The sequence below is a fragment of the Lagopus muta genome, chromosome 2 (assembly GCF_023343835.1).
Source record: "Lagopus muta isolate bLagMut1 chromosome 2, bLagMut1 primary, whole genome shotgun sequence".
Lineage (NCBI taxonomy): Eukaryota > Metazoa > Chordata > Aves > Galliformes > Phasianidae > Lagopus > Lagopus muta.
Window position 1 is genome coordinate 48,739,655 of NC_064434.1, and position 104,106 is coordinate 48,843,760.

Consider the following 104,106-nt stretch of genomic DNA (forward strand, 5'->3'; position numbering starts at 1 on the left):
AGAAATCTGAACTAACCACAGGCAGAGCTGAATACATGGCACAGTTCACTAAGCAAAACCCATATCCAGCTTCCTCTAAAACAAAATATTTTGCAGCAGTTCCTTTGGAAAGTGAATGAAATAGTGGACATTGTTTACACAGCTGGTAGTCCATAAATCTAGGGATTTTGAAAGACTCTTGGATGCTGCAGTGAACTGTATTTCTACAAGTGAATAGGGAGGATGTTGTTTCATTATAGAATTAAGAATCTATGCAATTTCAAACTGATATTTATATAGCTATTCCATTCTCCTCTCTGAAGATTTGAATCCTAACCAGCAAAATTTGAGATTATAGAATGTTGCGAAAGAAAATTTATTGGCTGCTGAAGAACCATTCATTTTAGTAGGTTGCAGTGAGGAACAGAGAAATATTTAGATAGTAAAGAAAGTCTTTATATAGGCTGCAACTGACATTTTTTAGCTTCTCTTTGTGATCTTTCAGGCCTTGTCAATAACTGTGCAAGAATGGAGAATGAATCACAATATATTTATATTTCATTTGAACAAGTAGAATGTCCTGTGCTAGAGCCTTGGACTTACCTCATATAGCAGAAGATTACTCTGGGATAACTGCACAAAGAGTTCAAGCCTGTGGTAATTAAAGACTGTAAAATATTGTTCTGCTTAACCGTTTATTCTTGAGCACGACTAGCCTTCTGTCTGTTCTCTGTCTCTTGTTAACATAGCAGAGGATCTCAACTCATCTGTAAGGGACAAGTAAAAATATAAGCTGTTTTTCCTCTTTCCTTGTTGCAAGAAATTTTCTAAGGAGAATTCCTACTTGTTGCTTAATAGATTAAAATGCTAGGGAGCGATGTTTCTTGTCAGGAAGTTTTGTTAGAAGTCCTTATCTGTACTCTGTATGTTGTATTTCTGTTTTCACTGCTAGTTTTGTATGACAAGATTTAGGAAAATGAATTTTAATGGCTTATACTATACTGACATCGAAATCAATCAGCCTCTTGAATTTTGCCTCAAAATTAGTCAAAATTTCCACAAGTGCAATGCACTGAAATCCAAGTGAATGAATTGAATCCTACAGGGTCAGAGAGATGAACGAATATATGATTGTTAGGCAGGAGATAACTTACATCTTTAAGGAAATAGAGATAGTAATCACCACTGCATTCTTTTCGTTTTTATTTTCATTGGCATTGTAAACGCACTCTCTAAAATATAATTGCAGTTTCATAATGAGATAGCTGCAGTAGGTGAAATAATTTGTTCACTTTGACTGTATTTATATTATGTGTGTTGTTAATTAAAAGCATATGATTTTATTGATTGCAATACAGTAGAAGGAGCATTAATTATCATGTTTTATAATGATAGATGTTATGAATTGTTATTCTTTTTCCTTAGTTTACCATACTATTTAGATTGGCCATTTTTATATTTATTAAAAAACATTATGATTAGAAGGTTTTTGAAATGTTCTAAGTAGCTCTTTAAGATCTCATTTATTATAGACTGAAACAAGACTTTTTACTTAAAAACCAGTTATTTTATATAATTTTATCTTTTATTTAAAGAAATTAAGCTTCCCCTTTAGAAAATTTGACATTCTTTTGCTAGTTCCGTGTTTGTTTTCCACTTTCCTTTTTGTAACTTTCATTTTCCACATTTCTTTCCTTTAAATGTACTGCCTGAGCCCATGAACAGTGTTCTGTAATGTCTCTGATAAATCTTTTGATTTCTGACATTTGAATGACAGGGCTAGCAAATCGGCTCTTGCCACAGATTTTGGGATGCTGTCAGAATGTAATGAAGAAACTCTTCACATGTGCTGTCTTCTAATAAGCAGCAGATAAAATTTTGAATAATTCCTATTAAGTGGGGGGCTTTTGCTTCACCGTGAAAGATGAAAGGAGAAAGATGATATTTTTCCATTTAGATCAATGGAACAAAACATTTAGTATAGCAGTAAACCTATAACTAATTAAACCCACTAATAATTTGCATAACACATTCTTGTCTTCTTGAAATACATAAGAGAATGGAAGAATGAGGGAACAAACTGAGGAACTTAGGAATGCAGCTGAACCTTTCCAATATGCAAGTAAGCATACTTATGTATGTAAGTATGCAAGCAAGCATACTTAATTCCAATAGAATAATTCCCAGGGAGATAAAAAAATAAAAAAGGAAAAGGAAAAGAAAAAGAAAAAAAAAGTTAACACCTCAACAACAACATAAAAAGACCCAATAAAACAACAATAAAGACTCCACTTTAGTGAGAGATTTAAGAAGCCCAGACAACTCAGTGTTTGCTTTATTTTAGTGACTTAAACGATGAATTGACCACAGTACAGACACCTAGCTACGGTGAGTAGCTGAAAGTGCTACTTTCTATTACTTTCTATTGCTTATTAAAGCAATAGAAAAAAGCAAAACATTAAAGAAAGGCCGAGTTCAGCAAGATACGTTTCCAAAGAAAATCAACTGCTAATTTTCACTTATCTTAGGACAACGACTGAACACGTCCATCAAGCAGCATGACAATTCTTTAATGCTTGTGCCTTAAATCAAGACTTTGAGATACAGGTCAAATAGGAGATATCAGTAGGGGAGATGTGGCCTGTCTTAAATAAGAAGTCAGTATGCAATTATAAATGATTTATTTGGCATGAATTTACTTATTTCCAAGTAAAAGAGTTTTCCCTTTAATCCTCAGATTATTTACAGCAAGCATTTAAGTTGTCCTTTATGGAATGTTCTTGATTGAATTTCCTCATCCTAATGCCTCAAAACTGTTCACAGAGACTGCATGCTGTGTATAGTCAGTCTGTTTCACTCTATGATGAAAAGACTTGAGCATGGTACAAAGCACAGGATCGTAATCCGAGACATGCCTGTTGCTTTTCCTTGGCCTTTTAAGAGTAGGAGCATATTCTTTGTATCAATAGGTAAGGATGAAGGTGCGTGGCTCTCATACTAACTTTTGGAGCAGAAATAAGGAAAGGCAGTAAAGAGGTGTGTAAGCAGTTGCCTAAATGTTCAGAAGCAGTGTGTTCTCCCTGACTGTGTATTTGTATTCCGATTATTTGATGTCACATCTCCTACTTTGATCTTTGATGGCAGAATGCAGATCTTTCTTTACCATGTATATTAACTTTTGTTGAGCAGATGCAGAAATATCTCAATCCAGCTCCTTCCTGTCACCATGGGATAGAACAAGAAAATCATGGATGGTGGGACTGTAAACTTGCTACAAAAAGCATTTGGGCTGCCAGGAGATGCTACCAGAAGAGATGATGTCCCCTAATTCCATGCGTTTTTCATGCAGGTAAATTGGTGCCAAAACACAACAAAATTATAGTCTTTGATTGATGTAATTGTTATTCAACCCCAACAATATAAACGGAGAGCCAGTAACTGCAGGCAGAAACATTTCTATGGAAGTGGGTTAGTATCATACATAACATATAATGTTTCATTTTAGCAAGGACTTTGCCACTTCTCTGTATGCAGCTCCTGTTCAGCCATCAATGGAGGCAGTGGAGGACTGTCAGTTCACATATTAAGTGGCACTAAAAGACATGGTTTCCATCACCATTTAATTTAGCTCCAGATTGATGAGATTCATCCAGTTTTCCTTTCAGTCAAGGAGAAAATGTACTTCAAATAGAAGAAAGTTACTCACTTTCCTGACAGAAAACCCAGGAGGGAAGACCCATTATTGAAATGGTAAAAAAAGAATAGTCTCTGCTGTCCTACTCACTCTCTAGTGAGATTTGTTTCTTGCAGATTTGTGCACTACACAGAGGCTGGGTCTCAGTTTTGGAGGAATGCAGAAACAATGAGTAAATCAGTCTCATTTCTTTATAAGACTAATGTCGCTTGGGTTTACAGTTCCCTCTTCAGTTAAATTAGAATTGCCACATAAGTCTAAGTTATGACATTTCTTCCCCTAAAAGCAGGAGGAAAACACTGGCTTTTATACTAAAATAACATTTGCCACATGGGCTGTGCTTTCTAGATATGGCCTGAAACAATTTTCACAGCAGTTAAAACTTCCTAAATTTATAGACTGTAAGGGAACTTGAGGCCAAGTGCACTACATCTTTTCAGCAGAATTCAATTTATAATTCTAAAATGAAGACTAGGCTTTTACTAATAAAGCTCCTAGTGAGTCTGAGGATAGAAAAGATGAACCCTTTTGCTCTTTTTGCTACTCATTTCTGGGACTGAAAGGTGAAGTCTTCAGAACACCACTTTAGGATTTCTTGAATAGCTTTAATGGGCTTTTAAAATTCCTATTCTGAGTGTTTTTCACATTGTAGCTTTATTTCAGCCTTTATATAGCAGTTCTTCCTGTACTCCAAGCTATCTCTGAGGTAGCCAGAGACTGCATTAAATATGCGTGTCACAGAGGAGGGCAGAGAGAACTTTTTGTTTCTTTTTTTTTTTTTTTTTTTTAACCTAAGGCATCTCATCTTATATTGCACTACCCAGTCACTTACCTGCTTATGTAAATTCACATTGTTTATTGCTAAAAATCAGTGTTCAAGTTTAATCCTCATTGCAGCCAAAGTAACAGATCTTCAGATGGATTAATTTCTGTGGTTGTCATGAATTTAGGTGAAGCAGTGACCACTTTATGTCAACACAGCATTTGCTCTGCTCAGATTTAATGTTTCATCCATCTTGCCTGGAGTTTTCTCATCACTTCTTGAAGGAAAAATAGTGAAGAGACAATATCCTCAATAGCTGTAAATCACTGTAGGATTGACTTCAGAGGGAGAAGGAGATGGGGAGATGAAGGTATAATGGTTTGTAAGAGTTGAGATATCTAGCCATAATAGGCAGATGAAATAAGGATTCATTGCAGTGCTGTACAATTTATTCCCTCTTTCAGGAAAGACCTGTCTCACAGGAAGGGGGCATCTGTATGTCTTCGTAAGGTCTTTGTAAGTCTGCTCATACTGCAGTGGGTGAGGAAGCTGCAGGGAATTGCACTTAACCTCACTTGTATTCTGCCCATGGATTGATGCTGTGAGTACAGTGGCAGCTCAGCGTACTAAAAAATGCCAATGGACTGGATTAAATTCAGGAAAGAGGGATTTCCTCATCAAATTGTGCTAGTCAAAACAGAAAGGCATCAGTATTCCCTATGAGCTGATAACAGCTTTAACAGATGTAGTATAACCAACACAACCAGGAAACAGCATGAGCAAATCTTTCATTTGCTGCTGTAGAATAGAAATTACATTGTCCCAAAAAGTTATGTTGAAACAGATCTTCATGCCAGTACTTTGTGCTTTATAAAAAGTCGTGATGCTTGGAAGTTGCTCTACCAAAAGTTTTGATTTTATTTTTCTTTAATATACATATATATATATATATATATATATATATATATATATATATTTAATATACTTACCTGAGGAAGTAGCAGAAGTTTTAGTGTAGGGACACTTGAAAACAGGAGTTGTTGAATATGTCAGCCTCTAGTAATGCCTAGAGCAGGAAGCAACAACTTAGCCTCAGGAAAGGCTTTTAATTGAGCTCTAGAATACCCGATAGGCTCTGTTGTGAGAGATGCTCTTCTTTTTTTACTGAAGTTGAAGAATGAAAGGAAATAGTTTTTCAGCAAAGGTCTTTCCAAGATGACCCTGTAAGTGTCTTACTCTTGAGACTCTACTGAATGGATGGTGAGGGGATCAATGTTGTCAGTTGCAATGTATAAAGAATGAATTAGTTTTCTGTAACATTCATGATTCTCAGCTAAGCTACAGAATTATGTAAGGCATATAGAAACGTGCTCAATTTCTTGGAAGGAGAAGAATAGGATGAGAGCTTATTTCATTTGCTCTGTTTTTTCTTTTTCTATCTCCCTTGCTTTTAAGAGTATATCATTTATTGCTTGGTACCCAGAGTCACCTATGCTAGCTGTGGAATTCATTTTTGCATAGTTGATGTGGATTGAGGTGAGCATTTCCCTCAGAAAGGAGTGGGAAATAGTCTGAGCTATGAAATTTTGATGGTGGTTTGTGAAGTCTTTAGAATGTCTAGTATTCTTTTTAATTTTGCATAGGCTCAGCTTGTATGAGATAAACTTGGGGCCATGGGTCCATTGGCTTCCTCAGTGCTACCAGAATAAATCAAAACAATAATTCCACAATAATGGAAAAACACATAGTTTTTTATTAAATTCTCACTTCTGGTAGCATACAAGTGGAAGAAAAGAAATTTAAACTTCTGATGCTTTTACCCATGCACTTCATGCACCATAAATGTTCATAATCATAACTTTGATTTACAGAATTGTAATCTTTCTATATATTTGGTAAAATCAGATTGATTCTGTGTGGATAAAGAGAGTTGATTTAATAAGAGTCAATTATGTTCACAGCAAGTAACTGTTGATTTGTAAAGGAAGGCTCCCTGGAGAGTTGCATCAATTCTAAATGGGCTGAGAAAACAATATGAACTGTTAGTTACTTGTTTTCCTCATCTGCCTTTTTAGTGGTCTATATTTGTTCTGCAATACCAAATCAATACATTGGCAGTGACTCTGTAAAAAGAGTCTTATTTACTGTCAGTCATATATTAAAAAGTCATTGCTCAAGATGAGAGTGTCAGACAAAATAAAGAAGTTATATTTTATCCCTATGTAGAAGACTGAGCTCAAGATGATGACTTTTACTTCTCTTAAGAGGAATTAGGTTTCACGCATTTCTGAGAGAGAATCATCCTAAGTTCTTCAAAGAGGCTAAAGCACCAAAGTCACTCTCTCTCAGTTTGATGATCATTCTTCTAATCAGCATGAACCAAATGTGCATTTCCCTGACAACGGCACTGCCAACGTTAATGAATTCCATTGATGAAGTTCGTGAACTCCTTCTTGTTCTATTCACAGATACTGTAAGATTACCAGGTATCTTCACAGCTGGAAGAGTAGACCATTATATTCCACACCATGGTATGTATTAAACTCAAGGTAGGATGACGCTAAAAGTTCTGGGATGAGCTAACCTTCTGGGGCCTTCAAAAATACAGTCCTTGGCAGAGCTGACTGGTCTGCATGCAGGTATGGTATGTTAGATGCTTAGCACTGAGATTATCATTGCAGGCAGCATTGCAAAGCAGAGAGAATCAAAAAAATGTTATTTAGATAAAGCAAAACAAATTTGTGCTGAATAATTAAGGATTTAAGGTGCAGATTTTTTGTTTGATTTTTGTGTAATTAAGTAATTGTTTTCGTTACTGACCTATTGCTAAAGCCAGTAACAATAAAATGAAACTGGAATGTTAATGACTAAGTAATTCTTTCTGATGATTCAGATCTTTAACTAATTTTATTGGAACGATTTTGCTCTCCTTGGAAGGTGAAAATTATTGATAATGATCCAGTTGCTAATTTGGGAATTGCATTTTTCTAACGATCGATGCAATTAGTGAGAGTTGCTTGGATTGTTCAAAGCAAAATGCAATGTTACAGATTTGAAATGCTTTCTGTAATCACTTTATGTGGGTAACTCTTGGCAAACTGCTAAAATAAGATAGCAATAACACTAAAATGATTATTCCTTTTTTCTTCCTAATTTTCTTAGTGTTTCTCTTACAGCAAGTGCCTCCACTATTATTAAAAATACAAAAAAACAAACCAAACAAAAACCCTGACGTGACAGAGGGAAACAAGAAGCATCTTTGTTCTTTCCACTTTCTATCTGAGCATATGCATGATGTGCCCCTAAGTCTTATATTTAACATAAAAATAAAAGAGGAGAAACAAAAAGTGAATTATTGATGTTGAAGTTGCTAGGAAAACTACATTGACTTTATCAGAGGCCATTGTGAACTCAGAATGAACTCTCAGTTGCTGGTGGTAGCTACTGAAGGTACATTTGGCTGGCTGATAAACAACTCAATGTGTCTTTCTAAATCCCCTTCACTTGTCTTTAGCTTGCCATCACCACATGGAAAATGGCAATGGCAGGATATTTAGTTTGGACTGAATTTGCTCTGAAAGAGATACTTTTTTGTATTTGAATGGAGAGAGCAGGGAAGGGAAAGGAGAAATAAACACAGAGGAATTGAAACTCTCTTATGAATTTTTTTTCTAGGAGGGGAAGAAAATGACTAGCACTTACGTGGTAATGGTAGACTACTTATGAAGTCTAAAAGAAGAGCCTATCCATTTTCACTCAAGATTATGCCTGAAGAGGTGTTTCCACTGCTCTGATATCCACAGGAAAAGGAAAGAAGGAGAGGAGAGGAGAAGACTAGGAATATTGATAATGCAAAGGAGCTTCTGTTCTCATTAAATCCCCCCTGCTGCTGAGATTTCAGGCAATTTGCTAGTCAATGTTATTTCAATACCTGATGTGATCCATTAGCTGGGAAAGAATCCTCCTGAACCCTAATCACTGGGCTGTGGCTGTGGATGGTATAATGACTCCCCCAGGGCTGTCTTTGTAGACAGCATTAAGGTCTACTGTGGTGTGCTTTGCTTAATACAGAAGATTTTGCATCAGTAACATACCTCTGAAACAGAAGAACTGTTATCCAGTGAGATAATTGTAAGAGCGTTCTTTTTTTCCTGTGACTTGTTTGTGCCAACCAACTTTGTGGCACAGTGCACCCAACACTGTGTAAGTTAAGATTAGATTCTATTTATTACTGTGCATTTTGTGAAACAGATACCAGTGTCATGTCTGCTTTCCAGGTATTATCAGCAAATCAGAAGTTGCTGAATGCCGTTAACTTCTCCTGGCTGGGGAAATTTTGACTTTGCAAATTTACAGACTTCCACAACAATATAAATGGCAAGTATGTGCCACGGAGCAAAGCAACTTTTAAGTAATTAAATTGAAGTTTTCTGCGTAAGTTTAGTACTGATAGATGATGCATTGAGCTATTATTTTATTTTTAAAAATTGATACGGAGAAGCAACCTCTGCAATGCACAAAAAACACAGTAAGTTCCAGTTTATAGCCACACATGGTGCTTTTTGTGGTGGTAGCAGGACTCTTACATGCATTCTCCCAAAGAACCGGAAAATCTCAAACCCACTTGCATTGTTTGTCCTGACAGTATAGTACATGTATATGGACAAGCATTTCTAGAGGAGAAGAATGTTATAACCTGAAAAAAGCTACATAGTTAAGAAATTCACATTGTAATTTGTAATGATTCGTTGACTAAATGTTGTTTATATAAATTCTTTAAACAAATTCCTGAAGCAGATGGAATTTTCAGTTGCTCTATAGCAAGTGTGTGTACCAGTCACCATTAAGGTGTGCAGAATTTGTAGGAAACTACCTCCAAGGAAATATTTTAGGGTTCTTAAGGATATCAGATGGCAGTCCTGGGGTAATAACAAAGGCCTGGAAAGTGCAGTCGTAGGACAACACGAGAGGCCCTCAGACTGCTGCTTTTTATTGATTAGAACTGATGCAAGCTGGAGAGACCGATTTTAGATCATGACCAAAAAAAATAAAGCATGTTATTTGGCTTATCTGTGCTGATTAAAGGCATGAGAGATGCTAGGTGTTTATCCTGGAAAGTGTTCAGACAAACAGGAATCTCCTGCTGGAGATTCATCATAGTATATCCAGAGTTGGAAGAGACCTGTAAGGTTCAAGTTCAACTCCTGTATATTGTGAAAGATGGTAATGTAAACCAGGAGCTTCCTGTTAGGTCTTTAGACAAACTGTGTGTTGGAGGGCTCGGATAAGTTGATCAGGAACAGAAATGTGTATCAGCCCATGAAAATTAACTATATCTCATTATGTAGGTGAAGTTGTACTTGCATTGTGTTTGTAAGTCTGTAAGACAAATTGCAGTTCACTGGTACCGTAGTTCAGAAATTAATATGCAGAATTAATCAGTCTGATACTCTGTACTGTGCTAATGTACATGCACATATTGCCATTAAATAAATTCTGTCCGTACATCCATGTTGCAAGGATGTTACAAGGAGCAAAAACTGAAAACAACAACTTTTATCATTTGCTGTAGAAGAGTGAGAGATGTGGGGGCTGAGAAGACAAAAAGAAACTGCAGTATTGATTCATATAGACATCTGGGAGGGATCACCAAAATATTACTTTTGCTTTGTTCTTTATGTGCTTGCTGCAGGAGGAGGTGGGTGCCTTCCTTTCTGCTTTTCAAAATTTTAAAATCTTAGCTGCAAATGCAAAGTGTCTAGTTCAGATCTGGCAAAGGTTCAAAAAGATATTTTATGGAAAAACTATGGGCTTTCATGTTTCAGATGATCTACTAGAAACTCAGCAGGGCTGAATCCATGTCAGAAAAAGCATGCACCATCATGGAGTCCCTACTGAATTACAGCCTCAAAGACTACAGCCCTGCATGCCATCTCCTGGGTATTAAGCAGAAAATGAATGAGTAGAAGCGCTACTTCAGTGAGTATTTATCTAAGTGCTAATATAATTTTGGATCAGTCATTAGATACAAAGTTAACACCAGAGGACTCTTTGTGAGCCTCAATCAACCCTGCTGTTACAAGTGAAGTGAGCTGGATGGAAACTGAAGCAGTGCAAATGAGGACTGGTGTCATGTGCACAAGCAGTATGAAAAAAGATAAAGTTGAAAAACTATAGTGAACACAGGAGGGGTGGCCTATCAGTGGCCTTAGACTGTGAAAAATGGATCCTTAGAGTTCCCTTAGAAATATTACACATCTCATGGTAGCAGCTGTTATCCAAGGGCTCCTCTGAAAAATAGTGTTTGGTAGATGAGAATGTTCTCTATCAGATAGTGTTACTGTGCTCCTTATAGCCCTTGTAGTTTCCATGGAAACAAATAGGAGGCATTACTTTCAGAATGACCTCTTTTGTCTATGGGTGGGCAAACTGTGATTACATTTAAGAGTTAGGAATCATACAGAACAGAATTAAGTATTATGATAAGGACAAGTGTAAATTTTAAAATTTTAGGAAGGTTTTGGCTGCAGCTTGCATCTTTTGTCTCAAGCAAGGGCTTTAATTAAATTGGATTCAGTCTGGAAGTCTCCCTAGCTGACATTCCAGAGCCTGACGCCTCCACTTTCAGGCTCCAGGGTTAGATCAACAGTGATTTTGACAGTATTAAAGGCAGATCAATCAAAACAATTCATAAACTTGATCCTAATTCCTTTACTATTGTGGGAAATTGCCTTTGTTATAGTATCTTCACAAATGTAAGGTATAAATACCTTTCTCCTATTGGCTGAGAGCTGGAAGAGAATGAGAAAATGTATACTACCCATCTACATTTATTTAATTGGAGGAGCAGGGGAGGGACACATTTATTTTTGTTGTGGTAGTTTTCTATTTGCTTATTTTATTTGTTCATTGATTTCCCCTCTTCATCAGTTAATTTTTGGTATTGGGAAATTTGAGAAATTAAGAAAATTTCTCTATAATCCCCCTTTTTTAAACATCTGATCTATACCAGCTTCTACAGCTTGTATTTAGCTTTCACTTTAATGTACAGTAAGGAAAATGTTCCTTATCAAATACTTACTCCCTATTTTTGGTGGGTGAGACATGCTGATTATTTTTTTCTACTGTGAAATCTTCTGATGAATGGCCTCTACTGCCTAAGAATTATTGTACCTTTCAGCTCTAGACCAGGTGGAGTGCTGCACTGCTGCATTTTAGAACAGATTTTCTAAAACTGTTTTCCCTATTCACAAAAATAGAAATGGCAGCTCTTGCAGGCAGGCATGAAAACAAAATGAGAAGTTGAGTTTAGTCATTATTTGAAATAATTCTGCAACAAGATCTCCTAAATTAACTCTTTATTACTGCATGAGTCTAATTGTATTATACACACACACACACACACGCACACACACACACATTACTGCTTTTTGCTTTGCAGAAAAGACTGTACTGAAAAGCAGTATGGAAATGACCAGAAAATCTAAACGAAAGTAAGCAAATGCTTAGGGCACCCACCCATGGTGGGAAATCTGCATCTTAGGTCATTCTAAAGGTGTGGAAAGCCTTAAGTGCATGTAACAATTTGAATGCATTATAGTGAATTGGATGCCAGATATAAGGCGCTCAAGCTTTGAAATGATTGTGTTTCCTTAACCTGGCTTCAAGGATGTGGTATCTGTTGTAGTGGTGTTGGAATTCCTTTACCTAAAGAGATTAATAGAGCTGGGATTTCAGTTTGATTTTTTTGCTTACTTGTTTTGAGGTGATTTGGGGTTTGTTTTTTTTGCTTTTTTGTTTGTTTGTTTGTCTTTTATTGTTCTAATACCTGAAACTATGTAAGCATTTCCATATAGTAAGAAGGTGTTTAGAGCTTGCTGTCCATGAGACTGGAAATGGATCAGCTGACATGGAGGTGTGCATGGAGATGATCACTCATGCCTAGAGATTAACATAGCACAGTCTCATGTGTGTTCATGTCTCTAAATATCTTCCCAGGCATGACCGAGGCCTACCTTGCTGGCTTACAGACTTGGCAGCACTGTCTGATATTACAAGTGAGTACTTTCTTCTTTGCTCCTGCTGATGTTGCCCAGAGCAGCCAGACTGGGAGAATGAGGAGAGCTTCATCCCAGTTGGGCCAACAAAGGTTTTTAATATCTGCCTTGGGTTTACGGAAAACTCTTCTCTCTAAGATGTTTCTGCAGAGATGCCTGAGGCTCAACACACTGTCAGTTTTATCAAAATGGTTCTATCAAGAAATTGTCAGCTGCATAAACACAAGACAGCATTGCACAGAAGATATTATTCTACAGGAGGGTGAGAGCTCTGCTGATTTCATATCCCCATTGGCATGGATTTTTTCTTGCAAGTGGATGATGCTTTCCTATCCATTGGGACTGCAAATTTAAATTCTGGTTGTCCTTGTTGTGCTCTGATTATTTTATGAAGGGCTTTGCTTTCCAATTTCATGCTGGCATACTAATTTGATAGTTATTTCTTTTCTAATTTCTTATTCTCAGACCTAATGTTTACACTCCCTCTAATTGTTTTTTATTATTACATTTACTGTTTTAAATTCTGGTTTCTCTCAGTACCTTAAGAATCATGCTGCCAATGCAGCATCTTTGCTATACCACTGTGCACACAGTGTTCACTGTCTGCATTTGCATAATGAGCTCAATTTTGTTGGCTGATTACTTTGTGGAAAGAATTGAACATTTAACAGATAATAATTGCAATCTATCAAACTACACAGTCACCTCACAAGTGATCACAGTATGTTTGCTAAAACTTCTGCTGAATTTTATGAGCTCTCATTCTCTGTATTGAAGTCTGACTAGAAACTTGACCTAACATTCAGTTCTATTAGAAGAAAACCCTGGATCTTAACAGGCCACTTGTTCTGATACTATCAAAACCAAAAGATTTCTCTAAATAAGTAAGTAAGTAAATAAATAAATAAAAATTATTTGTTAATAAATTTGTTATTTGTTATAGGTAATGATGTATCTTAATATAGTGCTAGTTTGAGGCCAATAGAGATAGCAGCTTGCAGTTGGAAGATGATACTCCTCACCATAGCACGTCAGTATTGCATTATGTTGTCAGTGGCTGCCTGAAGCTCTGATGAAAAGCAGTTGGTGCTGAGAAAAACCACAGTGCAGCCTGCAGCAGCACTGCACAATAAATCTAGATGAGTAGCTGCCATGCACGATGGTGAGATTCCACCACTCCTGCAGTGCAGGATGGTTTGGAAGCTTCAAGTCTGCTGCACGTTGAAGGTGATGACAATTACTCAAGATATAACATTAGTTTCAGTAAAAGACAATGCAGTTTGACTCCAAATGATTTGGCTGAAAACTTGTTACGTTTTATTTTCCTGGGAGTCCAAGAAGTTTGAAGTATCTAGAAAAGACTATGGTTTCCCCTTGCCTCCATGATCTGTACAAAATGAATTTCCTAACAGTATTTAAATGACTCCCAAGTGGTTTAGACAGATGGTCCTACTGGCTTCATGGGTACATAATTTCCCTTGGAAGAAATTCCTTGCCAAAACTATGTTTATCCCAAACCTCGGTTTCCTATTTTCTAACAAGAAACCTTTCTTTGTTGATTTAGAGATAGAGCAATATAGAGACATTGTAACTAAATGCCACTTCAAATCAAAGTAGGGAATAAGCACCTTTGGACAGGAAAACTGCCGCTAGGAGGTCCATTATGCTGGCTGTGGCAATGTATTGGGCTGTTCACAACTTGAGGTCTTACAAACCAAGAAAAGGTTAATCTAAGAAAGACTTCCGAATGAAAACTGTGCTGCAGGACATTGTCTCGGTAATTCCATGAAATGTACTTTATCTAAACCATCAAGAATTTAGAGGAGAGGGAAATTCAATTAGATTAATGCAAATATGACAAAATGGGCCCTATTAGTTAAACGATTACGTTCTCTTTTTTCACCTTTTTTACTGCCTTGCTTGAACCTTTCATCTTCAGCTTTAGAGAACAGCTGACATATGGATTTTGTTATTCAGCCCTCCTTCTTTCAATTAACGTTCTCTTTACCAGCATGATTAGACCCTCATCATCCTGTTTTAATAGAAATGTTACTTTCTTACAGCAGTGATCTGACATGCAGACAGAGGGATGCTGCCGTATATACAGATCTTTGTGTTGCCTTATGAGTGTCTGTATTAATCTAAAGAAACATTTTTAAAGCAGAGTCCATTTTAAATGCAGCTAGCTTCCACAAAATGGATGATTATGATACCACGATGTTCTCTGACTTAAAACATGGGAAAAAACAAGAGCAGATAAAAGATTTTGAGAAAAAAGAAAACATGAATTTCTTTCATATGGTTTATTTTCATTTGAGATTTTTTTTTTCCTATGTTTATTTCTTTAAAAGTCTACCATAGAAATGCCTGCTGTCTCCATTCATTGTTCTAGGGTAATTTCATGTGTTCTCCTTGTCTTGTTCTATTTCTAAGGAGGAGACAAACCTGATGAAATATTAGTCAAGTGTCAGTGCCCAATTTAACCCCATCTAAACTAATTTTTCAAACCATGCTGATTCCTCCCTGTGCAGAAGTACATTTGTATTTAAGCTTTAAGAATTTTTTTTCCTACTGAAATAGAATCAAACTGCATTATGCTTCTTTAATTTACTGGTTGATTGGTACTGTATGAACAGGGAAGGTGGGTTTTTCCTGTCAGTCTCCTCAGTGTTTTGAACAGTCCTTGTTAGCTGAAGTGATAAAACCGATACCTTATTCATGATCTGAAATTAAAGGACTTGCTCTGTGTTAACTTAGAATTTGATCAAAAGTGGAATCCTAAAGCTCATGCTCTGTGGAAACAGCATTTTAAATAATTGGAAACTAGGTGCAATGTTTTAGCTTTGAAGTAAGAGTTGCACCTCTGTATATTTATGTGTGGTCAGTTAATAGATAAAATGCCAGAAATGGTGTGATGAATATAATTCACTGAGTTACAGAAATCATACAAATGTTGCAGCTCAGCAAATGACTTCCTTACAGCAAATAAATGCTAGTTGCTTTCCCCGATGCTAATATAATGATGTTATGTTTCAAATGAGTTTTGATTTTGTGTCTACTCTGACTAGTTCAAATTGTACCTATGGTTGTAGCCCAATATGGGATGTATTATAATTTGAAGTGAAAAATGTTTTTCTGTTGTTACTGTTTTCTTGCCATGGAGTTATCTTGGGCTGTGGAACTTAGAATAGCAAGCTTGCCTTGTCCCTGCCTTTCACAGCAGAGTTCTTCATGCTTATACCTGGTGCTAATTCTGGTTGATGTACAGTCTGGCAGTTGACTAAGTCAATACACATGCATCCTAATTAGCCTGCTTCACCAATTGACCCAGATAAGTCTCCATGACCTACTTGTCTGTCTTTATTTACCACTCCATCAGTTTTTGGGTCATCAGGAAATGTTGTGAAGGAGGGTGTTACAATTCCTTCCAAATGACGGGGTTACGTTTCAGTTTCTGCTGGTACAAGTCCTGTTAGCTGTCCTTGCCTTGGGCAGATGGATGAGCCTGATGAGCCTGCTGTTTCCTTAGGAAATGTAGTTTGAAATAATTGCTTTCAGTGCTTGTTTTTTAGTAATGATGTCCATTAACATGTTTTTTTCTCACATCATTGTAGACCCACAGATTTCTTCCCTAGGAAGCAGCTGCCCTAACTCAATCTAATGAAAGAGGGACCCGCCATAGCTTGAGCTTAACATTAACCAAATTTAGTTTATTGTGAAATCAATGGAATATTGCTATGGATTAACTAGACATTAATACAACACAAATTGATTTAGAGAAGCCAAGACTGCTTATCTGTTGACCTAGTGGCTGTTTCAGTTGGACATCTTAAAACAATGAAAAATAGAGTTCAGAGTGTAACTGTCCTGACTTTGATCTAGGTTTTTTTTCCAACCGAATGCAAACAATGTTTTTTTCTCTTTTAGTTACTTCCATTTCTGATATTCCCCTTGTTGCATGAACACAGTATATGGCAATTAGGAGGCTAACTGCTTCTGCCTACAGATCCGTCATCTTAACACAACCAGGTGAGCATTGCTTGCATTTTTCAGATGATAGATGCTCAGAGTTTTCAGGATAAAATAACTGTCAAAGGTGTCATGGCAGACACGAACTAGTGAAAATTATTTCTGTACATTACTGATTTCATCCCAAATGGCTGAGTCATGCTGTGGAAGTGGCAGAAGGAGGTGGTCTGGAAATGTGTCTGAAGCTTAATAAAGATGTTTCAATTCAGTATGGTATCCCAGCTCACGCATAGCAGGGTGCAAGAAGCAGAGACAGCAGTACTTCTCTAACTCCCTACAGTAGGAGACCAGGTCAGGACTGCTGATAGCTTATTTGGGGTCTTGTGTTTTCTTACAGATGGCTTCTCAGTGTTTCGAGGTTGTGGTTTTATTTAGTGTTCCCATGCTACTTTTTATTCTTATTGTTTCCTTTAAGTATATTTTGTTTTGCTTGTCAGGTACAAGAACAAAAGCACTCATGCTTCGTTGTCTAGACTGGGGGCACTTCAAGGATTGGAGACAATGAAATATAAAAACAAAGGGGGGGGGGGGGGGGGGGGGGAAGTACTGAGAGGTAAATATGATAAAGATGAAAATTGGGGGAAAAGAAATTGAGAAACTGGAAAAATACATACAGATGTAGAGACAAAAAATGTCTACATCTTAGAAGTCTTATAGATACAGATGTAAGCTATTTATTTTACATTTTTCCTGTGTTTATTTCCCTGAAAAAAATTGTGTTGTTGAGTATAGAGAGAAATTTTCAAGTACATATAAGCCAGCAAGGCTGGGTGAGAGTCTTCAAACCAAAGGTAACATGGCATCAGTTTGTCTTCAGATATCTGTTGCTAAAATGGTCATTTGTCTCTAGACTGTGCTTGATCCAAAGGAGATGCTAATGGTTGATGTTCTGTTTCTTATAGTGCACAATAGAATTTTATGTTATTATCAGATACTAATATTTAACATTCACATAGAATTTTTCTGCACTAAATGTTTTACAACTATTGTCTAATTAATCATTTCAGCTCCTTTCATGGACTGTATGCTACTGTAGCTGTTTTGCAGATGGGGAAACTGCAGCTAATTGAATTGCTGGAGGCAGTGTAATAAGTGCTATTGTCAGTAGCAGCACTTGGTGCTCGGGCTGTGGGGCTTTATATTTGTATTCAACTCATCTTCCTGATTATTGTGCAGTGTACCTTTTTGCATTGATGTGATGCAGTATTGACGAAACTCATTGATATTAAGGGTCAGCTCTGCAGTTTGCAGCTCTTTCTTTGCTAGGGGATGAAGAATACAAAGTGGCAGCTGTTTAGCTGGTAGAGTCCCAGGTTTATCCAAAATGCACAGCGTAGAAGCTTGTTTCCTAACAAGTATCATTTGCTGATAAAGGAATTAATGTCTGCAGTGGATAAGTAGGTATTTCTGGAGTTATATAGACTGGAATGAAATATGCAGTCATTACATTGCAACATACACTTTATTTTATCAGGTGTGTATAGGTATTTCTCTGTTCAAACACCTACAGCAAGACATCCTAAAGCACACTGGAGCTCAAGATCTCCAGGTTTTTCATAGACATAAGGATTTATTTGTGTTGTTGTTTTTTTTTCCAGTTGGTGAAGGGAAGCAAAGATTTCTCTACTGAAAATTAATATGCTTCTTAACTTACTGAATTTCACATATTGATTTTGAGTGAGTGAAATAATAATTCAATTTTATTTACTTTCTGGCAGAAAATTGTGGTGTAGTATTTTCCAGAGAATGGCTTTCCTGCATATTGTCCTCATCACCTCCCCTTGTTGGAACATAAATATTATGTTTTATTATAGCAGTAGGGCATTTGATTCAATGCTGTCTGTATGTCCCTGATCTTATTAAAGCTCTCCAGAAGGGTGGGTTTACACAGTGGCGTCCCAGTGAAGCCTGAAGAGATGTGGCACAAAGTTCAATGAGCTTTGTGTTACTTCGAGCGTGTGCCAATTACTGTACAACCAGCCCGTCTTCAATAATATCAACAGCATTCTGCACAGCAACTAGGGGGAGATGGGGAGCTCAACTTGGAATCTAATTGAAGATATGTCTTCTTTCTTTTCCCTCTTGTTTCTTGTCTTCTTTATTTTTCTTCTTTCTTGCTGTTGTGCTGAGTATTTATGAGCAAGTTGGAACGAGACTGATGCACATTCCTTTGGCTTTTAAGTTGATGTAATACATTTGATCCCACTTCAGCTTTACATTAAAATGAAGTCAAGAATTAGCAGCAGTTCACAGCAAAATCAGCGATTTTGATCTCTGGTTTAATTATAGAACATGAAAGGATTGGTTATTTTGGATATAACTAACTGCAACCACTTACTTAACAAGGTAGGGTATTATTTTGATAAATTTCTGAAATTTGAGGCAGCTCTGCATTTTGAAAGATGTCTGTGCAGTTCTTTTGATTCAATAATACTCAACATCCAGGTTATTTTAGGTTCCAGTGTGAATATATGTGGCTTTTATTTTCCATTTGAGATACTGCGCAGTATTGCTGGTTCACAGCAAGTTGAATGTGAGCCAGCAGTGTGCCCAAAGCACTAAAGTGGTGGGCCTGGAACAGGCTGCCCAGGGCAGTGGTCCCAACCCCAGGTGCTGGAGTTAAGGAGCACTGGGACTCAGACATAGGGTCTGAAGTTTGGGTGGTGCTGTGTGGAGTCAGGAGCTGGATACAACGAGCCTTGTGGGTCCATTCCAACTTGGGATATTCTATGGTTCTGACTGTGAGTGCTATGGACAACCAATATAAATCTCCCAATCTCCCTCAAAAAAAAAAAAAAAAAAAAAAAAAAAAAAAAAAAAGTAAAGAAATCACACAAAAAAAACATATTTTACTTATTCAGTGCTTATTCACAATCTTTTTCTTTTTTTTTTTTGGTAATTCGGTTATTTTAGAAAATATGCCAAAATAAGTCATCATTATTTTTAAAATGAGACTTTTATAAAGGTTAAAAGAACAGTTTTATGCAATTGTTAACATTCTTTGATCATAGTGTCAAACACGTGGTTTGATCAGCTATTTTCAGAAATCGGTTCTCATATTTTCCAGCCTCTTTTATCAATGTAAGTAAACCAACACGGTTCACAGAAGGCCAAAAATGTGTAAAATGTTTTTTGAAGACATGAAAAGTTAAACCCATAGACTCAGGAAATGCATAGACAGGAAAACAGAAACTAGTAGTGAAACCTTTGTCCATGCTGCTTGCTCTCTGTTTACATATAATCACAGAAATTCACTGCAGATTGTAATAATTTATATTACATACAAATTTTATATTTTATAATTTGACTATGTATGTGCTTTATTACATTATATAAGGTATGTGATTTATTATATTCCCGATACTAATCAAAGCATTTCTGAAAGTCCAAATATTCTCTAAAGAGAATGGTACTGAAGGTGTTGATAAAACACTGTAATTATTTCCTTAGTTCTTTAACCAAGCAAAGGACTACCTAATGCTTAACTTTCATTATGTAACATCACCTTCTGATGCTGCTTACATGACTAGCACACATTTGGGGAATTTACACTGCTCAGTTACTAAACCACATGCAGTAGGCAGCTGACCAATTATGCTGGCTACGTAGACTTCACTCCCCCCCCAAAGGACTTATTCCAGTAAGAGTACAGCTCATAAGTAACTTTTTGCTAGAGAAGATGCATCTTGTTTCATTTAAAATGAAGAAACTTCATTGAAAATATCAAGACACAAAGTATAAGATACAGAACAATTTACTAACTTGCTAGGTGAAGTAAATGCTATAACCAAAAATTTCTTTAAAGATAACTACATGAACAGGGCATTTCACTCTAAAATAGAAGCAGTGCAACAAGTTACTTTTTGCTGAGACTAAACTGGTATTCAAAGAAAGGATAGCTCTCCTAACAAAAAGATACATTCAATATTAGTGTGGAAGGTGTTTAAAGAGGAAGCCCTCCATGCAAAATCCTTAATAAAGCCATTACTTCTTCCTTCCACTAATTCAACTTTAATCTTGGACTTGCCTGCTGTCCATGACTTTTTGAAGCAGACTGCTCCCCACTTCTAAAACTTTAAGATAAAATGACAGTAACTGCCTAATGAACAGTTTGGGATCCAACTCACAACACAGGAAAAGCTTCCTTGGTGAATTTATTCAGCTACAGAGTAATTATGCACCACTTCTAGTACCTATCCAGACTACACTGTTCTATCACCTAGTATAGAATTATTAATAGACAATCTAGAAAATGTCATACAGTTGTACTCTAGGCTACTTTCCAAAAAGATGGGTGCTTTACACCTATGCAAAAGAATACTGAAACTCCTGAAGTCAGAACAGAGGAAAATTATACTGATGAGGTAGTATGCAAGAAACAGATGAAAGTCCTTACCACCACAATGCCATTTGTAGTAGAGAAGGAAAAAAAAATAGAGAGATTGTGAGCAGTGGGAATTTATATGTCTACTGAGAGAATTCTTAAAAGCACAGATGAAAAGGCCTGAACAGAACAGCATGCAAGAAGTGAGCAAGTCAAATTCTTGCAAAGAGTAAGTAATCTGCAGATACTAGAGAGGGTGTAGAGTGAGACTGCAGGGGAAGCTTCTGCTTAGCTGGTGACTGCTGGGATGTTCTTTACATACTTTTCTTGTGGTGGAGGTAGTAAAAAGAGGAAGTGGAAATGAAACAAAGTCCATGCTGACCACTAAGGTAAGTCTTAAGTATACGTAAAGAAAACTACCTCTGTCTCATATAATATTTTTCTTCACTGAGAGAACTCTGTTATCTGCTACACACTGAACAAACCCCAGTTCTCCTCCCCATCCATTTCATGATGTCAATAATCAGAAGTTATACCTGTTTTTTTGTTCTATTTGAATATTAGGTTTTATTTGCATGTGACTATGAAGTTCTGTAGTTAGTAAACCATTATCTATCTTAAAAGTCTACTTTTCATATTATCTCATGTGGGCATTGTGAAGGTAACATTCCTACACGATAAATACATTTTTTGAAATTTTAATGTAGACATGAAAAACGGGACAATGTGATAACTTATTTTCCACCTACAACCTACCTACCTACAAATGCTCAATTTCTCCTCCTTGCCAAAACCTATCATCTTATAGGACATAATTTCAATGAGAACCAGTGCAATTTATTAATTAATTTTACACACCTATTGCTATCTAATTTACTGTTATTTATTGACTCAACATCATGTTTGTTGCTTTGAAATATGGATTCAGAAAACAACTACTAATTGGTGCACAAATAGTTACATTCCTTAATTTCCTTAATTTCTTAAATAATACTTAGCAGTGACATAATGTAATACAGAAGAGAAAGCTGTTAGAATATTTACTTAGCTGCCTTTCCTGAGTAACTGGGATACAGCGTTTCTTCAAGAAAACCATGTTTGTTCTAAAATTCAGCCAACTTCAACAATGTCAAAACTTTACCTACACGGGTAAAAAGTGCAAGGCGGAACTGTCAGTCTTCTTTCATTCCATGCAATTGATCACTTCATTTTCTCAGCCATATTCACAAAGACAAAATACCTGTATACAGAGATTTATTTTTCATTTATTCACTTCTCATACACATGAATTATGCACTGTTGCTTCTAAAAAAATTAAAATAAAATCACTTCGTCAGGCCCATACAAAATACAAAGGTTTTAGGACTGTGATGCATGAATATGACAGTGATGCAATGATTTGCAAACAGGTTCTATGTATTTTAATGAAAAAATTTCAACAATCTGAATTCTGAATCTACTTTATGCAAAATAAAAAAGAAGCTATGCATGTGATCAGTCTGGGAAAATACTGTATTTTTAGGACATCCAATTTCAGAGAAGACATTTTGTAAAAACCATATTCTGAAAACCCTCCTTATTTATTTTACAGTATGTACATATACACAGCCTGACTTATTTTAGTGCATGTTTTTATATGAAATAATCAACATTCTTTTACTGAACGTAACCAAAGCTAGAAAATCTGTCATGCTTGATCTATGTGTTCTGCACTCTGATGTTCCTCATGTCTTTTAGCAGCATGGGTCTGTAGATCAGTTCCAAGCTTTCCATGTATTCTAAATAATCAGTCACTCGAAATCCATGGAGTGCTTCTTCCTGTACAAACAGAAGCAGAAAATTAGCTCAGAAAATAATATCCATTATTAAAATTTAAAGAATTACAGGCTGCTAAAGAGAGTTAATTTTCTACTGCTTACAGTACAATACACACATTTTAATACATTTAATTTAAAAATTAAGCATATCTGCTCCTGGACAGTACCTTCCAATTAACCTCATGGAAACAAATATTATTCATCTTATTTTTGGAGAGCATGAGATATAATGATTTATAATGAAAACAAAGTGAGCTTTAAAAAAGCAAAGTCAGGTATTAAAATATTATTTTTAAAGACTTTTGCACCTGCATATGGTATAGTGAAGTTTATTAATGTGACTTTTGTATCCAATTATGTTCTCAGTAAAACCAGTAATGCTATGTACTGTTTTTATAAACAATAATAAAGATGAATGTTAAGTAAAAACAGAATAAATAATTCTGCTTGACAAGACAGTCAAGATGGGTTTATTGAGGCAGCAGGTTACAGTGTTCTTGGTTCACATGTGGAAATCATGAAGCTACCCATTTTCATAATTTCCGGAAAGGATTCAAAAAAGTCCAAGCAATAAATTTAAAATTCAGTTAATGTGGAAACTTCAAGGTATCTCAGAAGGATCAGAACTGTGAGTATCCCAACCCAGCCAAAAGACAAACCCAGAAAGGAGAAAAATGTGTTCATTGACAATTCATTGTTCGTACTTTCTTCTTGGCACAGAGGAAAGGCAAAATACAGAGTAACAGAAGATGATCTTTATGAGCTTTTCATCTGTATTTTGTCACTAGGAGAACATGTTAAAAACACTCTTTCAAGTCTCAGGCATAACATCATCTGAATTGACAGCAAAGTTGTCTCCAAGTTCTTTAAGTGCAAATGAAAATACACTTATATTTCAAAAAAAAAAAAAAAAAACATTTGTTTTTAATTTTACTAGCTAGCTATAACTAGCTCTTGTCTGGAAGAGAGGTCAGCCACTGAAATGGGCTGCCCAGGCAAGGTGGTTGAGTCACTGTCCCTGGAGGTATTCAAGAATTGTGTAGATGTGGTACTAAGGAACACAGGGAACATGGTGGGCAATATTGATGGTAGGTGGACGGCTGGACTGGATGATCTTGGAGGTCTTTTCCAGCTTTAATGATTGTATGATTCTATGATTCTACTCATTAGGTAATAGCAACAATGGTGAACTGCTGTCAAATCATCTTTTCGTGACATATAATGCATGTGAGACATTTAAAAACAAATTACTATCAATTCTTGTAAGGAAAACAGGCAGATGAACCTGTTCATAGAGCAAATGATCACTGCTAGTAAGACGTTCAAGCTGCGACACTGCTTAAGAAAACATAAAATTAATATTCCAGGGGCTTGTTTTTTCTGTTTGAAACTTGGTTTATCTTCCTAGAGTAGTTTAAATTTCCACTTACAAGGGAATTGCTCCACTAGAATAATCAACATTTGTGAATGTTGTGCAGAGAGATCACAGGCTAAGACGTAAATCTAAATTTGCGTATTTCAACAAAAGGACAGTTCTCAAATGCCTCTGCCAGTATTAAACCCAGGTAAACCCATACTGAAATACACACTACATCTGGAATTGCATAAAATGACAGAGTAACTTTTTTCTTCTTTGAAATAAATTAAGAGCTATCAAAAGGAAGATTAGAATGAAAGTGTATCACTAACTCCTCTTTTTCTGCAGTTCTCTCAATGGGTTGTAAATACTCCAGTACTACATTAATATAGGGCACTTATCATCAATCTAACAGCACCATGACAAATTTCTAGCCTGTCTACACTATAGGTGACAGCGTGCAAACTGTATTACATAATTCACATCAACTATGCCAACAAGATTAAGTTGTTTTTAAGCTTGTACATTGATCAAAAACACTCAAACAAAATGATGTACTCATTAGACTGTATACCAAACATTTTTAAGAAAAGTGGCTTAGTTTATGCATTATTCATATTCAGAATACTTTGATTGGAAGGTACCTACAAAGATCATCCAATCCAACTGCCTGACACTTCAAGCATGTTACTGAGGGCATTGTCCAAATGCTTCCTGAATGTGAACAGGCATGAGGCATCAATCACCTCTCTAGGAAGCCTAGCTCCAGCATTTGATCACCCTCATGGTAAAGGAGTTTCCTCTGTAAACTACAGCTAGCTCAGCTTTCTGCTGTTCCTGCCCTGCCAACAAATGACCAGGAGCACAGCACAGCACCTCCCTCTGCTTCCCCATCTTGGGGAGCTGCAGAGAGCAATGAGGTCAGCTCTTGGCCTCTTCTTCTCCAGATGGGACAACCCAATGTCCTAGGCCTCTCCTCACAGGACACACCATCCAGCCCTGCTATGAGCTTTGCCCTCTTGCCCTCTTTTAGATGCATTCAAGTACCTTAATATCACTCAATATTTAAAAACATAAGATGTACGCTGATCAGAAGACCATGATGCAGAGACATAGCTCTTACAGTAACTCTGACTGGAAAAAAAAAAAAAAAAAAGGTAAAAAACACCTAAGAATATCTCAGGAAGAAGACTTCTGTCAGCTGCTATGATGCCAATAAAAGGAAAATTTTGAAATATAGTACTTGTACTAGTGACGACACTAAGTTTATGAATTACTTCGGTCAGTGACAACATTGTTCATGGGAGACGGAGAACCTCCTTTCTCAGTCATCTGTAGGAAATATATGGAGTCTTGTGTCATTCAGAACATAAGCATATTTCTGCATGTGAATCTGCCTGTCATGTTAAAAAAAAAAAAAAAAAAAAAGCAGAATGGTTTTCACTTTGTCTATTCAGCTTTTTTTTTTTTATTTTTCACTCCTGGTTTAACAACTGCATCTACCAATGCAGCTCAGCTTATCTTGATTCTTTGAGTATCATTTAAGAAACAGGCAGAAAATAACTGCTTTAGATGAAGAAGCATACTCATTTCCAGTACAGAGAACTTTGTTTCTCTTCAACGACTGGAAAAAAAAATCACAAAGAAATCCTTACTTTAAGAAAAACCTGGAGATCTTGGGCTTCAGTGTGCCTCAGGATGTCTTGCTGTAGGTGTCTGAACACAGAAATACACATATAAACCTGATAGTCAGGACCGAGGAAAATACATGTGGCGATGTAATGACAGATCTCACTCCAGTCCATGTAATTCCAGAAACACTGAGTTATCCATTGTAGGCAAATCTAGATGACAATGAAATTATGTATAATTATATCACTCTAGGCATTCAGTCTAGGTAATTAATCAGCATTATCTTGTAACTTTTCTATAACACAGCCTTTTTCTCCTTTAACATTAACCTACTTATAAAAGGAAAAGGGATGAAAATACAGAAGAGGCTGAGAATCACTGTATTTGCTTATTTTTAAATCACAGACTCGAATAGCATTTCACTATTATATTCTTCTTTCTTTGGAACAGAAATAAGCTCTCTTATTATGGTGAGAGAGCTATGCTTTAGCAATCTAATTCCTTGTTGCATGAAACAGTTTATGCTTCAACAAGATTGTAGTCTACACAATGCTCCATAAATTATATTCCGCATTTTTAAAGCACTACTTACTGTAGTAAGCAGGAAAAAGTTATCACTACAGAATTTATCTGTAATGTTATCTCATTAGTATAGAAGAGTTTTCTTTTGTTTTTTTAACCTGACTTTAAAGTAGCCTTTATAAGATGAATTTTGCTTTAATATCAACTGATCTGCTTTCTACCTGAAATTTTTCACTTCCTTCCCATGGAAAACACAGAAAATTATTCTGAGGGATAAGATATTCTAATTATTTTTAATGATACATAGGAGTTTCTAATATCTCACCTTTATCAGATTTTCTGGATGAATATGTAATGGAAGATCATTAGCTGCAGCACATTTTACAAAAGTCAGCTGAAATCTATGTTAAAATACTTTAAGTCACTGTACATTCAACATTCTCTCATGCTGTTTTGTAAACACCACACGGGTGCTGCACAGGAAAAAAAAAAGCAGTAGATCCAACTTAAATTCTGAATTTCGATTTTGTGGATTTGTCCCACAAGAGAAGTTGACGATACCTTGTTATGTCATCATTTACCTGGGATGGAGTGAAACCAGACATGTGGAAGGCAGAGAAGACAAGCGGCAACTCAGCTTTCAGCAGCATCTCAATGTAGTGAGCACTGCAAAAGTAGACTGGATGGATGCCAGATTCCACTGTGGCAATAGGCAGGTGCACCTAATTAAAAACAACATTGAGAAAAAAAGATCAGATCACAGACATGTATAACTGTAAAATCCCTTTCTGAGAATAACGTATAAGAATATATGGATTTACTCGTATGATAAGTCATCTCAATTATTTGAAAGGTAAGAAATAAAATAAACAAATAGAGAAAAAGATGATGTTATCAGCTAGAAAAACATGTTAAGCTAAGAAAAATCCAAAGTTAGAAACTCTTATACATCCTGACTACTTGTTTGCATTAGCAATTTAAACCTTTACTGCACATATGCTTTAATTTTCAAAGAAAGTATGGAGAAAACGTTACTGTTTTTTAAACAAATACTAATTTTTATTGTTTTTTTTTTTTGCCATTTTACTGGTGGATAGAAAGTGGAAATTCTATGGTATTTACTGTTGATTCCTATATGCATGCCTTTTTTTTTTTTTTTTTTTTTTTTTTTCCCCCAGCAAGCACAGCTGGTATAAGTGAAATTCTGTTTTGTGCTACAAAAGAAACAGAGGTTAGCCATATATTTGTCAGTGTTCGGTTTCTAGCTAATGAATCTTTGGCTAATGCAAGAAGGTTAATGTACATCCTTTGGAGCTTTCCACCTTTCTTAGGCAGGCAGCATTATAGCCTAATGGGTGCACAGTACTCATTCATGTTTTGGCATTTTATTTTAATTTACATTGTGAAAATTATACAAATAGGCTAATTATTCAATTTTCTCTTTGTTTCTTCAAGATGTGAAAGAGACATCATGTAAGTATTGAGAATGAATGTTAGTACTGCAGCAACCCTGCAATGCTGCTTAGATCTTGTACAGAAGACAAGTTTGTAGTACTAATGATGTTCAGCACATATTCACATAACGAAGCAAAACTGCATTCTGTTAGCAGGTTCAAGGCTGGACTCAGTGTTGTGAGTGGACCAATAGAGTTATTTCTCATGAAAAGACTCATCATTTCACATTCACAGAGAATTACATATAGAAAAAATGCAAAATACAGAACTCACAGATGACACATGCTTTGTAGTTTATGGTCAAAACATTCAAGCCAATGTGACAGTGCACAAAATCAAGCTGAAAGGGTTTTGGTTTACATAGATGATGCCATAATATCTAATCAAATATTAAAATCATGCTACAAATTTGATTCAAAAATATTAATAATTTCAAATTATAAAGCATTCAGAATTTGGGCAGTAATAACTTTTCAAAGTAACTAAATACGTTTTAGTGGTTTTATCCATAAAACTGAATTTTACTGAAAAAACTAATGGATGAACTTGCACACTATTAAAAAAAGGTAATTAACACACACACACAAAAATGCCACTTAGCCTTCACGCCGCATTTAATGGTGCTACAAGGTTTATCTTACTGCCATCTTTAAAAATTCAGTAACACTGCCTTGCCATCAGTCCACCTGTACTTTCAAACAACCATTTAAGTGAATGTCAAATCTGTATTTTTCTGAGATTTTTTTTTTCCATGTCACACATTCAGCTAGAGATCTTTAATGAAAACTTAAAGCAATAAAATATAATAATAATAAAAAAACACAACACTTGAGGAAATTGGTGAAGTCTCCTTTTTAAATTTGCCCTTCAGAAAGAATTAACTTTTACATTCTTACAGACATATGCAGTCTTGGTATCCAAAGAAACGCTGAAACAAGAAGATGAGAAAATTGCTGAAGAAATGTTAGAGTTTTCTCTCCATCCCCTGACATTATGAGGAACACAGAAGATGCAAACCAGTCATAGCCAGGATAGTGTCCCTGCAAACAGCCTGCATTTTCTCAGTTAAGGAACTCAGGCAAAGAACTCTGCATTGCCACTCAGGAATTGCAGACCTCCTCCCTCAGGTCCAAACAGAACTAAGAGCTGGCTTGTTATAGATGTTACAGGGGAATAGAGCTGCACAGAAAACAGCTTCTAGAGGCACACCTGTCTCTACAGATAAAATAAGAGGATTATTCGAGCTATTTTCCCCGTAGTCTACTTTTTTTTTCTCCAGTCTGCAAGTAACTGAACCAAATCAGCAAAAGAAAAGAAAACCCAAGAGAAATCTGTAAATACAAAACCATTACATCAAAACAAGTGTGCCTACAGTATGGAAACTAAGAATGGTGGAGGAGGAAAATGGGAATTGAAAAGATTAAGGGAGAAAAAAAAAAGAAAAAAAAAAGAAGAAATACTGTCAGAAAAGAGTTTAATTATATTGTGACCAATACGCATGAAGTGTACTTCAAAAGTTAAATTAAGTCTAATGGTTGAAGAAAAAAACTTATTGGAAAGGGTTATCTTTGTTATGACTTCTGACATTTTTAGATCTTCTATGGAACATTTTTTTTTATTATTAAAACATTCTTGCTGATCAAATTATAGGCACAGATTATTACACAGGAAATATCAATAACACTGTAGACACTGTGGAAACACCACAAATATTTATTAATGCTCAAAGGTGTTTTGTTCCAGACTCCTTACCACAGATGGAAAGATGTGTAACAAAATTGAATGAAACACAATTTTAACAAAAAAAGGTACAGATGGCAAAAGGTTTTATAGTGCATTGAGTGTGCATTTTACATTTTTAAATCTGCATTTTTTCTGTTCATGCAGTATTTATTACACATACATCAAAAGCCCAGATTGAATGTTCAAATTCTACTGCCATTAAGAAAGGATACGAAGTGAGGATACCACAGCTCTCTGCTGTTGTTTCAGAAACTGCTCACAATTCATTAACACGAAGCATAGCTCATTTTCAGCATGTTCTTTTAGCAAGTTCAGATGTTTTCCATATCTAACACAGAAAGTTAAAAACTGAAATTTAGATTAAATACATTTATAAAATTCTAAAACAAAACCAAAACTCTTATTTAATAGGCCTGTAAAAGATAAGAAGTCATAGCACTGATCATCAAAAACAGGATACAGAAGATGTATGAAAATGGTTTAATAAAAGCTACTATCCTTCATTTAGGAAGGACATACCCCAAACACTTTATACTAGGTGTTAGAATTCCTCACCTAAATTCTGCTTCATTCAAAATTTCAGAAATTGTGGTGGGAAGGAGCAAGAACTCTAGTGATACGCTTTCATGATTCCCTCTCCTCATGTATATTGTTCAGAATTCCATCTATTTTATAGGTAATTACTGGCACCATAATTGAAATATTAATGCTATAGATAACAATCTGTGGAAGTACATACACATTAACTTTTCCATCATCACAGCTCTGCAAAGTACCAGCCAAGCAATACATGTTAATGACATGTAACTAAGCTGAGCTAAACAGAACCCTTTATAGAAGCAACGTGAAGAGGAAAAAAACCCCACATAACTCAAGATAATGTAATTTAAGCAGTAAATCTTACTAACAAGTTACAATTAACCTTTGCAACAATCACAGATAATAAGCTACATAATATGTAAAGATAATTTAATTAGTACTAATAGCTTTTTCATTTTAAAAGTTAGAATTCATTTTCTCAAAAGATAATCTTTAGATTTAGATGGTATTGCTTTAACAGAGTTAAAGGATTAAATATCATTAAAGTCACCACATGAAAATCAAACAAATTCTAGAAACAGTGGGTAAATATTTTAATGTACCTGACTGTCATTTCAATACCAAGCTGCTGCACCGATGAAAGGTTTTCTTTCTTCACATCTGCATCTGTGGCTAAAACAAAAGAAAAAAAATGTAATAAAATATTATATAATATATGATTTTAACTAAATATTAATGTAAAGCTTGTATGTATGAATACCAATTTTGGAGAACTGTTTCATATTTGAAGTGAGTTGAATATTGTTTGCAGTGGAAGCATTAAGAAACTGTATTCTTCAGACACTCATTTTTTTTAATTAAAAGCAGTTTCTTGACAAGAAAGTGTCCACTTTTAGTATGGTTATGAGCTTTAAAGCATGATGAGAACAAACATCTTTTTCAGACCCATTTCTTGGCAGAGCTTCATACCTTCTTGCCAAGAAATCAGACAATGCAACGTTTTTTATTTGCTTTCTTCTATCCCAGTGGCCTTAAAAGTATCCTGTAAAGCCAGTATCCTGTAAAGCCAGCCTTATTAACAAAGTTCAACGTTGATATTAATCTATTTATAGCTGGCTGATTTAAAAAAATCTTATATTTCCTTGAACTTTTTTTTTTCACACACTGTAGTGCAGACCTGTTTCTCACATCCTTGAACTAAAAAATGAAGTTAGACAAAAATTAATAAATCATGAAATAAACTGTGTTAGTAAAATTTTCTCAAAAAAAACCCCAAAAACTAAATATAAAAGACAGGGTTGTGTCTCATCTGTGTCCACATCTCAGTGAAGATAACTAGACTTCAAAAAAAAACATCAATCCAACAATACTATGAGTTAAATTTTGAGGGCTTAAACCTTTAATATAATTCTTTCAGACAAAATATAATAAAAATAAAAGAAGACTTCAAAAAAAATTAAGAAGTCTGATATTGTTAAAAACGTAAACATATACAACAGCAGAAGTTAAAATATATTCATGCAAGTGATAAATGTGAAAGTCTGATTACCATTAAGAAGATTACATTTGATATGCATTTTTTCTCTATCTTTTCCATCAGATAGAGAAATTAAATGGAAGGATTTCCTGTCTACCCATTCAGGTAAACACCAGGTTCCTGGTAAGCAAACAGGGACTAACATAAAATATTTACAGGTTAAGGGAAGAAATTAAGCCTCTGATTAGAAAGGTCAAAGAAAACAAAGACACATTGATGCTAGGTTTCTTGAATGAAACAATACTACAAAATTACAGTTGACAATGAAACAATAAATTTGAGCAGAGGAAGTCTGATAAGAAAAAAAAAAACAGAAAAATAGTATCACAAACTGAATGGAAGATAATGATCTAACTGTTAAGGTCCTGAGAAATTAACCTTTTTCTTTTGACCAAGATGTTTACACATAAGAAAAATCAAGTGAATCTTTCAGTAAGATAAATTTATTCAATAAACTGATAAGTCTGAGATATTAATGGCAAGTCCAAGGTTTTGTTTTTTTACCTCAGAAGTTCAAGTATGCTATGCATAACCTACCACAATATTTGAAAGAATATATATAAAATCACATGGAATGTCGGTGACAATGCTGTGGAGATGTATGAAACACTCCTTATGTTTTTACAGGTTCTATTCCAAGCTGCCTTTTTACTCAAGCTGCAACTACCATACTAGCAGCCAATTAACTTCCAGGTTCCTACTTGCAATTGTGAATATCAGAGCTATATTATATCCTAGAAGCCATGATGGAAAAAAAACAAGGGGGAAATATGAATAAGGATACTATCACTAAATAGCTAATTCAGTCCAGGCATGACCACATTGAATGGCAGAAGAAAAGGAGACAGTATAACAACCCCTGAACTGCAAGTAAGCTCTGCCTCCACTTCGAGATTTACTCCTTTGAGTGGAAATGTTGGAGCTAGTATTGGAGTCCAGCAATGGTGTGATAAGGAACAGCCACACAGGAGCACGCTACCTGAGCCACTGTTTCCATTCTGTAACAGCTTACAAGAAGCAGTGAGTGCTTATTTCTTATTAACATTACAAGAACACAACTGATTTCATTGATCTTTATTGCCTTTTTTTTTTCCCCGCTCTGTTCTAATAATTCCTTCGTTGCTGAAAAGACTTTTCTTCTTTGATTTTTTTTTTCCCTTTGATTTTGCCCTGTTTTGCAAAAGAAGATAAAATTACCATGGAGTTTGGACTGAATCATTTTTTTGATATGCAATAACTCATCAAGGCAAAAACTTGCTTTTGTGCACCAGTGTACGCGATATAAACACAGCTCTGTACGCTACACAGTTGACTTACCAGCAATTCACAGCTAAAAATATGAACTCGTAAACTGTGGTTCTTTCTCCTGTGTCTTAAGTTTTGATTTTCCATTTTGCTTTCCAATTAACAGACTGGAAAGATTAGGAAAACTTCCTATCGATTAAAAACTGGACCTAGAAACCTTAAATGCTCCATTAAGCTTAACAAACTACTGTTTTAAGAGTAAATATGAAGATATGCATGTTGCAGTATGTGGTCTAAAGCTGACTAGCAAGATTACAGGAATACATTGTGACTGCACTACTGAAATGATGTTCATGACACTACAGATTTCATTTCACTTTCAACTCATTAGACAGATGCTTATTAATACATTTGATAATGAACTCCTGAAAAACAGTGAGTTTCTTAACAAAAGGTATAATGGATGAATTTTCTAAACTAAAATGCCATTTATTGTCAAAAAAAGGACAAAACATCTCTCTGAACTGTGATTTTGGTAAGAACATGATACAGAACTGTGACTATTATTAAACAGAATTAATATGCATTAGCAACTTCTTTGCATTTATTGAATGAAATAAAAATCTATGCCAAAAAGGATTTTAACACTTACTTTAAAAATACGGCAAAATGGAAATTAATACAAATCAAAACTTTTGACATGAAGGATGTCAGAATTCCATGCATTTCTTTAGAAGCTATAAAGCTTTACAATATAAAAATTAGTAATAAAAACCAGAAGTTGATTTTGTTTCTTATTCTAAAATGCATTAATTCAACAGCAGTAGGCATGGACAATATTAAAATTTAAATGATTCATTTTGTTTAACCTTGCAATCACACTTTACATTAGCAACCTACCATGCACCCTTGAGAAACTAATCAAGATAAATACAGGTATTCCTGTTATCAAAATTGTCTTAGAAATTCATTATTTAATACAATCTTCATTCAAAAGAGAAGATGCTTCCCTTGAGACACCAATGATTGCGAACTATTAATTGCCAGAGATAACTATGAATAAAAAAAACCATCAACACGACACGTGAAACAAAAATGTAGAATATTATATTTTTCTACACTAAGGAAGTATTTCATCCAATCATAGAATTTTTAGAGTTGGAAGCAACTTTAAAGGTTATCTTGTCAACTGCCCTGCAATGAACGGGGACATTCACGGTTGAATCAGAATGCTCAGCCCTCACACTGAAAGTCTCCAGGGATGGGGCATCCACCACACCTCTGGGCAACCCATTCCAGTGCCTCACCACCCTCACTGTAAAAGACTTTTTCCTTACACCCAAGCTAAATCTACCCTCTTTAAATTTGAAACTATGTCCCCTTTGTCCTGTCATCACAAACCCTGCTAAAGAGTCTGTCCCATTCTTTTCTGTACGTCCCCATTAGATATGGAAAGGTCACTACCAGGTCACCTCAAAGCCTTCTCTTCTCCAGGCTGAACAGACTCAGCTCTCTCAGCCTGTTCTTGCAGGGGAGGCTTCCATTCCATGGGTTATTTTTGTGGCCCTTCTTGGGATGCACTCCAACAGATCTGTGTCTCTCCTGTATTGAGGACTCCATATCTGAACACAGTACTCTAGATAAGGCCTCAAAAGTGCACAATAGAGGAACAAGATCACCTCCCTTGACCTGCTGGATGAGCCCAGAATACAGCTGGATTTCTGGGCTGTGAGGGCACATTGCTGGCTCATATCCAGCTTCCTACCCACCAGTACCCCTAGATCCTTATCAGCAAAGCTGTACTCAATCCTTTCATCCCCCAGCTTGCATTGGTAGTCAATACTGCCTCAACCAAAGTGCAATACCTTGCACTTGGATTTATTATACCTCATGCAGTTCACCTGGGCCCACTGATCAAAGCTGTCTAGGTCTCTCTGAATGGCATCCCATCCCTCTTGTGTATCGACTGCATCCCACAGCTTGGTGCCACCTGCAAACTTGCGGTCAATGCCATTGATGAAGATATTAAAGAGTATTAGTCACAGCACTGACCCCATGGGGAACCACACATCACTGATCTTCATCCAGACACTGAGTCACTGACCACCACTCTCTGAACTCGATCTTGCAGAACTCTTCATCCATACAGTCAACATCAGAGAAAGCCACTAGGTTGTTCAAGCAGGATTTTCCCTTGGTGAAGCCATGCTGATACACCCATATCACTTCCCTGTCTTCCCTGTGCCTTAGTGTAGCAACCAGGAGGATCTGCTACACAATCTTTCTCAGCACAGATGAGACTGAGACAGGTCAGTAGTTGCTGGGGTCATCATTTTTACACTTCTTAAAAATAAGTGTGATGTCTTCTTTCCTTTTTTCCCAGGAGAAATTTTACCTGTCTGCCATGACTTTTTCAAATATCAATGAGAGTGGTTTGGCAACTACCACAGCCAATTCCCTTCGGATTCTGCGATGCATATTATCATGACCCAATGACTTGTGGATGTTCAGGTTCCTCAGTTAGTTACAAACCTGATCGTCCTTTTTACCAGGAGGGACGTTCCTTCCCCAATCCTCTACTTCCAAAACAATAATTTGAGGGTTCTGTGATGAGCAATTATCAGAGAAGATTATTGTTACCAGCCTGCCTGTGTCACTCACTAGGGGAGGATATGCCCTCCTGTACTTTTTTTTCTGAACCTATAGAAACCTTTCTTGATCTTTGTACTCCTTGTGAGGTTTAGTTCAAGTTAGGCCTTGGTTTTCCTGACCCCATCTCTACACAGCCTAGCAGCCTCTTTATACTCTTCCTATGGTACCTGTGTCTGTTTCCACTGCCTGTGCACTTTCTTCACGCTCTTCAATTTGACAAGCAGGTCCTGGTTCAGCCACACTGGTCTCTTGCCTTCCTTTCCTGACAGCTCACTGTGCTACTTCATTTCTATTTATTTCTCTTTATCACTTTCAAATCTGCCTCTTGTTTTGTTGCAAATTCCTTTCCTTCGTTGTCATGCCTTCCCAAAAGATTAGGAAGAACACGAAAAACAGGATAAAGAGAAGACAGGGACCAATTCTTTATGCAATCCCAGGTGTTTTCTTCCCTCACAGGCTTGACAGATCAGTTGCATTAATTCTGGTCATATACTTCAAAATGTGCAGTACTTCCTCAAAGTTTTGTAGAATTCAAGAGCATTAGAATAGATATAATGCAAAGCATGATTTGCAAAGGCAATTAAATACGATAATCAATCTATAGCTACAGACACTTCAGACTGAGTTAAGTAGCGCACAGTCCAATCCTTCCTGATGAGACTAGACTTCAATACATCAACTTGTCACACTTTACAACTCATCTGAAAGGTTTTCTTACTTGTTTTCCCTCTTACCAGAAAAAGAAGCTGAATCAAAATGTGGCTGAGTCAGAAGATGGGCTGTATTGAATTACATTCACATTGAAATGACTAGATGCCAAGCTGAAACAGCTTTTCAGCATATTTCATACATGTATGGACTTTAGGTAATAATTTATTCCTGTGTAACTGCTGTCACCACAAAGAAACTATTGGCTTCCCTTTTGTGTTAAGGGGAAAAAACTTACTAAAACTGTTATTTATAGTATTGACTTTTCTTTTTTCTCTCCTTAGTGCTCAGGCCAAATCTTTTTATGGCTATATAAATAACCATTGCACAGTGCTAGTTTTTTTTTTTTTTAACTTCAATGACAGCAAGAACTGTTAGTTTTCTTTGTTTGGATGGAAATTACTTTTGATTCACAGGAGCCATGTAAGTAACAGTACTACAAACAGTTAATGAAAATCCCATGGTGGTCACAACTTCCTGCGTAATTTCTGTATGTGCTTCCAGAATCTTTACAAAGTGCAGGTTTTTCTCTGCTATCAGATCTCTGTTATGTGGCTTTGTCCATATAAATGGACAGAATCGTGAAATAGAGAAAATGTTTTATTTAATTAAAAATTACCTTTTCTCTTACTTTTCTTCTTATTTAAGTTCAAGGAGGGAAGGCTCAGATTGGCTGTCAGGGGGAAGTTATTTACAGAGAGAGTGGTGAGGTGCTGGAACAGGCTGCCCAGAGATGCTCCACCCCTGGAGGTGTTCAAGACCAGGCTGGATGGGTCCTGAGCAAACTGGTCTAGTACTGGATCTGGAAGTTGGTGGCCCTGCCTGTGGCACTTTGGAACTTGATGATCCTTGGGGTCTCTTCCAACCTAAGCCATTCTCTGATTCTTCATCAGGTATCTAGACATTGACACTGTCAGTGGGCAGGTACAGAAGGAGTTGGTGTAAGACGCTGTGCTTTGTCGGTATCTATCTTCTCTTCTGATAGCCTTATGAAAGCTATTTGAAAACATTTTATGGAGTTGGAGTAAAATAGAAATCCTACACTTCTCACTACACTCTCTTCTGCCATTTTGCTACTGTTATTTGATGGCGTCATCTGCTTCACAAAAATCACTCATCTAGAGCACTTCTGAGAGCCTGAATCTCATACTCATTATCTGAATTGTCTATTAAAAAAATCCTTTTTCAAAGGAAAATTAATCGGACTTAAACTACGAATGGAGAGAGAGACAGTGGCTCCTCATCAGTGCTAAGTAATCTCAAGTATATTTCCACCTTGACTTCTGAAAGCATCTGTTAAACCACAAGAAAGACTGCTTGTCATAACAACAGAAGATCAAAATATTTATATCTAGAATTTCTTCTCTGAATATTACTCATCATAAACACTCAACCTATTTTTGGCAGCAACATCATTAAGAATGAAATGTTTATTCATTTCAGTTACATATGAACTAGCAAAGGGCTAATGCTTTTTGCTAGCAGCATCCATTTTAAAGAAGTGTATTCAACAAATAATGCAGGATGAAGGAAACAATGCTCTTCTTTCTCCTTCCATTTGAATCCATTTTGTGGTGCTGTCCTGTATTTCTGAGTCACTACTCCTGAGAAACTTCCTGTCAACGTTTTTGAAATTTCTCAGTTCATCATCCAATTCACTTGATCCTTAGAAAACTAAGTTTACTGAGTGGTAAAAAGCTCCTACGAGGTTTTGTTCAGCCTGAGAATTAAGCCTCAACTAGAGGAGGAACATAGCATTACACCTGCTTTATGGCTAACACCTGAAATACCTGAGATTCTGTTACTTCAGCTGTTTCAGAGATAAAGTTGAGTGGAGAATTCAACTGCAAGGTCATCCACAAAACAAGCAATACTAAAAGAACAGTTAACTCTGAAAGGTCACAGCATGCTTTAGTTCAGGAGGTCTGGAACACGTGATGGAGACTATGACATTAACAGGTTAGATGACTCTGCAGTTGAAATTCTTTAAGAAATGGTTTGTTGGAACCTTGAGAAAACTAATACATTTCTACGAAACATTTCTGTTTCAATCACAGAATCACAGAATGGACAGGATTGGAAAGGCCCTCGAGGATCATGAATCTACAACCCCCACATTTAATACTAGACTAGGCTGCCCAGGGCCCCATCCAATCTGGCCTTGAACACCTCTAGGGATGGGGCATCCACAACCTCTCTGGGCAGCCTGTTCCAGCACCTCACCACTCTCTCTGTAAAGAACTTCCCCCTGACATTCAACCTAAATCTTCTCTCCCTCAACTTAAAACCATTTTCCCTTGTCCTGCAGTTATCTACCCTTCCAAAGAGTTGATTCCCCTCCTGTTTGTAAGCTCCTTTTAGGTACTGAAAGGCTGCAACGAGATCACCTCGCAGCCTTCTTTTCTCCAGGCTGAACAAGCCCAGTTCCCTCAGCCTGTCTTCATAGGGGAGGCAAATTGTTAAGTATTAAACTTGGAAAAGAGGATGGACAGAATTCATTAAGGTATAACATACATACTGTATGTTACCTTCCTCATATGAATCCACATCACAGTAGCATCAATGCTGCTATCAAAAAAGTAAACTTTAAGATTTGTGTTACTGTTTACAATTAAATACTGCAAATGCAAAGTGGTTTATCAGTTACTTTTCCCTCTTCCTTATCTTCAAAATGATAACAACTCAAACTAATTTGATTTTTCCATATTTGCAAGTTTTATAACAGACTGAAATCCTGAGGGATTCCACAGCAGATGCATGACTGTGCTATTTTAATTACAGCTACCTAAGGGTTTAGAAACCTTTTTTTTTTTTTTTAAAAGATGATTTATTTTTCATTTTAAGGAATACGATAACCACTGAGTATTTTTGCTTTTTACTGACAAACTGGATCCACCTCCATGACTATTGTGGCTTTCTTCATTAAAATTACACAACTGTTAGATACTGTTTCTCCAGACCTCAATTTGTTCAAGAGAGAATGGTGAACACATCCAACTGCCAAACACATTTGGCTTATTTACATATGGAGTTAGAAAGATGTATCAGGAAAAACAGTTTACTTTTTAACAACTCATTAGCTCTGCCTAATTCAGAACAATATCTCTAACAGCAGCTTAAGATTTTAGCTTAGCTAATACACATATTATCATAGTTTCAGCTGGGATGGAATTGTTTTCTTCAGAGTATCTGGTAGGATGCTATGCTTTGCTTTTAGGAGAAAAACAATATTGATAACACACTTTACAGTTTACAGTTGCTGCTAAGCAGTGTTACACAGGCCTAAGGCCATTCTCTGTGAAGGGTACAAGGACCTGGGAGAGAAGAGAATTAGGACAGCTGACTTAAACTGGCCAAAGGAATATTCCACACCATATGATGTCATGCAGAAGGTGTTCTGTAAGCAGTGGGAGTTCATCTGGCTCTCTACTCCTGCTCAAAGAGCTAGCTAGGCATTAGTTGGTGGGTGGCAATTGCTTGTGCATCTCTTGTTATATAAATTCATATATATGTGCATATATATATATATATATATATATATATACACATACACACACACACACACACACATATATATTCATATTATTCTTCTCCTTTTCTCTGTATTAGAAAATAGTTTTATATCAACCCACAAGCTCTAATTTGGGGTTTTTTTTTCCCCAATTCTCAGCCTGACCCTACAAGGAAGAGGGGTGGAGTGCATGAACAACTAGCGTGGTGCTTAGCTACCTGCTAGGTTAAACCACAACACGTGTATAAAGAAAAGATAATACAAAAGAACAAGTCATTCAAGATAGAATTGCTCTCCTTTGACAATTTTCAACCTTTGACTTCAGCATAAAATTCTCAGAAATACACATAAACCTGATCAAACATTATTCAATTATTATTCACATTCCATGTCTTTGTAGAAAACCATGCTGTATCTTTTATGAAGTCAGAAACAGAAATGAGTGTCAATTTAGCTATTCAACTGATTCATACAGTCAAGCCCTTTTACTATTCCAGAGTGATGTTTGATCACAGATTCAATTTTAGAAACAGATTTTTTTTTTCCACTTTCATGTCAATCAGAATGAATTTACTGTTCTTAATTAGGTTTTCCTGGACACTCATTGCTAAACTATCTGAAAGATGCACTATGAAATTTTAGTAATTGTCTTCATATGAAATGCAAAATAAACCTTTGATGAATCATGCAGTTTGACTGAACAACACTCTTTCCAGGACTGAAGAACTGCTCACAGAAAGAATGTGTGGTAATGGCAGAACTGACAGGGAGAGAAAGCAAGAAGAAAACACCTGACCTTTGCCTACATTACATATGATTAACTAAGGTCCAGGTTCCTGACTATTGTTCAGAAGGCCTCTCGCTGTCCCATTTCTAACTTCCTCTTAGAATATCAGGAAATACTGTGATGGAAAATTGTTCATCAGCCAGTCTTTGAAGTTTATTGTGAAAAAGAAAGTACTGTATTTAATTTTTGAAACTGAATATTTTCACTTCAGTTTCAAAGTCCAGTTATTTACTTTCCGTTACCTTAGGATTTAATTTAGCATTTAGTGTTTCTAAAACGATACTGTTTACAATAAGAGCACATGAATATATGTTTGGAGAGAGTGAAATATCTGATAACACCCATTGTTTAAAATTATGTAGGAGAAACAAAAAATCTTCCCAAAGAAAAGGAGAAGGACTTTGCATACCCCTGAACTCTGAAATTCACTTTTTTTCCCCACTTAGCAGCTAAAGCACTGAGGACACAATGCATCATGGAATTTTTGTTTGAGAATTGTAAACATATATGACCTTTCAAAGTTAATGATCAATAGAGCCTGTGTAAGAATGCATGGAAGAAAAAAAAAAAGCTTATAGAATACAAAAAAGCATTTTGTATACACCAGGGTGATTGATTAAAAAAGATAATAGTAACAAAAATAATTTTAGAAGTAGCGTGGTTTGTTGGAAAGTTGTCTGGACTATACTCTCCTCCAAGAAAAATGAGATAGACATCCCACAAAGCAGAAAAAGAAAATGCACCTGAGCCTTCTGTATAATTGGAGATTGTCATACCTTAAACTATGACCTAAGAAGAAATAACGAGAGAAGATGAGCAGTCTAGATGCCAAATCTTTTATGTCATGAAGACATTATGTGGGCTTTTAACAGAATCACTGAAATGATCATTTCCACTGAGAAGTGTCAGATATACACAAAAAGCAAATTTTATCAGTCAATGAAAAGTACTTTGTTGCTTGTTATACCTCCTGAGTGATGCAGGACAACAAAAAACTCTTAATTAGCAGAATTTAGAAGAATCTTTCAATGCAACTTTATGGGAACTGAGCTTTTAAGGAGGAATAAAATAATGACACAAATGGCACTTAAGCGACTCTCTTCATTAAATTAAAGACTCTCAAATAAAGATTATTCTGTTAGCAAGTATTCAGATGGTAGATGGCTAAATGGCAAGGTTACTACACTGAAGAAAGAGAAGCTTTAAATTACTAAAGGGTTTTTTTTACTTTCAAACTTCAAAGGGAAGTCTGAAGCCTCCAAGGACACTTGGATTTGCATGCTATATTCGTAAAAACTAAATGTCAGTATAAATAACAGGTTCTTCCGAAAGCAGGCTTGCTTCTCCAGAGTTAGTGGCAGACTGAATACTCCAAATTAGTAAACTACAACCTAAGAGAAAAGTCTTCACAGACAGTAAAGAATGAAACTGCATTTCCAGCAGATATCACCAATGTTTCTATATTTTCTGATTTTGCAAGTGCTTCAAAATATTAAAATGTATTACTTCACATGCAGAATAAATTAAATTTATCATTTATCCTTTATTCTTGGCAGTATTCACGACATCCATATGAAACTAACACACAGATTTATCTGTCAACTACTGCAATTCTGCAGTGTATATCCTTTAATGCAATATAAATGGCATACTTTGGGGTGGATTATATAACACAGAGCTTTCAAAAGATGAGCCAGGTTGATTATGTTATCTTTAATATTTATGCCACCAGATCTGCAAATCTTTTAGCCTGAAATAAATATTAAGAAATACTCTGAATCACAACCTTAACTTTTCTGCATCTCCTTTCCATTAGACGTATAGGAATGTGAAAGCATCTAAAGACCAGAAACTGTCTGCACTGTTTCAAATACATCATATTTTGTTCCAAACTTAGGTATTTCCCACTAGATAAGTAACAAATTTACAAATTGTTGAAGAAAATTTTCAACAACACTGAGACTGTTAGACATATTTTAAAGGAAAGACATTTAAATACATAGATTTAAATACATTTAAATGCATACATTCTAATACTGCACAGCAGTAAATCATTAGGAAACTGACCTTCATATCTTCCCATACTGAAATAACAATTTGATCGACTCTCAGAAAGATGTAAAACGAATTTTTCAATTAATTCTGCCAAAACTGGAAAAAGAAGAAAAACATTAAAATGTTAAAGGTGATGAATGAAATCAAGATCTACATTGCCTAACAAAATGACAGTATGTAACTAGAGCTATTTGAATTTCTAAATGTTTATTCATGTTTTTGGGGGAACAATTCAAAGCATACAACCTGCTCTGACATTCCCAACACCATTCCTAACTGAAATTAAATTTGAATAGGCTTACCAAGAATATATTCTGTGTAAGCCAATAGAAATTTTCACATTATCTTTAAATCCTTGAAGGATGATTACAGAATTTATTCCATGGTTTCAATATAAAATGAAAATTAACTATTATTAAACTATAGTGCATTATCTCTTTTATTTTTTTTCTGTGAGTGTACATAAAAAAGAAAAAAAAAGCCACCACAAAATGATTCTGACAAAAGTGAAGGATGTTTTAAGAGCCGGTTCTAGTAAACAACATAAAACCAACTATGTCATCACAAGACAAAAAACTACACACCTAAATTTAAGTGACAGGAGTATTTCCTTTTGGAACTTCTGCACTTTAAGATGATTGTGACAGCCTTATTCAGTTCATGCCATGGAACTTGGAGTCCATAGATAAACAAGTTGTTGAAACTGATCACTACGTAAGAAATTGTATCTCCCACCTTAATGGATGTTACTTAGGATATTAGTTACATCTCTCAGTACAAGATCATTAAAAAAAAAAAATTGTGATTCCGCAGTTCTGCAAGTTTGAGGCTCCTTCAAGTGAACACACTTACTACTTCACAGATTTAACAAAAGGATACAAGGAAGCCTTTATACATATTCCATGGAGGATACTGATACTGAAATGGGACACATTAATAACTCAACACATAGCAATGATGAACATTTTTGGATGAGTAAATGTTGCTCCAAACTAGCTGCTGTTGCATAAGCCCAGTTTAAAGACTAGTGATATCAATTCTTTCTTGCAGGAACACAAAGCAAGGAAACATGATTGGAGAGTAACAAGAGTTGCTGCTGGTAGGATTTTTTTTTTTTTTTTTTTTTTTTTAAATGTCTGAACATTCCAATCTCCCTGGCATCACCTCAAGATAATAGCACTAAATCTTCAGCCCCTACTCATTCATTCCTGACAAAACATTGTGCATTCCCAGGATGTTTTTCTATTTTAAAACCGGAAAATTTCAATAAACCATTTCAGTGGGAATCTGTACAAACTACCATAGCAGCATCAACACAGTGTAAATAGCTATGGTGTAGACAGCAATGGAGAGAAGCAGAAGTATCTTGAACTAGCCTTGCTGACAGGAATCCTAACAAAGAAGGAGTCTGCAGTGCAAGCTATTTTCATGTATGACAAGGAGGAGAAAGGCAGAGCTTCTACTCATTGCTTGTTATGCCAGAAAAAAGATGAAGAAAACAACTTTCAAGACCATAATCAACTTTTCTTCCAGCTATTTTAAACAAAGTGACATTACATTATTATTTTTATATTAATTACCCAACATTTACAAATCCATTTCCATTTACAATGAATGAATTCATAAAAAGTTTCTAAAAGGCTTAGTTTTGCTATTATCATGCTGAGAGGTCCCTTCATAGAAAAAATAATATCCACTACAACAGCTAAACACAGATTCACAGTTAGAGACAGCCAGCTCTAACAGTAACAAAGCTAATTTTCTAACGCAAAGGACTAGCAAATCAAAACAAAAAGTATTAAACACGTAATTTATATTCTTATGCATTCTTATGAGCAGAACTATTTTAATTACAGCTTTAATAAATCACATAGGGATAGAAAAAAAAAAACTGCAGAAGAGCAACAGTTTACTCACTTTGTGAGAATATAAAGCCTTACAACTTCATTAATACACTTAGTGAAATGTCGTCCACAAACAGCATAAAAAATATTGCATAAATAAAACAAGAAAAAAGCCCACAAAAAACCAAACTTCTAACCAGATACATGTTCACTGTATGACTACTAATATTGTGATAACTGAAATATACCATCCTACAATAACAAACAGGAGCTATGTTAAAGGACTAAAATATTGCTTAATTCGGAAAATATAAATCAAGTTAGTACATTGTATTTTTTTTCCCCTTTTCTGTTGGAAGGCATCCACACGCTTGACCTACCAGTCAAATATTTCAGTTCAGTGCTTGACTTAATAGAAGTGACAGCTCAACAACTGCTAAGCAATTTTTTGAAACTCGAGCACAAAATTGATTTCAACCATTTGGCAATATTCATTTGCATGCCTATCAGGATCTTGGAAAAGCTTTTAATCAAGTTTCAGAGAGGAATAGACACATTAGAGTTTATCAGCGCAAATTCGGTTAATACATAAATAGAAGGTTTTCACAGGACATCGTCTCTTCCAAGAGAATGTTCATGTGAAATGACAAGGAGTTACTGTAATTCTTATCCTTTAATGCTATATCATTTAGCTGCTAAGTAAACATACTCCAGAAATCTTTAAAAAGATGGAAACTGGCTCAGTGATCTTCAATTTATTGGAAAAATAGCCAAACAAAATCTAGAAATGTTCACTGTACAGCAGAGTGAGTACTGTTGTAATAGCCCACATTCTGATGCAGAGATTATGTTCGGATACACAGAGTATCATGGCCTAACAACTTACTGGTAATGTTTATCTTCTTACATTATCATAGTTTGACAGTAAAAACACTGAAGTTTTTAAAAGACTGACAATTATCTCAAGTAAATTTAAGCTGGTTATTCAAAATAAACACAATTTTAATTTATGAGTACTTAAAAATACACAAAATTAAATAGAAGAGCTTTTAAATCAACCAGATTATTACAGCATGCTCATAAAAAAGCTGTATTCCTGCAGGATGCTTTTTTTTTTTTCCTTAAAGAACGGATGTACAAAAGGAAAGTAACGCTATTTTTTTCTAAACAGCAAAAGAACACTGATTTAAAAAATGCTATGTCTCAAACTGTTTTCCTAGGTACCAACCAGGAGAGGTTATCTAATACTGCTCTGAGGAATTTAAGCCAGAAACATAAAAACAACAGCAAAAAATACTAGAATTTTTTCATTTTTCCTCTAAATAACTGGTGTTATTTTAACATATTCCATACAAAATCACAGATGCTTCTAACAATAGTCCTTGGACCGTTGACTTATTTAAAAGTTAGGATCCAAAATTTTCAATACCATCAAGCATAATTCAGTTAAACAAATCAATGATAAACATAGTTAGCAAGCAGCTCCATTCCTAATAGAGTCCTGGGAGGACTTCTATGAATTCCCAAGACAACAGGAGAGACTTCAGTTAGTGTACACAGAAATGACAAGGCACAATCAGCATTTTGTTTGAAAAGACAATAGAAATTCTGACAGTAATTCCATTACACAGATGAACCGGTAACTTTTTTATTAAGAGGAAAACAATTTCTTCAAATCCTACAGTTATTGTATGATGTTGGATTGGAAGGTGGTCCAAACTGTTTTAAGGAACAGAAGAGAGAAGCTCTCATCTGCAATTACTCTTCCTGTGTGATGCGGAAGACCTGCTGTTTCCCTCATTCTGAAATAAACTCCCTTGAAAAATCAAGTAAGAACGTAATAAGGTAAAAAGTCCATTTTTTTTGTATTATTCTAAAATCCTCTGCTGCGAATGAAATATTGTTTTGAAATTGGTTATACTCAAAATAAGAGCAGACCTCAGAAAGAATCTACATCTAATTGAATGATCTTTGAGGTAAGATACTTGGTCCACACTTTAAAAAATTAAATTAAGCTAAAAGAACCTAGATTTTTTTATTTTTTTTTTTGGTAAAGTTAAACAGGCTCCTCTGAGTATCAACTCAGAAGTGAAGTCAAATGCAGTTTGCCTGATTTGGAGATCATATTCTAGAAAATTCTCTTTCACATACTTCAAAAGAGAACATATGGGAAATTACTCTGCAGTTACTCAGGCCTTCTTTGGAGGTATCAAATGAAGGTTGAAATCTAAAACTTTTTCTATCCAAAAACTAATAGTATGATAGTAAAGACTCTAAAAACAGTATTTCAATGTCTTTGAATCCAGAAGGCCTCTGAGTTGTTGAAAAACACCTGAAAGACAACACAATCGTTGCTCTACAGACATCACTAAATTGGGAAGAGCTGCTGACTCCCTCAAGGGCAGAGAGACCTTGCAGAAAGATCTTTAAAAACTAGAGGGCTGGGCAATCACCAGTCATGTGAACTTCAACAAGCTTCAGCTTGTGGACAGGGTAACCTGAGTGATGAGAGGCTAGAGAGTAGCCCCATGGAAAGGGATCTGGGCATTTGGGTTGATGGCAAGTTGAAAATGAGTCAGCAGTGTGCTTTGGCAGCCAGGAAGGCCAACCATATCACAGGGTGTATGAGGCCCAGCACTGCTGGTGGCCGAGTGAAGGGATTGTCCCATCCTGCTCTGGACTGGTGTGGCCTCATCTCAAGCACTGTGTGCAGTTTGTGGGCAAGATGATACAAGAAGGACATAAAATTGTAAGAAACTGTACAAAAGGAGTATGAAGTTGGTGAAAGGTGGGAGAGCAAGACATATGCCTTGCAGAAGTCCATGCCAGGCTTAACAATTCTGTGGATACTTTCTTGCTCACTTTTACTTACATCTATATTGGAAACAGTTAACCCTACTGTTCTGGTTAAGAAATCTTAATGATTCTCTTTAATTTATAATTCTAGCTTATGGTACCTCCAACAAAGTTGCAGAAAACAACTTACACAGGTTTTGATGTATAGACTACTACAAAGCACAAAGTGAATTCTCATTCCTCCTTGTAAATCAGCTATTTAAAATGTATGCTCTGTTTGCCTTTTTTTTTTTTTTAAATAAAAAGTATGTTTTCTCAACAAAGAATTCCTTTTAGATACAGAAATAGTATACAATATAGTATACAATGAAATAGTTTTCTTAATTATGACAAAATTGAGTACTTGTTTAGAAAATATAACTCAATGAAACTTTAAAGAATAGCTGCATGCTAAAGGCCTTCTGTTTGCTTGCTTTGTTAAACTCAGTAAGTCATACTCACTCGGTCCACTGATGGTATCCGGTCTGGTTTTCATGATTTTGCAGAATTGCCTTCTGCAAATTTCAGCCCACTCAGATTGTCCACCTGGACTTTGTAAGATTGACATCAGTTTGTCAAGAACTTTATCTAGAAGAAATAAAACTAGTGTTATTCTGCAATGATTAAATTGGCTTTCTTTTTTTCCTTTTTTTTTTTTTTTTAAACTTAGTTATTATTGTTATTAGATACAGAGCACCACAGAGACAAAGTAGATCCATATCAAATATCAGAAAAGTTGAATACAGCTATTTTCTGTTTCGTTTTGTTGTTGTTGTTGTTGTTGTTTTTTTTTTTTGATAGAAGTCACATGTTACAAAGAAAAGAATAAGAATCCCTTACTGTATGACAAATAGGAGGAGCAGCTAGTCTCTGAAGCTAACTACATTCTATTTTACACACAACAGAATAACTGATTTTGTTACTGCTGTGGTACATGCTGTATCTGCACTAAATTTATTACACCTTTGTTCAAAAATTTAAAGAATTGGAAATTTATTTTAAAGAGATAAGATTGATATTTCCACATAATTTCATCTCTGAAATCAAAATTTCATCACAGAATCTAAAATAATAAAGACATGCAAAGAACATCCACCAAACATCAATGGATTAAAAATAAAAGTGAGGTGGTAGCATTATTTTGTTGAAAGCTAGATGAAGCATTCCACATAGCAAGGCAACAGTGTTCCACAGAAAATTTCTTCTTTTTCCAGTCAGCAGCTTTTTTTCAAACACTTACTCTGTGGATAGATATAAAGGTATATACATGTATGCCTTCAGATTGTGAGGCATATCTATGAAGTAAATTTTGTGAAAATGCACTGGATCCCAAATGGTATGAAAATTCTTCTAATAGCTGTGCTAATAATCCCCAATGCTTCCCAACTTCAGCAGAAGGAGTCAAAACTGGGGAAGAAGACTTCTCTGAACATTTATGTTTGATGTCACTAAAATATGACCCAATAGCTGCCTTGTGAATTTGATATTAATATTTAGAAAAAATGTAGAATTTCACACTCAGTTCTCTGAAGAATCTAATCTTATACACCTAACACATTCCACAGCCACAGGCTCTTCACTGGTGCTGTCAAGATGTAAGAATAATTTGGGCATTTTCTAACTTCAGAGTGCTTTACCTGAGCACTGTATTAAAGTACAGTCTTTTGGTACATACAAGACACAAAAATAGCAGATAACTTTTTATTACATTTTTTATAAAACAAATCTGTGCTACAGTTCGCAGAAAAATCTTTAAGAACCCTCTTTATTACAAAGAATTTCAAAGATTGCTCCTCACTGTTACTCTTATCTTGTTATTAAAGCCATATTCTGGTTTTCTTTACAATACAGAAACACATATTCCAAATTAATATTGCCCACTGGTGCAGTGACAAAAGGATAGAAAGCATGCAATCTTTTCTCTTGGCTAGAAGTTATTTTTTTTCCTCTATTTTCAACCAAGTTAGAGGAAATTACATATACTCTATCATTTTTCTGGAATCAAACATCCCCTGGTCTAGGCTGTAAGTTTCACAACTAGCCAAGTCCAAACAGAAGTATGAGAACAGAACAATCACAGTGACAAGAGGAGAACCACCTTGTATCAGACATAGAAATGCTACGCTGGCTTTTGACAAAACGATGTCTGTACTTAAAAGTCTGAATATATATCTTTTTAAATCAATTATCTTCTGCACCTAAAATTTCTATTTTTGAATTCAGACTGAATGCCAAATATTCGGAAAACTATGTGGATACACGATGAAGCAGCACACTGAACAGTGCATACAAAGTAATGATTAAAAGAATGCATTCATATGCTTTGACTAATAGTTTGTTTCTTTCCAAATCCAAGATTTGTTTACAAATGTAAATATTATAGAAAGGACTGACTCATCTACTCATTCTTTTATTTCTTCTTTCCTTTGAAGGCAGAGCAAATTTCAATTTATAAGGGTAATTATATGTAAGAGAAAACAGATTTCTAGCATAAAATACTGGCCATAAAAAAATGGAAGCAATCAATAAGCGCATCTCTCCTCAATCTACTTGATTCCCAGAGTAACAGAGTGCTATAGGTTCTCTTGTCAACTTGAGATAAAAAAAAAGTTTTTATAATAATAAAAGGTAAATGCATATGAACTCACTCCAACTATGAGCAATCCCTGTTCTGTGGGATCATGCATTATCACTTTGAAAAGATCACAGTCTGGGCTATTCTCCTCTGCTCTGTTTCTATGTCTTGGACAAAACAGAACTAAACGCCACCAACCACTGTAGAATTGATTTCTGTCTTAAAAGGTGACTTCTTATTAAAGACTCAAAAAGCGTTTGAGCCAATCTACTGCTCTTTACAAATCCTTTCATTACTTTCATATGTGCATAGCGTTTCAGTATTCAGTTTTCAAACACAACTTAATTGTTTCTACAACAGAAATACTACTTCAAATGATCTTATTATTTTAAGCTGATTAAAGTATTTTCAAAAGATTTACTAAAATGCATATAGAGTAAGCTGGTCTAAAGCCCTTAATGATATATAATCAGTAAATTGTTTTCCTCTTACTAAGTTTATTAAAACAACATATACTATTTCAAAAAAGCTGATTATAGCAATTTAATTATTAACATTACTACCTCTTCCAAATTAACTAACATGAAATTTCTTTTTTTATCCTCAACTAAATTCTCAGTTAATATCTTTCCAAATAACGTTCACTGATGCTTCAAACAGTTTATGTGAATATGAAAAATTAATGCAAAGAAGGACTGACTCCTAGAGTATCATCAATAGGATTTTTAGTTATTTTTCTCTCCTTTTCCACCGTTTCTGTAACAGATTAAGGTTAAAGAAAATCTCAGAACTGCAGAACAACACTCTTCTACAAGTTACACAAGTTTTCACTTCCTGAAGGACTGCAGTAATTTAGTTTGGATCAGAAACTACAAGTTGAGACTTAAGCAATCAAGTCATCGAACAGACCAAGATAAAATTTTGATTCCACTAATGGAAATAAAACTACACAAAAATGCCTCAATGATTTCAAGAAAGTAGGCTTTCAAGACCACGACATAACCATCTCTGCTGCTTCCTCCTGGCTTCTTAATTTGACCCATATTTTTCTTTGCAGTTTGTCTCCATATGATAGGTAAGACCTTCCTTTTCAGATGACAGCGAGCTATTAAATAGGTTTGACAATAACAAGAAATCATTGAGAGAAGCGTATGCAATTTAATTCATATCCTGAAGCTCATGTTTTTCCTTACACGCAGTTGGTTATATTTTCGCATACCATCCATTTGTTTGTGCTTGCACTAGTAGCTTTGTGCAGCTTTGTCAAAAAATAAACTTATTTACCAGTTCACGAAGCTATTGAACCGACAGTATACTGCTGCACATGAAATCTGAACCACCACACTATAACTTTCCGTAAGATCATACTGATTATGTTCCCTATAAGAAGTTGCTTATTAATTCTTGACATTCTTCTTCAGCTAGCTTATGTGCCTAAAGCAGGTAAAGAAAATTCATAAGTGCTTTAGAAATCCTAAGAAATGTCACAATCCCTTTCTTAATTAATTGTAGGCATGACAAAACTGTTTTTCTGAGACAAAGCATCTCAAAAAGATGAAAAAAGAAGCTTGTAAGAAGGACAAGCCACAAAAGTGCAGGCAATGAAGATGCTTGTGTTACCTTAGAAAGGATAACAGGAAAGGATAACAGGCAAGCTATTAAAGCTGTTTTTTGACAGAGGACAGTGCAGGGAAAGAGAAAGAAAAAGTCTGCTGAAAAGAAAACTGATTAAAAAAACAGAAACACTGCAGCATGTTTCTACTCAAGCCAGAGTATAAAGCAGTGGCAGAATTCAGAAAACAATAGCTGGGATAGAATAACAAAAGACTTTAGGAATATAATTACAGAAGATCTTTGGTAGCAATTCTGGACTGTAGCTCAGGAAGAGAGAAGACAATGAATGGTGAAAAATACTAAGCAGTGACTGTGCCACTGCAGGAAAATTACAGACACTACTCTCCAGTCACTCTTATCACCAACTCTCTCAAGTGCAGAACTAGAAGAGAAGATAAACAGATCTGTGCTAACAGAAGCGTGACTTTTACAGTATAATACAGTTCTAAAATGTTTAACTTTTAATAACCTACAGCAGTTAATGTTACAAGTAAAAAATCCATTATTTTTAATAGTTGTATTCTGAATAACGAATAACTACACTACTCTACTACTTATATGAAGCCAGGAGTTGGACACATGATCCTTGTGGGTCCCTTCCAACTTGGAATATTCTGTAATTCTATTATTTCAGTATATATTCACACATCACACCTCAAACAATTTGTAGCTCTGCTCTAGGATCCCTCCAATGTATCTATTTTCCGAAGACTGCAGTACCCACAACTCACTAGCTTAAACTGACAGTTACCTTCTGTCTTGCATTACTGAAGTAAAGATAAAGAAGTTTTCTTTATTTCATAACAGTATGGTCTTTTCTCTTGTCAGAGAAATGAATTAGAGTCTATTCTTTATAAATTTTGTCAACTCTTTTATTTTTCCAGATATTTATAAATACATGTTGTAGACTACTGTTAATGTAGAATTTCTGCCTCTTCTGAAAATCAACATCTGCTGAGGAAATTTAAAAATAAGTTCTAATAATTACATTTCAAGGATATAATGAACATGAACAAATATAAAGAAAGATTTATTTACTGTAACTCATTCAGCATGTTCTTCTGCATTGTCTATGCAAATTAAAATTTTTAAATGGATTCTCTGTATAAATTAAATTGCTTTGCCTAGATAGTTCTTCAAAGGATTCTTCAGTCTGCCCACATTCTAAATTGATGTTCAATGTGGAAATCGACTATCCTAAACGCTGTCTATTTCACACACCACCAAGTTTTGTAAACACAGGGATCTGAATCAAGGAAACAGCGTACAAAAAAAATTGTATCTTAACCACAATGTCTTGCTTCAGTTACTAGAGAAATGATATAAATATATCTCATGAGTCACCCACCTGAGTTGAGCCAAAAGGTTAATCTTGAGGTTTGCATAGGAATTAGATTTCTAAACAGAGCTTTGCAGATTGACAGTTGCACAAAAATAGAAAAAAAAAAAAACCAAACTGAGTTATTTAGCTACAAATGCAGCCAACAATAAAAAATCCTTAGATATTCATGAGATTATAATCTAAGGGAAAAAAAAAAACCCACAAAAATAAATTGACAGATATGCCTGTTCCACATCTACAGTATTTGCATGCTTTGTATGTACCTTGTTTGAAATCAGCTTTCCTAGGAACTTCTGCAAGATAGCACTTTGGCAAAGGGAATGATGAAAACATTGGCCATGGATATGGATCACTGCCCTAGAAAGAGGACAAAAAAGTAAATTAAGACAGGAGATGAATTAATAGCATTTTCTCAATTACTACACGTCAGGTTCCCAGAACTACTGATTATGCCACAAAATTATGCTTGATACTACAGCGCAAGATAAAACACTTCATAACTAAAAGTTAAAGGACACAAAATCCATAAAGCATTTGAGCTAGAAGTTGTTCTGGTGCATATCACTGACAGTTTTGATGCTATGATGCTTTTTTCAACCAAAAAGGAAATAGCCATTCTCAAAAAAACATTGCATTTCAATTTTATACACTGATCTAGCTGGCTTTCCTGTGCTGACAGTAATTTGCTTTTTGTCTTTATGAGAGTGACAGCCAGTTAGAAGCAGAACATTTAAAGAAAGTGCTTAACAAACACTGTACTGTTAGAACATCGATGAAAGCTCAAGGTATTAGATTCTACAGATGAAAAACCAAGAATAGAAAAAACATCACATAAAAGGATTGTAAAAAAAGAGGCAATGAAGAAAATACAGGAATATAAAAGCAAGAAATAGACAAATTGCATTCAATTTTATAGTGAAAAAAAACCACTAAAATAAAGCAACACAAAAATTTCATCTGAATGTGGCAAATCCCAAACACATGCAAACTAAATACCTAGACAGTAACAACAACATATTTCTTTTTCCATGACAATGGTAGACATTTATAAAGCTAAAGGTGGACTGCTACTTCTTAATAATAAATAATTTCCACATGCTGATACCAACAAAACGTTCAATTGATGAGAGTTAGAGAAATAAAAACTGTTCAAACTATTCTAACCTTATCTAGAGTTCTTGAAGGCAAAATTCTTTCCTGTGGTCCTCCAATAAGATTTATTCTGACAAGAACATGGTTTCTCTCAACTGATAGACTATCAACAATAAAATCTCTGGAAAACAAAATAACACAAAGAAATAACTGAAATAAAATTAGAACCAATTTATCAGTGACATCTTGGCAACTAGGAGACAAAAAAAGAGCACAAAACTTCACAAATTTTATTACATCCATGTGCTCAGTAACTAAGACAGAAAGAGTTAATAGAATGTCAAGATCTGTTTGTTATTTGGCCAATCAGCAAATTTCTGCCTTAACAAATAAGTAGTTACTTAGAATTTAGGAACACACAGCTTGTTGTCTGAAGTCACTGTGCAGCCCAGGATGCTAAAATTTTTAAAAGGAATAAAAATCCGTTTTTACACATCAAGATTCTTACAAAATAGTATGAGCTATTTTTCAAAGAAACAATAGGTTTCTTCTTCAAATGGTAATAATGTCATTTATCTGTTGAGATTTATCTCACACTGTTTGATCCAAGTTCTGCATGGTCCCATATGGCAAACGGTAAGAGTTTAGTTCTTAATGTTCAAATGTTAACAGAAAGGACAAAGTGTCAAGGACTAAACGACTATCAGCTTCAGACCACCAAATAAGCTTTTATTTCTTAAAGATGCATTGAGCATTATTATTTACATGACAGCAACAGAAAGCCGCTGCAGTTGGAGAGATGACTAAGTTTTAAATACAAAAAAAAAAAAAAAAAAAAAAAAAAATCAAAGTACTGGTGCCTTTAGTACATCACAGAACCACAGAGTGGCCAGGATTGGAAGGGACCTCGAGGATCATGAATCTCCAACCCCCCTGCCACATGCAGGGCCACCAACCTCCCCATTTAATACTAGACCAGGCCCCATCCAATCTGGCCTTAACATCTAACACCTCCAGGGATGGGGCATCCACAACCTCTCTGGGCAGCCTGTTCCAGCACCTCACCACTCTCTCTGTAAAAAACTTCCCCCTGACATCCAACCCTAAATCTTCCCTTCCTCAACTTAAAACCATTTCCCCTTGTCCTGATGTTATCTACCCTTTCAAAGAGTTGATTCCCCTCCTGTTTGTAGGCTCCCTTTAGGTACTGAAAGGCTGCAATGAGCCCAGCTCCCTCAGCCTGTCTCCATAGAAGAGGTACGCCAGTCCCCTGATCATCTTTGCAGCTCTTCTCTGGACCCTCTCCAACAGCTCTTCTTGTGTTGGGGGCTCCAGATCTGCGCACAGTACTCCAGATGGGGCCTCACAAGAGCAGAGTAGAGGGGACAATCACCTCCCTGTCCCTGCTGGCCACCCCTCTTCTGATGGAGCCCAGGATACCATTTGCTTTCCCAGCTACAAGGGCACACTGCTGGCTCGTGTTAAGTTTTTCATCCATCAAGACCCCCAGGTCCTTCTCTGCAGGGCGGCTCTCAAGGACCACTCCCTCCAGTGTGTATAGATGCCTGGGATACCTCCAGCCCAAACACAAAACCTTGCACTTTGCTGTGTAGAACCTCATTAGGTTCACCCAGGCCCACCTTAATGCCCCACCTACACTTTGTACCCACCTACACGAACATGAATAATATTATATACATAAAAAGAATAACAAAATTACTTTAAAATGTGTGTTTACATTCACACACACACAAAAAGAAGATTGATGCAAACAAAATACTTTCACAATTACATTTTTTAGTTGGAAGTAAGAAACAGAACAAGTCTGCTGCATCTTTTGTTAATTTGAGACTGATGACAAGCGTGCACATAAGAAAAAACAGATTAGATGACAACTTCATTGAGAGCATCTGTATATTTAAAGCCACTACATTACTCTTACATTCTGAGGAGAAAAGTCTGACAAAAGTAGCATTTACATTGGTCAGTTCTCACCCTGGTCCTTCCAAAGCTTCTGTGACATTTTCTTCCTGAGCAGTGAGTAAAACTTGTGACACTTTATACTTAGTCTCCAAGAGCAAAAGGGTATTAAGCTCACAGCATAGCACATTTAACAACCTGCAGAAGGACACATCAAAATGATAGTGTATCGGTCAGAATACCATTAATGCAGGATAAGACAAAGGTGAACACGTTTATGAGATCTCAACATGGGAGAAAGGGAGGGAAGTTTCAGGATCTGGAAAACATTCAGACAGAACTGGCTTAGAAATGCTCTTCTATATCCTTTTAAACCACTCAAGTGTCACAACCTTGAGCAAAAAGGGAATAGTTCCCAGCAGATTCTTCATTGGTCAGCTCAGTATGATTTTGAATTTATATCACAGAAAGGACACAGACTGAATAAAACATTCTATGTGACATAAAGAAATTATTCAACAATAGGCTGGTAAGGTAATTTAAAAAATCAGGTTATTCTGGGCAGCATGAGGATTGGAGAGAGACAAGATAGAAATACATCTTTCCTTCAGAAAATACGCTCATAAGCACTTCATGACTGTATGACCACATTTAACAGCAGTTCAAAACCAAAATATTTAACATCCAACTAACACAGCAAATCTGCTGTTTTTCATATTTCTGAAAATCTCGAAAGAATGGTTAATAATCACAGTAGTACATTACATACAAGTTATATATATATATGTGTATATATATATATATATGTGTGTGTGTGTGTGTATATATATACAAATATATGTGTATATATTTAACTTCAGAGCAAGTTAACAGTGAAACTAATCCATCACACTTCATATGAATCTGATGTAGGTCAATTCAGTTCCTTGTCTTTTTCTTTATATTAATCTGCTCATCATTAACACAGAAACAGAATAATTTCACTGAAGGCTTCCTGTTCATGCGACATGATACAAATAAGCATTCTTGCTGCTATTCTTATATATCTTTATTACAATCTTAGAACACATAATAAATTATCATCAGTATTATTGTTTGCCTTTATGTAAGATTTGATATGAACTGTGTCTTGTTTGAAATTTGTAGTCTATTAGTCAATGCTCGTTTCTTCCATGAAATTCGCAAAATACTTCTACTGACAATGGCAAAAATTCACAGGCCATTCTATGGATTATTTAAAACCCACAAATTCACAGTTGTGACCAACGGATAGCCAATATAATATAAATTTCCTGGATGGAGATCAGTGAAGAGTGATGCCTGCAGAGGTCAGTGCTAGGAGTAATGCTCTTTAATAGCTACATCAACAACATTGACAGTGAGGTCAAGTGCACTCTCAGCAAGTTTGCGGATGACACAAGCTGTGCGGTGAGGTCGACAGACCCAAGGGACTAGATGCCATCCAGAGGGACCCAGACAGGTTTGAGCACAGGACCCAGGAGAACTCATCAGATTCAATAAATCAAAGTATACAAGGTCTTGCATCTCAGTCGAGACATCTGCTACCAATACAAGCTAGGGGATGAAAGGATTGAGCACAGTCCTTTCAAATGGACGTGTAGTTGGGAAACAGGATATGAGCCAGCAATGTGCCCTTGCAGCCTAGAAAGCCAACAGTGTCCTGGGCTGCATCAAAAGAAACATGGCCAGCAGGTTGAAGGAGGTGATCCTGCCCCTCTGTTGTGTGCTGGTGAGGCCTCAGCTAGAGTACTGTATATAGATGCCAAGTCCTCAGCACAAGAGAGACACATACCAGTTGGAATGCATCCAGAGGAGGTCCACAAAAATGATCCAAGAAATGAAGCATTTCTCTTACGAGGACAGACTGGAAGAGCTGGAGAAAGGCTTTGAGATGACCTGATAGGGGGCCCTTCCATAACTAATCGGGAGCTACAGAAAAGAATGGGACAGACTTTTTAGCAGGGTCTGTGATGACAGGACAAAGACAAATGGTTTCAAGCTTAAAAAGGGTAGATTTAACTTGGATGTAAGGAAAAAGGTTTTTACAGTGAGGATAGTGAAGCACTGGAATTGCTCAGACGTGGTGGACACCCCATCTCTGGAGACTTACAAGTCCAGGTTGGACTAGGCTCCGAGCACTCTGATCCTGCTGTGAATGTCCCCATTCATTGCAGGAAAGTTGGTCTAGATGACCTTTTCATGGTCCCTTCCAGCTCTAGGGATTCTATGATTCTATAATAGTACATATTTTTTCTTGCTGCTGCTGCTTTTTTTCATACCGGTTCAAGCCTTTTCAAGTTCTATTTATTTTATGTTAACTATTCCTGACATTGATTCATTTTCAGTATTTCTCTAGATCACCTAAGAAGAAATGACATTCAACTGCATGGTTTTTTTTTCATTACTATATAGAACAATAATCCACCAGAAGTGTACCAAAATCACGACCATGAAACTGGACCTTTTCTTCCATTAAGTAGGATAATTTTAAGTGGTAAAGAACCTGCTTGAGGTTTCCAGCAGCTAAAAGCCACAAGGAGAAGACTGATAGCTAAAGATGCTTAGAGCATCTCCAATACACAAGGCAAAGCAGAAAAACAAAGCAGATCACAGGTAAACAGAATTCGGCAGAAGAGAAAGTGGCAAAATACGAAAGATCCAAACATAAACAGCCCCTGCTAGGACATTCAAATGACATTATAAAGGTTTAGGCCATCTAACAAGGATACTGACTAAGAAGGCTGTGATTGTTCAGCCTGCAGAAGAGACGGCTCTGCGGGGATCTTATCAACATTTATAATAGAGCTGACTGAAGAGTACAGAGATGATGGGATGGGGAGAGAAGCAGAAAAGTAGAAGTGAGAAAACACACGGGTCAAGATAGGCAGCTTAGTAAGTAAAGAAAAGATGGGAAAAAACACAAGTGGTTGAAAGGTAGTGACACAACGCTTCCCACAAGCAGTTCAGTGCTCTGCCATCCTCTAAGCAACAGCTACCCGCAAGACCAAATCCCACCACACCTAAGTTTTCATTGCCAGGTATGCTATTATATGGCATATCCTTTTGGCCAATAAGCACCAGCTCTTGCATATCTGTATGGGAACTGCTGAGTCACAGCCTGAACCTCTGATTGATCACCTGAGGTGAGCCATGAGTCAGCCAGAGGAGCACAGGTGAAGGCAATTCACCTGTGCTGCCGGAAGGGGTGGAGCCTGGCTCCACCCCTCCTGGACCTATTTAAGAGCTGGCTACCAGAGGGGAAGGATCTCTTCTGGAGATCCTCCTCTTTAGTATCTTCTAGTGAGCTCAACCCAAGGGTAAGCTCTTCTACTTATTCTCTTTTGTGATCCTTGTTTGCTTTGCCTTACTCTTTTGATTATATTGCAATTATAACATCTTGATATCTATTGATTATACACAATTGTATTGTGATTATAACATCTTGGTTATACACATATCTCAGACTACTTGCTGGGAAGTAAGAAAAAGAGAAAGTCCTGCTCCTGAGCAGTGCTTGCACAGTGTGAGCCAAAACACTGGTGTGTTATCAATGTTGTTTTAGCCACAAATAAAAACAAGTTACCTTCATCTCAGCCAGACCCAGTGTATAGTTCCAGCAGTAAAAAACAAAATGTTATGCTATGAGCAGAAGTAGTACATCCACCACAGGGAAAAAAGAAATAAGGCACATCCAAAGTAAACTATACCATTATCTCAGTAATTTGTTTGTTCAGGCACTGCACAACTGTTGACCAAACCTCAAATGCGTACATCTATGCTGTCCATAAGGCATTTTAGTGATGTGACCCCAAAGTGGAGGGCTAGGCTAGTCTTCAGGAACAGGTTTTTTCTTGGCATGCAACTGTCTGCTATAAATACAGGCATGGATGACTCAGCTTAGTGTAAATACACAAAGTGCTCTGTAGAGAGCTCAGTTATGGGACAAGTTATGGTCTATGCTTCTCCCTCAGGAATCAATATTAAAAACATGAGAGCAATAATGAAGATTGGGACCTCATAGGATAATTCCCTTCTTGATACATGAATATGGATACCACCAGAGAAGCCCGAATCAAAATTTTCCTGAAATAATTCCAGTGTTGTCATCATGGGGGATAACCTCAAAACACTTCACATCAAAGCCTATATTATACATTTGATTTATTCTTTATTATGCTTTGAGTAACTGCCTGAGCTCCAGTGAGAATACTAATCCAAAAAGCAAGTTACAGTTACTATCGTGAGTTCCAGATCAGTAGAAAAGTCTATAAAAAATAGAAACTGAAAGGCACCTAGTTAGTTTTAAAGCGTTGACAGGCACGTGGAAGCTCCAACCATGTAAAGCTTTTCAAACTGCCTTTGCAGATTGAACAAAAGTTGATAATAATGAGAGAACATGCCTCCACACATCATCTTTCTAAACAACCAAAGGTTATAATTGTCATACTGAAAGCAAAGCCACAACATAATATCATACAGTGTACTGGGAGTTAAAGAGTTAATGCTACAGTTCCATGGATAGTCAGTATTTCCAGTTTCTTGGTTTGAAAAGAGAAGAATCAACTACAACTCCTAGAAAACTTCATTTTTCCATTTCCATTTTCCATTTGGAAGGAAAGACAAAACTGACGGGGAGTCACAAGACTTTCTTCCTTGCACTGTGGCTGTTCTACCTACAGCACTGCCACGAGGACTTCAGTTTCAGAAACTCTCACTTTCTCATTTCATTTGATTGATTAGTTTCAATTCTAATCATATTGTATTCTATTGTGTTATCTCACATTCCACCGCTATATTTACTAAATCAAGTTCCTTAGCTTGTTGTCACCATTATCCTCAGTCCACTCCCATCTCCCGACCTTTTCCCTTCTCCCTCACTTTCCAGGGCCATGGGTCCCTTTGCCTCCTTGTCACAGAAGTAGGCCAAACCAGGCTGAACTGTGACACAAACCTAACAAATATATTAATATATAAACTAAACAAATACACAATTATATAACAATTATATAATGTGAAAGCAGACAATCCTGTTGCAGCTCCATTTCATTAGTAATGCGGACTCTGCCCTCTTTTAAATTTGGATTATTAAACAGGAGTCACTGATTTGCAGGCCATGTGAACTTCCCAGTTATCACTGCTGCAGAAGTCTTTTCCCTTACATCCAGTATGCACACTTAGCAGTAAGACGCTGCTTTCCTTTACCTTTTCCTTTGGATAAAATAGTAGAAAATGGCTCACTAGTTAATTGAATCAGTTCTCGTGTAACAGAGAAAAGGTTGATAGAAAATAACTGGAAGATTATTTAGGCCTTCACACAGAATACGACTCTGGTAGAATTAAAGCAAGAAAGAAATACTTCCAAGACACAATTCCTTCTTGCTATTACCATATTCTTGCCTCTCCTCAAGGGGGAGAACTCAATGGACATCTTACCAATATCCCAAAATCTGTTACAAGAGTCAACGTCCCAGCCATATCATTCAAATGTTAGCGATCAGAAGATTTTAGAGAAATTACATAATACTGTTCATTGGCTCTAGCAGTACATTTAAAGGAAAGAAATGTGGAAGACGAGTTACAAAAAGGAAGGTGGAAAGCAAACATGCAACTAGCAAAAGAAAGCAATGCTTTCTAAATGGAAGTACTGTACACTTGGATTCCACTGCTCCATCACCAAATGGTAGGATTCATGTCACTCACCCATAGCATCACAGAATAACCTAAGTTGGAAGTGACCCGCTAGGATCATCAAGTCTAACTGCTGGCTCCACACAGACTACCCAATATTCAAATGCTACACCTCAGAGCATCAGCCAAAAGCTTTTTGAAATCCAGCAGCCTGAGGTCACAATCACAAATGGCAAATACCAGATTAATGCAGAATTTGTGTATTATACCAGTAGGGAACTTTTAATAACTACATCATGATATGTTGAATTCTCTTTGTGCAAGCAGCTGAATTTTCATAATAGAATGACTGCATGTGCTAACTGTCTATTATATGGGGAAAAATTATACAATGAGTGCCACACACTCATGGAAAGCCATCAGATCATTAGAAACACACATTACATTTTTTTATACATAGACGTATATTAGAATCCCTAGATTTGTATCTTCCTTTCTTTTACAGGAAAAACATTAAAGGGCCAAAAAGGGAAAAGGGCTTTTGAACAATAAAAACAAAAAACCCAACACTGGAATCTGGCAGTTTGGCTTTCAATATGAACTGAAAAGAGGAATATCTGACCTTCCCTGAATTCTTACCTGTTTTTTTCCTTTGCCTGTGTTCATTACCATAGTGTCCTCTAAGGCTCAGCTTATCTATTTAACAATATGGCTTATTTTAAGTGATAATAGATGAATTTGTTATGTTTTTTGTATGTGTCATTATGGATAGTTCTGTTACTTCACATGATAGAAGCCATGTTAAAAATGCCATAAGCATTAAACACAACTTCTCTGCATGATCTATGTATTTCTTATAGCATAGGAGTCAACTGCTTACACATTCAGATTCAATTATTAATTTGTGCATATAACCAAAAGCTTTCCCGATATCATGGTACAAAAAAGTGTGTTCTTTGACATCAGAAAGGTAAGGCACAATCTAAATGCAAACTACTATGTTAAACTTTAAAACATTTCACTTTTTTCATTTAAATCAATACAAGCTTTGTCAAGATTCTTACGGAGTCACAATAATCCTAAATGCTTAATAGCATAGTATTTTTTTTTTCTTGCTTCCCCAGAACAAGAAAGACAGGAAGATGTTGGAGAGGGTCCAGAGGAGGGCCACTAGGATGATCAGGGGACTGGAGCACCTCCCCTGTGAGGGCAGGTTGAGGGGGCTGGGCTTGTTCAGCCTGGATAAAAGAAGGCTGCATGGTGACCTCATTGCAGCCTTTCAATACCTAAAGGGAGCCTAAAACAGAAGGGGAATCAACTCTTTGAAAGGGTTGATAACTGCAGGACAAGGGAAAATGGATTTAAGTTGAGGGAGGGAAGATTTAGGTCGGATGTCAGGGGGAAGCTCTTTACAGAGGGAGAGAGTGGTGAGGTGCTGGAACAGGCTGCCCAGAGAGGTTGTGGATGCCCAATCCCTAGAGGTGTTCAAGGCCAGATTGGATGGGGCCCTGGGCAGCCTGGTCTAGTATTGAATATGGAGGTTGGTGGCCCTACATGTGGCAGGGGGGTTGGAGATTCGTGATCCTTGAGGTACCTTCCAACCCTGGCCATTCTGTGATTATATGATTTTTCAAGTAACATCTTAGAATTGATTGTTTCTATCTAATTACTGATTTCTCTAAAACAGCATTTATAACTCCCGACTTAAAGGACAAACACACAAATTCTACCACTGTTCATCCCCTCTATACTCATCCTTACCAGGAAGTTACACTATATCTTATGTTTCTTTATATGTAGTATGAAATAAAAAGTGTTACCATGATATTAAAAAACAGATGTAGCTGCAGAAACCTAATAATGCAGTACTCAACCAAGTATAACCTATCCACCTATTCTGCACAAGCAAAGTTATCAACACTTTCCATACTGCAAAGACAGTATGTATTTCAACTGCACGCTACTTAATTTCAATTAATGTTACTTAGCAAAAAATAAAATAAAATAAAATAAAATAATTAAACAATTCATATATTTATCTTTGGAAAAAAGAAAAAAAAACCTCAACAAATGCTGAACCTGTAATTTGTATATTAAAACATTACATACCATTTAAAATACGTTCTCACTATAGTGCTCACACTTTCTAAGATTAAGTGTTCTTTCAGGTTCTTAAAATATTTACCATCTAATAGCAATTTTCTCAAAGTAAGTTTTGCTGAAATTGGTAGTATAAAATACTTTGCTTATTTTAATACTTCAGTATGGGCTTTTTTTGTTTTTTTTTGTTTTTTAAAACATAATGGATGTAACATATTCTTTTTGAACAGCTACACAAAATAACAACATTCATTTTCTATTATTGCTTACCATATTACAATATAACCATTTACAGGTAGTAAGATTAAAGTCATTGATATTTTCATTTTGCAGAACATTTTTCATTCAATCTTCTTACATTAAAAAAAAAAAAAGAGCGGATACAGGGGTGGAATTTCACCTTCACGAATAATAAAGCAAAACAATACTATCTTCTCAGAATCAACATGTTCAAACATGGTATGTAAGATTTCATTATTGTAACCAGTGAATAAAAAAAATAAGCATCTTACCGTAGACCAAAGACATGCGATTGTTCATAATTGAATAAGGAATGAATTTTTGCTTCCGAGTTCAAAATTATAATTCTGTCAATGATATTCTGCCAAGGAAAGACAAATTAAAAAAAAAAGAAAAAAAACCCTCCATCTTTCATAAAGATAACAGTTCCAGAGGAATGTTTACTATAAAACTAAACATATTTTAACTTATATCTCCGCTAAGAAGTGCTTTCCCTCAAAAAAAAAAAAAAGAAAAAAAAAATCAGTGATAAGATGAAACCATACACAAGGTTAGGAAAAAAAAATAACTTTATAATTAGTTAAAAAAAAAAATCATTAAGCATATAAATACATCCTAGCATATCGGTATATCCTCTTATTTAGTATTAATTCATAAGACAAATATTAAACTGTTGTTGGGTATTTTAATGTCTAAAATGCGTATACATCTAATTTAATGAAAAGGCATCAAGTCTTTTAGTAAAACACATCTGCTAACACTGTTTAGTACTGTATGTTCCAAAACACTGTCATTTCTTTTTCAGTGACCAGAGTTCAACATCATTCATCATTAGGCTTTGAAGTTGAGATTTATGCCTTTTATCCTATGGCATCTAATGTAATAGACAATGATCTATGGCTGCTTCCTACTTCTTCCACAAATTCAACTTAATTCTCAATCTCTCTGTTTTACTGCATATCCAAACTGCTTCTGAAGAAGTAACTTCATTATAATAACAAGAAATACATTAAAAAACTCACTGATGTTATCTTTTCAGAGGCATATAATATGGTAAGAAGAAAAAACTGAAAACCCTTTTTGCGCTTTGTTTAATGTGAATTAAATCTCAACTTTTATTTTATCCTGTTTAAAAAATATGGTCTCAGAGACAGCAGAGGGAGTTACTACTCAACTGGTTAGACCAATGAATCATTTCAATATCAAATTAAAGAGAAGATGCGTGCTTTCTAAAAGCAGCTAGAGTTCTGTATTTCAAAACTGAGAAAATTAAATATACCAAGTCAAATTCCCAGTACTAGAAAAAAAAACTAAAACTTGTTTCCGTTAACTGTCTTATTACAAAACAATCATATAATCTTATTTTAAATAATAATGAAATTATATTTACCCTACTAGTGTTTTTTTTTGTTTTTTTGTTTGTTTGTTTGTGGTTTTTTTTTTTGCGGAGGGAAGGCAGAAAGCTATGAACAACAGATGATTTCTATACAACAGGTTCACAATAAAAGTCACAACAAAACAATTTGACTTAGGCTTCAAAGCTGTTCATAAAATTGATAGTGCAAGTGATTATTTGTTTACATTTTAAAGATTTTCATACATTTCATAGAATCACAGAATCATTTGAGTTGGAAGGGACCCTTAAAAGTCATCTAAGTCCAACTCCACTGCAATGAAAAGGGACATCTACAGCTGGATCAGGTTGCTCAGACCCTACTTTCTTTCACCTGCTGGCCACGCTTCTTTTGATGCAGTCCAGGATATGGTTGGATTTCTGCACTGTGAGAGCACATTCCTGGCTTATGTCCAGTTGCTAGCAGTACCCCTAAGTTTTTTTCAGCAGGGCTGTGCTCAATGCTTTCAGACCCCAGTCTGTACTGATAGCAGGAATTGCTGCAACACAGTGCACAGTGCTCCCGGATTTATTGAACCTCATAAGGTTCTCCTTGGCTCACTACTCAAGCTTGTCTAGTTTCCTCCGGATGGTATCCTGTCCCACAGGTGCGTCAATCACATCACACAGCTTGGTGCCATTCACAAACTTGCTGATGGCGCACTCAATCCCACCACTCTCTGGATACAATTTTGCAACCAGTTCCTTATCCGTTGAATAGTCCACCTATCAAATCCACATCTTTCCAATCTGGACAGTGGGATGATACTGGGAACCATGTCAAAGATCTTACCAAGGTTCAGATAGATGAAAACGGTAGTTCTTCCCTTGTCCACTGACACAGTTACAACATTACAGAAGGCCAATGAGTTGGTGAGGCAGAAGCTGCCCTTCTAAAGTCATGCCGATTGTCTTGTATCACCTCCCTGTATTCTGTGTGTCTTAGCATAGCAAATGCTTAATGCCAAAGCATCTATCTGGCAACAAAGCTCCTCCTCTCACACATTAAAAACAGCAACCCGCAAAAGAGAGGAAGTGTGAGAACAGAGAGATGAGAAGTCTCTAACGACTGGAAAAAAGGAAACATTACTCCCACTATCAAGAAAGGGAGGAAGGAGGACCCAGGGAACTACAGCCCAGTAAGTCTCACTTACGTGCCTGGGAAGATCATGGAACAGATCCTCCTAGAAGACATGTTAAGGCACATGAGGGATGATCAGGTGATCCAAGTTAGCCAGCATGGCTTTATCAAGGGAAGATCATGCCTTCAATGATGGAGTGATGACATCACTGGACAATGGGGAAGCAATCAATGTCATCTGCCTGCATTTGTGCAAGGCCTTTGACATACTTTCCCCAATATCCTTATCTCTAAATTGGAGAGAGATGGATTTGAGGGGCGAACAATTTGCTGAATAAGGAATTGGTTGGAAGCAGTAGACAGAGGGCTGTGGTGAATGGCTCTACGTCCAACTGGAGACCAACGATAAGCAGTGTCCCCCAAGGGTCTGTATTGGGATCAGTGTTCTTCAACATCTTCATCAATGATGGGCTTGAGTGTACCCTCAGCAAGTTTGCCAATGACATTAAGCTGAGCGGTTGACACAATAGAAGGAAGGGATGCCATCCAAAGGGACCTCAACACACTTGTGAGGTGGGCCCTTGTGAACCTAATGAGGTTAAACATAGTGAAGTGCAAGGTTTTGCACTTGGACTGGACTTATCCTACATACGTATACAGACTGGGAGAAGAACTCCACGAGAGTAACCCTGTGGAGAAAAACCTGAGGATCCTGGTAGGTGAAAAAATGAATGTAACTAAGGAGTGTGCTCTTGTGGCTTTGAAGGCCAATGGTACCCTGGGCTCCATCAGAAGAGAGATGGCCAGCAGGGACAAGAAGTCATTGTCCCTCTCTACTCTGCCCTTGTGAGGCCCCATTGCATCCAGGTCTGGGGCCCCCAGATGTGGAGCTGTTGGAGAGGATCTAGAAAAAATATAAGATGATCAAAGGGCTGAAGCATCTCTCCTGCATAGACAGGTTGAGGGAGCTGGGCTTGTTCAGCCTGAAGAGATCTAATTGCAGCCTTTCAGTATTTAAAAAGGGAGTATAAAAGAAGAGAGGAATCAACATTTTACTTGGGTAGATAGAGACCGGAAAAGGGGAAATGGTTTTAAACTCAAGGAGGGAAGCTTTAGGTTGGATATCAGGAGGAAGTTCTTTACAGAGAGAGTGGTGAGGTGGTGGAACAGGCTGCCCAGAGAAGCTGTGGGAGCTCTGTCCCTGGAGTTGCCCAAGACCAGGTTGGATGGGGCCCTGGGCAACCTGATCTAGTATCACACCTATAGGTTGGTGGCTCTGCATGTGGCAGGGGGATTGGAATTTGACAATCCTTGGGGTCTCTTCCGACTTAAACCATACTATGATTCCATGACTATCTAGAAAGCACACCATATCCTGTCTTGGAAGCAAGACAGAATAAGGTTCAACACAAATTCCACTCAAAAAACGTGCAGATTAATCTGCGCTTCTCAACTACAACCTGAATATTACAAATCAGTATCTAAAGTAGGTGACTCCTCAAACATTATATCTTATATTAAGATTCTCCATAATCATTGAAAAAGTTCATCTGGAGGGTATTTTCCAAGCTATATTCCCTTTGATGTGTTGAAACTCTCAAATGTACAGTGGAGACAGGCAGAAGGACCCTGATTCATCTGTTCCATTTTTTTAAATATTTTAATATGGTAAATTTAGTTTTAGAAAAAGAAAAAAAAAAAAAAAAAATCAGACAAAATGATATTTACTAGAAAAAAACAATGCATATGTCATATCTATTTTCCTAAAGGCATAAAATCAGAAGCTTTTATTATTAAACAGCTAAAAGTAGTAAAAGCCCAACTGGCAATCTGTTCAGTCAATGATGTAAGTAGTTAGACAATAGGTTGATAAAATGCTTACATACATAAGGAAATAAAGAGCATATAAAGGTGATCAAGTTCTGCATAATACGTAACATTTATGCTGAACTATATTAGAAGTTAGATGCTGTGGTGATGTGACATAATTAAAAGACATATTGTCTTTTATATTATATTAAATATTAGATATTAAATGTATTAAATATATATGTACTAAATGTATTAGATGAACATCCCCCTTTAACCGTCTGGTTCTCTTGTGTTAACTATACAAGCTTAGGAATTTAACTTAGACTTACACACTCTTGCAAATTACTTAAATGAGACAAGCTGCATTCAAAAAATCTGAATTTGTTCAGGGAATTTCAAAAATTGTATCAGTATTGCTATTACTACAAACATTTAGAATTTGATGAAATTAGATGAAGTTCCTCAAAACCAAAAAGAAACAAACAAACAAATAACAAAAACATTACTTAAGATCTACCTCGGTATGAAAATTCTTAGGTATTTACCACCTGCTGCACACATCTGCTCTGGTGCCTTACATTACCCTAAGATTGAGCAGTGTATATGCCAATAATGAGTGGATTAAAAAAAATGAAATGCTTTACCCCATTTGCTCCTCAAATCACAGTGTTACAAAAAAAAAAAAAAAAAAAAAAAAAAAAAAAAAAAAAAAAAGTCTATTAAAATTACTTCCAAACATAACACAATCATGATATACATTGTCTAAATAACAACTTAAGCTATCACCAATCCAGAGCTTACAATATGCAAACATTAAATTGCAACAGCGATTAAAAGTGGGAGCTCATTTAGCAAAGATCTAATTTCAACTGCCACTCAAGGTCACAGATTAAATTTGCCTATGCTTCACAGAAGGGAAGAATAAATGGATTGTGACTGATGAGTGAAGTAACACAAAACAATTCCATGGTAATACAATTTTTCTTAAGACTGAAATACGCCTTAATCAGTAATTTTCTAATTATGCACACTTTTGTATGAGTAATCTGTACTTTTAAGAAAGCTTGAGGTGTTTGTACTTTTTTGCCGAGTCCACAGCATGATAAAGTATTATTATAGAAAAAACAAATATCGACATTTTCCAGCATTTTCTAGCAAGTAACTGTATGTGTATACTGAAATACGTATGTCACCTCATTCCATGGAAAAACACATCCTTGTGCAAGCAAGAAAGATCTTTAAACTGGGCATAAAATATTATCTTTAGCATTTCAAAATAAAAACTTTGTTTAATATGATATGTGCATATACTGCCCTCATGCTGTATATATTACAAAATGCAGAAAATTTTGAAGTCTCTCAGTAAGGAGAAGAAATAATTTATATAACTTTATAACTTACAGTAACAAAATACACTTCTTTTCATAATAAAAGTATACTTACAATAATGTCTGTGGGTACTTCACGGTGTGAATACATTGGTTTATTTGGTATATCCTGTTCACTCAGTAGCTCAAAAACTGCAGGGTAAGTGAGCAAGTTTATCAGACATAGAAAAGACTGGAGAAAGATAAACAAAAGTGAAAAAAGTGACTGTTAGTCAGGTAAGCATAAACAAATATTGTAGAAAGTATTTAAGTTCATCTTTTTTTTGTAGATAAACTGACATAATCAGAGCTTACAAAATCAACTGCAAAAGTGTATACACAATCTAAAAGAGCAGTAGTCTCTGGGAAATGTCTATATATTATCACATTTTGCAAGTGGATGGCTTACTGAAAGTTGAACTCTTTTCCAATGGAACAAATGAGATATACAATCACAAAATGCCTCCTGTCCAGCTTTTCATCCATCAGAACCCTAGGTCCCTTTCCACATGGCTGCTCTCAATGAGTTCTTCTCCCATTCTGTACTTGTATCTCGGATTGCTTCAACACAAGTGCAACATCTTGCACTTGGACTTGCTGAACTTCAATAGAATCTCCTGTGCCCACTTTTTAAGCACGTCCAGGTCCCTTTGGATGGCATCCCTCCCTTCTTCTGTGTCACCAGTAACCCTCAGCTTGGTGTCATCAGTAAACTTTCTAAGAGTACACTTAATTCCACTTTCTGTGTCATTTACAAAGATGTTGAAGAGCGCTGGTCCCAAGATGGACCCCTGGAGGACACCCTTCTGACTGGCCTTCACCTGGACATAGAGCTGCTGACAACAACCCCCTGGCTATGATCATGCAAGCATTTTTTTTATCCACCTAATAGCCCAACCTTCAAATCCATGTTTTTCCAATTTTGTGATAAAGAAGTGGTGTGGGACCATGTCAAAAGTCTTTTACAAGTCCAGGTAGACTGTGATAATTCTGGAAATAACTTTAGAATTATTTTGAAAATTGTAATACTTGCATTATGATGTAATTATAAAATTTTGAGACACGGCATAATCTAAAACACACTGTTCTCTCTGATCTTACTACAGTAACAGGAGACTTGAACTGACAGCCAGAATTTTAACATTCTCATTTCTGTCATTCTTGTCATTTATTACATCATCTTTAAATGGATCTTTAGCATTATGACCTGCCATGTCACAGAAGAATTTTTGCAATCAGTAATTATTTGACTAACAGACCAATTTTGCCTCACACACCAAAAAGTAGGTATAGTTACAATAAAAAAAGCTATCAAAGATAGCCAATCAAGATGATTATTAATAAAGTTCTCACCTTCTGACAGCTCTGGTCAATAGGGTCAACTGGAGTAGATTTGGGTTGAGTTATCCTCACATCATCTTTTCCACACTCCAGAAGAGCCCACAGTTTGGCTACAAATGTCTTTATAAATCCTAAAATAAATATTTGTTCCAGCCATGAGAATAGTAAGAATACAAGAAAAAAAAAATTCATATAAAAAAATTTTACACCAAAATTCTAACCCAGATTCTCAAAATTTTCTACATTTCTACATTCATTAAAATTTCTCAAGACAGACTACCAGAGGATTCCTCTTTCCCTTCTAGTCTCAATCCTTTGGTCAAGCTACCTTTCTACAGCAGTCTGCTTATATTCAATTTAAAACCTACAGCAGCAGTTTGAAAAGAACACTTTACTAGAGGTTGATATTTATATAAATTGTGTTTTCATGTAGATAAGCTTCTGATGTTCCTGAACAAGTTAACTGCTGCAGATTGAGGCTTATCTTGCACTGGCTCTGTAGTTTTATTGGTGACTTACTGTAAATCTGTACTTACTAACATGTTATTGATGAGTTATAGTATGAAAATGGCAGAACATAAAGTTCATGACTGAAACACTACTGGCTGAATTTAAAATGTTCAACGTGCTTTAAAAAAAAAAAAAAAAAAAAAGGAGAAATAGTCACTTATCTTTAAAATCTCCAAGTGTAAGTTACAAACATGAAGTCTGTAAGTATAAACTTTATAGACATTACCCAGCCTGCTCTTAGCATTGAAAATCAATGCAGATTATCCTTGGCCAACCATTTTTCTTTGATGCCGAAGGCCATAAGAAGCAAGCTGGCTAAGAACCTCACTCAGGACAGATGGAGTTACTCAAGTAGATCTGCTCCCTGCTTTCTGAAAGATCCCAGAGGCATAACGAATAACTAACAATCAACTTCCTGAATTGGTAGAATTTCCCTGCCTCTGTAACAGTATTTCAGCCAAGCTTTACTTTATTGATAAGAATCTAGTCAACACAATGACAAACTAATTGACAACAGTTGATTTCTCTAAGCACAATTCTGAAGGAATTTTCTGGTATGGGTTGACACATAAGAAAAAGCATCAGTTCAAAAAAAGACTCACTTCCATCTCACCCTTGTGCAAGAGTGTCAGTGACACTCCAGTATACAGCATTTAGTTCAGTTTCTCACTCTGAGCTGTCAGTAGCCCTGGAAAATTGCATACAAATTACAGGAACCAACACTTCATAATTCTGATCTGCCGATCAGTAAGTAGTATTTGCAAATTATTAACAGCTTTTTTTTTTTTTTAAGCAGTCTTCAACATCATCATGCACAAACATGAAACTTCTAGAAATCCAAACCAATGAAATAAAGATTTTATGTAATGTACGGAAAAAAAAGAAAAATTGGCATCAAGATAAATGCATTACTTAAATGCCTGAAAGAATAAATTTCCTTCTAGAAAATTAATTAATTAACAGGCATTTAAACAGCCTTTACTAATACCGCATAATTATTTCACACAGTCACCATTTTTAGCATCTTTCTCATCTTTTTTTTTTTTCCCCAATATGCTTGACTACAGCATCTAGCTACTCATAATAACATCTTTCCTAAAATTACCTGAACTCTGTAGAGCTACTGCAGCTGTTGGTGTTGTCGCCATTTGTGCAACAATCACTCCATTATCAAATTCTTCATGTTCATTTGCCTGTTAGAAACAACACAACCTGAGTACGTCAGAGGGTGTACAATTCAAACAATCTCCTCAACTATTGATTTTTCCTACACTTGTTTACAGAATTTAATCCACTGTATCATCAGACTTGAACAATTCACATATCCTCTACAGTTTTGCCAGGGTCAGATTCCAAACCAAACATCTTTATCAAGTAAATAATCATATAAAAATTTAAATGAAAAATACAATGGCTAAGAGATGCAACATCAACAAATAAAAGCTTTAGTATTATTATGTTCTTTGCACATATTAAATTGGATGCATGTGACATTCTACTTTTTCCCCAAAAAATGCATATCTGATCTTTGGTTACACATTAGAATTTCAAGTGCTGCCTAGCGTATTTAGATTTCAACACCACCTATCTACATGGTCTAGAAAAAAAAAAGAAAACTTCAAAGAATAAAAAAAACTTTACAGAAAAGAGTCAGGAAAAATAAATAACATATGCCTGGCATTTTAAGATGATTAGCATCCAACAGAATTAAATGTATGGGACACTACATCAAACTTGAAGACCTAGAATTTAAAATTTAAATTACAATTTAAATTACAAAATGATGTCTCAACTTATTTTTTTTTATTATGTTCTTTCTTCTTCATGTTATTATCATCATTAAAAGAATAAAACCACTGTACCTGCCCTATAACTCTTACCTGGTGTTTTTTTGATAAACTGTTGAACATAAAGCTCACACAGTCACTCATGGCCCCAGTACTATGAAGCAAAAATAGTCCCTTGGGTGTGGCTGAAAAATTTAGCAGGGCATCTAGCAAAGTCTCTTCCCATAACACACTGTAAGAGGAGGAAAGTAACAATTAAAAAAAGAAATTAAAACTAGTTTAAAAACAAACAATTTAAAAATCAAAAGCTTTCTCATTTAAACAGCAACAAAAAAATACATTTAGGAAAGTTATATGTAACACTATCACTTTGTGCAAACACCCAAACTTATCCTGACAGAAGGATTAGCTTAGACAATAAGGAAGGAGTACAGAATAGACAAAACAATGCAATCATGAACCCAAAAGACCTGTATCATCTTTACATGCTCTTATGATTTTTTATCTAACCCTGGACAAGCCTTTTAAGGCATTACTGTAGCAGTTACACATAGGCAAAGTTGGCACAGAATTTGCCACTGACGTAAAAACACTGTAAGGAACTAATAAAAACTTGCAGCCCTTCTAGAAATTAGTACAGAATTATAAAAATAAGGCTCCGTATTTTTAATAGCTTCTTGTACTAAGAGCAGTAAATGAAAAACATTTTCTACAAACATGACAGGAATAACAGCCATTACAAGAAGCAAATATGATATCTTCTGAGCTACAAACAGTCTGTACTCCAAAAACAAAAGTGAATCAATTCTGTGTCCTTTGGCAAAGTACAATAGCTGCAAGCATCACCAGAATCATATGATTCTCTTTCACTGAAAGCAGTTGCTTACAGGATTCTTACTTCTAGTTCTCATTTCTCACTTTTGATTCCTATCACTAACAGAAGCAAGCAGCTGTTTCCATAGCACTCAGCCATTACCCCAAAATATAAACACTTCTCCTAATGCCTGCCAGGTCATGTTCAGTAGCAAAAATTTCACCTAGAAATATATCAGCTTGACTTAATCCATAAAGAAATGAAAAATCTAGATGACAGAATGAAATTGCAACTTACGCCGAAGGTACTGATCAGTGATAGTCTCTTCACTTACAGCTCTACATCTCTGAATTTCTTTTTATCACTAGTTTTGAATTGCTATAAACAGTTTGCAAGCCACCATTAGAGTATTAACTGTTAAGGAATATTTGCAAATTATGTATGAAATCTATTGTAAACTATAAACAAGAAAATCTGCTTGATTAACCTGATAATCTGCTTAATCTTCTCTCTGAATTTTCAGACTCACAAATGTCTGTATGCTTTCAAATGATAAATGTACAAATATCTATAAGGCACATTATATTTCAGTACAAAAGCAAGGACATCAATCTTAACACATACTTGACTTCGAGCAAGAATTTAGGCCATCTTGCTACACAGTATTTTGACAGCACAGATACCATTCAGAAGAAGAGTTTTAAATTAACACTATGTCAAAACCATTAGATAAATTCTGACTGTTATTTTGTTCTATGCTTTCTAATTCACATTTTCCTCAAACCATTTTCTGAAGTCGAAGAGAATCAGCTCAACTGTAAGTCAGCTTAACATAGATTAGACATAACTGTGTGAGCCAAAAAAGTCATTAAAGGTCAAGAACAATTTTGTGACTCAACTGATACACATCCTAGGATGACATCACTCATGCTATGCTTCTGGAAGAATTCCTAAAAAATACACAGTGTTATTATAAAAACATGCTTCAATTCCAAATAAAGTAATTGTGTGCATTTTGTATTTGTACATATTCAAATATCAAAGAACAATACTTACACATTTTTTGAGTCTAGACTTATTGATGATGTGGAGTCTGCACCAGTTACAGGGGTAGGTACTCTTTCTGAAAGCAAACTTGCCTGTGAAATAAAAAACAATAATAAAAAACTGCTTATTTATTCCATTTTAAAATGCCAAATCTTGGTCACTCTCATAATACATAAAAAAACATCAGTGATCAGGTTGTAGCCTAGACTTTGTTATAGAATACACCATACCACTTACATTTTTTACTTCAGAATGCTCTTTGTGTTGTTTTTAAATTTTTTTCCCTCAGATATAAATCGACTTAAAGCTATCACATTTTTTTTAATTATAAAAATTCTCCTTAAAAATATTTTGTTCTCACTTTTTACTTAGACTCCCAAGTAGAAAAATTCTCATGCAAAAAAATGAAACAGATTAGATTTTATTCTGCTTCTGTTCCAAGTAACAGAAACAGCAGTCTCTTGAACTAATAACACAGTACAAATGTGTTGAGCAATTCTGTCAAATTTTATTTTATTTATGAATTTTATTAAATGATATATATAGGTATGGATATACATATAAACAAAGTAAGTTACAAACAAAGATTCTATGTGTGTATAAACAAACACATATTTGGTGAGATTTCTAATTAAAAAGCTGTTTTAAAATAACTTGTGAAAAACACTTTATATTTAGCAACATTTCTCAAGATAAGGAGTACACTTTACCATTCAAATGAGAGTAGTCATTAATTTCAATGAATTCAGTGGAATCATTCTCTTATAATCTAATACATACACATAACATTCCTGTATTAAACTAATTACCTATCATGAACCTGTTAAGCTTCTCTTTTATCATCATCTATACAAAAATGCCAGCTTCTGTCTCAGAATTCCACTAAGATTTGCCATGAAAATATTTTCCTCCACCAGTCTTAAAACAAGACGACATGTAAGGCAGATGTAAACAAACCATCTGTCTATCTTTCAAACATCTGTAACTAATGCTTGGATAGAATTTTTAATTTTTATTTTTACTTTACTCAAGATCAAAATTGTAGATGCTTTAAAATTAAACAACAGAAACAGAAAATCATTAATATGGCAGTGAGAATTTGCTTTACTAAAATGTTGATTCTTGAAGTCCTTAAATATGCAGACTCCTTTTGACCTTCAAAGTGATGTGAAGAAATATAATTCTGTCAGTTGAATGATTCATAATTTAATTCTAAGCATTCATGCTATTTTCCTTTTGTATGTCAAAACAAATTGCCTAAATGATGGTCTGTATCATAATAAAGCTTTTTTAATATGCAGAACAAGTATTTTGAAAATGCATGGTTGATGAGATGCTTTAGAGCAAATAACAGGAAATGCCCATCAAAAGCATATGCCAGCCTGACTGTGATAAACATTAAATAGATAAACAGGTTAGTTCAAGTAAGATTAACTGCTTACATAACAAGAAAGCATAAACATGATTGACAGATTTTTGAGTTACACAAATTTCAGCATGGTTAAATTGAACTAAACTCTATAACTCAATAAAATTCTGAAGTTCTTCAGGCAGAGAAGAACATAAATTTCAAAACCAACATTTTATAATGGGAATTTCAATTTCCTCTGATATAATAATTATAGTTGTAATATTTTATTTTCTATCAAAATTTATGCTTTCATGATCACACCCTTACATGGAAGCGGTAAGAAATATCTGAAAGCTAATTATTTAAGTCTTCTATTCATGTTTCATCTGATACTTTCTGCCTTAGAATACACTGCGACCATTTCTAAGCATAATTAAAGCATGCAGCATTTGTCAAGAATAGCTGTTCCATTCTGTTTCCCTTGCAATCAATCGCTCTCCTGCTTCCTTGTCTCCAAAAAAAGTCTTTAGTCTTTTGTCAATTTTTATTTCCAGCTTGGCTTGATCCTTCTCCTCTAAGAAAATATTTTACAGTCACTGTGTGTGTGGGGGGGGGGGGGGGGGGGGGGGGAGGGGAAGGAGGGGAGTTGATTGCATTTTTCAATATAAAGTGAAGTAACACAGCTTAATTTTGTTTGTTTCCACTAAGAATTTTGGTATCCATAGTTCAAATACAATGTTTCAGCTTAGAGGGAAGTCAAAACTGAAGCTTTGTATGTTATCTAAATATTGTCCAAGTTACTTTCATGATTTCAACATTTGTTTGAATTTTACTTCACTGCAAACTTTTTGAAAACTGCTTTTGCAAGCAGCACCTGATGTCATTCTTCCATCTTAACAATAACATGAGGGCTGCTCCAGAAGTAGTGCCTCTATTTTATTATGCTGGCCCCTGACGTCAAAGACTGATGTTGGTCATATGACAATAGAGGCTGAACCTTCCCACCAACATTCTATTGTGCTCTGTTGTATTATTACCGATGGCAGTTGATGCGTAGTTTGACAAAATGGTGTCTGACATGAAGTGCATATGAAACAAACCTGTATAACTGAGACCTTCCATGCAAAAAAAAAAAAAAAATCGCATCCACTGACATTCATCAATGCTTGCTGAGCTTTTATGGAGACAAAACAGTGGGTGTGAGCACAATGAGGTGCTGGGTGATGCTTTTCAGCAGTGCTGTGAAAGACAAGCCACATTACGGATGGCCATGCAGATTTTTTACAAGCCTAACATGTCGGCCTATCATCATTGGTGAAAATGCATACCTGATCAAGATGAAATGCAATGTTGAAAAGCAGTGTTTTGTAGCTAAGAATTTGCTCTATCAAATACTGTATTATGCTCTTTGTACCTGCTGCAGTTTCCAAGGAAATAAATAGAAGGCATTACTTTCAGAGCAACCTACATAATAATTGGCAAGAATTTCCACACTGCATATGATTATAAGAGCAATAAAAATAGAAGAAAAAATAGTGAGTAAGGAGGGATCTACATATATTGTTCAGTAAATTTATAATAGAAAGCAGAACAGTCTTCACAGTTGTCCCATGATCTTTCCAGCAGAAAATGCACTGGACTAGTAATCAGATGGAAGTGAAAGTGTACACTGCATAACGTATCCACACACAGATAACACAAGAACTCCAGTTTGTGCATCTTATTACAGTCTCTTAAGAATATCTCAGTAGCATCTAACCACTTAAGTCAACCATTTAAGTCAAATATTTTTCTATCTTCCACAAAACTAATTGGTTTAACTTTAAAAATATTGAGATCACATCTGAAGAGTTTTTCCTTACAAAACAGCCCAGACTAGGAATGAAGATCAGATCTCTAGCAGACAGTGACAAATACAGAATCACAGAATCATACACAGATTAGAAAAGGCCTCCAGGATCACCAAGACCAACAATGAACCTGACCTACCAAATCCCATCACTTAACCATGTTCCTTAGTATCATGTTCACACTTATCAATACATTCAGGAATGGGACACCATCACTTTTGTGGGTAGACCGCTCTGATGTTTGACCACGAAAAAATTCTTCTTAATATAATGTCTAAATCTCCCCTGGCCCCTTTCCACACATCCCATCACTTAAAATTTTAGAAAAGAGGCTGGACATTCTCTTCACTGCAACCTCCTTCCAGCAAGGAGGCCCCTCCTCTGCTTCCTGTTCTCTACACAAAACAACCTCAATTCCCTCAGTCATTCCTCGAAAATCTTGTTTTTCAGACCATTCATCTTTGAGAATAACCCCTCAACTTTGAGAATATCTCAGTAGCATCTAACCATTTAAGTCAAATATTTAAGTCACTCTTCTCTGCACACACTTGAGTAGCCAAACATCCTTCCTGTAGTGAGGGGTCCAAAACCAAACACAGTATTTCTGGTGTATACAAAGGGACAAATCACTTCCTGAGTCATACTGGCCACAGTATTTCTGACACGATGGCATTGGCCATCTTGACTAACCAGGCACACTTCTGGCTTCATGTTCAGCAGCTTCCAACCAGGATTTCTAGGTACTTTTCTGCTGGACAACATTCCCATTACTCTTCCCCAAGACTGTACCTCCAGGTGAGGTTGTTACAACTCAAGTGCAGTACCTGATACCTTGTTAAAAGTCATGATATTGGATTTCGCACACTGATTTAGCCTACACAGATCCTTCTGCAAAGCCTTCCTATTGTGAAGTAGGAAGTCCTGCCTAACTTAGTATTGCCTGCAAACTCAGTGAGGGCGCACTTGATCTCCTCCACCCAATCTCTGATAAAAATGTTACACAAAATCTGCCCTAGTACTGATTGCTAGGGAACACCACTGGAGACCAGCAGCAATCTGGACTGAACACCATTCACTGGGACTGTTTGAGCATGCTCTTCATCCAGACAACTGGACACTTGTTCAAGGCATGAGCAACCAGTTTCTCCAAGAGAATACTGAGGGAAACAGTGTCAAATGCTTTACTAAAATCCAAGCAGACAAATAGTGAACATTAAATAATTTCTAGCATCAATTACAATGTTTAAAAAGGAGTAGATCAATGAATGATAGGCCTATCTACACATCTTCAGAGTTCCTGGTTTAAATCTTAAGACACATAAGTCCCAATTTAAGCTGCTGCTATGTTTACATACAGAAGGAAATTTTGAGAAGTAGAACTTCACTTTTAGAACAATTCGAAGCATTCCTACCTCACTTCTTAAGTAAGAGGAATCTACACTAACGAAAAACTGTCACATTAAGATAAATCTCTCAAAGTAAGATTTTTCTAAACTTCCCAGTTCCAAAATAAGATTTACCTTTTTCCAGGCCTCTCCAATTGATTCATGCAAGCCATAAGGAATTAGCATCTGCAGGCCTTCACATGTTCTGTACATCTGACGACATACAAAAATGAAAGCTCCTTTAACAACTTGCAAAAGCTCGGATCCAGATAAAAGAGAAATGTCGTCATGAAGAAGTTTCTTTGTAAACTGAACAATTATATGAACAGCTGTAGGACTGGAAATAAAATAACACTTTTAAAATGTTGGTTTGTAGTCTTCAATGAGCCCTGAAAAAAATTCTTTGTCAGAGCTTAGTTAAATTTTTCTAGGAGTAGTGGAAAGAAATTACGACCCACTATGGAAGAATCCAATATACTAATACTTCCAACAGTAGTCCAAATAAAGAATATAAAGCAAATGATTTTACTTTAGCTACTGGTCCACATAAAACAAACATGCAGCCACTGTCTAACATCTTGCCCAAATGGCTGTGAACTACACAAACTGTGTTTTGAAGCTGAAGCTTCCCATCAATATTCCATTACGTTGTGTTGCATTGTTAGAGATGGCAGCAGAGGGGCAATCTGACAAAATGGTGTCTGATATGGAAGTGTTTATGAAGCAAAAGTGTGTAACTGAAGTCCTCCATGCGGAAAATACTGCACCCACTGTCATTCAACAATGTTTGCTAATGTTTACGGAGACAAAACAGTGGACGCTTGCATAGGTGAGATGGTGGGTAGATAGTGTGCTTCAGCAGGGGCAGCAGCGGTATGAAAGACAAACTACATTCCATACAGCCATGAAGACTTTCACATACATGACTTCACACATATGCCTGCAGCATGCAGGCTCTTGCACATCACTGGTGAAAATGCATAGCTAATCATGGTGGCAACACTGAAACGTAGCATTCTGTAGCTGAGAATTTCTCTTTCAAGCAGTGTTATTGTGCTCTATTTGCCTGTTGTAGTTTCCATGGAAACAACTGGGAGGCATTACTTTTGGAGCAATTCACTTATTTCTTAGAAGTGTGATTTTATCTGGTTATACACATAAATCTCTTTCTTATACATTCTTAAAAACACTTTCTATTTGATAATGAGATATTTATACTTCAAACACAAACAAAACATGCTACAAATGTTTTTTTTAAAACTGAGTATCTCCTCATAAGACTAGCACAATTCATTAAATTCCTCACTAATGTTATTCACTTCTTACCTATTTTCTTTTGCAGAGTTTTTATTTCCTCCATAAAGAAGAACAGAAAGACCATCTTCTGCAGCAGCAATCCTTGCCAAAATATCAGCTATATCAATTAAAGTGGTTTCAAGGCAATTTATAAATACCTGTTTGGGAGCCAAAAAAAAAGTTTTAAATTAATTGCTTTAGTAAAAGCTGTTTATTCAAGTCTGGCTTATATATGCAGAATTTGAATGAAGGTCACCTTACTGATGTCTGCTGGATGGTTTAAACAAAAGGAAAGCAGCCTATGCTCAAATGCTGTCACATAAAAATCTACATCACAGAAGGCAGTAATTGCCACTTTTAATGATTACAGCAGAAATCTAATGACTACAAAATACAGAGAACAGACATTACTAAACTCTTTTCTCTTTTCCCGCAATGAACGTGGAAAGATTCTTGATAAACCATCTAGTATCTGAGTCAAGGTGAGAAACACACTATTGTTTTGCTGCATATGCACCGGAAACTCTTTGGCAAGACATGGAATTCCAGTTGCACAGGAAGATCTTTTGTGTCCAACTCATATCTAGGCAGAGGTAAGCCTAAACAGCCACTTGCTCTGTAATCATGAGGAAGCCTTCCCTGCTGAAGCAAAACAAAAGTCACCTGCCAATTTCTCGTTCACATCAGAACACTGAACAACAGAGCTATAACAAAGAGGGCCTGAGCATTTACCACTGGGATTCAGACTGTTTGGCCTGGCACCATCACTTGTGATTATGCTACCTGAAAAGTCCTAAACAGGTCTTTACTTATTAGTAAATGAAATCATTATTATAATGGTAGACAAGCAAAATACAAGTACTCCACACAAAGAATCTGTCAGGGAGCAGCAAGCACAAGTTGCTCTGCAAGGAAAACTGCAAGATAAGAGGGATGAAGAGGCATTCAGAGGCAGTGGCTCTCCATCAGATGGGCAGGCAGTCCTTCCACACCCAAGCAAAAAGAGTAGATAAAGTTTGCGATGGCAACCAGGTTCACGCAACAATTCAGATCCCTTCCATTGAGACAAAGGAGGTCTGAGGTTAAGCTAGGAAGCTGAGTCAATGATTAATTAGGGTTAGTCACAACCCAGTGATAACCATGCAACTCAACAGTGACAAAGCTGTCACAGAATCTGAGCTCAAACAAGCCAAGCCCTGTCTATGGGTTGGGGTACAAATCAATGGGACACATGGCTTCAGTGTTGTTATAACGCAGTACAGGCAGGAAATCAATGTGAGAACTTTAAAAATATTCCTGAGAGAAGGGTGGACTGAGTCCACACTGAGGCTTATTAGCAGAGACATTGCTGCATTGCTGGAACTGGGGTGGTGAGTGGTCTCTGCTGAGGCTTTCTGACAGAGCTTCCACAAACATAACCCTTCAAGGCTTCACCCCATTCCCTAAGCTACTGACCATAGGCAGCCAAGCCCAAGTATAGGATTATTAGGGAGGAAATGTTATATTAATAACATATTAGGAATATTAGGGAGCTTCTGTCAGTAGACAGAAGCTGTGATTCTGCAGATCTTATTCTAGAGTCTTAAATGTGGTCACCAAAACTGTTCCTGTCTGTACACCTCAGTCTGACTATGACTCTTTTACTCTAAGGGTGACTAAGCAATGGCACAAGTTGCCCAGATTGTAGCATTTCCTTAAAGGGATTCAAAAGCCATCTGGATACAGTCCTATGCAAGAGGCTTTAGGTAGGCCTGTTTAGACCAGAATACCTCCAGAGGTCCTCTTTCAACTTCAATTATTGCGTGATTCTGTGAATATACAGTCAAGAGATAACCAGAGTCTCTCCCATCCAGAAACTTCAAATTACCCAGATTTATAAACAGACGCTGTACCCAAGAAAACAGGATAGAGTCAACAGAGAGATCAATTTTAGGCAAAGATGAGCTAAAGGGGAGTACTATTCCGAGTGGCATTTATTAAATGCTAAGTATGTCAGAGCAGAGCACTACTACCATAAAGCTGAAGTCCACTGCTCAAATCCTTTCCACTCCTCTGTTATTTATCAAAGATCGCTGAACTCATGGGAGAAGGGATTTCCACACTGCTAAGCAATTCAGCTGCTGCTTTTTCTCTTATTGGTGGATCTGTGTATTATATATTGCACCCAGGGAAAATAGTCTTATTACTTTACAATTTAAAGAATTTACCATTAATGCCAGTAGTCAGTGTTGTCAGAGATAACTATTATTAGGATTTTGGTTTTTTTTTCTCGTTAAAATTACCTCTGTAACTGAGGGTTAAAAGAACTGACATTTTATTTTTAGATTACTGCGTTTGGCTGTTTAGAATTTTAAAGAAGGAAAACACTATGCTATCACTTTCTCTTTGGAATAGTGCTATTTTGCTTTCCCTGGGCAAGAAAAAACACACAGTACTTTATCTTCAATGTGAATACTATATTCTGTACTAGTTCTGTACTTGCTTCAGCAGCAATTCAGAGACCACAGGAGTCAAAAAAATTATTATTTATTGCTCATAAACAAATACTTTTGACAATTCCTGCTCACAATCACCAAGTTTCTCTCTCTACTGTTGTTACGCAACACCACACTGCTTAACAGGTAAAATCTTTACTCTTAAAGCAGATGTGTGGCCCAAATAACATGACCGTTTTTTCATTAGGCCCAACATGCAACTAAGGGGCCTTGTATGAGTCTCCAATGCTTTCCATTCTCAAATGAAGTCAGGTATGTGGCCACTGGCCTCAGAGTCTGAGACAGACACAATCCAGCACTGGAGAGCCACATCCTTCATTGCAATGTTGGATTCATGAGTGTGTCTACAAAGTGTCAGTGGTTTGCCTGGGAAACAAGAATTACAATTCTGGTAGAAGAGAAAAGGCTATTGTGACTTCGTCAATCTTTCCTAGTTGTTGGTTTGTCAGATTGGATACAAAATAAATTGTACCTTCATTAGAAGAAACATGGCAATTCTCAGATTCACAGTATATGCATAGCATGCTACAGCTAATGGGCATTAAGTATTCCTGAATAAGACCTGGGTTTTTTTTGTTAAAAAAAATCTTACTAAATTGCATGATTTCTTATAATTGGTGAGAATTCAGCTACCTGTGTGTGACAGGTGAGCATCACATTAAAAAAGAGAAAACGAAGAGCTGTTAAAGACTGACTTACTACCTTATCAATTAAAAAATTACTACTGCATACATTTATCTCTCATTATGCTTTAGAATCCAGTGTGACCATGAAGATTGCTTGGAGGATTATCTAGCCCTCCATCTCAGCCAATCCATGCATTATCATCTTAGTACTATTTTTTAAATTTGATAATTAGTGCCTACAGTATATTCAGGCTTAACAATTTTTAGTCCTTCAAAAAAATCTGCACTACATTTTTGCAGTCTGCAATAAAATCACGACATCTTGAAGTGTTAATCCTGAAAAGTATCCATAAATATAAAATAAAATGTATAAGTGATGCTACTTATTACAGACACTGGCAAAACAACTAAGAGTATATAGTGTTGAAAATCATGTTAGTAGTTTTTTTAAACATTATAGACAGAAATGCTTTAGAATATTTGAAAATACTGTAAGCATTGGAATATTTTTGATAGGCACTAATATGAAGAATCTTTCCTAAAAATTCACAAAATAATAATCAGCAGGATATTAAAAAAAATTAAGAATCTGGAGGAGGAGGAGGAGGTAGTAAAATTGGGAATCTAGACTGTCTTTTGTACGTCTGAGTATCAGGAAACTAAAAACTTCTCAGCTATTAGTTTCTCTCAAATACCATAGCTCAGGCTCTTAATGCACACTAGATCCAGGTCCTCACTTTCTCTTTCTTGAGATTTACAGTCACCTAAAGCAATGAAAACAAAAACAATAGTATAAGCTGAAACTTAAACCTCCTTGCCAGGCAAGTTCAACTAAACTTTCAAGTTCTTAAAGGTAGACAGTATTTCACAAGATTTGTACAGATCTTACAGAGTTTTGTTTTGTTTTAAATCTCTTCCTTTTACCAATTCATAAAACTGTAATTTTCCATATGGCATTATGTATTTTGCCCACACTAATCACTGGGAACATTTAATTTCAAGTTGTCAACCAAATTTAGAAATTAATAAAAGTAAGCTTCCTTTTAAATAGCAGACAGAGTGGATTAGAAAGATAAAATAAAATAGGAAAAAGCATAGGAAGAAAAAAGTTACTAAGGGAATGGTCTCACAACAGTTCAATTTTTTCTACTATTCACAAGATTTGAAGAAAACTGTATGACAAATGATAACGACATTAAGTGATAAATGATAATGACAATATATACTATTCAAGCTTACTATAATAGTTAAAGTAGAAAATACTACTGGAGTTACCACATGACAACATAATTTTTCTGAAAAAATATTTAAAATATAATATGCTACACATTTGAAATTTATTTTGAAGACTACTACAAACCTCTGTACCATTCAGTAAACTTTGAAGAGGATCAAGTAGGGCATCCATCACTACATCTGTATATAAACAGTCAGTAGCACACCCTGTTTGATCACAGAACACTTGCAGAATCTCCATAACGAGACTTGCTGGAGAATAATTGTCTGTTAAACACAAGAATTATGAATGTATGTATTAAGTTACATAAACATATGCACGTAGCCTATGTAAATGCTGTATTAATAACACTTTCTTTAAGCAATGGTTTAACAGCTAGAGAGAGGGACAAAACCTTATAGAGAAAAGGAAGATAAAAATCTGCACAACAAACAGACCCAAATTATTTTTTTATACATGTTCTTTAAACATTTCTTTAAATGTTACCAGAGGTCTCACTATTATTATACATTTTAGCATATATTAAAAACATTTACCTGTACGTGCTGCCAAAGCCTCCTTTGAGTAACTTGGAGAGTAATAAATAAGTTGAGTAAACAATACCAACAGATCAGTTAGGGATACGCAATCTATAAAAAAAAAAAAAAAAAAAAGAAAAGAGCAGAAAAGAGCACTCTGGAAACTCAAGTATGGTTGCAATTTTATAAATTTGTGAGGAAAGGGCTGGTATCCATGAAGCAGAGGACGAGACTGTTACTTTTGTAGGGAGAGAAAAAAGTAAGCATCATTCAAAAGATCATTGCTTACATGGAATTATACAAATAACATATAAATGAAAAAAAATGATGCAGTGAGTGGATGTTTCTTCCTCGCAACTTTCTATACTGGGTCTCTTAAGGACTGATCCTCAAATTGGAGTTATGAAAAATCTTTAATAGACATAAGTATTGCTATCCAGAAATGCAATTAACTCTGCATTGGATTAATAGGGACACTAATGTAATGGAAAGCTACAACTGTTACCACATTGTGTATCACTAAATGTAGATTTCTCTGGACTTCCAAGGGCTTTTCCATCTTATCTCTCCTGTACTTACTAACACCTCTGTTTCATAGCTATAGATCATTCCCTCTGTAATGTTACATTATGTAATCAAGTCAAACTCAGAGTAATTGGTAAAATTATATTAAGTTTGAAGTCCTGATTTGGTTTCACATGTGAAATCTAGAAGCACTTCTCTTTCCAATCACAGAATCGCCTGGGTTGAAAAGGACCTCAAAGATCATCTAGTTTCAACCCCCCCGCCATGGGCAGGGTTACCAACTATCAGACCAGGCTACCTAGAGCCACATACAGCCTAGCCTTGAATGCGTCCAGGGATGGGGCATCCACAACCTCCTTGGGCAACCTGCTCTGGTGTGTCACCACCCTCTGCATGAAGAACTCCCTCCTAATATCCAATCTAAATCTCCGCTGTCTCAGATGAAAACCATTCCCCCTTGTCCTATCACTATTCACCCTCATAAACAGCGCTCCCCCCTCCTGTTTATATGCTCCCTTCAAGTACTGGAAGGCTGCAACGAGGTCTCCCCAGAGCCTTCTCTTCTCCAAGCTAAACAAGCCCAGTTCCCTCAACCTTTCCTCATAGGAGAGCTGCTTCAGCCCTATAATCATCTTAGTGGCCCTCCTCTGGACCCGCTCCAGGAGCTTCACATCCTTCCTGTACTGGGGTCCCCAGGCCTGGGCGCAGTACTCCAGATGGGGCCTCACAAGAGCCAAGTAGAGGGAGACAATCACCTCTCTCTCCCTGCTGGCCACCCCTTTTATAATGCAACCCGGAACACGGTTGGTTTTCCAGGTTGCAAGTGCACACTGCTGGCTCATCTCCAGCTTGTTATCTACCAAGTCCAGCTTGATCCCCAAGTCATTCTCTGCAGGGCTGCTCTCAAGGAGATCTTCCCTCAGTTTGTATAAATACCTGGGATTGCCCCGACCCAAGTGCAGCACCCTGCATTTGGCCTTGTTGAACTTCATTAGGTTTTCATGGGCCCACTTCTCCAGCCTGTCCAGGTCCCTCTGGATGGCTTCCCTTCCTTCCAATGTGTTGACTGCACTGCTCAGCTTGGTGTCATCCGCAAACATGCTGAGGGTGCACTAGATGTGATTATCTATGTCGTTGATGAAGATACTGAAGAGCACTGGTCCCAAGACCAACCCCTGAGGAGCATGGCTTGCGACTGGCCTCCATCCTAACAAAGAATTATTGATCATGACCCTTTGGCTGCATCCAGCCAGCCAATTCTTAATTCACCGAACAGCCTATCCTTCAAATCCACACCTCTCCAATTTAGAGAGAAGGATGTGGCAAGGGACCATGTTAAAGGCCTTACAGAAGTCCAGGCAGATGACATCCCACCACCCTTCCCCCATCCACCAAAGCCATCACTCCATCATAGAAGGCCACCAGATTGGTCAGGCACGATCCACCCTTGGTGAAGCCATGTTGACTGTCTCGAATCACCTCTTTATCTCGTATGTACTTAACATAGCTTCTAGAAGGATCTGCTCCATGATCTTCCCAGGTACAGAGGTGAGGTTTACCGGCCTGTAGTTTCCCAGGTCTTCCTTTCTCCCTTTCTTAAAAGTGGGAGTAATGTTTCCCTTTATCCAGTCACCAGGGACTTCACCAGACAATCAGTTATATCAACTACCTTGACAAAAGATATTACTCATAGCTAGAAAGACTGAATCATATACTGATCCAACCCTCTTTCAACATGAAACTAACACATATATTAAGTAAAAAATGCTCTATTCAATCATATCCACCAAAAATTAAAAAACAGTGCTGAAACTGAAAATTATCTATGTCATCTTGTAGCAAAGTTTGGCAGGCACAGAATCACTAAAACAGAACTTCATCCTTTAACAGGTATAATATTGCAGTGGAAACATACATAAGTATAAATATACTCAAAAGGTTCCATTTTCCTCACCTCTCCTCTTACCTTTTTTGTTTTTCAGCTGTACTGGAAAGAGATTTCGGCCTTGCTTATATATCAACAATCTGCCTAAAAGGCATAATGAATGAACAAAATAGATGTACTGCAATTCTGATCCAGTATAAAAAAACTTCTGCTCATTATCTACAACAACAACAACAACAACAACAAGAAAACAAAATAAGTACTTGACTATATTAACGTACTTCTAAATAGGTGGCTACTACTTATAATGTGTCTATAGTACATGTAGATCATTTTATATACAGAGTATAAATAATTAAAAGCTACTACTAGTGGTCTCCCAAAAGTCAGACATAAAATATTTCATTAAGAAAAAGAACAAACAGGATGTCTTCCTCTTGAGGAACCATGCTCAAAGATACTAAAAATGCAAATGCATGAGCTTGTAATGCAAGAGATGCAAAAAAACTCACTAGAATGCTGCTGAGGGAAGTCATTGACTCTGGAAGTTTTACAAACTGCCGCCTTGCAAAATTCAAAATAATCAAGACATTGCTGGACAGCTGCATTAATCTGTAGGGAAAAAGAGCACCTAATAATGCAATACTAGTCATTTTACAAGAAACGTATTTACTTTGGTATCCTAGTATTCCCATTAATAAAAGAATGTATAAATTCAAATCACTGAAGCTATTTCATGTTTCAGGGCTTTGGAAGGGGTAAGAGAAAGGATGCAAAACTATGACTATTAAAACACATTAACACAAGCTTCAGCTGTATAAGCATGCTAAACCAATCAACCAATCTACAAACAAGAAGACAGAGAACATGTAAGCATTTTGAGAAGTTAATAACAATCCTCGATTGCCAAATGATCATTACTAGGAAGATTTTCACTATACATATGTGAAAAACTTTGTTGAGATTGTATCTACTAAACCTTAATGTTGGTTACTGGGTGCTTCCAGCTTTATTACATAATATTATTCATTTATATAATACAATCACTGTATATAAAAGTTGAAATTTTATCACCATGGAGTTAGAAATGAAACACAATGTAGCACATGAAAAAAGAACTATTTTTAGACACTACATTTTGGATCTTTTGATTTTTTTCACAATGACAAAAACTTACAGATAGGCACAAAAAGAAAAAATACCATGCCACCCTTACCTTCACACCATTACATAAACTACCCTGCTCTATGCTTATACATCACATAAAACTACCCTGCTTATGGACTTCCTATCATAATCTTTTAGCTGCAAGCCATTTGATTTAACTTGCTGACACTTTTATCCCTTAGCAGTTCATATCTGACTTTCAAGAGTACAATTTTCTTCTGACTCACTTTACATCCAAATTCAGCAGAGTTATTATTGCGTTTTTTCATGCAATGTTTTCTATTTTTATACAATGACAGAAATAATTATAAATAAGGATGAAAAATAAAATAACAGATAATTATCCTACTTAAACACTTGCTATAAAACAAAGTTCCACTTACTCAGAACAGGTCACATATCTTCTCTGTATTAAAAATTGGTGCATTTAATTAAAGATAAAATTAGGGGGAAAAAAACTGCTCATCGAATCATACATTGGCCTGGGTTGAAAAGGACCACAAAGATCACCTAGTTTCAAACCCCCTGCCATGGGCACAGTCACCAACTACCAGACCAGGCTGCTCAGAGCCACATCCAGCCTCATCTAGACTATGAACATGGAACAGCTCTCACAAAAAGAACAAAGCAAAACCAACAAACATGTAGAAATATCCTTGGAAAATACTTACCAAAGATTTATATTTCTTTTCCAAAAGCCTAAGTATCACTGTTCTGCTGTAATGTGCATGCTAAAATTACACAGAAGAAGTGGTGTCAATTCCAAATACATGAATTTTAGTTTTGAAACAAGAAAGTCAAAATTATTTCAAATTCTGTCCCATTAAGGATCCTGTGTGCAATATATATTCAACGTACTGAACTCAAGCATGCTTAAACTAATATTATATTCAACCTGGTTCTGTTTGCAGGAGATTAAGATGACCAAAAAAAAAAAAAAAAAAATTGAAAAAGTCCACAGAATGTGCAATAGATCATACAGTAAAAATAATATCAGTAACAAGGCTGAAGTATTTTACATGTTTTACACCGTTGAGCAAATTGTAAATCACAAGTTTAGAAATGACGGACTGCAAAAGACTCTAACATCCACTGGCGCAGACAATTTGCATACCCTAACATTTAACTTACTCTTGAGGAAGAGAGGGACTAGTGACAAAAGTCACAGGATCTAAATGCCTAAAGAAACTCAAGATTTCCTTAATTACAGGTTTTATTACTATAGCTTGTTATCAACGTCCTAGTAGGTCTGTGATAAAAACAGTTAAAACCAAAGTTTTCAAGATTTGTCTGAAATCAACAAATTTGGTGGGTTTTTCTTTTACTTTCTTTTTGCTTACCGTCCACTTTTTAAACCATACAGCCTTGATATCCAGCAGAGCCAAAAAGTAGATGGGACTTAAGAAGTCTGAAGAGGCAGGATGATTGGGATCATGTTTTACTGACAACAGTGACAAGGTACTCTCCACTATTTCCTCCATGTACCTTAAGACATAAATAGGAAAAAAAAAAAACAAAAGCAAAAATCACTTAAATCTGTCAGTAGTCTTCTAAACCAAACCTTAATGTAAATCCTTGCTGTTTAGGTAAAAATTAAATATCAACAATGTTATCTTTAAGTCAATCTTATAAGGACATGGATTCTTTATGTTACCATAAAAGAAATGAACAACAATATTAAGGTGTACTTTCTCAAAATAATTACATATTTCGTAAGCACAAGATGTCACATTTGTTACTTTGCAAAACAATCTGAAAGCTTAATAAACAGTTTAATATCATCCATGGTCACTCCTACGCACCTACCCTATTCTACTTTTCTTCTGTGATTCTATCTCTTTCCACTGACAAGTCATTTGCGCACCCTTTTAAAGTATTTTGCTAACATCACATGCATCTAATTATATGTCAAAAAAAATCTACAAATTGAAAAGCAACAATGAATTATGGAAGGCGACATACTTTTCTGGATAACGAATCCAGGAAGATGGAGCTTCCTTTTGGTATTCATTTAACAGACGAACCTGTTAACAGTGTCAAAAGTTTAAAATTATCCGTGATATTTCAAAAATAACAAAAAAGATAAAAGGCATGAAAAATTCACTTATACCTTTTTAAGTATACGAGTTACTTCTGCATTAGATACATCCAGACCTGATGAAATGCGAAGAGAATATTCTCCAGAAAGGAAGTAAAACTCCAAATGCTGTGCTAAAAAAAACAAAGCAAAAAAACAACCAGCCCAGCCCCATGACAAGAGTGGCAAAACAGACTTATTATACTGTTTCATAGAAGGTAAATGTTTTTTTGGGAAGTACATGACTCATGAATTCAAAAATGTAATTTAATGCACATACCTAAACTTGTATAGACTTCTCTTGTCATATTAAATGGAGATGAAGAGAAGGTTTTTGCATAAAACCTAAGAATTTTCTCCTAAGAGAGAAAAAGCAAGCAAGGTATTACATAGTCATAGAACTGCGTACCAGCACTGCACAATAAACAATATGTAGTGACACTATTCTTAACATACTGTTATCTCTATAGATCTGAAATATATTTTATAAATGAATAGTTTGCTATCACAGAAAGCTCCAGAACCCTAGAAATGTTACCTAAACTGACAGCACCAGTGCAAAGCCTCACTAAAATACAAAGTAGCTGACTGGCAAATATTACCATAATTACTGTTAACACTAATGCTTTTTATGTCATTAAACATGCCAATGACTGTAACTAGCATTAAAACTAAGCAATTGTAGATCTTCCAAATTGAAAGAGTAATACATGACACCAGCTCAGGCAACATTCATTTATTTGAAAAATCACTTTAAAATTCAGAAAAGGAAGGAAAAAAAGGCTTAATTGGCATAATAAATAATCTGAAAGTAGTTCAAGGAGCTACCATATTCTTTACTCTTCATTGCCTGCACCATATTTCTGCATATTATTTTCCCATCATCATAGAATGTAAGCCTGACTTAAATAGGAAATATTAACATGACACGTTTTACACAAGATTTTTGCCAATATTTTGTTTTACAATATTCAAACCTCTTCATCCCTTACTAAAAATATATAAAGGGTATTGTGGTGCCTAAAAATCTACTGAAGTTCTACTGTAATCCTTTAAATCAAGACCTGTTGGAATCATACAGGTCTTTTTTTAGCTTCAAAAACTTCATCTCACAGAATCACAGAATGGTCAGGGTTATAAGGGACCTCAAGAATCATGAATCTCCAACCCCCCTGCCACACGCAGGGCCACTAACCTCTCCATTTAATACTAGACCAGGCTGCCCAGGGCCCCATCCAATCTGGCCTTGAGCACCTCTAGGGATGGGGCATCCACAAGCTCTCTGGGCAACCTGCAATGAGGTCACCCTGCAGCCTTCTTTTCTCCAGGCTGAACAAGCCCGTCTCCCTCAGCCTGTCTTCATAGGGGAGGTGCTCCAGTCCCCGGATCATCTTTGTGGCTCTCCTCTGGACCCTCTCCAACAGCTCTTTGTCTTTCTTATACAGGGGACTCCACACCTGGACAGAGTACTCCATATGGGGCCTCACAAGAGCAGAGTAGAGCGGGACAATCACCCTGTCCCTGATGGCCACCCCTCTTCTGATGGAGATACATTTGACACATACACAAATAACAAGTGCCTTAGGACCTTGCTGGACTACTCATAATACACATGTAACTTCTCGTTCTTTTTCAATACTATTGAATATGGCTATATATCTAATGACTCTGTACAATAAACTAACTTACACTGAATATTTCATCGGGATCTGACAGAGACATCGTCAGGTGCTTACGTAGATTTGGCCAACACTCAGAGCTCAATACATCAGATGGAGGGGCCAAGCACAGCGTCTGCAATGCTTCTTGGCGAACCTGAAGAGTCAGAAAGATACACAACGCAAATCTGTCCAGAGCAACCTTTCAAATAAGTAATTTACAATTTAATTTGGAGGAAGGAAGAACTTGACTTGGCTGTACGACAGATAAGGAGTCCCAAAATACTTCCCCGTGGTGATCAGGGAAAAACACTACGTCTATGAGATGAAAAAAAAATATATATATATATAAAAAAAATATATATACACGTATTATGAAGCAACAAAAACATCTTATAACATTAGATTTTCAATACTAGATGAAAGGACTGTATTTATTTCTATCTTATTTTCTGTTTGTCATCAAGTATTTTGGTACCAGCGAATATATACGAAAAACACCACCACCAAATGCTACAACTGCACTTAGCTGTTCTTTAAAACACCTATAAAGCAAACCAGAAATACAGTTACTAAACAATCTGTATTTTACTGAACTTTCATTGGCTTCATAACCTAAATAACTTTTTTATTTTATCAATGGTTTACGGGCTGGTTCGGCCCGGTTCCGTGACCAGCAGGGTGGAGGGATTCTGCAAAAACTGCGCCTCTAGAAAAGGGAAACAGGGGACCCCAAAATAATTAAAAACAGTGGCAACGATCTGAGGAGAAACAAGCTAATTTACTAAATATGGTATTGGAATGCAAGATAACACACTATAATACAATATAATTAGAATTGAAGCTAATAAATCAAATATGAGAGAGAAAATGTCCGAAAGGTAGATAGGCCTCACCATAACACCGAGGTGAGATAACTAATTTCTAGTCACTTCGTATTACTGAAACCAAATGAAATTTCAACCATATTTAATAGCATCAGACACATTACCAAGGTTTCTAAGAAAATGTGGCTTACATAATCACCATGTTTATACCAGTTTTGCCAAGTTTCAAAATCACCAGCAATTGACTGGAGGTCAGAGACCCAAATTTGCACTGGCACTGACAGAAAGGCAAACATAACTTGAACATTACACGTTCAACTCGGGTTGTTGGCAAATCTGCAGGCATCTCTCTCCTGAGAGGGATAACACAAAGGACAACATGGAACTTATCAAAAAGACCAAAAGATGTGGATGTAGGAAACTAAAGTTCACCTTAAGTCCTTGCATAACAGTTTTTTGTAACTATAAATGCTCATCTATAACACACAAACTCCTGATAAAAAAACTAAGATACTTGCTTCAACTACAGTTTTTGTGCCTGATTGTCATGACGAGTGAAATACTGCATTGCCGTGCACTTACAGCACTGAAGCCAAGACACAAGAAACAAGAGAAGATTCCACTTATGTACATAAGAATGCTTACATAGTAGCCTGTTTTCCAATGTGTCATAAACATTAATTTGTATCAATCTTTTATTTTTTCTCTTAAACTTACTTCCTTAGGCTGAATAGGGTCAAGCTTTTCCACAAGCAGCTGCAATTGTTCTTGACTCATGAATGTATAACTCTGTAATACATATTATACAATGAACATTCATGTATTTTATTAAGCTGAATAACAGAAGATTAAGATAATCAGTCTCTCTGTATCTAATTTACTTCTAATAATTAGAACTTTGAAATGTTGAAATTAATGTTAAATTAGTACAGATGTTAAACATTCACTGAGATTTGGCCAAAGGTAAATTTACAGAAATAAAAACTTCCCTTACAAATATTGCTTTGCTTCACTTAAAAGTTTCCTGTATCTTCATAAAACACCCTATGATAATTCATGAAGTAGTACAGTGAAGCAGTCCAGAAATAAAGTATATGTTATTTGGCTTTTAAAGTAAAATTACAAAATAAATTGAATAAAATACAGCTTTAACTATTCTCTTAGTGTATGCAATATTTGCATTGGTACTTTAGAATGTATATACAGGATTCATCTCCAGTATATGCTATCTAAAGGTCAAACAGCTAGCATAAGCTCAGTACTTCAAAGCATAAGAATGACATTTCATTTATTTTCAACTATATCAAAGATAGGAAGCATTAATCATTCTCTAGGGCTGCCTCTCAATCTCTGCAAGCAGAAATTTTGCAGTATCATGCTTATTTCATAACATAGAGAAAAATGCATTTACTTGATTGAATGAAGAGTCACTGTCGGAATAGTTGTCTGTGCCATAATAACTTTGAGATTTCTTCTTGGTTTCACTATCCAGCTCCTTTTTACACATCCGATCTTCTTCAAACTTGTTAACTAAAGACTCTACCACAACCATCATGACATTCTTCAAGGCATGCATCATTTCTCTGTATCTTCAAAATAAAGACGATTTTCATATTAGAGCATAGAGGTAACAAATTCAAAAAGCACACATAATTAATTAGGTCACTTAAAGTGAATACGGCACATTACTTCAATCAGAATACAGTGGATGAAAAACAACGAAAATAAAAGTCCAAATCCAAAACGAGCAACAAAATATGCAGGTATCCTTCATGAGTCAGGAAACTGTGTTTCAAAATTATAATGAGATTCTCTTTCGCCCTTCTAAAACCATTCAAGGAAACCATCATTAAAATAATCCTACCCAGAGAGGTTCTTAAGCAGGAAGCATGCAAATCCATTTGAGGGGAAGATCTGCGCCTGAGGCAACAGATGAGTTTTAAGTATTATTACTAAGTATTGTTTGTTTTTTTCAGTTCTTTTTCTGTTGTAAGCCTTGAACAGAACCAGAAAAGAACATGCCAACTTGATTCAAGGTCATGAATACAGGTCACAGAATCGCAGAATGGCTTGGATTGGAAGGAATCCCAAGGATCATCAAGTTCCAATCCCAACCATCCACCAACCTCCAGATCTGATACTAAACCAGGCTGCCCGTGGCCCCATCCCATCCAGACAGAGCATCCACAGCCTCTCTGGGCAGTCTCTTCCAACACCTCACCATTCCCTCTCTAAGAACACCTCCCCTAAACATTCCCATGAGCTCAAAACCCTTGTCCCTTGAAAGAAAAAAGACAGATCAAGAAGTAATAAAAATGTAAATTACATGTATATACTCACTGTTTTGATTCACGTGTCTTCTTAGTAACATGTTGGACAAGAGTATCATAGCCAGAAACTTCACTCTGACTTTGAGTAGAAGTACATTTTTCTGATTCTTCTTCAATCACAGAGCCCAGAGTATTATTTATATATTGCCTAAGGTATTTCACAAATTCATAGCTGAAACAAATATCCAAAATTGAAATGCAGCATTACTTTGTGATCATTCTCAAACATTTTTGGTGCTGCATTAACATCTTTCCGCATAGGTATCTTACTTTAAAGTAAGGATTTACAGAGAAATAAACCTCAACTGTGAAAATACAATAAAGACTGATTTTCTTCAATATCCAACATAATCTAGGAAGGAACAGTATCAAATTGTTAAGGTTTTGTAGAGAAAAGCAAAGTATCAAGAAATCTCAAACTTAAAACTGAAAAAAAAAAAAAAAAAACCCAAAACACATTACTTTGATCATCATTAATATATCACTGTCTTATTTTGATTTTATCAAATGCAGATCTGTAACTACTTTGTGTTAGTTACAATAAATTCACAGTAAGAAAAATTCAAACAGAAATCATAGAATCACATCATAGAATGGCTTAGGCTGGAAAGGACCTTAAAGATTATCAAGCTGCATTCTCCAACCACTTTATCACGTAAGCACAGAGGCATAGCTATAAAGTGTAAATAAAAGCAACTCTTACAGATTAGCAGCTCTTGCTTTTTTGGATATATTAAAAAAAAAAAATCACTTTATACTGAAGATACAAAAAAAAAAAAAAGCACAGAAAATTTTATCTTGTATTATGATACATACTTTATCATTGAATTGCCTACCTCAAGTTCTATCAGGTGTAACAGCTCTATTTTTTTTCCTGTTTATTTCCCTTCCTATCTTACTTTTGTTCTAAGGGAAAATAATGGAAATTCATTTGAAGAAAGATGTAAACACATTTATTTACATTCTCCTTCCTTCTAGGCTAGCTTTTCACTTCTGCAATAATGAAATTGCCAAATTCTCCACTTAATGAAAGATTTCATAAAATTTTTTTTTTTTTTTTTTTGAAATAACATTTCCATGGTATACACTTTTGTAGTGACAGCTTTACTCTGACATACACAACAATCACTGAGTTTATGCCTTCTTGAAATCCTAGTATTACATTTTGCACCTTAAAAACATTTTCTAACAAGTGTTTCAGACATCTCAAAAATACTTCTTCACATGCAGAAGTAAGTCGCACTGATCTGGCTACTCTTACAATGGAAGTTCCAGCATGAAAAAAAAAAAAAAAAAAAAAAAAAACTGTAAATAAAACTCCAAGATTTAAATTTTATATGTATCAGAACTGTACCAGCTATTTATACAATAAAAATCTACCAAACCGAAGTTCTTCATTTCTACTACTGCATTTAAACTTCAAATTGATTCAGATTTCTTTTTTATTTGCTTTGTGAGGACCCTGTGTCTCTCTTTTCCACATCACAGTGGAAAAGTCTAAAGCGAGGACTCAAAAACTGGTAAAAATGCTGACACACAATCACTATGAGACAGAAGTAATACTGATGAGAATGCAGATCTGAACAAGGGAAAAGTACATGCTGCTAACAGAGAGCCAGCAGTCCAGATAGATGGTGTAAGTGTCAAGGAGGAAAATTCCTAATGGTTCTGGTCATAAAGTTCCATACAGCCTCGAACATTTCTGAAAACCCAACCATACAACTGTGGCTCATGAATGTGTAAAGACCCCAACACCTCCAGAAACACTCCAGCATCAGAAAGTAATGTTCTCACTGAAGAGAGCATTTGAGAGAATCATTTGACATCCTGCACATTACTTCTACATTAAAACCTGCCTCATGAAAATGAAGGATCTGTTTGTATCCCAGTGTTTTACCATACCAGAAATAATAATGGATGTAGTTTCAGTGTTCAGAATTGGAACACTATTCTTTTACTCTCACCAGTTATAGAATTACCCCCTTTACCCTGATAATTCTTCTAGTAGCTTTTCAGAAAAAAATATTGGCCGAATTAATGTCACGTTCTTCATTTAACTGTACTATGTCCTCTAAATGAAAGCATGCTGCTTACAAAGCACATTTTTAATTTTGATATATCTGTAACAAGCTTTTTACACTCAGGTTTGTCTCAGGTTTGGTGCTCAAAATCTTAAAGACTTCTAACAAATTAAAGGAACTGATACAACTTGTAAAACAAATCTGATATGAACTAAAAATCTATTCTAATGCATTCAGTATCTTGGAAAGATACAAATGGATGAAAGTGTGAAAATGACAGAACAAGAGTTTATGCAAAAATCTCACTATTTGAGTTATTTACTTTTGCACAACTTCCACCACTCACAACACAAAGCTAAAACTACACAAATTTTAGCAAATTCTAGACAGTTCCATTTCTGAGGGGTTAAATACCAGGTAGTCAGCTTTCTCAAGAGAAATCAAGTCACAGCAATCTGGTCCATATTAAAATGTCTTCAAGATCATTTTAGCTCGATATTCCCTTGACTTGTCATAGACACATCCTAAAAATCCTCCACAGTTGAAAAGCAAACATGTTAGAAGTGGAAGTTCATGGAACTACCATGGAAGTTCACATTTGACTTAACAAAAAAATGTGACGTATTTCCATCTTATGCAAAATGTAAGCTTACGGAACAACTTACTGATAAGATATATAAAGGTTCAGTAAACTAAGCCACACAAAACAAACAAATATAGAAGTCAGGTAGCTTTGTAAAATTTTACTTTATTCTGATAAACAAAATTATATTGCCTTGCAAGTGTCAAAAACATCCTGATAGTCTTCAGCTAGGACTTCTTTGAACTTCTGTTTGTATTTGTTTAGTACCATATTAGTGCAAGTGCATTAAGCAGTAACTGAGGAGCTGTTTGTGAGAAATTTACAAAATGCAAACGTAAAAATAAAGTATCACCAAGAGTGGAAAAAATGTCAGAATTCATTGTATTCTCTAAATTAACAGCTCCTGAGATCTGATTACTGACAGGAGTCTCTCTATAAAAAAATGCATGCATGTTCATTCACACATTGATACAAACTGCGAACATTTTCCATGAATACCATGTTCAACATATTTTACCTCCTCCTGAATGTTAAAAATAGCAAAAATATTTTTACTTGTGAAAATTTTCATCAGTTTCCTCCAAATGCAAGAGAATCTCTTCGGCACATTCCACTGACGGAGCCCCAGTGATTTTTTCCTTCACACTTTGCAGCAATTGTCTAAGCATGGACTGTAACAGAGCTTCATCTTCATTTGTAAACTGAGACATCTGTAAGAAGTAAATTAAGAAAAAAGTTATTTCATTGTTTCTTTTATTCTTACCTTAAGATGCAACAAAAACCCTCAATTTCTGTGCCTGTTATCAAAAGCATGAGATCATGCTATAAAAACACCTGACTACAAACAGGAAGTGTTTGATAATGGCTATCTTCCAACAAACTGGAATCAATATAACCAAATCAGTTTTAACGGGTTTTCTGTTATCTTAGTGCAACGTTCTCAATGCATAAAGAAAATTCTGAGCATTTTGCTTTTGTTTGTAACTGTATGAAAACCATCCCATAACTACAAAAGAAAAGAAAAAAAAAGTTTCACATATGACTATCTTGATGAGAAACCCCTAGACGTCTCTCACCTTCTACTCAATACTGTTGCTGCCCAGTCCTGATTTTTGTATCCCTCCACTCAGAGCTAGAGCTGTGCCTATCGTGGAAGGTGCTGGAAGCTTTTGCAAGTAACAACAATCAGGTGAAATTGTCATAAATGTTTTATTTTGCCATGCTATCAACAGCAGAGTGACCTGACAGAGTCCTGCCATTTCAACACTACAGCTACTGTGAAAAACAAAGAGCAGCAGAAGTGGGAAATATATGTTAAGTACACAAGACAGCATTCTAGTTCAATTTTCGAGAGCTGCCAACCAAACAAAACCCCTCAATTTCTAGTTCACTATTTAATAAGCTTAAAATAATGCACAGCTTAAACTTCATCATATGCCAAGGAACGTTTCAAATCCCTAATGCGAGTTCTATTTTATATACTTCCAATCTATTTGAGGAAGAATGATTTAGAGAACTTTAGGAAAAAAAAATGTCAATCAAAAGACACTCCAAACACCTGTGAGTAAACTATATGCACACTTAGAAGTGACAGTGTAATAAATCACTTCCTGAAACTTGAAAAAAAAAAAAAATCAATTATCTAGTTCCAATTTGAGAAGTTACCCTTTATTAAAGGTACAAGGTAGCTGAGTTTGAAGTTCTCTGTGGCAAGTAGTACAGCTGATAAACATTTTAATTTGATCAAACATAATTCAATATCAATGTAACCATCCTACCAGAAAAAGTATTAAAATAAATTAAAAAACAATAATAATAATTCTAATTCTTCGTGATATTCTTGTAACTCCCTGGTTTGCAGTCCCTCTGCCTCAAAAATCACAGTCTCTTGGCATTTAATCAGTCAATTCACTTTAGGTCTGTGCCAACCACTCTCACAAATCTTGTATTTTGACCCTAACATCATCCTAAACCCTTGGAGAAGAAAAACAAAAACAAACATCCAAAACTCCCTCGATATTTTGAGCCAGGAGGCATTTTTAGAAGTGTCATGTTTGAATACCAGTTAGCAACCCCTGCAAAGCACCATTCACATTATTCATGGAGACAGATTATGGAAATACTGCAGTTTTATCTTTTCCTCCCTTTGAAATGTATAATGTGACTTACATAAGCACTAACTTGCTTATCTTAACATTCACTTGTAGCAGTGTGCGGTTTGGGTTATTCAGCAGGCACACTTGCTTCCCTGCAAAATCTGGATTATCACTTCCTAGCTAAAACACACCAAACCCAGTTTGTGCACGTTAGGAAAGTTCAAATTCGTCGCAGTGAAATCACTCCACAACCAAAAAGTCTGTGGGATGATGGAGGAAGTGCCCTGCTGCAGCCTGGGTTTATCCACGCAAAGGGGAAGCTCACAGAAGCCCTTGTCTGAGCAAGACATTGCACACGGACGTTTAGCAACGAACCACCGATTCCAGCCCACAGACACCTCTCCCATTTCTTATCGTCAATCACTTCAACTGCTCATCAGGTTTAGGAGCAACCAGATTTCTCATGACGCGTACACAAACAGCTTTTTCTTTTTCAAAGCGTCGGGAGAAGAGCACACAGCTCACCAGGTTCCCCCCGCACTAAACAGACTAACTAAACAGAACACCCGTCCCCAGTCCCCCTCCCGCACCACCAGTCCCACGCAGCCCCTAGATCCGAGCGGCCCCGCCAGGCCCCGCCACGAGGGCAGGGCCATTCCCAGACCGGAACCGGCCGCCTCCCCGCCCCGCCGCGCACGGAGCCCAGAGCCCCGCACAGTCACCTCGGGGCGGCGATGACCTCCCTTCGCGGCGGCCGCACGTCTCCCCCAGTCGCGGCCCGTAGCAACCGGCGGCGCCCGCTGCCGAGTCTCGCAGGGCCCCTAGCAACATCGCGAGAGTCTCGCAGGGCCCAGCCCGCACCCTGCTGGTGCGGTCGTTGCGTTGGCTGTGGCTGCGTCCAGGTCCTGGCTGGTTAAGAGCTCGGGCCTCTGGCCGCCTTCTCCCTTCGCTCGCCGACCACGGGGCGGGCGGGCAGAAGGGCGGCGGTCCCGGCACGACACGGCCTCCTTTAGCTGTGCGCAGCTGCCCTGCATGGCGTGGTCTCCACGTTGTTGGCCAAACAATGTAAAGGGACAGTGTCCCTTTATGCACATCGACCTTTATTCCTCCCCCTACACACACTATTCCAATGCTGTGACAAAGCACCCACCACCCACGAAACTGCAAGGGAAAACCCAAGGATTGAGTAGCTAGGATGCATTTGTGTGCCAGTGAAGTGGGTGAAGCACTGAGACATGGCTCACTTTGCTGCCTTGTTCTTAGCTGGGTGTGTAAGGGCTCACCTCTGGCAGTCCCCAGCAGCTCCAGCCCTGTGTTGTGCAGCTTAGAGTCATGCAATCATTTGAGTTGAAAATGTAGGAATGGAATGTTGTTTCTGCATCATCAAAATGGGGGAATGGAGTTGGAGAAATAGAGGACAGTGTATTTGTGTTTCGTAACTTGTCCTTAGCTGATGTGAAAAGGTAAAAATAACATATATGCTAGTAGCATATTTTAGAAATACAATTGCTGAATTATGTGATTAATTCTTGCTTGCAAAACTGCAATAGTTTTTAAATGTTGCAAATAGTGTAGGTATGGTATTGTGGACTAGAAAGCATATTGTAAGGCAGTTCTGTTTGGATAAGAGACCCTCAGCAAAAGGAAAACAGACTTAACAAACATCAAAACGGGCAAGGCCTCCACACAAGGCTGGATTGCCTCACTCTGTGGGTAGGTTGAAATGCAGCAGGCAGGCATCAAGATACTCCCGTCTAGCCTCCTTCCAAACTTATCTCTATCCAAGGACAAGCAGATGTCCAGAAATAATGACCAAGTATTGAGTGAGCAAATGTTAAAAGTTAAATAAGTAGTGACTTATGCTTAGCTAGTAAAAATTTGTATTTAGCCAGTATCAGAACATTTAGTTATGCTCAACCAAGAACCAGAACTCAACCAATGGGGAACCATGGGAGTAAGAGATAAGCATTGGGTAATAGGGAATAAAAGATGTAACACTGTTTTCTGTGGGTGCTCCTGCTTGTAGGACACCTGTCATTGCAATTGCAAATAAAATCTGCATTATCAGAGATACCATCCTGATAAATTATTTGGATATTTCCAACAGAAAGGACTTTTAAAGGTCAACTAATCCAGTTCCCCTGCAATGAACAGGGACACCTATGGCTACATCAGGTTGGTCAAAGCCTGGTCCTGCCTGACCTTGGGTGTCTCCAGAGATAGGGTTTCCATCAGCTGTCTGAGCAACTTTTACCATGGGATAGAGGCCTGGGTTCATAACCAGACTGAAGTAAGACAGCTTCAAAATGGGCGCATACCATGATTTTGTCCTACAAATAAATGCAAAGCAGAAAAGAGCAAAGGCATTTTGATGTGATACTGAAACATTTTGAATTCCTAGTCCTTACTGAAAGACATTCTATTTTAGCATGCCTTTACTATCTTACAAAACAACATACTGCAGCTGTAGTGGCATTATAGGAAGTTGTTCTCATTCTACCAGTGATGCTTCCAGAACCCTTTTGTTCCTTTCTATGCACATCCCCTTCGTGTTTCATCCAGCTGCTTTTAGCCACAACAGAAACCTTTCTTCCTGAGCAGAGCTGGCAGATATCAGGTGCCATTTGACATGATCATTAGCGGGCATGCAGACAGATACCTTTGGAGGGTGATGCTCCAGAGTGAGAAATGCTATTCTAAAGTGCATTATATTTACATGAATGAATATCAGCCACATGAGACATTGAAATCACTAAAATTACTCATGTAGATTTCACAGTGGTGAAATTCCACTGCCTCTGATAGCCAAGTAATCTTTCTCAATGCATAAATATACTATAGATGTTCTCTCCCAGCAGTACAAACAGGAAGAACCCTCCTCAGGAAGCTCAGGAAGATATGCAATACAAACAAGTTTTCTTCAGATTTCCAGGTTCCTTAGAACATCAGACTGCTAATTTCAATGATCTTAGAAACTTAGAGGAACAAGCAAATGCATCAGTTCTTCAAAGATGTAGCATATAATCTGAGTTTCAAAATTTGAAATACAACAGGGATGTGAGTAATTTGATTGCTACAGATGTGGAGTCCACAGTACAGGAGAGATGTAAGCCTGTTGAAGTGCGTCCAGAAGATGGCCACAAAAATGACTGAAGGGACGGAACACCTCTCCTTTGAGGACAGGCTGAGAGACCTGGGGTTGTTCTGCCTGGAGAAGAGAAGGATAGGAGGTGATCTGATCTGGAAAGCAGCCTTTCAATACCTACAGAGGAGCTACAGGAAAGAAGGGGATGGAATCTTTAGCAGGGAGATGGCTTCAAGCTTAAAGATTTAGGTTAGATATAAGGAAAAAGTCTTTTACAGTGACAGTAGTGAGGCACTGGAAGAGGTTGCCCAGAGATGTGGTTGA

General features: G+C 36.3%; 1 protein-coding gene across 6 annotated transcripts; it reads right to left on the reverse strand.

Moving 5' to 3' along the window:
• Positions 1–22,093: 22,093 nt before the first annotated feature.
• On the reverse strand, positions 22,094–101,679 carry TBC1D32 (TBC1 domain family member 32). 6 transcript variants are annotated; one of them, XM_048935680.1, is made up of 35 exons: positions 101,420–101,676; positions 99,157–99,311; positions 96,008–96,169; positions 95,079–95,256; positions 94,385–94,456; positions 92,872–92,997; positions 91,463–91,541; positions 91,216–91,316; positions 91,068–91,129; positions 90,446–90,590; positions 89,777–89,836; positions 88,451–88,550; positions 88,020–88,157; positions 85,547–85,639; positions 85,134–85,276; positions 80,683–80,810; positions 79,492–79,693; positions 74,780–74,862; positions 73,003–73,141; positions 72,228–72,315; positions 70,625–70,743; positions 69,348–69,464; positions 63,891–63,979; positions 55,705–55,827; positions 53,782–53,890; positions 52,881–52,974; positions 52,624–52,683; positions 47,549–47,674; positions 42,420–42,503; positions 30,515–30,584; positions 29,585–29,700; positions 28,526–28,680; positions 26,756–26,896; positions 25,676–25,864; positions 22,094–22,664 (listed from the first exon to the last, which is right to left on the reverse strand). In XM_048935680.1, the coding sequence occupies exons 2-35, from the start codon at positions 99,309–99,311 to the stop codon at positions 22,545–22,547; spliced, it is 3,966 nt and encodes a 1,321-aa protein (XP_048791637.1). In that variant the 5' UTR covers positions 101,420–101,676; the 3' UTR covers positions 22,094–22,544. The 6 variants fall into 6 exon arrangements, 5 of the variants coding, with proteins under 5 accessions (XP_048791637.1, XP_048791641.1, XP_048791640.1 ...); XM_048935684.1 differs by lacking the exon at positions 55,705–55,827 and having other exon boundaries at positions 101,420–101,677; XM_048935683.1 differs by lacking the exon at positions 42,420–42,503 and having other exon boundaries at positions 101,420–101,677.
• Between the last annotated feature and the right edge of the window lie 2,427 nt (positions 101,680–104,106).

Excerpts from the sequence above, each read along its gene's own strand:
- TBC1D32 (XM_048935680.1), bottom strand. The coding sequence starts at position 99,311 with ATGTCTCAGTTTACAAATGAAGATGAAGCTCTGTTACAGTCCATGCTT. Across the intron at positions 94,457-95,078 it reads GTGACTCTTCATTCAATCAA|AGTTATACATTCATGAGTCA; the intron begins GTAAATGCATTT and ends TATGTATTACAG. Across the intron at positions 26,897-28,525 it reads TACCAAGACTGCATATGTCT|GTGCACCTGCCTATTGCCAC; the intron begins GTAAGAATGTAA and ends GTTTTTAATTAG.